This window comes from Leopardus geoffroyi, chromosome B1 (assembly GCF_018350155.1).
Source record: "Leopardus geoffroyi isolate Oge1 chromosome B1, O.geoffroyi_Oge1_pat1.0, whole genome shotgun sequence".
Lineage (NCBI taxonomy): Eukaryota > Metazoa > Chordata > Mammalia > Carnivora > Felidae > Leopardus > Leopardus geoffroyi.
The window spans coordinates 145,662,092-145,806,270 of record NC_059327.1 but is presented as its reverse complement, the minus strand read 5'-3'; the positions used below and the strand labels follow the sequence as shown (position 1 = coordinate 145,806,270).

General features: G+C 40.2%; 4 protein-coding genes, 2 long non-coding RNA genes and 1 pseudogene across 7 annotated transcripts; 5 read left to right on the top strand and 2 right to left on the bottom strand.

The window, feature by feature from the left end:
• Window positions 1–27,718: 27,718 nt before the first annotated feature.
• On the top strand, window positions 27,719–27,831 carry LOC123596571 (annotated as a pseudogene).
• A 23,200-nt stretch (window positions 27,832–51,031) lies between these two features.
• CXCL6 (C-X-C motif chemokine ligand 6) lies at window positions 51,032–53,325 on the top strand. Its single transcript, XM_045473763.1, has 4 exons — window positions 51,032–51,357; window positions 51,514–51,646; window positions 51,770–51,853; window positions 52,224–53,325. The coding sequence occupies exons 1-4, from the start codon at window positions 51,150–51,152 to the stop codon at window positions 52,240–52,242; spliced, it is 444 nt and encodes a 147-aa protein (XP_045329719.1). The 5' UTR covers window positions 51,032–51,149; the 3' UTR covers window positions 52,243–53,325.
• A 3,762-nt stretch (window positions 53,326–57,087) lies between these two features.
• LOC123595865 lies at window positions 57,088–57,961 on the bottom strand. The gene is made up of 2 exons (XR_006711407.1): window positions 57,916–57,961; window positions 57,088–57,690 (listed from the first exon to the last, which is right to left on the bottom strand). It is a non-coding gene; the product is annotated as an uncharacterized LOC123595865 (long non-coding RNA).
• A 33-nt stretch (window positions 57,962–57,994) lies between these two features.
• LOC123595864 lies at window positions 57,995–86,704 on the bottom strand. The gene is made up of 3 exons (XR_006711406.1): window positions 86,611–86,704; window positions 59,163–59,269; window positions 57,995–58,030 (listed from the first exon to the last, which is right to left on the bottom strand). It is a non-coding gene; the product is annotated as an uncharacterized LOC123595864 (long non-coding RNA).
• Window positions 61,980–63,799, top strand: LOC123595862 (platelet basic protein-like). The gene is made up of 3 exons (XM_045473761.1): window positions 61,980–62,221; window positions 62,560–62,695; window positions 62,848–63,799. Exons 1-3 carry the CDS (start codon window positions 62,035–62,037, stop codon window positions 62,948–62,950), a joined length of 426 nt encoding a protein of 141 aa, XP_045329717.1. The 5' UTR covers window positions 61,980–62,034; the 3' UTR covers window positions 62,951–63,799.
• On the top strand, window positions 68,144–69,145 carry LOC123595863 (platelet factor 4-like). The gene is made up of 3 exons (XM_045473762.1): window positions 68,144–68,364; window positions 68,671–68,797; window positions 68,917–69,145. The coding sequence occupies exons 1-3, from the start codon at window positions 68,262–68,264 to the stop codon at window positions 69,002–69,004; spliced, it is 318 nt and encodes a 105-aa protein (XP_045329718.1). The 5' UTR covers window positions 68,144–68,261; the 3' UTR covers window positions 69,005–69,145.
• LOC123595861 (translation initiation factor IF-2-like) lies at window positions 85,972–105,723 on the top strand. Of its 2 annotated transcripts, XM_045473759.1 has the most exons (5): window positions 85,972–86,524; window positions 86,631–86,754; window positions 86,866–86,949; window positions 103,280–103,363; window positions 104,736–105,723. In XM_045473759.1, the coding sequence occupies exons 1-5, from the start codon at window positions 85,987–85,989 to the stop codon at window positions 104,746–104,748; spliced, it is 843 nt and encodes a 280-aa protein (XP_045329715.1). In that variant the 5' UTR covers window positions 85,972–85,986; the 3' UTR covers window positions 104,749–105,723. The 2 variants fall into 2 exon arrangements, with proteins under 2 accessions (XP_045329715.1, XP_045329716.1); XM_045473760.1 differs by lacking the exons at window positions 103,280–103,363; window positions 104,736–105,723 and adding an exon at window positions 87,776–88,025.
• The last annotated feature ends 38,456 nt before the right edge of the window (window positions 105,724–144,179 follow it).

Sequence of the window (144,179 nt, the reverse complement as noted above, 5' to 3'; positions counted from 1 at the left end):
CTTGAATTAATTCAGTATACAAGGAATGGATCATAAAGTGTTAGAAAGGGCTCCTCTGAAATGGAAAATTAACTATTCTATAGAGCTATCAAAATTTTTTTTAAATGCATGAAATTTAGTGAAGAAAAATGAATGTGAATGTGGATAATTGTAATTATGGAAAACAAATGAGAATTGTTAGAATATGAGCTCTATATTAAACTAATAATCCTGCTTTTCAGCATAACTCCTTTTCTTGTCTGTAGAAGCATTCTAATGAGAAAAAGTAGAAAAAGATCTCAATTAGAAACAGCAGATTGTTTAGTGAAGGCTTAACCAGAGATAATAAACAAATATGTTAAAATTGACATCATGCCCTTTAGTCATTAAAAGGAGAAAAATTGTATATATTAAAACCAAAATGATTTTTCCTTTTGCTTGAAGCCATTGGAAATGGCTGGAAATACAGGAGCTTGAAAAAAGTCTGCTCCAATTACCCACAGTTTTAAGAAAAATTAACCTTAAAATTAAGATTACAAGTTGAAAATCCTTTCCATTTGCGCATCTTTTATTACTAAAATTTTAAAATGAAAAAAGTGAGGCGTAGTTGATTTTTTTCTCCACTAACATTTTTTTAATGTTCATTTATTTTTGAGAGAGAGAGAGAGAGAGACAAAGTGTGAGCAGGGAAGAGGCAGAGAGAGGGAGACACAGAATCTGAGCTGTCAGCACAGAGCCTGACACTGGGCTCCAACCCACGGACCTGAGATCATGACCTGAGCCAAAGTTAGTCACTTAAGGGATTGAGCCACCCAGGTTCCTCTCCCCACTAACTTTAATTAAGACAACGTATTTAGCTGATTGAATTATTTTATAGGTTAATTTGTGAAAAATTCTGAATTTTGCACAGACTGAAATGGTAAAAATTTTCTAAATTTCTTTTATTTCCTTATATAATTAATCATTACCCAAAATGATATTTGAAAGTATATGGATATAAGCATAGGTTTGTAACTAAATTATGTGTCAATAATTAGTCTTTCAAATTGGTTTCTAATATTGCAAATTATCTGGTCCTATAAAATAATTCTACTTAAATTTTCTAGGTAGATATAAAAAAACTTCTGTGCCATATCCTGGTATCCATGTTAATCGTATTGTACTCTGGTTGTTAACTTAGATTTTCTGGATTCCTTAATTGATTTTTGTCAGTTGGGACTAATACAATACATGTAAATAAACATTACAATAAAGCAATAGATTATATGTATTTATGTAAACATCTCTGAAGAAATAAAAAGTTCTAGTACTCTAACAGCTGGGACTGAAAGAAAGTTAAAGTAATAAGTAATTTTAATGTGCATAGGTCATTTGGGGCATAGACAATACTTAAACAGAATATAGAAAAAAAATCCGTGTCTGTTTGTCTGTATACTCTCTTTTATTACCTAGAATAAATCTAAATGCTAATTATAATTGAAGGGATACATCTTTCTAGACAATTCATGTTGTATTATAGATCATTGGAACACATACTCAGTAAATTTAAGTCTAAATATACTGGGCCCCCAAACAAAGGAAATAAAGGTAAATAATTCCCTTGTGTGTGCTAATTATAAATGGTCTTGGTTCGTCATAACAGTAGTAGAATAATACGTTATGGGCATTCACTTTTTTAACTGTTTATTTTAAAACAATTTTAGATTTACGGAAGAGTTGCAAAAATTGTAGTGTTCTCATACACCTCCACCCAGCTTCCTTTAATGTTTTATAACCATTGTATATGTATCAAAACTAAGAAATTAACATTAGTACAATATTATAAACTAAACTACAGTCTTTTTTCCATGGTTATCTTTTTTCTGTTTCAGGATTCAAGCCAGGATACTACACTTCATTTAGTCGTCATGCCTCCATATTCTCCTCCATATCATGTCCTCATGTATCCTGTAATATGTGATCATTTCCCAGTCCTTTATGACCTTTACCCTTTGATGAATAATGGCCAGGTATTTTGTAGAGTATCTCTTAACCTGAATTTGTCTAATGGTGTCTCACGAATAGACAGGACTTGTGAATTTTCATGGAAACTACCACAGAAGTGCCTTTCTTAGTTCATAATATTGGGGCATATGCCATTTACATTATTTATTACTGATGATGTTAAACTTGATCATCTGGTTAAAGTGGTATCAGCCTAGTTGTTCCACTGTAAAGTATTCTCCTTTGTGTACCCTATTTGTTAGAAAGGTGTCACTGGGTCCATCCCATATTTAAAGGGAAGGAAATTAAGCTTCTCCTTCTGGAACAGGAGTATCAGAATTTGTGGTCATATGTTAAAAACAGCACAGTAATTAAATATTTAATATTGAAGGGAAGGAGGTACTTTGGGGCTATAGGTATTTACTTTTGATATCCCTATTAAATATAATTTATATTAAAACTACAGTTTTTTAAAAGTCAATAATATTTTAATTTAAAAATGTTTTATAGAATGATAATCATAGCTAACATGGAGTGCTTACTCTGTGCTAGGCATTATGGTAAGTGTTCTATCTTTATTATTACTCAGTGAGGTAAGTACTATTATTTTCTACATTTAAAAAATAAAAGTAATAAAACACAGAGAAGTTATATGATATGCCCATTGTTAATATGGCTAATAAGTACAGATCTGAGATTCAAAGCTACAAAGTGTCAGTCTGACCCAGAGCCTCCTTTGTTCTCTTAAACATGGTAGTATACTGTCTCTCTATGAGACAAATAGATATGTAGAGAGATATATCAAGGAATACTAGAATACATAAGAGGCTGTGTATGCAATTTTGAGGAGTAAGGCTGGAGACTCAGAATAGAAGTAAAATAAATTGCAAAACTGTTCTACCAAGATGCAGTGAAACTGAACTTAAATTGGCACATATAAACGACCTAACAGATTAATTTTAAACAATGAAAGTCTCATTCTTCTGCAATTGGTATCTCGAATATACTACAAACCATTATGTATCAAAAGACACAGAAAACAATCCAATAGAAAAATGAACAAGAATATGAACAGGTGATTCACAGAACTTAATAGATGCTTAGTTTCATTAGTTATCAAAGAAAATTAGCTTTAAACCACAATGAGATAGTATTTCATATCCATCGGATGGTCAAAAATTGGCGAATCTGAGGACACTGAGTTTTGGTGAGGATATGAGGAAACAGGAACTCCGACATGCCTGGAGGTGCACATAAGCACCTTGGAAAGCAATTTGGCAATGCCCTGGGCATTATCCCTTCTAAGTGTCTGTCCTGGAGAGATTCTCTGCCATGTACAGAAGAAGTGATGTATAAACCTGCTGAGGAAATGCTGTTGGTAATAGTGAGAAGTGGAAATGACTATCCCTCAGTAGTTGAACTGGTAAACGATGCCATGATACAGAGTTACAATGAAACAGTTCAACCTAATTAGACCAATATGAATAAGACGTTGGGGAGGCTGGGTGGCTCAGTCAGCTGAGCGTCTGACTCTTGATTTTGGCCCAGGTCACGATCTCACGGGTTCATGAGATCAATCTGTGATGAACATGGAGCCTGCTTAATATTCTCTCTCTCCCTCTCCCTGTCCCTCCTCATCTCCCATGCATGCACGTGCTCCCTCTCTCTCTCTCTCTCTCCCTCTGTCTCTCAAAAAAAAACCTTATATGTGAATAACACTTTAGAACATATTTTTGAATAAAAAAATGGTATGTTCCGTGTAATACCATTCACATAAATGTTAAGTGCCAAATAATCGTATTGTACTTATTACTTATAGAAACATGCACGTAAAGTAAAGGTTCAGAACACTAATGAGAATGACACTGTCATCCTAGGATTTGGGCAGTGAAGGGGAAAAAGGAATGATCAATGGGACTTCGGCATCTACATTATTTTTTCATTAAAAAAGCAAGTATAATACAATGTTAATATTGCTTAATCTCAGAGGTGGGTCGATATGTAAGGGTGACATGCACACACACTTTACTTTTTGTGTAAAAAGTTTCGTAATCAACTGTTAAAAGACATACAATATTTGTGGAATGTTTTTCCTGTAATGGGAAAAAGAAGGGAATTTAAATATTTCATTCATCAAAAATACCTTAGAGTTTTTGTTTGATAAACTTCCTTCTTCCTCATTGTGGGAATTAGTAATCTCAACTTATATTTACTTCTGTGGTTTCATTCTGAAAAAGAAAATTTGGCTGAGTTTCCATAAAGTCTCCCATTAACCTAGTTTCTAAGCTGGAGGTTCTAGAAGGGAATTATTTTCCTTGGCAGACCTGCAGGGAGAAGTCAAAACATGTCGATGTTGCCACAACTTCTGGTGAAATGCTATGAAGGCCGAGTCTGTGGACCCTCATGGTGTTGGTAATGTGGGCCTTGAAACAACCCCGTCTCACCTCTCACTTGGTCTTCAGAGCAGAGTGGGAACATTCTGAGAACATACATAATGCTGTCCTGGGATTAATACTTAACGCACTGCTTCTGCTTATTTGCAAACTTTCAAAGTTGTTGGAAAATTTTTGCTTAGCATGGCTATCTCCATGAAAATGTATGTTGTGCAAATGTAAAAAGTGACATCTAACTTGTATTCTTTGAAGTCCTTTTCTTCTTTTTTAAATTTAAATTTTAACTGATCAACATACAGTATAACATTGCTTTCAGGAGTAGAATTCAGTGATTCATCATTTACATACAACACCCATGCTCATCATAACAAGTGCCCTCCTAGTACCCATCATCTGTCCAGCCCAACTCCACCCACCTCCCTCCATAAACCCTCAGTGTTTTCCTCTGTCATTAAGAGTCTCTTGTGGTTTGTTTCCCTCTCTTCTCTTCCCCCCTTCCCATATGATCATCTGTTTTGTTTCTTAAATTCTTGTAATCCAAAGAAATGCTTCCTGAGAATTATCTCCCAATATGTAAAATGCATTTTTGATCCATTTTACATATAGTCTTTAGAAGTTGGGTGTAGTTGATTTTGTTAGCTACTCTGGTGAATCAAACAAATAAAACCTTGGCTTCTGAATAATATTTTAAGTTTAAGGGGAAAATGTCATAAATGATGACATCTTCATTTTTCCATATTTTAATTTATAAAATTGTATTTTAATAATAATGATGTACAGTCACTATGTACTTTTTAAAATTAGCTTTCATTTTCTGGGCTCTTTTTGCTTCCTGCTTATAAATTGTGCTATTTAAAATATGAAAAGTTTAAGAGACTTTTAAAATTGTTTTATTCAAATTATGTTTTTCAGAGAAGAGGCTTCTGTGTTAATCATCTTTGAAGTTTTTCATACCATTTGGTGATACTCACTTGCTAGAAAAAAAAATTCAGATGGGTTTGGTGTCATCTGAGCCTCAGAAATAGCAAATAATGACACGGAGTGGTAGAAATTGCCCCACATTTTATGGGTGACTGAGTGAATGAATCAACTGAGGATGTCACAGTATCCCCTGCAGGAGTCCGTGTCTGTAGAGCTGCTGAAATTCCAAGCAGCTGGAGTCTGGACAATATTCATGGTTTCAAAAGGGTGTTGGCTTCCTTCTCCAGATTTAAGACCTACAATTTTGAGGTGAAGATGACACTGCGTTTTCCATTTGTGACAAATTCCAGGAGTTGCCATTCTGGCATTCCATTTGAATAAGGATATGAAAAGCAGACATATCCATATGAATCTTACAAACAGTAGAAGCATCCTTTTATTTATTTATTTTTTTAAATGTTCATTTATTTTTGAGAGACAGAGACAGAGTGCAAGTGGGGGAAGGGCAGAGAGAGAGAGAGAGAGAGAGAGAGAGAGAGAGATGCAGGCTCCAGGCTCTGAGCTGTCAGCACAGAGCGCGATGTGGGGTTAGAACTCACGAACTGTGAGATCATGACCTGAGCCGAAGTTAGGCACTTAACTGACTGAGCCACCCAGGTGCTCCAAAGGCATCCTTTTAAAGTGTAGTATTTGATGAGTTTTTACAAAGATATCAACCCATCTAACCATGTGTGATCTTGAGCAGCTTTTCACGCGCTTATTGGCCAATTGTATATTTTTTTCTATGAAGTACCTGTTTAAAATGTGTCCCTATTTATTATTAAATGGTTTGTTTCCCTCTCATTGAATTGTAGGAGTTGTTATGTTATGAATGATTATGAATCTTGTCAGATCTATGTGTTACAAATATGTAATCCCTGTTTGTGACTTGACTTTTCATTTTCTTAATAGTGTTGTTTGAAAAGCAGCAGGTTTTCATTTGGATGAAGTCAAACGCAACAATTTTTTTACCATCTTGTGAAAAAAAAAACCTCTGCCTCCCCCAAGGTCACAAAAATTTTCTTCTGTGTTTTCTTCCAGAAATTTGATAATTACAAATTACAGTTTTTTTATGTTTAGGTATATGATACATTTTAAGGTAATTTTTGTGTTTGATGTGAAGCAAAGATTGAAAGGGCAGGCCTACGCCGGCCGACTCCATCTTGTTCTGTGTCCTTCATCTTGACCACCCCTCCTCCCCTTGAGTAACCTCCCACTCACCTGCCTAACAGGACTTGGACCCTTCCCCAGCCAATCAGCTGAGGCCACAGCCATTACCTCACCAACTGCCCCTAGGCCCCAATAAAACCTTTGTCCTTTTGAAATTCGCTCTCTCTCCCTGGTATCTCACCGCTGCGTCGGTGCAGGTAGGGGATCGAGCTCGAGCTAGCTCGAATAAAGGCTCTTTTGCTTTTGCATCGGACTCGGCTCCTTGGTGGTCTTTGGGGATCACGAATTCTGGGCATAACATTTGGGGGCTCGGCCCGGGATCCCCAAGACCCCTGAGGGACCCCCAACCTGGAGAGCCTGACTGGCCACAGTTAGTGTCTGTTCGTTCCGTCTTTTCTGTGTGAGCTCATTTCTGGAATTCTGGTAGTGCCCGACGTGGTCTAAGTGGACGCACTGGAGGACCACGGGCAGGAGTTTCAGAAGACGTTCTGATCCTCCCTTTTGGAGGGACGTGGAATCCCCTCAAAGGTCTGAGACGAGGCGGGTCACTCCTGCTGGTCGGCGTGAGGCCATCGTCTAGCTTTCGGTTTTGGAGGGACTTGGAATCCCCTCATAGGTTTTGGAGGGACGTGGAATCCCCTCAAAAGTCTGAGCTAGCTTTCAGTTTTGCTTCCATGGAGTTGGAAGACTTTCTAAGGGCCCTCTGTTTGTCTGTTTCTGTGTTTCTCTGTTTTGTTCCGTGGACTTACTGGACGGACGTTATGGGACAGACTCAGACTACCCCTTTACCCACCCTCTTGGCTTAAGCCCTTCCTAGCCCCGCTCCCTCCAGAGCCAAAACCCATTCTTGCTTTGCAGAGGACAAAGAAGAAGGAAAACAAGAAAAGTCTTACCCAGCCTTCAGCACCCCTCTACCCTGTCCTACAGGGGGGGACTGAAGAAGAATTAATTTTTCCTCCCCCATATAACCCCTCTAGGATGCCGGAAGAACACCATCCTCCCCCTCCGGGGGAGGCAGATGCTGTTCCGAGAGCAGGAGGTGGAACGCTCCAGTGGGAAGCCCGCCCTTTACCAGACAAAGGGCTCAGAGGGAGCAATCTGCCTCCACCACCGTCTCCACTATTCTGTCCCTGCGAGCCACCAGACCCCCAGACGCAAGGGGAATCAGCCCCATCACTATTGGCCTTTCACCACGAGTGACCTCTACAATTGGAAAGCTCAGAATCCTAAGTTTTCCGAGAAATCGGCAGGGCTTATTGATTTATAAAACTCTGTTCTTTTTACTCATCAGCCCACGTGGGATGATTGCCAGCAGCTTTTGCAGGACCTGTTCACGACTGAAGAAAGAGAAAGAATCCTCAATGAGGCCCGAAAACTAGTTCCGGGCGCAGATGGGAATCCCACCACCAACCAGGCTCAGATAGATGCCTCCTTCCCCTTAACTCAGCCCAGGTGGGATTTCAACATGGCAGAAGGTAAGGAGAGGCTCCGGGTCTACCGCCAGACTCTAATGGGTCTTCATATGGCTGCTAGAAAGCCAACCAATTTGGCCAAGGTAGGATTAGTGCACATACTGCAAGGAGATAGGGCATTGGGCCTGAGATTGTCCGAAAAGGGCCGGCAAGACTGATCGAGTAAAAGTCCTAGAGCTAGATGAACTAAGCAATTAGGGGAGTCGGGGTTCGGACCCTCTCCCCAAACCCAGGGTAACTCTTAAAGTGGAGGGGACCCCTGTTGACTTCCTCATCGACACCGGAGCACAACATTTGGTCCTCCGCACCCCACAAGGAAAACTAGCCAACAAGAAGTCCTGGGTACAAGGGGCAACTGGTATGAGCCAGTATTCATGGACTACCCGAAGAACGGTAGATTTGGGGACGGGCTGGGTATCTCACTCCTTTATGGTAATACCAGAATGCCCCTACTTGCTGTTAGGACGGGACTTACTGACCAAGATTGGAGCTCAGATAACTTTCAGACAAGGGGGGGGGGTCTCAGGTCACCGATGGCAAGGGCCACCCTATCCAGGTCCTGACCATGAAACTGGAGGATGAATACCGCCTCCACCAGGAGGCGCTCCTGAGAGAGGATAATATAGACAGATGGCTACAAGAATTCCCCTCGGTTTGGGCAGAGACGGCGGGGGGGGGGAGGGGGAGGGGGGAGAATAGGACTAGCCGCTCACAGGACCCCGGTCCTGGTAGAGCTCAAGCCAGGAGAGAGTCCGGTAAGGATCAAACAATACCCCATGGCTCAGGAGGCCTGGAAGGGAATCCAGCCACACATCTGGAGACTAGGAAGCCTAGGGGTACTAGTTCCTTGCCAGTCTCCCTGGAACACCCCCCTACTGCCAGTCAAAAAGCCTCAAAAAAATGACTACTGACCGGTACAAGACCTCCGGGAAGTAAATAAGAGGGTCGCGGACATACACCCAACTGTTCCCAACCCATATACTCTCTTGAGCTCCTTGGCACCCTCCAGGGTCTGGTATACTGTACTAGATTTAAAGGACTCCTTCTTCAGTCTGCCGCTGGCACCCCAGAGCCAACTCTTGTTCGCCTTCGAGTGGCATGATCCGGAGGAAGGCTACAGTGGGCAACTCACCTGGACACGGCTACCTCAGGGATTCAAAAATTCACCCACCATCTTCGGCGAGGCACTACACGAGGACCTGGTTGAGTACAGAAGGGAGCACCCCGGCCTCACCCTCCTACAGTACGTAGATGACATCCTGATTGCTGCTGACAAGGCCAAAGACTGAGCGAGAGACCCAGGATCTGCTGGCTACCCTGGGGGCCTTAGGGTACCGGGCATCCACGAAGAAGGCTCAGATATGCAGGGAGAGGGTAAGTTACCTGGGATATATCCTGGAGGGCGGACAGCAGCGGTTATCAGATGCCAGAAAAGCAACTGTCCTAAAGATCCCTACTCCCACCTCCCGAAGAGAAGTGAGGGAATTCCTAGGATCAGCCGGCTACTGCCGCCTCTGGGTTCCAGGTCTTGCTGAGATCGCCAGGCCCCTATATGAAGCTACCAAAGAGGGGAAAACATTTAAATGGGCTGAAAAAGAAGAAACTGCCTTTAATCAGTTAAAAAAGGCCCTCCTAAGTGCCCCAGCCCTGGGCCTACCAGACATTATGAAGCCCTTCCACCTCTTTGTAGACGAACATAAGGGAATAGCAAAAGGGGTTCTAACTCAAGCCTTAGGCCCTTGGAACCGCTCGGTGGCTTACCTGTCCAAGAAACTAGACCCAGTGGCTGCTGGCTGGCCACCATGCCTACGAGTGTGGGTCTACCCCAGTGCAGCCCTCAATCCTGCAACCTTGCTGCCTGACCCTGACCTAGGTGCTCCACTACATGACTGTGCGGGAATCCTGGAGCAAGTACATGGATTCCAGAGAGGCCTGACCGACTGGCCCCTCCCCCATGCCAAGGCTACTTGGTTCACTGATTGCAGCAGCTTTGTGCCAGACGGACACAGGTATGCGGGTGCAGCGGTGGTCACCGAAATGGAAAATACTTAATGAGACCTCCCAGAGCCACCCCAGGGATACTTGGTTCCCAGAACTTTGCGTAACCTCCAAACTTTGTTCCCCTTGTCACCATAAATGCAGCTGGTCCCATGATTGGGTCCGTAAGCTATATGACAAGGGGGGAATGAAAGGGTGGGCCTACGCCGCGGACTCCATCTTGTTCTGTGTCCTTCACCTTGACCATGCCTCCTCCCCTTGAGTAACCTCCTGCTCACCTGCCTAACAGGACTCCGACCCTTCCCCAGCCAATTGGCTGAGGCCACAGCCATTACCTCACCAACTGCCCCTAGGCCCCAATAAAACCTTTGTCCTTCTGAAACTCGCTCTCTCTCCCCAGTATCTCACCACTGGTATCTCACCACTGCGTTGGTGCAGGTAGGAGATTGAGCTCGAGCTAGCTCCAATAAAGGCTCTTTTGCTTTTACATGGGACTCGGCTCCCTGGCAGTCTTTGGGGATCACGAATTCTGGGCATAACAAGATCAAGATTCATTTTATTCCATGTGGATATCTAGTTGTTCCAGAACCACTTATTAAAAAGGCTATCTTTCTCCCATGGAACTATCTTGGCACCTTTATAGAAAATCAATTGACCATTTATGTATGTTCTAAAGATTATTGTTTAATAACTCAGACCCTGGGAACTAGACTCTCTGAATTTAAATCTTGTCTCAATGCCACAGTTTGGTAACTGAGCAAATCACTTAACCATGGCAAGTTCTAAGTCATGTATCTTATTCCAGGCGAAAATAAGAGAAAGAGCTAAAGTCAAGAGGCCCTTAGTAACATGACTTGTCCAAGGTTACACATGTAAGTCAGTGGCAGAATTGATTTGAACCTAAATCATTTGATCTTCTGTTCGTAACTCACTGGACTAAGCACATTGACTTTCTTATTTTTTCCAGTTTTTTAAAGATATAATTGACATATAATATAATGTGAGTTTAAGGTGTAAAAGGTGTTGATTTAATACACTGATTTTATTCCAAGATGATCACCCTCATAGCACTAGCTAACACCTCCATCACATCACATAATGACTATTTCTTTTTTGTGATGAGAAAATTTACTAGAGCATTTACTCTATTATATCTACTCTCTTAGAAGTCTTCAAGAACATAAGAGTATTAATAATTATATATTATTAATTAATAATTGCATATAATTATATTAATATTAATTAATAATATACGATGCTACTAATATATTACTATATAATTATATATTAATAAGTAATATTAATATATTATATGATATTACTATATAATTATACTGTATTTACATTATAATTATATAATTATATATAATTTTATATATTCTATATTATATTATATTAATATATAATAATTATATAGTATGTTATATAATAGTGTATACTATATTAATGATTATACATATTAATATTTGTCTGTTAATAATTATAATAATTATAATCATCATGCTGTATATCACAGCCCCAGATATTAATCATCTTTGATTATTCATCCTATAACTAGATGTACTTCTAGATTACATCTTCCCATTTGCCCCGCTTTCAGCCCCTGATAACCACAATTCTACTCTCTGTTTCTAGGACTTCAGCTTTTTTAGATTCCACATGTAGTATTTGTCTTTCTCTGACTTATTTCACTTAGCACAATGCCATCAAGTTCCATCCATGTTATTGCAAATGGCATGATTTCCTTCCTTCTTGTGGCTAAATAATATTCCATTTTATACACATATACCACATCATCTTTATTTACTCAACCATTGACAGACACTTAGGTCGTTTCCATATCTTGGCTATTGTGAATAATCCTGCAATAAATGTGAGAGTATAGTGTCTCTTTGAGATCTTGTTTGCATTCCCTTCAACTATACACCCAGAAGTGAGATTACTAGATCATATGGTAGTTTTACTTTTAGTTTCTCTAAGAAATTTTATATTGTTTCCCACTGTGGCTGCAACAATTTACATTCCCACAAACAGAGCAAAAGAGTTCCCTTTTCTTCAGAGCCTTTGGCAACACGTTATCTTTTTTTAATGATAGCTGTACTAACAGGTGTGAGGTGATATTTCATTGTGGTTTTGATTTGCTTTTCCCTGATAATTAGTGATGTTAAATACCTTTTCATGTACTTTGTAGTCATTTGTATGTCTTCTTTGGAAAAATGTCTATTCAGGTCCTCAACCACTTTAATTACATTGTTTGTTTATTTTTTGTTGTTGAGTTGTATGAGTTCTTTATAAATTTTGGCTATTAACCCCTTATCAGATATATGATTTGCAAACATTTTATCCCACTCCGAAGGTTACCTACATGTCTTCTTGATTGTTTCTTTTGCTGTTCAGAAGCTTTTCAGGTTGATGTAGTTCCACTTACTCTTGCTTTTGTTGCTTTTGCTTTCTGTGTCATCTCCAAAGAATCACTGCCAAGATCAATGTCAAGGAGCTTTTTTATTGTTCTCTTCCAGATATTTTATGGGTTCAGTTCCTATGTTTAACTCTTTAATCCATTTTGAGTTAATTTTTATAAGTAGCATAAGATAGGGTCCAATTTCATCCTTCTGCATGTGGTTTTCCAGTTTCCCCAACACCATTTATTGAAGAGACTATTCTTTCCCCATTGAGTATTGTTGACTCCCTTTTCAAATATTAGGTGACTACATAGGCAAGAGTTTATTTCTGGGCTCGTGATTCTGAGAGGGCTCTCATTCCATTGGTCTGTTCTGTTGGTCTATTTTATGCACTACCATACTTTTTTAATTCCTTTAGCTTTGTAATATAGCTTGAAATCAGAAGGTGTGATGCCTCTGGTTTTGTTCTTCTTTCTAGGATTGCTTTGACTATTTGGGGGTCTTTTGTGGCTCAGTAAAAATTTTAAGATTTTTTTTTTCTATTTATATGAAAAATACAATTGGAGTTTCAATAGGGGTTGCCCTGAATCTGTAGATGGCTTTGGGTAGTATAGATGTTTTAGCAATATATATTCTTCTAATCCATGAGTGTAGGGTATCCTTCCATTGTGTCTTCTCCAATGTCTTTCATCAACGTCTCAGCATTTGCAGCGTACAGATCTTTCACCTCCTGGTTAAATTTATTCCCAAATATTTTATTCTTTTTGATGCTAATGTGAATAGGGTCGCTTTCCTTCTTTCTTCTTTAGATGTTTCTTTATTAGAATATGGAAACACAACTGATTTCTGTATCTTGACTTCGTATTCTATAACTTTATTGAATTTGTGTATTACTTCTAACAATTCTTTGGTAGAGTCTAGGATTCTCTTTATATATGATTATATCATCTACAAGGACAATTTTACTTCTTCCTTTCTGATTTGGATGTCTTTTATTTCTTTTTCTTACCTGATTGCTTTGTCTAGGACTTTCAGTACTAGGTGGAATAGAATAAAAGGTGGAATAGAAAAAAGAGATTTCCACCTTTCAGCATTAAGTATGATGTTTGCCACGGGCTTTTCATATATGGCTTTTCCTATGTTGAGATATCTTCCTTCTATACCCAATTTGTTGAACTTTTTATCATGGAAGATGTTGTATTTTCTCCAGTGTGTTTTCTACATCCATTGAGATGATCATATGATTTTTAACTTTCATTCTATTAATGTAGTGTAGTGTAATTTATTGACTTGAGTATGTGGAAACATCCCTGTGTCCCAGGGATAAATCCTGTTTGACCATTGTGTACGATCATATGCAGTGACAGAAGACGGGCTTGATCCAAGCCCACAGCAGCTCAGGGCCCTAGCTGTTGGTGTGCTGCTCTCCCATGACTGCACAGTGTCTCCCTAGCCAAATACGTGGCAATGGATGTCAGGCCAGCCATGTACAGATGTCAGGCCAGCTGCGTAGAGCTGGAAGGACTACCTCTGAGTGTGTGTACAGTGGTGGGAGTCACTCATAGGGTCTCAGCTGATGTCTTGCACTCTACAGCTGCAGAGACCTGCACTGGCTGCCAGTGTGGTTCCTGGGGGAGAAATCAGGGAGAAACTTAGGTGATTGGCATTAGTGAGTGTGACTGTCTGTGGGCTGAAAGCTGGTGAAATCTTTAAGGGATAGTCCATGGCAAGTTGCTGGTCACTGGTTTTTTTCAGTGGCAAAAGATGCTGGATTTGTCTGCTCAGCAGATCACTGTGAGCTGTGATTGCCATCCCTGTGGTTACTGGTAACCCCTGCTTTTCTTCCTTGTTCCTTGCCATCTCTGTATCTCTTAGTTTTGCTGATCTGAGTTGGGTGAAACCAAAGGGAATCCTTTGTACAGTGCCCTGCAAGGCTAGAGCAGCTGTTCACTCACTGTGTTCTTATTTTCCCGGTAAGCATAACTTTTCTACAGGAGAACTCTCTGTTGGCATCCCCCAATGATGACTTGGAGGGTAGGATAATGTAGGCAAAATGAAACTGTCTTCCTTCTTTTTTGTGTGAGGTATTCTCAGATTTTTTGTTCTGTTGGGTTTTTAAGAAGACTACAGAGCTCTTCCAGAGATGTTTTGTTTGTGGCTAGCTATCTAGTTGTTGATCTTGGTGGGGAGACAAAAGCTGGGGTCTCCTAGGTTGTTATTTTGGTGCTATCACTCCTACATTGACTCTCTTAAAAAGCAGGACTCTGAATTCTTTCCATAAGTTTGGGGAAATATTCACACTTCAATAAGTTGACTTTTCATATGCTTACATGTGAAAGAGAAAAAGAAATCTACCAAGCCATTTGCAATTTTATGGGAATAAAATCCTACTCTTTGTAATTCCTAAAGTTCTTCCCACCAGGGTGCCTAAGTGGCTCAGTGGGTTAGACATCCAAGTCTTGATTTTGGCTCAGGTCATGATCTCATGATTGGTGAGGCCCACATTGGGTTCCATGCTCACATCACAGAGCCTGCTTGGGATACTCTCTCTCCCTCTTCCTCTGCCCCTTCCATGTTCCCGTGCTTTCTCAAAATAAATAAATAAGTTAACAAAAGAAAGAAAGGAAGAAAGAAAGAAAGAAAGAAAGAAAGAAAGAAGAAAGAAAGTTATTCCAACCGAAAAATTCACTCTTATGTTTTAAATATTTATTTCAGGTATCTCTTTTGTGTGTCATATTTCTCTGAGAGCTTAAGATAATCAGCTCAAAATAGATTCAGATGATCAAGGTTTCATAACAAAGAAATGAAATTAATAATTGATGCAGAATAAGTATTGTTATCTTAGAAGTAGTATGGCTTTACAAATCCTTTGAATAAAGCTAGTCCTTCTCTACCTTTGGGATTGTAAACCTGAAAGATTGGATTAGCAAAAGTCATTCCAGAGAATTTCACCAAAAGAAGAAGAAGAAGAAGAAGAAGAAGAAGAAGAAACTGAGAGACTCTTTCTTACGTGAATTTACCTCTCTCGTTCTAGAATTTTCATTTGAATTTTACAAAGGACTTTGCTCTATGAAATCAAAATACAGAGTTGCCATATTTTTCCTGATAACAAGCTTCACAGAACTTGTGCCGTGGGTATGTATGTTGTGAAATGAAATTGTAATATAAGCAAATTTGATTTCACAAAATATTCAAGAGGTCACAGCATAAAACTTGTTTCATTTGAAGTATTCACTTCTCTTTTCTTTGAAATATACAAATTCAAAAAGTTAAACATCAAGCCAAGTATTTTGAGAACTTCCCTCTTTTAAACATAAAGTGTCGGGAAACATTGCCCCTTTTAACAAACCAGTTTTATTTTAGTAGATAATAGCCTATCTCTAAATAATGTGTTTGAATCAAGATTTTTTTTTTAATTTTATACATTTTAATTGACTTTCCACTGATGTTTTGATATTAGACTGATGGTACAGTCTCCTTAATTTTGCGTGTCATGTTCTATTCTATGATCATAATTAAGCCATCTGGATTTGTTAAGTATCAACTTTGTACACCATTAAACAGTGTTTACCTACTCAGAGCACAGGCACTGCTAATTTTCTATGGGCAGGATAATTGCAATTCTAGGCTCTGACTGGAAAGTACCTCTTTTCTCCCTCAAATTCCCCATCTACGTACACTCCTATGCCTGAAATTCTTTTCTGGGGATAACTGACCTTTGCTCTTCCTTAGGCATTTGGATTAAAATGCCAAAAACCATGGCTCTATCTCTCGGCCAGACGTAAACAATTATAGTAAGATGTGCATAACTGAGATCAGATCTTTTATCTCAGAAAAAAATATTTTGATGATGAGGAAGTGCCAGAAGGAAAAGGGAGAGATTTGGCGATGGTAGTTAGGTAAAGAGGAAGAAAGGTCCCCTCCCTCATAGCTTGATCATGAACTAGCCTTGCCTATTAACTTGTGTGATCACTACTTTTGGTTTCACTGTGGTACCCTAGTGTTTCACCCTAGGAACATATGGCCAATTATCTACCAACCTATCTAGTGTCAGAAGTGAAACATTAGCATTTCAAAAGGCAAACACACTTTTGCCCACCCTGGGTGGAACAAGAAGTTAAGCAGATAGAATACACAGGTGTGGCTTGGCATTATATTTTATATGGACTAAACTTCTAGGAAACAGGTAATTCTTAAGTAATAATTCCTTCCTTTATGGTAATTCCCAGAATAGACTTTTGGAGAAGCCATTTCAAACCTATGATTACTCAATAGGGGAAAACAGTTGATATTCTTAAAAGTTCATTTCTGGTGCTTTGGGCTACATCACCTCTTCCATATATATTCTATTGCCATTAAGGTAGGGAATCTTCTTTTTGTAGGAACACAGAAGAATGATCATCTCTGGAAATCCCTAGAAATTAGTATATACTATTTGTTCATTTGTGTTTTTAAAGAGAACATCAAACAGTTTATAAATATTTGAGGTCAAGACAGTTTTGATACATGATTAAGATGCCAAAATGGCTATGAAAAACTGAGGAAAACTATAAAGTGTACACCAGACAGTAAGAAAAGATCTTTGGTCCCCAGGATGCCAGACTTGCTATAGGAACTCCCATCTTTGTATGTTCCTTTATTCTCCACTTCATAGTTTTCTTTTTTTAAATTTTTTTAATGTTTTTATTTATTTTTGAGACAGAGAGGGACAGAGCATGAGCAGGGGAGGGGCAGAGAGAGAGGGAGACACAGAATCTGGAGCAGGCTCCAGGCTCTGAGTTGTCGGCCCAGAGTCCGACGCAAGGCCCAAACTCACAGACTATGAGATCATGACCTGAGCTGAAGTCAGATGCTTAACCGACTGAGCCACCCAGGAGCCTGTCCACCTCATAGTTTTCTATTGTTTCCAAAAAAAGCACAGAATTGGGGCACCTGGGTGACTCAGTTGGTTTAGCATCCAACTTCGGTTCAGGTCATGATCTCACGGCTTGTGGGTTCCAGCCCCGCGTCGGGCTCTGTGCTGATGGCTAAGAGCCTGGAGCTTGCATCGGATTCTATGTCTCCCTCTCTTTCTTCCCCTCCCCCACTCACGCTCTGTCTTTGTGTCTCAAAAATAAATAGACATTAAAAAATTATATTAAAAAAAGCACAGAATTGTTTTTTAAAACGAAGTTAACAGAAATATATATTTTCAATAATCTTAAGGCCCTTCCTCTGGGAATTCTTCTGGGAGGGACATCAATGTGATACACAGAAGACTCATCTCTGCATTTACCATATCCTCAAAGAGGCAGTGAAGATCTCTGAGTTCCCATCCCCAAATATATTTAATGCAATGTTAGGTATAGCAATGGCCTGAACACTTCTTTTATGTTTTTGAGAATGAAGGCTATGGAGGTGATTTTTGCAACTAAAATATGGTGATGCTTACCATAATAGCCAACAACCGCATATAGTCATGTCGCTGCTATTTTTAGAAGTCCCTGAGGAAATTCCCAGCCTCAGAAGAAAGTTAGGCAAGGCTTCAGTAAGAACGAAAGATCAGAAAGTACCAAGAAAGGCTATAGATACTGCCACAGATAGATTGAAAACAAAACTCATTTTTCAGCTAGACACAGATTGCAAAGCTCCTGAAGTAGTAAATCATTTATATAAAGAGCAGAGATTGATCCACGGATGCAGTGGAGAGTTAACCTGGTTATGCAACTTACAAATTACAGGGCTTCCTCCCCTCAGCCTGTCTGTGAATATTTTTCCCCATTCACCTGTTATTGATTCATGACACCTTCATTTTGGGAGTTGCTGGGAAGGGGATGATAAATCCAGGGGAATACTTCACTAGGATAAATTGATTTGTCAGGTAGCTTCTGCTGACACTGTGTGCTTATGGGTTTAAAGCTTTTAGTGATCCCCTAGTAACAGGCCATCTCAATGGGGCAGGCACAGTGTTTTAGTTAGCCCCCCAAAAGGTCTCTGCTCCTGGTCTTTCTGGCATCAGCTGGCCCAGTGCTAAGCTGTGCTTTCGGTTTGGTGAGGCCAACAGATGGAAACAGAACTGACTACTCTCTTTCCAACTTTTCCTGTCCTGTGACACATAAATTCCTCCATTCCTAGGAGCTGAAAACAGCCCTTCTGTATCTTCTCCATTCCAACCTAGGTGCTCAGTTGTCCTGGTCAATTTATAGTGCTAAGAAAAGAAATTCAAAATTTGGAAAGAAGATGACTGCATAACTTTTCAGAGCCTTAGTAGAATATTATCTGACAAGCGTATGTAAGTTAAATCCTCTCTCTCTAGGTAATGTAGTTTGTTGTTGCCATTGTATTTTTTAAGATATAATTGACACAGAACATTATTTTAGTGTCAGGTGTATAACATAATGATGGGTGTAATACATAATACAACATACGACATAATAGTGGATGTGATTTTGTTTGATTTTGCATTTACTATAATTGTGTCCATCCTCTGCGGTGAAAGGTCAATTTGTAGAGGATTGATAAGTACAAATTGTTTTTGTCCAATAGAAAAAATAACATCAAAGTTATAGCTTTATTACCCTGTGAAACCCTGATGAGTTTTTATCTAGTTTTGCAATTTAGTTTCGACATTCTCTTTTCCAATGGTTGCATACATCTCTTCTCTCTTTCTTTGAACCAATGTTTATCATCCCTCTACTTTTCTAAATAATGAGTTAAATAACTCATTAGGCACTTTATCACTTTAGGTCTGAGCCGCAGTTTTAAATTCTTTTTAAGTGTATTTTCTTTTTTTTTTTTTATGAAATTTATTGTTAAATTGGTTTCCATACAACACCCAGTGCTCATCCCAAAAGGTGCCCTCCTCAATACCCATCACCCACCCTCCCCTCCCTCCCACCCCCCATCAACCCTCAGTTTGTTCTCAGTTTTTAACAGTCTCTTATGCTTTGGCTCTCTCCCACTCTAACCTCTTTTTTTTTTTTTTCCTTCCCCTCCCCCATGGGTTTCTGTTAAGTTTCTCAAGATCCACATAAGAGTGAAACCATATGGTATCTGTCTTTCTCTGTATGGCTTATTTCACTTAGCATCACACTCTCCAGTTCCATCCATGTTGTAAGTGTATTTTCATGATAATATTGTGAGTCCGTAATTTGAGTTACTTATCCTTTCTGGGAACTTAAGATTTCTTTCCTCTCACTACTCTTTAGGACTTTTTCTTTACTCCCTCCTCTCTGAGGCTAAATATTCTTCCTCTTCCCAGAAATACCTTTGATCCCAAGTTCAAGGCGGCTAAACTTTGTTCAAAAAGTAAAATCCTACGCAACTTAGAAGAGAAGATGTAAAAGATGGGGATTGAATTTGCAGTCCTGAATTTGTAGTCCTAGATTAAGGCTGAGGAGGAGACTTGTGCGACAAGATCAAGATTCCATGACTGTAAAAAGTAGAATACAATTTGTAGCCTTGCAGTCATCAAAAAATTCCAATATACTTGGATGACAAGTTATCCATATAAAACTTTGGGAAAACCATATAGTCTAAAAAACAGGATTTATATTTTAAATGATGCACAGATCTAATTTAAGAAAAGCCTACTCTGTGAGAAGGTGCTGTGTGTGCCATGGGGACAAGTGAATCAGAAGTTCGAGAAGAAACAGTCATTACTTTGGGGAATAAAGAGTGCTCTCTGATGAGACACTGATTTATTAACTGTGATATCATCTCTAAATTTTCCAGAAACTTTCAGAAGGCAAAAAAAAAAAAAAAAAAAAAAAATAGATTTTCCTACTGTAGTTCAGGAAGGCGTGGATTGATTTCTAAAGGTCCTTTTAAAAAATACTACAACGAGGGCCCCTGGGGGCGCCTGGGTGGCTCAGTCAGTTAAGCGTCCTACTTCAGGTCAAGTCACGATCTCCTGGTCCGTGAGTTCGAGCCGGGCGTTGGGCTTTGGGCTGATGGCTCAGAGCCTGGAGCCTGCTTCCGATTCTGTGCCTCCCTCTCTCTCTGCCCCTGCCCCGTTCGTGCTCTGTCTCTCTCTGTCTCAAAAATAAAAATTAAAATTAAAAAAAAATAATAATAATACAACGTAGGGGCGCCTGGGTGCTCAGTCAGTTGAGCATCCAACTTCAGCTCAGGTCATGATCTCGCGATTTGTGAGTTCAAGCCCTGAGTCCGGCTCTGTGCTGACAGCTCAGAGCCTGGAGCCTGTTTCAGATTCTGTGTCTCCCTCTCTCTGCCCCTTCCCCCCTCTCTCTCTCTCAAAAATAAATAAACATAAAAAAATTTTTTTAAATAATAATACAACCTATAGTAATACCAAGTTTATTTTTTGAACTTGCCATTTCATTTAACACTTGTAAATGAAGATACTTCATTGCTTATTTAAACACTGGTAAAATAAATAAACATTACGGAAAGCCTTGTTGTTTTCATATATGAGGTCAATGAACCCATAGATTTTGCACTGGCAGAGCTAGTATGGTCACACTATAAGGTGTGACGGTACAGGCTTACCTTACCCTAAATGTAAATTCCCACATCTGTCTTCTTTCCTTCCTCTTTCCCATAAATATGCTTTAAGTGCTTACATAAGGCTAGTCATTTGATCAGGGACTATGGATCAAGTGGAAAACAGGAAGAAACAGTCTTTTAGTCACATTGGACTTTCAGCCTAATGAGAAAGCCAAATGATAAGCTAGTAATTGCACACACAAAAAACCTGCAACTGTAAAAGTGTTTCAAGAAGAGTACATCATCCTATTAGTACACATAGAAACAAAAGTTTGTAAGATAATACTTACCTTTATTAAGTGCAACCCACTCTGACATTCTTCTACTCCATTCTGTTCTATTTCCTTTTTTAAAAATGCTAGTCAGGAGCACCTGGGTGGCTGAGTCAGTTAAGCGTCCGACTTCCGCTCAGGTCATGATCTCACATTGTGATTTCGAGCCCTGCATCAGGCTCTGTGCTGACAGCTCAGAGCCTGGACCCTGCTTCGGATTCTGTGTCTCCCTCTGTCTCTGCTCCTCCCCAGCTCTCTCTCTCTCTCTCAAAAATAAAGAAACATTTTTAAAAATTTTTAAATGCTAGTCATAAATTCCTAAATTTATTTAATAACCTACTACCGGGGGGAGGGGGGGCAGGGTAGGGAATTTGACTTAGTCAACAAAGTCAGAGAAGGCTTCCCAAAGGACATGATGATTGAGCCAAGATCAAAGGATGAGTAAGAGTTAATTAGGTGAAAGAAGGGAGGATACAGCAGGTGTAAAACCTGAGGCCAATGAAAATAGATGTGTCCTTGGGACTGAAGGAAGGGAAGTGTCTGACTGCAAGGCAGAGAGCAAGGTGCCTGGTGTCTGATGAGGTAGAGAGACAAGTAGCCAATACCAGGCAGGATTTTGCAGTCCATGTTAAGGATTGTTGTCTTTGAAAACAATGAGATGGCTTTGAAGATTTATTCTTTGAAAAGATTATTGAGCTAATAGTGCAAAACTAAGGGTAAGGATGAATGTGAGTAGAACACTTAGGGTAAGGGAAAACCATAGCTTGGATTTAAGTAGATAACAGTGGATATGGAAAGAAGAGCCTTTACAGCATTAAAAATTAATTTGTATTATAACACAAACAGAGTGGCTTATAATACTGATTCCCAAACACATGTCAATTTCTACAGAATCAATCACCTGGAGAAATTGACAATATAGATTCCTGGGTTCTGCTGTCAAAGATCTTGATTTGACGAGCCTGTGGTGGAGCTTTGATGTATGTATATATATTCTAAAGTCCCGTGAGGATTCTGATGTGCAACTAGGATAGGGAACTATTCAGAGGATACTTGTCCTCTTCATTGTAGACTCATTTCCATAAGGGACATAATCCATTTCTCTGATGGTAAATACCATCCATGTGATAATCACTCCCAAATTTACATCATGCAAGCCAAACCTCTTGTTCAACTACACACTCCTACATCCAACTGTTGAATACTTGAAATGTTTAATACATTTCAATACAATACAATTACAATACAATACAAATACAACTGTTGAATACTTGAAATGTTTAATACATTTCAATACAAATACTTGAATAAACAAATAGGAATTTCTAACAGTAACATGACCAAAATAAAACTTTAAATCTGAACCCATTCCTCACCTAATCCTCTTGACATTCCTATTTCGGTCATGGCAACTTCATGCTTCCACCTGCTCAGGCTAATCTCAGAGCCATTCTTAACACATCACATGTGTCATACCTTGAATCCAATTCATCAAGTCCTAGAGCTAACACTCTACCTTTCAAAGTCACCCCAACTCAATAACTTCTCACCAGCTCTAAGGATCCCACTATAAATAAAGGTATTATCATCTTACACCTAAGTTGTTATAAAAGCTTTCACACTGATCTTTTTTCATCTTTCTTTGTTCCTCTGTGTTCTATTTTTCACATAGTACATGGTAAACTTTGAAAAAGTAAGAGCGATTATTTCAATCTTCTGTTCAAAATCCTCCAAGTGACTCTGTCATTCACCTAGAGGAAATCCAAAGTTCTCATCATACCCTACAAGTCACAAATCCTCCAATCTTACCACCTCTAATTACTTACTAATAATGCTCAGAGACACTGGTCTTTAAATATAGTAAGCAAACTCCCATGCTGGGATCTTTGCACCTGCTGTTCTCTCTGCCTGGAATACTTTTTTCTTCTCCAAAGCCTTTAAAGTCTGTCCACTTATTTCAGCTTTTTGTTCAACTATCATTGCATTAGAGTCTTTCTTAGGATGCTCTATATCATATATACAGATGCATCATCCATGCACACTTTTTTCCCCCTTATTCATCAACTGTCACCCCCAGTATAATACTTGTTCCTTGACAGAGGAAAGTTGATTGATCTATTGTTATGTCTTCAGTGCTGGGAGCATTGTTTGGTACTTAGGAGAAGCTCAATAAATAGTTGATTAATGAATAAATGTAGAGAAGAGATGGTGAGACATATAAAACATGGATGGGGATGGGTGGCATGAGCATGGAAAGTTCATGATGGCATCTTTGACACACCTGCCCTGTCATTGAAATAAGTCAAATTCCATCCTCAGCAGGTAAAGTTGTGCACGTGCAAAGTGGGCCTTAGGAGAGGCAAGGAAGGCTATCAGGCATCAGTTATCTGAATTGGGTCTGCTGTCAGAAGGTCAGGTTTTGAACTACAGTTCCACCATGTTCCTGTGTGATGTTAGCCAAGCCACTCAGCCTCTCTAAACTTCTATGTGCTTATCTAAAAATGGGCTAAAGGAGTTTGTTGTCAGCAGGATTAAATAAAGATAATTCATAAAATGTGCTTGGCACAAAGTAGTTTTCATTAAATGTTAGCTGCTGTTTATTATTACATGATAGAGTGGGGCTGGCTAATGGTGAAATAATGAAGGAAAGAGAAAAGGATCAGAAGAGCCAAGACATTGGGCTTTCTCTATAGCAAATATTTAGATAACCAAGGTATTTCTCACCTGTTAGAATGCTTGTTTAGAGTAAGAGGTAAATGGCATGGCAACAGTCACAATCTTTCTAGTACTGACCTAGTTAAACCTTTAGAGTTCATGAACAGAGGTAAGGCATAATTAGATCAAATGCCAGATGAAAAGAGGAAGACAGTTGAGAAAAACAAAAAGGCCTGATTCAGCAGAGGATTTAGTGCGTCATGTTATACCATATCCTGTTATTTTTGTCAGCCATTAACTAGTTACCATGTGTTCTAGCAGCATAATGAGAGTTAGGACTAATTTATTCGACATCAGTAACCATTGCCAGAAGCCACTAACTCCAGCTTTAGTTAACATGGCCATCAGATGATGAAGAAAAGTACAAACAAGAGATCTCTTTATAATCCCTGCATGTGGAAAAATGATAGATGAATTGTAGCATTATGTAGATACAGAATTATATTTTTGTATTCAATCACAATAATAAATAAAAAGCTCTGGGTTTTATTATATTTACTATTTTATTATATTTACGAGAAAGTCGTTTCTACTTTCTCCCCATTTCCCCAATATATACACCTTTAGTAGGTTGGTAAATCCAAATATTAGCTCACATCCACTCATAGCATTTAAGATTTCTATGATTCATAAACATGCTTGAATAGACTCAGATAAATTCACAATTTTAGTATTTGCCAAAACATTAAATACTAAGATTATTGTATCACAAGTATCAACATGATTAAGGCAACCAGATTGCGGAAACCTCTCTCAGAGATGACTGATCTCAGAAACGGAAATGCGCAGTTGGGCATTAATATTGTTTTTATTGGGAATCTCCTATTTGGCACTCTAACATCTCACACTGCTAAATCAACAGACAGCTCATTCTTACCTTTGTCATTAAGTATCAGGGGTTTTCCATAAGCCCTACTGTTTGATGAGTTGACCAGTAATAAATAAATCTTTAAGTAAAACATTGAAGCAAAATAGTCTCATTGTTGAACATGAAACAAATGTCTTAGTGTAAAATTCAAGGTTTAAATCACATCTGCTTTGGGACTCTGAGGAAAGGTATCTGCTCTGAAGATAGATATTAAGTAGATCTTGGAAAGGCTTTCCCTGTGTGTCCATCCATACAGAAAGAAGGCTGATACAAGTCCCTATTGTGGTGGCCAACTGTGGCATAAACAAAACAACCATCAACCAACCAACTAGGGCTATACCAGGATGAGGTCTGACCCAGGCTTCCAGCTGAGTGGATCAACTTGCCTGCCAGGCCTTTCTGTGATAAGAAGAAGACAAAGAAAGACGTGAATGAGGCTGCACTGATGATAAATCAGGAGGAAAAGTCTCTGGTGCTCTTTAATTCCTCACAAAAGGCAGAATGTTGGCCTAGTCATTGAGCCATGGACAGGTGCTAGAAAGGCAAGGCACAAGGCAAGCATGAAACATGCTGTCACAGCAGATTATCTCTAGCCAGTGCTACTCTGGATCATAATAAATCAACTATAACTGGGCAACTTCTCAACGTCTGGAAACTAACATTGGAAAATGGTTTAGGGGTGAGGGGAACATATAAATGCATGAGCCATTTCTAGAGAATAACAGACTTCATAACTTAATAACATCTTACATGCCAAAAGTCCACCTAGCCTGTTATAGCCTCGACACTTATGTTTAAGGCATTAAATATTGTGTGTTTCAGGCACGTTTGATGTCTCAGGCACAGAGGAAGAGAGAGGAATCACACATTTCCCCATCTCAGACATCACTATCCCTAGATAGAATTAGTGGGGGCACCCTTCCCAAATTGTGAACTAAGGGTTTGTATAAAGTAACAAACTAAAGAGTTCATATGGACCCTTCCTATGTCTCCTGGTCTTGACAATACCACCTGCAGATGATGGAACAGTTGTTTCACCACTTTTCTTGCTGTATCAGAGCCTTTAGATGAGTACATAACCTTTACAAGAAAGCGTGAATACATCGGCCTAGGGTTTGTGGGAACTGTCCAAGGTGGCAAAGAAAGAGACTCCCTTAGGAACTAATCTCTAAATCAGTAATCTCTAAGTAACCTATATAGTTATCCAAGTTTAAAAACAAAGTAAAAAGAGGGAATTTTTCCATAAGTAGAAGCCCCATAAGTAGAATTTTTCTTAGTTTTCCAGGCACGCTTCTCTGAGGTTTGGGCTATAATTCAGGAACAGTGATTGGATAGGTCTTAATGTTCATGATAGACTCTCTGATGTATCAAAAGCTGTGTTTGTAGTCACAGGAATACATCTTTCTGGCAGGAAGCTAAATAACCTTGGAAAAATATAGCTGAAATAATCAGCTAAAAGAGAAAAAGACTAATGAACACAAGGTCCTCCTCTGAGGGCTGTTCAATGACCAAAGATTATGAATATCTCTGAGACTGTAGTCTTACTGTTAAAGATTATTGAGCAGATATTTGGAATATGGAGAAGAGAGAAAAGGAAAGGGAAGGGAAGGGAAATGAATGGAAAAGAAAGATATATATGTTAAATCCACCAAAAGACAGGAGAAAACAAAAATCTCTGAAAAACCTATTTCTGAAGAACGTGGAGAGAGGATAAATGGAGCAGATTCTGGAAGATTAAGGTTCACTTAGAAAATATGAAGGGGCACCTGGATGGCTCAGTCAGTTAAGCGTCCTACTTCAGCTCAGGTCATGATCTCACCATTCGTGAATTCGAGCCCCGCATCAGGCTCTATGCTGATAGCTCAGAGCCTGGAACCTGCTTTAGATTCTGTGTCTCCCTCTCTCTCTTCCCCTCCCTTGCTCACACTCTCTCATTCTCTCAAAAATAAATAAACATTTTTTAAAATTTTTAAGAAGAAAATATGAGAAGATACTAGCTGAATCTAAGTTGGTCTTCTGTATACACATAGGTGAACTGAGAATGCTGAGTGACTGCCCCATCACCCTAATTTTTGGTGGCAGTAGCTAGAATTGGGGAGAAGCAAGATAGGGAAGTGGTATTTTGAGACTTAAAATAAGGACGAAAGGAGAAGACTACAAAGGCATCCATGGGATCTCAACTCATACCTTGGTTATAGGCACTGATGTGGTCATGACAGCATGTTGAAATCATGTCTTCCACACTGAAAGCTTTGGGGGTTGTGACTAGCCAAGGTTCCTTCCCTGAGTAGAGTTTACACATCCTCAGTCCTTGAAAGACCAAGATCCTAGTGACATACTTGCATCTCTGCTACCACCCTGAGGCAACTTAGTTACCCACCAGAAGACCGCTGCTTGGAACTAAGAAAATGGCCTCTCAGAATCAGAGAAGAGACATAGGGATAGTAATAGTACAGAGATTTAGTCTCTTAATGACAAACTAGACTCTGAAGTACTAAAATCTATTCTCTTACTGCTAAGGCTCTATCAGAGAATAAACTGAGGGTAGAAGGAAGGAAGGAAAAATTTTGAGACCTTTTTCTGATTACCATCTGCCCTTCCTATCACTTACTGTTATACGACAATAGCCTCGCCCCTCCTACAGTTGGTGATCAGTAATGTCTAGGGAATGAATGCATTAATAAGTTAATTCAGAAAAATGGGTCTTTGTGGTTTGAGTCCTGGTGCTTTTTCAAGCAACGGTACCTTATGGAAAGATTGAAATTCTTTGATTATATTGTGAAATCGCAGTGCTTACTTCGGCAGCACATATTTCTTTTTTTTAATTTTTTTTTTCAACGTTTATTTATTTTTGGGACAGAGAGAGACAGAGCATGAACCGGGGAGGGGCAGAGAGAGAGGGAGACACAGAATCGGAAACAGGCTCCAGGCTCCAAGCCATCAGGCCAGAGCCTGATGCGGGGCTCGAACTCACAGACCGCGAGATCGTGACCTGGCTGAAGTCGGACGCTTAACCGACTGCGCCACCCAGGCGCCCCAGCACATATTTCTAAACTTGGAACAATACAGAGAAGAGTAGCATGGCCCCCGTGCAAGGATGGCATGCCAATTTGTGAGGCATTCAACATTGGTTAAAGGGGATTAAGAGGACACTTATATAGATGAGCACTGAATAATACATAGAATTGTTTACTCATTATATGGTATGCCTGAACCTAGTACGACTAGTGTAGCTAACTGTATGTTAATTATACTTCAATTTTCAAAATCGTGATATTGTAACAAGAAAAGAATGGATCATATGAATACTATATCGCATGGGATTCCAACACGGACTATAGTAGTAATGACATTGATAGGACGATTTTTATCCTCTCTCATGTCCTGGTACATTATCACAAGAGTAGTCTGGTAAAAATCAGTCACCTCACCTACTAGAAACTAGAGGTGGGGAGAAAAGAAAATGATTGATTGTTTCTTTTTCTTTTGAGGATCCTTTTTAGAAGACTCCAGGAATTGAGTTCAAATAGCTTTTAATTGATGAAAGCTAAATGATCTATGAACAGGAGAATGTATCAAAGGGGAATTCATGGCCAGGGTTACTGTATTTTATGTGAAATGAATATTGGCTATTCACAAGGCAAATAAGACATCAAAATGTTAAACGACTGTGAAAGTGTTAGAATAAACATGGGATAATTGCTTTATTAAAGATTAGTAACCTGAAGGCATCTGTTACCGAGTTGTTGGCTAACAATTGGCCAGAGAGTTATAATAGGATCCCACAATCCAAATGCCTCACCAATTGAAAAATAATTCTGGAAAATATCACATGAATAACTGTTGAGTATGATACTGTTAACTGTCTACCTAAGGTTGGCCAAAAAGCTGGCCCCCATGCCAAGCAAGATGCATTTTTTGGCTTGTTACAAAATTAGTATTTAGAATGAAGATGCTATTACTGGGTGCCAGCAGATGATGAAAAATGAGGAAAATCCACCTTTGTCTCCTCAGTGAGGTTTCTCATGCATTTAAACAGATGTCTCAGGAGATGTTCTCAGAAGCCCCTGATAGGTTTCAGTGCTTACTGAAGAAATTATCAGTGGTGAGACTCTCTAGAGAAGGTAGGCTGCTCCAGCATTGGGCGGTGGCAGTGATAGTGGATATTTCTTGTTTCAGGTTCAGCAGTTCTCATGAAAGCGCCCACGGTCCAGCATCGCAAGGAGTAAAGCAAACAGTGGTGTCCATGATCATTGGGGAAGCTTGTGTTGTCTGCACCAGCCTGGTTCTGCTGTATGGTTTTAGACATTTTTCTTGGCATGTATCTTTTGGACTGGCTCTTTGGCCTTGCTGCATCTATTTAACATATGTCTTTTCTGTTTAAATTGTTATTTCTTATTTGTAACTAATGACGCCATTGCCTTTAGCAAGGTATTAGAGGCACATGAGCGTCTGCATGAAGTCTCTTTGAACAGATCTCTGAAAAGGGCCAGCTTTGTGAAGCTTTTATGTGCAATGTGAAGCAGATTGCACTCCAGGAGGGAGTGAACAGCAACGAGAAGTGACAGCTGACAGCACTGTCTAGCTGTATCCCACTAAATATGGCATAAAGACTTTCTCTAGGAACCAGCATGGCCCTAGGCTCAGAAACTGCCATTTACAAGATAGGTAGCAAGACAATCAAGCTCTCCAGAACTGTGTTTTCCTTACACGTATTCAAAGAATAATGGCATTTGTTTTGTAGGCTGTTCTAGGAATGATAGAAATCAATACAAAGTACTGAGCCAAATCCTGGAGAAGATGAGAAGGGATCAGAAATGCAGAAAAGAAGGAAATGACTGAAACATGAGGACAAATACTCTTAGACTGGAGACCACCAAATATTGGAGTCCTCGAGCCACTTTTCTAGACCAGGGCCTCTTTCTAGCTCTCCCACTAGGTGGATTCCATGAGTAATTTTTTATGCTGATATCACTCATACAACAGCTCCCGCACAGACTGCTTTCCTGAGTTTCACACTCACATACAACTTCCTTTTTGATGCTTCCACTTGGCTATTTCTATGCCTAAAAGAGAACTCTCATTTTCACAACCATCTAAACATGTTCCTTCTCCAGTCTTTTACCTCTTAGTAAATATTGTTACCTTACACTCAATTTTTCCCATCAAACAACTAGAAATAATTCTTGAGTTTTCTTTGCCTGCATCCAATCCACCAGCATGTATGGAAGGTTGCATCTCCCAATATATTCATAATCTTCCAACATCTCTACATCTCCATTTGATATTCCCATCAAACTTCTCATCCAGACAGAGGTAGACAAACTTCTGTAAAGGACCAGACAGTAAATATTTTTGCTTTGTAGACTGTATGGTCCCTGTCAAAATTATTCAATATTGTCACTGTAGCATGAAAACAGTCATAGGCAATGTGCGTGAAAATCACCATTGGCTGTGTTTCAATACAACTTTATTTACAAAAACATGTGGCAGACCCATGAATGACAGCTTGCCTACTGTTCTCCTAACCTGTTAGAATTGCCTTTTAGTTTGTGTTTCTGTGTCCAAATTTCACACTACTGTTTCATGCAGAAGTTAGATGTCTTTTAAAACATAAAACAACTCCTATCTTCTTACAACATAAAATATTTGAAAGGCTTTTCATTACAAATAAAATAAAGTGTGAATTCTGTTCCTTGGCCTAGAAGTTTCTGTATGACTTGGCTTGCTTATCCTTCTGACCCAACTCACACTGCTCTTCCTCTTTCTAACCAAATTCCAGCCATCGCCAGCCTCCTTTTACTTATTAAAACACAAGCGCTTTCCTACCTCTGTCCTTACTTTTCTTTCTGCCTGAAGCCCTCTTCACTAAGCTGTTTGCAGAGCTCTGCCATTTTGATGCTTCTGATGTCAGCTTAAAATGTCATCTCCTCAGTGGCCATTATTCTAACGTAAGCACTCTCAGTCCCTGTTCCTTTTTACCAAGCTATGAAATAGCATCTATCACATATTGCAATTTCTATCTTGTTTCCTTGATGTCCTATTTTGACCTCTTTCACTGGATTATAAATTGACCACCCTGTTCATCATTGTATACTGATGAACAATGGAGATTTTTCAATAAATACAAGTTGAGTATAAGAATGAATGAATTAGGGGTGCCCGGCTGGCTCAGTTGGTTGAGTGTCTGTCTCTTGATTTGGCCCAGGTCATGATCTCATGGTTCATGATAACCGAGTGCCACATCAAACTCTGTGCTAAGAGCATGGAGGCTGCTTGGGATTCTCTCTGTCCCTCTCTCTGCCCCTCCCCAGCTTGCACTTTCTCTATCTCTCTCAAAATACATAAACATTTTTTTAAAAAGCTTTAAGAAGAAAGAAAGAAAGAAAGAAAGAAAGAAAGAAAGAAAGAAAGAAAGAAAGAAATGAGGGGAGGAGGGGAGGGAGGGAGGAAGGGAGGAAGGAAGAATTAGATGCTCACAGTCACTGATCATCAGGGTAATAAAAATAAAAACTACAATGAGATATCACCTCACATCTGTCAGAATGGCTCAAATCAACAACAGAAGAATGAATGAATTAGAACAAGACAAAGCTAGGGACCAATATAGAAGGGTCTGAAGACAGGGAGATGTGAGTTGAGGAACTTTCTACCAGAGAAAGAGCACTTGAAGACAACAGGTCAGGAAAATTTTAAACTACTGCTGAGGGGAACAGGAGAAAGAGCTGACCAAGAGAAAATAAAAGCTTTTACATGGCATTGCATCAGCAGAAAGAATCTGGAGAACATGAAGTGCTATAATCTGAATGAGTATATGATTTTTACAAATCTGCTTGACACGTGGTAGCCATTATTGTTGTTATTACTATAGGCTTATGAAAATTTTTTATTGTTACAAAGATCTATAAGGGTATATTCTGAACCCTTGATAAGAGAAAGGTGTCAAAAAGGGCATTCTAAACACTAATTTGCTAGTCTTTTTTTTTAATTATTTAATGTTTTTTTAATATTTATTTTTGAGAGGGAGAGGAAGAGAGAGAGAGAGAGAGCAGGGGAGGGGCAGAGAGAGAGGAAGACACAGAATATGAAGCAGGCTCCAGGCTCTGGGCTGTTAGCACAGAGCTCAATGCAGGGCTCGAACTCATGAATCGTGAGATCATGACCTGAGCCGAGGTCAGACACCGAGCCACCCAGGTGCCCCTAATTATTTAATGTTTTAAAATAGTGCTTCTAAAACCTAGTATACACAAAAATCTCCTGGAGAGCTTATTAAAACACAAATCCCTAGCAACCTCTCCACCACCCCAATTCTTATATAGTACTGCTAGGGCAAGGCCCCCAAATATTTTTTTTAGTTTTTTATTGGGATATGATTTATATACCAGAAAACTCACCCTTTTAATGCATGCAATTCAGTCCCTTTTAGTATGTTCACAAAGTTCTGCAACTATCACCACTAATTCCAGAACATTTTCATCATTCCCAAAAGAAACTCCATACCCATTAAAAGTGTCTCTTCATTCCTCCCTTTGTCTAGCCCCAGGACACCACTATGGATTTATCTACTCTGGACATGTTATATAAATGGAATCATACAATATATAGCTTTCTGTGTCTGGCTTCTTTCACTTAGCAGAAGGTTTCCCAAGTTCATCCACATTGTAGCATAAAACAGTCATTTCAATGGCTAACTAATATTCCCCCTGTATAGATATACCACCTTTTGTTTATCCGTTTGTCAGTTGACGGACATTTGGGTGGTTTCCATTTTTTTGTTATTACGAACAATACTGCTATGAACACTCCTGGACAAGTTTTTGTGAGGACATATTTTTTCAATATGTTTGAATATATTCAATAGATTCAATAGATTCCTAAGAGTGGAATTACTGGTTCACATAGTAATTCTATATTTAGCATTTAAAGGAACTGCTAACTTATTTTCTGCAGGTGCCACACTATTTATATTCCTACCAGCAAAGTAGGAATGTTCCATTTTCTCCACACACTCACAAAAGTCACAATACTGACTTTTTGATTACAGTGTTCCTAGTCAGTATAAACTAGCATTTCATTGTGGTTTCTTACTTGCATTTTCCTAAAACAATAATGATGCTGAATACTTTTTCATTTTCTCATTGGCCTCTTTTTAAAACGCTTTTATTTTAATTCCAGTTAGATAATATACAGTGTTATATTAGTTTCAGGTGTATGATATAGTGATTCGACAGTCCCATACCACACCTGGTGCTCATCACAAGTGCCCTCCTTCATCCCTGTCACCTATTTCACCCATCCCCCTACCCTTCTCTCCTCTGGTAACCATCAGCTTGTTCTCTATGGTTCGGTTTGCCTCTCTCTCTCTTTTTTCTCTTTGCAAGTTCGTTTTGTTTCTTAAATTCCACGTATGAGTGAAATCATATGGTCTTTCACTGTTGGTAGGAATCCAAATTGGTGCAGCCACTCTGGAAAACAGGATGGAGATTCCTCAAACAGTTAAAAGTAGAACTAACCTATGATCCAGCAATTGCACTACTAGGTATTTTCCCAAAGAATACCAAAATACTAATTCAAAGGGGTACGTGCACGTCAATGTTTATAGCAACATTATCTAAAATAGCCAAATTATGGACACAGCCCAAGTGTCCGTTAACTAATGAAGGGGTAAAGAAGATATGGTATATACACAATGGAATATTACTCAGCCACAAAAAAGAATGAAATCTTGCCATTTGCAATGACATAGATAGAGATAAAGAGTACTACGTTAAGCAGAATAAGTCAATCAGAGAACAATAAAGGTCATTTGTACATTTTCTCTGAAGAAATGTACATTCAAATTTTTTGTCCATTTTTAATTGGGTCATTTGTCTTTTTAGTATTGAGTTGTAAGAGTTCTTTATATATTCTTGATACTAGATGCTTATCATATGTATGATATGCAAATATTTTCTACCATTATGTGGATTGCCTTTTCACTTTATTATGTCCTGTGATAAAAGTCTTTTATTTTGATGAAGTGCAATTTATCTATTTTTTTCCTTGTTTCTTTGTTCTTTTGGTGTCATATCTAAGAAACCATTGTTTGGGCAGCTGGGTGGCTTAGTCGGTTAAGTGTCCAACCTCAGCTCAGGTCATGATCCCACCGCTGGTGAGTTCAAGCCCCGAATCGGGCTCTGTGCTGACAGCTCAAAACCTGGAGCTTGTTTCGGATTCTGTGTCTCCCTGTCTGTCTGCCCCTCCCCCACTCACACTCTATCTCTCTCTCTCTCTCAAAAATAAATAAAAATTAAATTCTTTTAAATAATATTTTAAAGAGAAACCATTGCTTAATTCAAGGTCATGAAGACTAACATCTATGGTATCTATGTTTTCTCCTAAGAGTCATGTAGTTTTAGCACTTATATTTATGTCTTTGATTCATTTAGAATTAATTTTTGTGTCTGAGGTGAAGTAGAGGTCCCTTTAGTCTTTTGCATGTGCATGCACATCCAGTTGTCCACCACCATTTTCTGAAAAGGCTTTCTCTCCCCCATTTAATTGGCATGGCACCTTTGTTGAAAACCAGTTGATCACACATTTATTATGGATTTATTTCTGGACTCTCTAGTCTATTGCACTGGTCTATTTGTCTACCTTTAAGCCAGTAGCACATAGCCTCGATTACTGTGGCTTTGTAGGAAGTTATGAAATTCAGAAATGTGAGGTCTCCAACTTTTTCTTCTTTTTCAAGATTGCTTTTGGCTCTTCTTGGTTGTCCTGCATTTCTGTATGAATTTCAAGAGCAACTTGTCAGTTAGACTGTCTTTTTAACTCCTCAGTCTCTGTGGGTAGAAGGCAAGGATGCCTGTTTGCTTCTAAGGATATGTTTGTTGTTGTTGTCTTGGGATTTGCTTGTGGTTAGGCATATAAGGTTTTAGTGCATAACTGATAAAGGACCCTGGGCTGCCATTGCTGGACTGTAAACAATTCCTTTAGTTTACATTCTAATATTAATTTTGAGGGTCTATGAATTTATTATATCAGGATAAAAAGGAAGAAGAGTCTACGAATTTTTTCCTCAAAAAAATATATCAGCTACTGACCCAACATGCCAAGATCTCTTCCTCTGAGGAAAGCAACAACAAATGCTTTCAGGGAGAATATGTCCAGTATAGAATATGTCAAGTATGAACTGACAACAACTTCCTCTCTTACCTGTGTCCTTACCAGAGCAAAGGTAAACGTAGATGGAGGTATTGCCAAAGGTATTTGGCAACCCCACTGATTGTAGCCTCAGCATATACTAAAAGTCAGATGAGGGCAAAAAGAAGGCTGAAGAACTTTTTCAGTAAAAAAAAAAATTCTCAAAGAAATAAGTGATTCAAGAATCTGAACCAAAATAGGATTAAAATCCTTTAAAAAGGATTAAAAAAGAAACAGGCATTCCAAGCAAAATTTTAGATAAATAAATCAGAACTAATTTTGCTCCCAGAAGTATTACCTTTTATTCTAATAGTATTACTCTACAATTGTGATAATCTAGGAAGAGAAAGGAATCTAAAACTGGGATGAGTCCAGGTTGGCGTGGTTGATTCTTTGGCCCCAATGGCAGAAGACATCCAATGCAAATGTGAAACATGCCTGTTGAATATAAAACCAAGGAGATTTAATTCAGTCTTGTTCATATATTGTACACTTAAGTCAAAGTTAAGGGATTATTAGAGTCAGCTATTGCAATCTTGAAACCGGTTTATGCAAGGGGATAATATTTTGAAATATTAACTAATGTGTTCCCCTCGTATCTGCCAACAGTAGCAGAGTTAGCAGATTCTACCCAAAATTGTCACTCCCAGGGAGCCATCTGGAACCTAACCTAAAACCTGAAAATCTCCATTCAAATGAGCACTATATATGACCTTTGTTGAAATATATACTTTCTTCTGCTGGCCACTATTGAAGACATACCCACAGAATCATTTGGTATGCCATTCATTGAGCATCAAGAAGTAATCACGACTATCCATCTAACCTTTGTTCAGCTTCTTTCTAAATTATGCCATGTAGACAACCCAGTTTTCAGGATCCCACCTATATATAATCTCAAAATAAAAAGTGAAATATTTCTAGAGTGTTAATGATGGTATAGAAAGGAAAGCCTGAATATGTAGTGGGGCAGAACTAAAGAGAAACTAACTGAAATTCTCCTCCTATCCCAAGTCACAAGACTGGTGACACTCACTGCTACACACACGTATATACTAATTTTTTATACTTGTAATGCTCCTAATAATGCTGCTCCTGGTTTTGTTTCTGGGTTTTGTATGTTTGTTTTTGAGACTTGGTTAAGAGTTATGGCTGCCTACAGATATTTCATATGCGGTGGAGATTCTAGATGCTCAAAAAATATGTAGGTAAAAGAAGGGAGAGATTTAAAATAGCTAAAAAATAGGAAGGAAGCATCCCAATTGGTCAATGCTATGGACTGTAACCAATGCACCAGTAATTGAGTATAGATTCAAGTGCAGCAAGCTAGTCCTTTTGTAAAACTCATTGGCTGTACCCTGAACATTTATAGAATTTAAGGAGTAGTAAATAGGTATAAAATAGCTGGTGATGGGAAAATTTCACCCTTCTGAGTCATGACAGAGTATGGCATATAATCTGTGCACATTGCAAGAAGAAAAAATGAAAAGAAATGTACATATAATGAAAATCTCTTGCTAGTGACGGAACTGAAGTTAAATTTTAAGGCAATAAAATGAGACATTCTTCCTAGAAGCTTCTGCACAGAGTTGAGAGACAAAAAAGCTAAAAAGTGGGCAAAGAGGAAGGAGTATTTAATATTTAGGTTCACTGTCAGATGAATGAATGAAATTAACTTTGAACCCATGAAGTTAGTCTGTAAGACTCTTACTGAAATATCATCTTACTTAACTTTACTATCACACAGTAATAGTTGCCGTAATATTTAACAATATTTAGCTCCTTACACTTTATTAAAAGCTTTTCAGGTCTTTCCTTCATGGTCACGATGGAAAAACTGGTACTAAATTTGCCCTTCTGCCAAAGACCATTAAAATCTAACCAAATTCATTAGGCAATCGCTTTCAGGCTCTGCACAAGAGGCAGTGAAGAATCGTAATCACTGAAAGAAGGGAAACACATCATGTGAACCCCTCAATCTTTCTTCCATTCTGTGTTCAGGGATCTTTAACCTTCAAGGAGGAGGAAACCAAATAGAGCTCAAGCAGAGTGGATTTCTGAAGTAATTGCAATTGGTGTGGCAGGGAACTGGGGAAAATGGAATAGTGCAGTTCCCTGGCCAAAGGCTGCTACAGGGTGAGGCACTGAGGCTTAGAAAAATACAGCCTGCTATGTGATTATGAGCTGGATAGTAACATCTGGAATATAGCAACGCTAGGAATGTTGCAACTTTGGCCTAGAAAGAGTAGAGACCTTGTCTGAATATCTCCATTATTCAAGTGAGATGCCAAAGCCCCTAAGATGTGTGCCCTAAAATCAAGGACAGATTCCAGGATTAAATACAAAACCAAATAGAAAAATAACCTATCCTGCAAGGACCAAAATAATCTACGGACACTGTAATACTATTCAGAGCAAAAGTCAATACCCTTTAAAAGGAAACAACATTATTCCAACTCCTGACAATGCTGTATGTACAATGTTCTGCATATCATCAAATATCACTAGACATATGAAGAAAATTTTAACAAAAGCAAAAAGGAAAGAGGTAACTTAAAATAGACTGAAACTAAAGCAGATGTTGGAATTGGCATACAAGGATTTTAAAACAGCTGTTATGAATATTTCCAAGAATTAAAAAATATATCATAATTAGTGAATAGAGGAGACATATCAGTAAGAAAATGGCAACTATAAAACATGGAAATTTTAGAACTAAAAAGTGCAAAATTAGAAATCACAAAATAAGCATGAGAAGTAGGACACAGACATCAAAAAAAAAAAACCTTAAAATATAATTAGTAAACCAAAAACAATACGATAGGCTTAAAATTAGCCACATCAATAATTACATTAATGGAAATCAACTGAAACTTACAATATTTTAAGGACAATTCTGTAGAAGTTGCACATAAGCTAGAGAAAACTGCCATCCTTCCATGACTGGGTATGGCTTATTTCCTCCTTGATGTTTGTGTGCTAAGATTGCAAGTATGCAGGGGCACCTGCCTGGCTCATCTGTGGTGCATGCGACTCTTGATCTTGGGGTTGTGAGTTCAAGCCCCACATTGGGTGTAGAGATTACTTTTTAAAAACTCCCAGTAAAAAGGCAGAGTTTGTGATGAGCACTGTGTTTTGTATATAAGTGATGAATCATTAAATTCTGCACCTGGAACTAATATTTCACTGTATGTGCACTAACTGGAAATTAAATTAAAACTTGGGAAGGAGGGAGGCAGAGGTTATTAGACTAGATAAACACAACAGGACAAAATTACAAATTATCCAGGAGAAATGCACTTTAAATATAACGGCACATATACATTGAAAGTTATTGGATCGAAAAAGCCATACCATGTAATAAGTAATCATACAAAGCCTAGAATGGTCTTACTAAAATTAGCCAAAATATACTTCAATTAAAGGAGTTTTTCACCCTAGAATACCAGAGATTTAAAAAGGACATTTTTATAATGATAAAGAGACAATTCATCAAGAAAATATAACAATCCTAAATATGTATGGTCCTAATACAAAGCTTTAAATTACATGAAACAAAACTTATCTTCAATCACAGTTAGAGATTTTAGTACCACTTAATAATTGACAGGAGCAGACGAAAATATCAGTTAATAGACATTTTCAACAACCCTATTAATCAACTTCACCTACTTGAGAGGAAGTAAGTCTCACTATTTCAACATTACATTATGCTGGAAGTTTTAGTCAGTGCAATAATGCAAGGAAACGAAATAAAGGCATAAAAGATTGGAAAAGAAGAAGTAAAACTGTCTTTATTTACAGACTAAATAATCTTTTGTGTGGAAAACTCTAATAAAACAATCAACAAAATGAAGGTACAACATATGGAATGGAAGAAAATGTTAGCAAACTGTGTATCAGATAAGGAATAAATATCTAGAATATATAAGGAACTCATGCAACTCAATAGCAAACAAACAAAAACCAAATAATCTAATTTAAAGATAGGCAGAAGACTTGAATAAACATTTTTCCAAAGAAGACATACAAATGACCAACAGGTACATGAAAAGCTATTCAACATAACTAATCTTCAGGGAAATGCAAATCAAAACCTCAGTGAGATTATCACCTCACACCTGTTAGAATGGCTAGTTTCATAAAGACAAGAAATAACAAGTGTTAGCAAGCATCTGGAGAAAATGAAACTTTTTTTCACTGTTGAAGGGAATGAAAATTGGCGCAACCACTAAAGAAAGCAATATGGAATTTCCTCAAAAAATTAAAAATACAACTACCATATGATCTGGCAATCCCACTTCCATCAAAAGAAACAAAATCACTGTCTCAAAGAGATATTTGTATAACCCATGCTCACTGCAGCATTATTCACACTAACCAAGACGTGAAAACAACCTAAGTGCTCACTGACAAATGAATGGGTAAAGAAAATGTGTTATATATGTATATATCCAGTGGAATGCTACTTAACCACAAAAAGGAAGCAAACCCTAACATTTGCAACCACATGGATGAATCTTGAGAACATTATGCTAAGTGAAATAAATCAAAGACAAACATTTCATGATATCATTTTTAAAATTTCTCTTTTAATGTTTATTTGAGAGAGAGAGAGAATAGGTGAGCAGTCAAGGGGCAGAGAGAGAGAGAGAGAGAGAGAGAGAGAGAGACTGAGACAGAATCTAAAGCAGGCTCCAGTCTCTGAGCTGTCAACACAGAGCCTGATGTGGGGCTCTGACTCACAAGCCATGAGATCATGACCTGAGCTGAAGTTGGACACCCAACTGACTGAGCCACCCAGGTGTCCCTGTATGATATCATTTATATGTGTAATCTACAAAAAACCAAACTCATAGAAACAGGGAATAGAATGGTAGAATGGTGGTGGTTGCCAGGGGCTGAGGGGTAAAACTAGTGGAGATTGTTGGCCAAAGTGTACAACCTTCCAGTTATGAGATAAATACGACTGGGGGATCTAATATAAAGAGTGGGGGGGAGACAGATTTGTTAAAACTAATAAGTGAATATAGTAAGATTTCAGGATATAAAGTCAATATATTAAACTCTAGTTTACTTTTGTATCCTAGCAGCAAATAATTGGACATAAAATATCACTTATAATTCAACAAAATTATAAACTACTTAAGAATAAATTTTTTTTAAAAAAAATTTTTTTTTCAACGTTTATTTATTTTTGGGACAGAGAGAGACAGAGCATGAACCGGGGAGGGGCAGAGAGAGAGGGAGACACAGAATCGGAAACAGGCTCCAGGCTCTGAGCCATTAGCCCAGAGCCCGACGCGGGGCTCGAACTCACGGACCGTGAGATCGTGACCTGGCTGAAGTCGGACGCTTAACCGACTGCGCCACCCAGGCGCCCCAAGAATAAATTTAACAAAAGATATAAAAAATCTACACTGTAAATTATAAAACAGAGCATACGCAAAAAAGGTCTAAATAAATGGAAAGCTATTTATGCCGTGTTCATAGATTAGAAGAGGCAATATTGTGGAAATGAAAATTCTCCCCAAATTGATGTGTATATTCAGTGCAATATCAAACAAAAATTCCAGCAAGCATTTTTCTTGAGAAATTGGTACATGCCTTACAACATTTATATAGATAAGCAAAGGAATTATCACAGCCCATATAATTTTTAAAAGGAAGAACAAAGTTGGAGGAATCACACCATCTGATTTCAACACTTACAAAGCCACATTAATGAGCACTTGTGGTATTGACATGAGAATAGGCAAATAGGTCCATGAAACCAAATAAAGTACATAAATAGACACACATGTATACCATGAACTGAGTTTTGATAATGGCTTCTATGAAACTCAATAGAAAAAGATTTCAGAAAATTTTCCTGGAATAGCTGGATATCTATATGGAAACAAAAATAAAGCAATGAAACTCACCCACTACTTTGAATGAGTCATAAGAATTTAATTTGTCACAGTCCATATACCTAAACATAAAAGCTAAAAGTGCAAAGCTTCTAGAATTAAACACAAGAGAACCTATTTCAACCTTGGAGTAGACAGTAATTTCTTAGAGGGGACACAAAAAAAATTAATCATAAAAGAAAAATTTGGTAAATTGGACTTCATCAGAATTTAAAACTTCTCCTCAAAAACTTTCTTAAGAAAATGAAAATTTGGGATGCCTGGGTGGCTCAGTCCATAAACATCCCAGTCTTAATTTCAGCTCAGGTCATGATCTCACGGTTTGAGGATTGAGCCCTGCATCAGGCTCCGTGCTGACAGTGCAGAGCCTGCTTGGGATTCTCTTTCTCCTTCTTTCTCTGCCCTTTCCCTGCTCATTCTCTCTCTCTCTCTCTCTCTCTCTCTCTCTCTCCCCCTGCTCCTCTCCCTCTCCTCTCTCTCTCAAAATAAATAAATAAACTTAAAAGAAAATGAAAATTGCAGCCGTCTGAAACTTGGCTGGGCTGCCATGTACAAGATGATCTCTCACATGACTGTCAATTTGTGCTTTTAGCTGCGAGCTCAGCTGATATCAATGGATATCAGCTGGAGTGCCTGGGTGTCTTCTATATGGTCTCTGAATATATCAGGTAGTGTGCCTGGGTTCTCTTCCATATGGTCTCTGCACACAGCTCAGGACTCTCATGGCATAGCCATTGGGTTCCAAGAAGGAGCATTCCACCAAAAGACCAAGGTGAAAGCTGAAGATATACTTTCGTAAATTACACGGCATTTCTTCTGCCAAAGTATATTGATCAAAATGAGTCAGAGACACAGTTCACATGATGAGTATAAAAAATAGATGCCACATTTCAATGAGAAGAAAGGCAACAGATTTATGGCTATCTTTAGTCAACAATACACAAAAATATTTTATAATGTTTTTAGCTGCTTTATTCATAATAGCCAAATTGTTAACCAAAAACTGGAAATGGTCCAAATGTCCATCCACAAATGAATGGATAAACACATTTTCATATAGTTGAATAATTGAATACTTCACTTCAATTATTCAAGGCATATTCAACTTAATAAAAAGGAATATGTTACTATTATTCACAGTAACATGGATTTATCTCACAAAGTTTAGCAAAAGGAACCAAACATAAAAGAATACATATTGGATAGTTCCATTTATGCAAAGTCAGGTGTAGACCAAACTAAAATCAGAATAGTAGTTTTCTTTGGAAATGATAGATTGAATTGAAAAGTAGAGGTTGTCTGAGACAATGAAAGCATTCTATATTTTAAGTAATTGTTTTCATTTTTCAAAATTCATCGATCTATACATTTATACTCAAGGTGTATGCATTTCACTGTGCAAATTTTATCTCAGTTGAAAACATAAAAATTAAGAAAATATTTTCAAAAGTTATCATAGCTATCCTGTTTGTTCCTTTCAATATAGCCTTGTGAAAAAAAGAAAAGGTATGGGTAGTTTCATTTAAAGAAGTGATACATTTTTTAAGATTACACATAAAGTTAGTGGCATAGAAAATAGATAGAATCCAAATAAGGCAATAATTAATGACTGAAGAAATGTCTTTTTTCTTTTCAGAATTTAATTTTTAAATTTTTAAAATAGGCTTTATTTTTTTAGAGGAGTTTTAGGTTCACAGCAAAATTAAGAAGAAGGTACAGAGATTGCCTATGTATTCCCTTCCTTGACATGTGCTTAGCCACCTCTGTTTTCAATACCCTCCCCCATCAGAGTGGTGCATTTGTTACAACTGATGACCTACATCTGGAGTCTAGAGTTAACATTAGTGTTTACTCTTGGTGTTGTATATTCTATGGATTTGCACAAATATATAATGGCAGGTATCAACCATTACAGTATCACACGGAGTAGTTTCACTGCTCTAAATATCCTCTGTGCTCCTTCTCTCTAACACCTAACCCCCTGGCAACCATTGATCCTTTTACTGTCTCCACAGTTTGGCCTTTTCTAGAATGTCATATAGTGGGAATCATATGGCTTTTCACATTGGCTTCTTTCACTCATTAATACTCATTTAAGCTTTCTCCATGTCTTTTCTTCTCAGCCCTGAATAACACTCCACTGTCTGAATGTACCACAGTTTGTTTATCTGTTAATCTAATGAAGGACATCGTGCTTGTTTCCAACTTTTGGCAATTATGAATAAAGCTCCTATAAATACCCGTTTGCAGATTTAAATGCAGACACAGTTTTCACCTCCTTTGGGTAGATACCAAGGAACATGATTGCTGGAGAGTACTGTTTAGTTTTGTAAGAAACTGCCATTTTACATTCTCAACAGCAATGTATAAGGGTTTCTGTTGTTCCACGACTTCACCAGCTGTTGGTTACTGATATTCTGGATTTGACCATTCAAATAGGTGTGTGGTGATATTTCATTGTTTTTTTAATTTGCATTTCCCTGATGATATATGATGTGGACCATCTTTTCATATGCTCATTTGCCATCTGTATGTATATTTTGAGTGTGGCGCCTATTAAGGTATTTGTGCGATTTTTCAATCACATCATTTGTTTTCTTATTGTTGAGTTTTAAGCATTCTTTGCCTATTTTGGACAACAGTCGTTTATCAGACATGTCTTTTACAAGTATTTAATCCCAGTCTGTGGCTCAACTTTTCATTTTCTTGGTAGTGTCTTTACAGAACAGAACATTTTAATGTTACTAAAGCTCAGCTTGCCAAGTTTTCCCTTCACCAATTGTACTGCCCCAATTTACATTATGATTTTATTTTCAAACCATCATAGAAAGCTAATTGGGTATACTTCATATGCAACTTTCATAACTTTCATTTATTACAAAAAACTAACTTTCACATAATGACATTATCAAAGAAATCAGTGTTGGTCTTCTTCAAGTACATTAGAGATACTATTTTTCTCTTTTCTATGACATAGTCCTTGGTCATAGCATTTATCATTCTGGTTCTCAAATTTAAATCAGGGAAAATTAAACTGTTTCCAAAAGGACATCCTGTTCCAAAGAAAATGACCTCCCATCTGATTTACTAATATTGAATTTTTGGGAAACCAAAATGATTCAAAGCAGAGCATTCTGGTAAAGTGGTTTTCTCGATTTATTCTCCAACAGGAAGCCATGCTTTAAAATCTCAACTTGTTGGGGCGCCTGGGTGGCTCAGTCGGTTGAGCGTCCGACTTCGGCTCAGGTCACGATCTCGCGGTCCGTGAGTTCGAGCCCCGCGTCGGGCTCTGGGCTGATGGCTCGGAACCTGGAGCCTGCTTCCGATTCTGTGTCTCCCTCTCTCTCTGCCCCTCCCCCGTTCATGCTCTGTCTCAAAAATAAATAAATGTTTAAAAAAAATTAAAAAAAAAATAAATAAAATAAAATCTCAACTTGTTAATAAGGTACTCATAGTTCAGCAATAGCCAGAATTTCTAGGATTTTGTGACTTGCTTTGGCATTGCAACGCTTCTATGTCAATGGGATCAATTTCCTAATTCTCAATTCTTAAAACAATTTTGTTTTAGTTATGTGTCCATTCTGACCCATTAACTGTGGCCAGGGAGAAGAGAAAGGGTTTTCTTTTTCTTTCTTTTTTTTTTTGGTAAATTTTTAATTAATCAAATGTTTTTAAATTGAAGTATAGTTGGCATACAACATTATATTAGTTTCAAGTGTACAACATATTGATTGGACAACTATATACATTATGCTATGCTCACCGCAAATGTAGCTACTATATGTCACCGTATAACGCTATTACAATATCATTGACTATATTCCCTGTGCTGTACCTTTCATCCCCATGATTTATTCATTCCACAACTGGAATTCCACAGCTCCCATTTCCTTCACCCATTTTGCTTAACCCCCACTCCCTCCTTTTTGGCAATGTTTCACAAATGCATAAAAGTAGTTATGCACTAAGAATTCATAATCAGATTTACGAAAAAATTTGTGGCAAGAAATCAACTATAAGATATGCTCTGTTCCTATTTTTCCCTTGATCTTATAAACAACAGAAATTTATTGCTCACAATTCTGGACACTGGGAAGTTCAAGATCAAGGTGCTGGCAGGTTCAGTGGTGAGAGCCTTCTTCCTGGTTCATAGATGGCACCTCACTCGTGTCTTCACTTGGTAGGAAGGGGTGCAGGAGCTCTGTGGGGACTCTCTTATAAGGACACTAATCTCATTCATGAGGGATCTGCCTGCATGACTTAATTACTTCCTAAAGCTCTAGCCTCCTATTAAAATCCTACAATGTTAGGAATTTCAATATACGAATTTGGGGAGGGAAGCACAAACATTTAGACTGGAGTATTGTTGCCATTGGTGGTGGCAGTGTGTGTGTGTGTGTGTGTGTGTGTGTGTGTGTGTGACTTTTAAGTTCATGGACATCATCTATTCAAGTGATGACAAAGGAAGACAACAGAGAGGGTTTTGATTATCTACAGAGTGTATAAACCACAGACATGCAAATACATCACAATTATTCCTACTAAATCAGCAATCAAGGAGATTCTACTACATGTTAAATGAGAATGAAAGATATTGTGAGTTCATGAAGAAATGGGTTTCTCCTAAATTAAAAAAGAAAAGGTAGGAAGGCAAATGACAGTCAAAACACAGTATAGTAAATGACCATTATTATGCAAGCATTAGAAGCCTAATTTTTCATAAAGGACTCCGCAGTCAGTATCAGATAAATGACATCTCAAAAAAGTTATTTAAAATAGCTAAACCCCTAAAAGACTTTTGTTGTTTTGCTGAGCCCAGACCAAATTTCTGAAGAAAGTAATGAACGCTTCCTATTTCTGAGAAATCCAGGGCTTTTCGAAACATTTATGTTTTTAATCCTCATCTTTGTATCTTCTCTTGTCAAAACATTTTGCAGCCTTTGCACAGAGGAACAAAAAATTACTAGCTACTCCATCCAACCAGGAAATTTCAAGAAAATGTTCCCTTAGGGTTCTCTGGAGTCCTGCTGAGTTTGTATTCAATTAAGGTTCCTTGATTTACTCCTTTCTCAAGCAGATTTCATCTGAAATGGGCAGCGAGACAAATTAGGTAATGGACAATAGAAGGGAAAACATTCCTGACATTTCACAGTGCAATTGGGGCAACTTTGAAGCAATGCCGTTCCCTACATAATACTGTTTCTTCATGGGACTGCCAAGCCAGTGTGGAAGCAGACAGAATGCATGGATATTGCAAAGTTAACCCGAGATGTAGCTGGCTTCTTCCTTTTTTTTTTTTTTTTTTTTTTTTTTTTGCGTGCAAGCAAGTAACTCTATCCTCTACTTAAACTCTTAGTGATTGAGAAATTCTTATACCGATATCCTTGATGCACCTAACCTGACAATTATATGTCTACATCTTTAACTACTGTAAGGCATATAGCATTTCTTAAAAGTAATATAAAGAGTAGTACAAATAAAGAACAATAGAAACTTAGAAAACTATTTTACAAGGCCTAAGGCATGATCATACAATTAAAGCTCTCTTTGATTATGTTGGAAGAGATCAATTTAGAATAATAGTCCCACTGTGAACATCCAATACAGTATAACTTAACCAGAAATTTCCCTTATCATTTATCTCCAACAGTCTCTAAGTCCCAGAAAATATGTAATTTGGTTGATACTGTAGTTGTATCTGTACTGTTGATACTGTTTTCTTTCAATATCGAATATCCTGCTGGTTTCTGAACATTCTTTTGACTAGTTCAAGTTCCAAAGACTGAAAATATCATCTGAATTGTCCCTAATAATAACCAAGAAACAATTTCCAACACAGGCAAAGCTAACTCAAAATTGAGGAGTTCAAATGACTAATGGCAGCAAACCACCCTATTCTTTTTTCCTTGACTTTAACAGCCATTTGTAATTCAAAGAACACTGCAAAATAAAAGGTTATCATCATCTGTCATTAAATGTTCTTAGACTGTTACTGAACCTGGAACTTACAGAGATTAGGTGAAAGATGTAAGACATTACCACTGATCTTATTTTTTTTAAGTTTTTATTTAAATTCAAGTTAGTTAAGGGGCACCTGGGTGGCTCAGTAGGTTCAGCGACTCTTGATTTTGTCTCAGATTATGATCCCAGGGTCACGGGATCGAGCACTGTTTCAGGCTCCAGTATGGAGTCTGCTTAAGATTCTCTCTCTCTCTCTCTCTCTCTCTCTCCCTCTCTCTCTCCGTCTCCCTCTGCTCCTCCCCTGCTTGTGCGCTAGCTCTCTCTCTCTCTATCTCTCTCTCTCAAAATAAATAAATAAACTTAAAAAAAAAAAAACAAATTCCAGTTAGTTAATATACAATGTATTGGTGTCAGGTGTACAATGTAGTTATTCAACACTTCCATTGTCCCTGATTTATAGTTGACTGGAAAGACACAAAAGCAAAATTAAGGAAAAAGTAAACTCTGTTAATCAGATAGTTATTACAAGTATATTAGATGTTCAAAGGCTGAAGATGAAAAAAAAATACATATTAACTGGCTTTATCAGGATAAACCTTTCTCAAAGAAGATGGGACTTCACACAGGTCTTGAAGGAAGAGAGGAATTTGGAAAGCAGGTGATGGTTTCAGGCTGGTGAACCTGGAAATCTCTCAGATTTTGACATCATTGTTGCTTCAAAGTCTAGGAATACACAGACTGAGGATTTCAACAGATTAAAATATGGTTGTTGGGCAATACAAGTGGTTAACCAGATGTGAACAGCCATGGAGTATTTGCTAGTGACTGTGTAGAACATGGTTTGTAATCTGAAAAACATTAACATTTTTTTGTGAAAAGAAAAAATAAACAAATGGGATTACGTTAAAACCAGGAGCTTCTGCACACCAAAAGAAATCATCATCAACCTATTGCATAGGAAAAGATTTTTGCAAATCATACGAAGATTTTTGCAACTCCTTATCCGTTACATAAGGAATTAATATCCAGAATATATAAAGACCTCATACAGTTCAAAAACAAACAAAAAAATCCAATTTAAAAAATGGAAAGAGGATCTAAATAGACAGTTTTCCAAAGAGGACGTACAGATAGATAACAGCGTCCAACTTCGTCTCAGGTCATGATCTTGCGGTTTGTGGGTTCAAGTTCTCCCAAACTGTGAGATCATGACCTGAGCCAAAGTCAGACGCTTCACTGACTGAGCCACCCAGGTGTCCCCAAAAATCTATTGCTTCTGTCAAACAAATAAATCTTTCAGGCTATCAAGATATCAATGTCATTTTGCAGATTGTTTTATTATAGTTTGGGACAAAAATATCATGTTGCCTTTCTCCACTACCTAGACAGAGTGCCGGAAAGGCAAATGGCTTTCCTTTAAAAGGGGAATAAAGAAACAACTGCTTTTATTTTTTTTTAAATAATTTACTGTCAAGTTGGTTTCCATACAACACCCACTGCTCATCCCAACAAGGGCCCTCCTCAATGCGCATCACCCACTTTCCCCCCGTCCTCCGCCCCCCATCAACCCTCAGTTTGTTCTCTGTATTTAAGAGTCTCCTTGGGGCACCTGGGTGGCTCAGTTGGGTCATGATCTCATGGTTTGTGAGTTCGAGCCCCGCGTTGGGCTCTGGGCTGACAGCTCAGAGCCTGGAACCTGTTTCGGATTCTGTGTCTCATTCGCTCTCTGCCCCTGCCCCATTTGTGCTCTGTCTCTCTCTCTGTCTCTCAAAAATAAATGTAAAAAAAAAAAAAAATTTAACAGTCTCTTATGGTTTGCCTCCCTCCCTCTCTGTTTGTAACTTTTTTTTTTCCCCTTCCCCTCCCGCATGGTCTTCTGTTAAGTTTCTCAAGATCCACATATGAGTGAAACCATCTGATATCTATCTTTCTCTGACTGATTTATTTCACTTAGCATAATACCCTGCAGTTCCATCCATGTTGCTGCAAATGGCTTGGCCATGAGAAAGAAGAAACAACCGCTTTTAAAGAACTCTGCCTCCTACGGTACTTGGTGCTTTCACTCCCAACTGCAGGGAGTCTTTGGATCATCCCCATGCTTATCCCCATGTCTCTGCAGAAGGTCCACACCAGCAATGCCTAGACAAGAGTTACACATGGGCAAAGGGCCAGCATGATTTCAGTGAGAACCCAGGTTAAGTTGCACGCTGTTTCCTGGTTAGGCTGGGCAACCCAACAACCCACTTCTAGCGGGGACTTTCTATTATCTGCTTGCCAGCTGCAAAAAAAAATTGTCTTGCCTTATATTTCACAAATAATCCACGGCAAGTTGATTCAGAGTACAAACCAAGTGAAGCAAGAAAAGCTATAAGAGTGTCAGGAGGAACTGGAAATCACGTCTCATGACCGTTCTCCGAACTCACCATTTCATGCCAAAATAACTCATATGTTCATTTATATTTAAAATAGATCATTTGGAACTAACCTAAATACACACATACACACACCCCTCAATAACCTATGTCATTATGGTGGGTTTTTTTCCCCCAGAGTCTTATCATATTGTGGTTTCCCTGCTTCGGTCAAGTTGAATTTAATTGCCCACGATTTTTAGTCACATTTTTGAAGTTTTATTTTCTCCATAACAGTGAGGTATACCTTTGGTCTTTATATGCAGTCTAATCTCTAAAAAGTCAATATAAAAAATCTGCAGGCTGTTTTCCCAGATTACCACTCCCTAGAAGGATGAAGGGTTGTATCAGCTGAGTCAGGTCTGATGCTGATGGTATCAGGAATCATCATGATGGTGCAGGATAGCGAACTTCCCATCTAGCTTCCCCAAAAAGTGAGGCCAAGCCTCCCAGCCTCCCTCCACTAGAGAATTTTTTAAGTTTCCTTCCAGACCAAAAGTTTAAAGGTTTATGAGACTTCCCCCTTGCCCACCAATGGTGGTGATGTTCTGCCCAGGAAGGTATATGGAGGAGTCAATGCAACTCCCCAGGGTCTTGAGGGACAAGGAAAGTAGTAGCTTCCAACTGCCATCATGTTTACCCATTGCCTTTGCTGGCCTACCGTGAGGACAAGGGTACCGAGAACAATCCAGAAGAGGATCTAGTTAGATTGCCGTGAAAGAAAATCTAGGTGTCATTCCATTATCATACTCATGCCTTGCACCGAGGTAGACGTGTGAAAAGCCTGGCCATTAATACTTGAGTGTTCTGTTTCCACAGTTATGAGAGAGGGTGAGGAAGGCACTTCACCCCTTAACTTCAGGGCGCAGCTCCAAGCTCACTTGGATTAAAGCAGGCCTGTGCATTAAAGCAGCCACTAACCATGAAGCTAAATCATTCCAGAAGCCAATGTCTTTGATCCCCCTTTCCTTCTGTGAAGTTGAGTGAGGCCAGAGTGGGTGCTGTCTTGCTAACAAATTGATTCAAATGCCCAGACCAAACTCCCAGAAGAATCCCTCAGACTTGGCAGCCTGCCACAGCTTGGCCAAATTGGGTCAGTTACACACCTGGCTAGAGTCTGGAGCTGGACGGAGGAGGCTCAGCTCTCTGTCACCGCTTAAGTCTGCGCTCACCCAACCCCATCACATCCCCAAAGACCGTACCTCCTCGGCTTCACTAGCGTACTGAACAGTGGTAAACAAGTCACTATCTTCCAGGCCAGTTTGCTGAGTGATTTTTGAAGATTTTTAAAGACCACCCGGACGCGCATATGCTTGCTGCAAACTACAAGGGTGGCATTTCCAGTTAGAATTGCTTTGGGAGTCCCTTCCTGCCACTGACGTCAAGCTGGAGTAGAGACACCTCCATCGAAGTATCTTGGCCTCTGAAGCTAGCCGAAGTCCAAAGGATCGTAAGTTGATTCGAAGAACCTAGAATGACCCGCCTGAAAGCAGGAGAGGAGTGCCTTTCAGTTCCGCGCAGTTTCCACCACCGCTGACATTTCCTGAATGGTGGTGGTGATGGTGGTGATGATGATAAATAAGCAAGAACGTTCAGAAATTTGTCTGAAGTCAAACCTGTCAGTTTGGTTCCGGTCTTCCTTTTCAGCCGGAAACCAGGGACAACCCGCAAAGGGTTCTGTCCCCAGGAGAAGCTGGCCTGCGCTAGCCCTGGCTGGCCTACGGGATGAAATCCCTGCAGGATCGCTCCCCACCGCCGGCGGGAGCAGCAGCTCCCTCCTCCACGGGGCGCGGCTACCAAGTCCACCCACCGCGCCACCGGTGCAGGGAGCTCCTCCCAGCCCCCCTCCTCCTCAACTCCTTCTGCTCAGCCCCCCTCCACCCAGCCCCCTCCCCGCTCCCCTCCTCCAGGGAGTTTCCCAAGCATCCCAAGGCTTGAGCTTCCTGCGGAGGGGGGGACGGGGCCCGTGCCGATAAAAGGGATGCGGAGAACCTGGGGAAGCCACAGTGCGAGGGAGCTTCAAATCCGGGCTCCTCTCCCGCCTCTGGAACCCGCACCCCTCGCCGCACTCGTGGCCGCCATGAGCGTCCCGCCGAGCCGCGCCGCCCGCGCCCCCCGACTTTCGGGCTCGCTGTGCGCGCTGCTCCTGCTGCTGCTGCTGCTGACGCCGCCGGGGCCGCTCGCCAGCGGTGAGAGCACGCGGCACGCACCCGGGCAGGGCGGCGCGCCCAGCCTCCGCGGCCGCCCCGGGAGCGGGGAGGTGCCCCGGGCCGGCGGGCGCGGGGAGAGTTCTCCTCCCACCTGCCCTATAACGGTGTCTCTCTCCCTCTGTCTCTGTGCCCCAGCCGGTCCCGTCGCGGTCATAGTGAGGGAGCTGCGTTGCGTGTGTTTAACCACCACACCGGGGATTCATCCCAAAATGATCGCTAAGATGCAGGTGATCGGGGCCGGGCCACAGTGTCCCAAGGTGGAAGTCATGTAAGTCCTCGTGCGCCGCGGTGTCCACTGTGACCTTGACAGGAGAGAAGTCCCTCAGCCCGAGTCTTCAGCTCCCGTGGCTCGCGGGCTCATCCTTTTGTGTGTGTGTGTGTGTGTCTGCAGAGCCACCCTGAAGAACAAGAAGGAAGTCTGTCTGGACCCAGAAACCCCTGTGATGAAGAAAGCCATCCAGAAAATCTTAGACAGGTACACTGTCCCTTTGATCTTTGTGCTTTGTAATCTCTTTTGAGAGCGTAGACTTCTCAAGGTCCTTATTCTCTGCAACGGCTGGCTTTGCCTACCCGTTGGAGACCACGCTTGGGATAAAAGATCCTTGAAGAGGGGGCGGGGGAGGGGGGGGACTGTTCAGCAAAGTCCTGGGGAAACTTTTTTATCACCAATCTAATTGTCATAGAGGGTTCCATAGAGATCATGGCTGAAATGTATTTTGTTGTGAGCATAGTCCTTGAGTCCACCCTTGGCTTTTCACCGGGCTTAAGCTCTGTGTTTTCAAAACAGGTTGGAGTAGAGAGAGTGTGGAAATTCGGTTCAACTGATATAATTCTTTTCTCAACAGTGGGAAAAAGGCTGATTAAGAGAAAGGACCACGCGTTGGAAAAAATTGCCCAGTTCCTTGCCCGAGCCGTCTTCTGTGTGTCTCAGGACCCAGTGAAGACAAAAGCAAGGGCTGGTTTTCTCCAGTGAGTTAGGCTTCTTCATGAACTCCCTACTTGTGAGGGAAGGGCTGAGCGAAGATTTGCTTTTGTCCTTCCAGCTTAACGCCCCGGTCCTGAAGTACTTCAGATAGTATTCCCTGCTATTTATTTGCTGTTCTTTTGCCTGCTGTGCTATTGAAACCTTTGGCAATTGACTGAACTGTGAGTCAAAAATCACTGGTTGTTAATCGTTCAAGGTGACTTTTGTCATTTTAGAATATATTCCTGATACTGTTACTGAGGAGGCTGGGGATTTCATGTGTGAATGGTATTTCATTAGAATGCTGTATGCGAAGATACATTGCTATCTTTACTCCTCATGAAATAGGAAATATTTTAGTATTGTTTCTTGGGGAATGTGTCAGGAGAACTCCTTGCTCTTAGACCTGGAATGCTGAGTTGTATTGCCTTAGAAAGCTGAGCGTATCGTGCAGTTATCTGTATAAAATATATTTCCTTATTTAGAATTTTTAAATGTTTAAGTTCTATAAGGACTAATACATTCTTTTCCTATAACTTTAGACATATGATGTCTTCTTAGTATGGCATAATGTCATGACTTACTTGTTAAACTTTGATTTTGTGATGTATATTAACCATTTTGCTAGGAGTACTATTATTCTAGTCACTAAAGATGCTTTGGATAAGTGAAGAAGCTAGGAAATAGCTAAATTCCCTACTTCCAGTTTTTATAGAAATGCATTGTTTGCATTTTTTAGCAACAAAGGCAAACGTAACCATGACCTGTACTCTGGCAGTTTTGAAAATGTATTTGCGCCATTTAAATATAGATTCACATTTGGTTTTCAAGAAATATATGCAGGCTGAGGTTTTGACCGTTTTGTTATAAAGAATTACCTATGCATCACACCTGCGATGTTAAAATTACTTTCCATCATATGTCTTATTGGTTTATGGTACTTCTTCTGTTCTTTGGAAAAAATAAAAGATATATAAAATTTACTTATGTTGTTTCTTCCTTGTGATACTGTTGCAAAAACTTTGCTTATCTTTAATTCCGCATTATCTGAGAAGTAACTATGCTACTCTCTGGCTAGCAGAGAGGACCCTCATTTCCCCCCGGGGCCCACTGTATAAGTTCAACCTTTCTCCAAGATCAGTCCCCTTCCAGTTACTCCTTCAGAGCACCAACAGCCTTTGGGCTGTTTAGAAAACACAAATTTAAGGTAAGGCTTCCTTACCTTAAATCCTTAACTGGTTCCCTATTTCCTAGATGGGAAATAAAAATTGTGAAACATGGCATATTCAGTTCTGTCTCATCTGACTGACTCCTGATGACTACTTTAACTTCACGGGTCCTTTGCACCCTTGCAATCAAGAGCTTATTAGTTCCCTAATTGGGAGTGTTCTTTCCTGGGTCCACACCTTTGCATTTGGTAGGGCCTCCACCTGGAAGGGCCTCACCACTTTCTGCCTATAGGAGGAAGCTTATTCATCCTTTAGAACTCAGCTCAAACAATGCTTCCCTCAGGAAGTCTTCCTTGGCACTCCCAGAAGAATTTGTGGTTTCCATTTTGATATTCTCCTAAGGATCTTCTAAATATTTCAGTGTTTTTGAATAGCAAATATTGTATCGTGGGGTTTTTTGTTTGTTTGTGAGTTTCTTTATTCTTTATACGTAAGAGTTCTCCTCGATCATCAACCATATGCATCTCTGCATCCCCAATACCTGCCACAGATTGACTTAAGGAATTAATAAATTATCCTGAACCTCAGGTTATTAGACAGTGTCCTAACATCAGTAACCTGCTCAATGTGATGTTGCATAAATGGTAATTCCTTTACTCTCTTTTCTTCAGCTTGTCTACAAGTAATCTAACAAGAGCCCTGGGGTAGGTCGTCCCCTCAACCTGTAACATCTACTCCTCACTTTCATGTGGCCAACTCCATTCTCCCTTTGAAGTCAGTTGACCTGTCACTGAGGACCTCACTGATCCTTGCCCTCCCCAGATGAAGCCCTCTTTTACATCCTCTCATAGCACTTTGTTCTTTTCCTTCATAACATTTTGTCACTGACATGACTGTAGAATCCATAGAGACTATATCCCTGTGGTCATTTATTTAGGGTCTATTCCAGCTTCACTGTGAGCTCCATGAGGGCCAGAATACCTTTGTCACGTTCGTTTCTGTTTTTAGAACATTGCCTAGCCCATAGTAGGTGCTTAAGCAGAAGACTGGTCCGAACTGAAGGAGTCCCACTGTCTCTCAGTATCAAAATAGCAATTTCATGTAAATAACTCATCCTTAGGAAAAGCAAGAAAATGAAAGGAAGGAGACTAATCCAATTGATATGCATATACACATACACCACCTGGATCAATATATATGCTTATATTGGTGCACATGTATTTATTAGTACATGCTAATATATTATTAACACATCTATATCTAAGCTAAACTATTCTACATCTTTTCATCTCTCTCCTTATACATAAAACACCTATTAGATTAGTATATGTTATTAACATATTATTAATGTATTATTACAGTAATTATAGTAATACATCATTATTATGTATTAATATAGCTCTACGTAACACAGAAGAGGGAGAAAGACAGGAAGATACAAAGGTATGGAAAATTTTAAAGAGATGATTTACGGACCAATTTTTTAGCAATATTGAAAAAAAACAAAATACCTCAAAAATTTTTAAACTTTCATGATCTTTTTACTCTCCCAAATAGTACTTTTTTCCCTTTGAACCTATGAATCATATACTAATATTAGGGAAACATTGAGAAAGCAAATCAAATTACCATAGATGTGTGAACTATAAATTTCAGTGTTTTAAATAATCTCTTATTTGTCATACCAGCCCCCAAATACTCATGGAGTCAGTGCCTGACAATAATAAATGAAAGCATATTAAATGTCCTTTCAAGAGGTGAAATGTATGTTCTGGAAGAAATAAACATTACTGATTACTTTTTTCTTTGCCATCATTCAAGATCTTTGTTTTACCCAGAAACAAGACTTATAAGTTTGGTTTCTTTATAGACCATAGAGTAAGACCTCATTTGTAGTATTCTTGCAATTCTGTTTGTCATGCTCATGCTATAATTGGTTGTTCTACACAGAAAAGAGATGATATTACGGAAGTATAACCTATACATGACCCTCATTGGCAGTTACTACTCACTAATAATAGCATTACCATTTATCTTACCACTAGCAAATTCAACGACTAATATATCTGGGGGAAATTAACCCACTGTAAGTCTTCTAGAGATACATTTTCCTCACACAAACTCCTAAATACCACATTCACTCTACTGTCTATCTGAAACTCACTCTCAGTTATGAAAGCACTAGGACTTGAACAAAAGGCCAGCTAAAATATCTGTTACTGCCCCCCTCCAGACAATTTCCAATGTTTAATTAATGCCCTCCATTTTACCACATTTTCCTGCTTGCCTCTGGGTGTGACACATTCACATAATCCTTCAATTCTTGAAGGTATGACAAGGTCTATGATAAATCTGACTAGTGGCTTTGTTTTTCTATCATACATGTAATTCTTGCATAAGGAAAATCACTGCGGGTAGCTCTCATATTGTATTTAACTTCAAAAGTCTTTCCTGGATGTTACAAATTGAGAAATTTACCAGACAGAATGAGTACCTGGGGATTTTGATTTGCCTCCCTGACTGAATCACGGAAGACAGAGAGAATGCACATGATTGTAATTTTGGCTGACCGTCCTGGTTTGCTTTTAGTCAGCAAAATTAATATTATATTCCCGAAAAGGATTGTTCATACTTCAAATATGTACAGTGAAATAATGACATAGGGAGACTTAGAGTTTACATGCAAAAGTTTCTTTCTATGAAGTCTAGAGTCCTATTTCGTAAATATTGAGAAATTACAAGAACCCCTACCTCCTCTGTAAAAACCACATTCTTTTTTTCTTAATTTTTTTTAAAACGTTTATTTATTTTTGAGACAGAGAGAGACAGAGCATGAACAGGGGAGGGGCAGAGAGAGAGGGAGACACAGAATCTGAAATGGGCTCTAGGCTCTGAGGTGTCAGCACAGAGCCCAACGCGGGGCTTGGGGTCATGGACCATGACCTGAGCCGAAGTTGGACGCTTAACCGACTGAGCCACCCAGGCGCCCCAAAAACCACATTCTTAAAAGATGTGATTCCACTGCCACATAAATGTGGGATGATTGTTTCTGACCCACCTCTAGGCTGAACAAAGAGAAAAATCGCTAACTGGTTTCCAGCTGGAGAGGTCAGTAATTGTAATTCTTTACAGTTTGTGGTACAATACAAAGCCAGGGTAATTATGTTTCAAATCTGGTTTTGAGTACTTCCAGCTATTTGACCTTGGCAATTTATTTAACATCTCCATCCCTCGGGTTTCTCATCTGTAAAGTCAGTACAGTAATAATATCTGTCTCACAGGCACTAAGGGCTGATCCTGGAACAGAGCAGGTACTTGACAAATATTAGCTCCTATTCCCTAATTTAAAGTCAGAAAAGTGAGAGCTCTGTAGTTTAAGTGCCATCATTTTGTTCAAATGTATCTGTATTCTTTCTATCTATGCATGGATCCTTAAGTTTTAGTGCAGGATTTGTTTCCACAAGTCATTTTTAAGAAGCTTCTGGGAACAATGTATTCATATTCTCTGTCTTTTTTTTCTGTCATTCATGTGTTAGTATTACCAACATATACGGTATATTTTTCTTCTTATAAATATTCATCCATCAATACCCATTTATGGATAATCTTGTTACAGAACAGACCCAGTACAGGATTCTTGAGATATGGAGATTACAAAAATGAGAAGCTTTCAGCCTAAGTTAAGGTCTTATGGCGGCCAATATACTGAATTCTCTCTGACAAAGCTCTACTCGAAAGCTGAATGATAAGGGACTAGATTTTTTTAAAAGAGAGAGAAAGAGTCTCTCGGGTGGGATTCCCCAGAATCAAACCCTGAGAGGACATTTGTGTGCAGGAAGTTTACTGAGGAGTGCTCTAAAGATTAACATCTGTCAGGAAGTAAAGAACCGGAGAGAAGGAGAGCTGCTGTTACAATAGAAGACCAGGCGATCCTATGAGAGGCTTTGGGGCTGGGGTAGCCTTCCAGAGTTATTCTGAGTTGTGGCAAGGAAGCAGACCTCCAAACTCTCCCACTGACAGGTCATTAGATGTGGGCTACCTCTGGGGAGTGGGGACAACTTTGGGTGAGACATTTCCCTGGGGCCCTGGGCTGTGCCCAGAGAAGGTCTCAGTTGTGAGCTGACTGCAGCCATCATTTCCAGCAACTGGAGACAGCTGTGGTGCACCGTCCAGAAGATCCTGAAAGGGAAGGAGTGTGGGCGGTGCATCCGGGTTTCAGGGACAGGGGAGGGGAGAAAAAAGGAGAAGAGAAGAGGGAAGGGTGGGGGAGGAAAGGTCAGAGAAGGGGAGAGGCTGGGAGGGGATGAGAGGAGATGGAAAAGAATGGGGGGAACAGAGGGGGCAAGGAGGAGAGGACAGTAGGGGAAGGAAGGGCGGGGGGAGAGTGGAGGGCCTTTGTCTTACCTTTTCTTTTTACTTTTCTTCCTTCCTTCTTTTCCCTTCCCAGCTCTTCTTTCTCCTCCCTCCTTCCTTCTATCGTTTTCTCCCTTCCTTCCTTCTTTCCATTCTTCCTGTTCTCCTGAGAAGTACAATAATGCTACTTGAAAGAGAAGGAGGAGCAGGGGGATGAAGTTACCCCAGCAGCCGGCACAAGCCCCTTCCATGTGGGAGAGGCCATGTTGGACTTCTCAGCGTTTCCAGTTGTGCTCTGATGACACCCACTTAAGTGAGGTCCAAGTACCACTCATTAACATATGGAACCATCAGAAATAATATATTGTCGTAAGCCACTAAATTTGGGCTTGACTTGTTACGCGAGAGGGTCGTTATGCATTTGACGCTCAATGGCTAATATTAATTGGCATTAAATTAAAGTGAAAATTCCCAGCTCCTCGAACCTTTGCGGGGCTTCTGTCCAACAGCACCCAGGAAGACACTCCCCCTCAATTCTTCCGCCCTCCCTACTCCTTCCCTGACCCCACCCCACCCCAGGCTTCACCTCTGGGTGCCGAGTGCCAGAGTAACTAAGGTCTGGGTTCTTCTTGTCAACTGAGAATCATACAGAAAACATATTTGGTTTCAGCACATAGAGGAAATCTTTTATCCTCTAGTATTTCAATTGATTACTTAAGGTGCTTTGACAGCAAGACCCCAAATTGCATTATCCCCAAGATCTTCTGTACTAATTGCTTTTATGACTAATTTGCGAATGACAGCTTATTTCCTTCATACTTGGGAGATGTCAGTTCAAAATCTTTTATGTATGACAGTTAACCTATGCTTTATTTTAGTGGGTAATGCTCCTCCAATGTCTAGATATTTTCTTTCAAAAGAGCTAACAGATAAGTTGTTTGAGTCTTTGAAACCTTGCTAGTTTCCTAAATGACTGGGACTCTGCTATTTATACAATGACTTAAAGGAAAAAGAGATAAAGTAACTTACCACACCAGAAGAATTAAATTAATAAACAGTGTGACAATGTTGGATCCATAAAAAGGCTGCCCAGTTATTTTAAAACCCAAAAACTTTGACACTAAAGTTTAAACTAAAGTTTAAAACCCAAAAACTTTGACACTTCTTTTCATTGAATAACTGACTTCAAAGTATCTTTTATCCACTTAGTAAGCCAGTTTTTCAGAGTTTGTATTGTGTTTCTCTTCATGGAAACAAAAACAAAAACAAAAACAAAAACAAAAACAAAAAAAACCTACCAGGTGCAAATGACAGCAATACAGTTAGCACAGTTAGCAGTATAGTGGTAACGACAGCACATTGGTATTGGTGACCCATTGTTTTGCACCAGTATTTGAGGGTCTCACTGTAAAAAAAAAAAAAAATTGTGTGTATTTATTTTTGAAAGAGAGAGACAGAGACTGAGCATGAGCGAGGGAAGGGCAGAGAGAGCAGGAGACAGAATCCCAAGCAGGCTCCAGGCTCAGAGCTGTCAGCACAGAGCCCAATGTGGGTCTTGAACCCACAAACCGCAAGGTCATGACCTGAGAGGAAGTTGGACACTTCACTGACTGAGCCGCCTCCGGGCACCCTGAGGTCTCATTTTTAAAAAAAGAAATAGCACCATGACCAAGTCACCCAATGAGGAGAACTTTTAAACATCTGGCACATACTAGATACTTAATATTTACTGAATCAGCAAAAGCTAGCAAAACATTATTTACCTCAAGTGCCAACTAATAGGCTTGTGAAATTTTAGTGACTCAAGAAATTTGTTAATGCTTCCTCATGAACCTTGCTGACGTTGTATCTTTTGTGACAAATATGTTGATTAAGACAATGGCTTAATGATACTCTGCAACATGCCTACTGCTTTCCTGGTACTAAATGAACCAGGAAAGAAATTTGGATAGTGTGTGTATAGAGGGAAAAGTGTCCAGTGAAACTAATAAATACAGCAAACAAATGTGTTGGGGCTGTGATGGATGGGGGGAAAAAAAAGACACTATAATACTTAAAAAAAAAAAAAAAACACAACACTTCATATCTTGCTCTGAAAATGCTTTTGAGCTTACATTTGAATAAAAGTATATCTGACCAGAGAATGAATAACATTTCAATCACAATAATGAGGAAAGACTATAAAGTCATCGCTGAGGAAGAACTAGAAAGGTGTTCACTCTCCTTACTCTGTTTCCTGCTGAGAATCTCTCTTTATTCACTCCACATCTCAGCTCTAAGAAGGATAGTCATTTTCAGCTTAACCTTTTTCTTGACTTTGCTTCTTAGACTATGAATTTCTGAGTTGGAAGAGGTGGAAAATCATTTTAATATGTTCTACTGCCAGACTGTAAGATACATGGGGAAATCTAAAGGGATGAGAAAGAGAAATACATTTACAAAACAGGGCAGATGAACTTAAGTAGGTGTCGTCTAACTTAAACAAGAGGGAGAATTGGCTTTAAAGTTGAAAGAAAAAACAATTGGAAACAATAATTGACTGTATTCATTCTTTTGATAGAAAATGTAATTTTGTACATTTGAATGTTTTGAGTTTCTTCCAAAATGTTAAAGGTATAAAACATAAGCAAATAATGAGAAGTTTAAATAATATTGTGTAAGATCTGTACATAGTTGTAATAGGAAGACAGCTTGTGCCTAGAACCTTGTCCGTTATTCCCAGGCTTCCAAATCACCTCTTTATACTATAGGTACTTGGGACCAGATGGAGTTTGGTCTGAGGATTGTGTCTGATTAAAAACTTTCCTTCATACGATACTCATTGATCTACTCACCAACACTGTTTAAGACACACTGTGTAATGTATTATCCTACACACCAAAAAATCCCTAAAGCATTCAAAGGAACCTAGGACATGCCTCTACCTTCAAAAGTGTATTGAGGAAGCAAGTCTCATAGAAGAAAGCGAGATCCAGACAATAACACACACAAGCTAGCCTGTGATGTGCAGGTGCTTTCTCTATATCACCTAGGGTTTGAGATCAAGACTCATGATTGCGCTCTGAGAATTGAGGAACAGAGATTTTGTTGCAGTTTGTAACACTGCAAACCTGGAAACACCCTCAAGGTCACCAATAAGACAGAGGTTGGTTGAGGATTGCCCATGCCATACAATGTCACGCAGCCATTAAAAAGGATGGGGAAAGATGACCTTGGGGTAGCATGAAAGGATGCTGAAGGCGTATTTTTGAAGGGCAAAAGCAAACCATCTAATGATCCCGTTTATATTAACAAATCTATGTCTACCTCTATCGATATATGTGTTTCTCTATGAGTGACGTGTGTGTCTCTCTATATACACATATGTGTGTATATAAATGTAGACAGAACAGAAAACTAATATCAAACTGTTATCTAAGGTTTCCACTGGAGAGTGAGGATATAGAATAATGATGAAGAGAAATGTACATGTTTTATTCCACATACATCTGCAGTGTATGAACCTTTCACAATGAATTATATTACCTACTTCCCTGAAATATTAAAAATAAAAGAAAAAGGAAATATGCTGGGTGTTGCTTTTTAGAGTAGACTCAACAAGCAGTGTATTTTACAACACGAGGGAGGAGGCGCTGTTCTTCTAGTTTCTGGATGACATTAGAAAAAAATAGTACATTCTGAAAACAGAAGCAACCCACAAACTAATATGCAAAGTGGGCCTTTGGTGGTAATTGGCTCCTACTTTACGCACATACTACAAACAAATCCTAACATTTATCAGCAACCGAGTTAGGAACATCTGCTTTCTTTGGCAACTGGAAAGGGCCATTTATGTATGCTCTCAGATAGTCATAAAGTGTCTGTTAAGCCTAGAAATTGCCCTATAGGAAAAGCAGAGTGTTATCTTACCTCCCTACGTGGAAGGTTATATTCGTGTAAAGGATATGGGTACTAAGAATGGGGGAGGGGGGGTGCGGAGAGCACAGTGTGAAGGGAAGTATAAATAAAATTGAGCAGGAACCCCGACCTGCCTGGTGTTTATCTGGGTTGAGCACAACTTGCCCATCCTCCCACATGTATTTCCACACACCATCCCTTCTTCCCTATCTTTTTTCTCCTTGCTGGCCTCGAGGGGCTTGTATAAAAGGCATCCGGAGAGCATGAGACACCATGACCGCAGACTTGGAGGCAGCAATTCGCCCTCGCACCGAGGCCTTCAGGACCCACTCCAGCTTAGTCGTCTCCACTATGGGCCTCCGTCCTACCTCCTCCTGCTCCAGCACCAGCCGGCTTCCGGTCCTACAGGGCTTGCTACTGCTGTCGCTGTTCCTGAGCACGCTGGTTCCCTCTGGGTTAAGTAAGAGAAACTGCGGGAGCGCTGAGAGTGGAGTCCCTGCCTCTCTGCAGCTGTGGCTGCTTCTGCTGCAGCAGGGCCTGGGGGAAAGTCTGCACGGTCGCTCCTGGGGCTGGAGAGGCCGTTACACCAGTACCTCCGGGAGGAGAGGGTATGCTTAGTGGGCACTTCACGTGTGCCAAGGCATTCTGCCAGGGTACTTTACTAAAGATCGGACGGTCATAGACGCAGCGACTTTAGGTCAGCGGCACAGTTAACAAATAAGGGGCTAAGGAAACAAGCCACTAATAAGATCTCCGCAAGAATCGGGACCACTAACAGAGTCACGCTTTCTACCCTAGCTAAACGTGCAGACGTGGAGCCGTTCGTTGAACTTCGCTGCCTGTGTATGAAAACCGTCTCTGGCATTCACCCAAGTAACATCCAGAATTTGGAGGTGCTCAGGGCAGGACCCCACTGTGCCAACGTCGAAGTGATGTAAGTCCCTGTTTTTGTACCATTGCCTCATTGGGCATTAGGGAAACTCTCTGCTTCTGTCCCCACCGGCGCAGTTTAATCCATCCAGCCCGGTGAATGCCTTCTGAGGGTCAGGCCAGGGCACTCACAGATCATTCCATTCCCTCTTGCAGAGCCACGCTGAAGAACGGGAACAAAGTCTGCCTGGACCCAGAAGCTCCCAAAATCAAGAAAATAGTCCAGAAAATTTTGGAAAGTAGTGGGTCAATGGCTTAATCTGTTCGCTTTGTGTCAAATCTTTCTATCTCCCAAGAAGAGTAGGAGTTTGAAGGTCCGACTTTCTGGAGTTCTTATTTATCCAAAATACCTATTCATATTGTATTGAACTTTGGATATGTGTTCAATTCTACCTCGAAAAGTCGCATGACATTCTGAGAAGGCTGGTTCATAGATGACAGAGAGAAGATAACAGTAAGCAAACTTACTGCCAAAATATAATATATGGTTTGTTCCCTAACTCTTGGCTAAATGTGGCACTATGCTTTGCATTCCTTTATTTTAAATTTTCTTTCCAAATACTCACATGCGTGTTAACGTCTCTTGCTCTCCTTGACTGTGAGACTAGCTATACTCATGATGATTAATAGATTCCATAATGGTCATTGTTATTAGGAATCACACAGAGCCCAGAATAGAGCACTTGCTCAATAAATATTTGTTGATTTATTTAGGGACTTAATAGAGTTTTTCATTGTCTTCGTCTTAGGATACTTTGCTTCCAAGCATTTTTGAAAGGTTTTTCTAGTGTTTATTTCAGCCTTCAAACCCTAAAAAATAATAAAGTTGTAGAATGTGAGTCTTGTAAGCTGTGGTTACTTACTTTAAAGTGAATACATTTAATACTATAGAACAAAAAAATATATGATGAACAACAGCATTAACATTCTCTCTATTAAAAACACTCCAGTATTTTCAATAATAATCCTAATAATAACATAGGTTCTCTATGGTGTTAAATGTTTTAACCTGGAATGTTCGTATATATTTGCATTCACATCCTGTCTGCTTACAATTCTTGTGGTGGAATCAACCTTGCGAATACGAAAATAAAAAATTCACACGTTGGCAGACTTCTAATAATTGTTTTATAAGAAACAGAGCTTTCATTTTTTTTTTACATTTTTTTTTATTTGAATATAGCTGATGGCCAAAGTTGCATTCATTTTGGCAGAGTGACTGACCATCTCTCTCCCTTGTGCTGTGTGCTCCCCAAGTGCTGCTACCCCCCTGACACCGTACAACATCATTACAACACCGTCGGCTACATTCCCCACACTGTGCTTTTTATCCCCGTGGCCTAGTCATTCCATAACTGGAAGCCTGGACTTCCTATTCCCCTTCACCCATTTTGCCCATTCTCTCCCTGCTCCCTCTGTTCTTCCTTCCTTTCTTTCTTTCTTTCTTTTTTCTTTTTTTTTAACGTTTATTTATTTTTGAGACAGAGACAGAGCATGAACAGGAGAATCTGAAACAGGCTCCAGGCTCTGAGCTGTCAGCACAGAGCCCGACACGGGGCTCAAACTCACAGACCGCGAGATCATGACCTGAGCCGAAGTCAGACGCTTAACTGACTGAGCCACCCAGGCGCCCCCATTATTATTATTTTTTAAGTTTATTTATTTATTTTTGAAAGAGAGCAAAAAATAGCATGTACGTGCAAGCAGGAGAGGGGGAGAGAGAGAGGGAGAGAGAGAATCCTAAGCAGTCTCCATGCTATCAGCACAGACAGAGTCCGATGCAGGGTTCGATCTCATCAACCGTGAGATCATGACCTGAGCTGAAATCAAGAGTCGGACGCTTAACCTACTGAGTCACCCACATGCCACTGATGTGTGTCATTCTTAATTTATTATAATAGTGAAAAGTTTTGGATAAATTTTAATATGCCTGGCATACTAAGTGTTTTGTATGGATGAATTAAATGATTCTCACAAGATAGATATGATCTGGTTAAGAGTTCATCCTCTGTACAGAGAATAATTGGGTGAATTAGCTCTACCCCTTACTAGCTGTGTAACTTTGGACAGGTTGCCTAACCACTCTGTGCCTTAGTTTCTTCATCTCTAAAATGGGATAATAATATTGCCTGTCTGACAACCGATGTGAAAATTAAGAGTTAATAGATTCAAAGGGCTAGAAGCCCCACAAGAACCCCTATATAAATGTTAGCTATTATTTTATTTGTTGTACTATTAGCATTCCCAGTGTTCTACCGAAGAATACTGAAATTCAAAGAGATTAGGAAATTTGCCGCAAGATCAGATAAATAAGTAGGTGAAAGAGTGAGTAATTGAAGCTCTGCTCTTAACCACCACACCACGTTCCCCGATTCTTCTTTCTCTAATGAAGAGATTATATCCTATATCGCGATGTTATTGGCACACAAAAATAGGACCTGATCACGAGCAGCAGACTTTGATGGTTGAAGGAGAAACAAGTTCACCAACCCCAATCTGTAAATGGACTTTGGGGGAACACTCACGTATCAATCATTTAGTTCACAAATTTTGCATAGTAAGATCTACTTTATTATCTCCTCATCAGTATAGGCTCAGTGCCTTAAAATGTTTCGTCTACAAAATAAATGCAGTTATTAAATGGTAGTTAATATATATACACATATCTATAAACATATAATAAAGCAGTAAGTGGGGATTGCAATCGTTTTCATTAGTTTTTCTCCAATAATTCACAAGAGCTCAGACATTTCATTCATTTCTCTAGTGGTTTCCTCCTGCTACCAACAGGGTCAGCTCCTGAAACATGACACAGGTTTTTTCCACTATGCGATACCTCCTAAGATGCACATGTCTTTCGTTTTTGTGTGCATTAAACTATTTCATGTAATGCAGAGAAAGAATCATTTAATGACACTTACTACTTCCTGTAAATATTGACATCTGGGGGTAAGGTTGTAAAATCCAGTATGCCACCCATTCATATCCCAAACCATCTCTTCTATCCGTCCCCTCTGCCACTAACCCTATTTGGGATCTCAAGTTTTAGTGCAATACACTTGTGTCAGTTACAGCACCTTCTGGATCATCCATTTGCATTGGATGCTGGATGTTCAACATGTGTAAGTCCCAGAGAATTGTCCTTGAAGAGATCACTGTCTGGTTGGAGGGGCTGACAGGCTGACAAATAATCACAACCTGATGGGACACCTGCAGATATAGAGGTCTGCTCTAACTGTGTGAAGAAACCGACAGAGGAGCAAGTCAAAGCCTCAGCATCATCATTTTCAACATTATCTTCATGAATATAGTACTTTATATTGAGTCCTTACCCATGTTCTAGAACAGTGATATACATTATGACCGCTCACCTCATACAGCTTTGCATGTGGGGAGATAAAACATTAAAAAAAAATTTTTTTAATGTTTAGTTTTGAGAGAGAGAGAGAGACGGAGTGCGAGCAGGGGAGGGACAGAGAGGGAAGGAGACGCAGAATCTGAGACACAGCGCCAGACTTGGGGCTTGAACCCACAAACCATGAGATCATGACCTGATCTGAGCTGAAGTTGGACACTTAACCGACTGAGCCACCCAGGCGCCCCAGAAAACATTTTAAACACTTTTTTTTTTAAATTTTTTTTTCAACGTTTATTTATTTTTGGGACAGAGAGAGACAGAGCATGAACGGGGGAGGGGCAGAGAGAGAGGGAGACACAGAATCGGAAACAGGCTCCAGGCTCTGAGCCATCAGCCCAGAGCCCGACGCGGGGCTCGAACTCACGGACCGCGAGATCGTGACCTGGCTGAAGTCGGACGCTTAACCGACTGCGCCACCCAGGCGCCCCTTTAAACACTTTCAAACACACACACACACACTCGCGCACATGCATATGTATCTGCATGTATAATATCTGTATCAGTGAGAGATTGCAAATGCCAGGATGCTACAAGACACAACAGGGAACACAATTAGCTGTAGCTGTCAGGAAAGGCCTCGCTGAGGAAGTGATGTTAGGTAGACACCAGAAATTCGAATGGGACTTAGCCGAAAGGCAAGTGGTGGGATACTAAGAGAAAGAACATTGTAGGTGGAGGAGGGACATTGCATAGCCCTGCAGAAGCCTGGTCCTCCTGAGCATTCAAAGTCAGCTAGTTTCCTGCGGTGGGCCACTGATGCCCTTCACCACTGTTAATCAGTGCAACAGAAAACCTCTGGCTTTGAGATGAGGACATACTTTGCCCTATTTAAGAGCTCAAGTATAGGCACCTGGATGGCTCAGTCGGTTAAGCACCTGATTCTTGATTTCGATTCAGGTCATGATCTCACAGTTCATGAGTTTGAGCCCTAAATCAGGCTCTGCACTGACAGCACAGAGCCTGCCTGGGATTCCCTCTCTCTCTCTCTCTCTCTCTCTCTCTCTCTCTGTGTGTGTGTGTGTGTCCCTCCCCTGCTCTCTTTCTCTTCTCTCTCTCTCTCTCTCTCAAGAAAAATAAACTTAAAAAAACTAAAAAAAAAAAAAAAAAAAAAAGAGCCCAAGTCATCCTTTTTTCAGGGAAGGGAAGATGGTCCATAGCGATCTCTTGACCTTTACTTTGTGGATTTTGTTACCTAGCCTCCACCCCTCTTCCACATCTTTCTACACTCCACTCCCAGAAGCTCTGTGCCCTCCTTAGAACATCACTGATCCAGCCACAGTGCAGCCTGACTTAAACTGGCACTTGTCCAGGTCACAGCAGGCTCTGGGAAATGTGGCCTGGAAACTCTCCTGCTTGACCTCATTTCTGGGCCAAGCCCAACGCAGTAACATGTGGGCACCAAGTTTTTACAGAATGAATGCATTCCAATATTACTTTCATAATTTTTCTCAGGGTAAGAGGACAGACAGGGTAACAGACTTTGCTTCCTAGAGGGTGGCTGGTAGGGCAGGGTAGATCCTGCTCAAGAGACGGAGGAAACTTCACATCCGGGTGAAATTCAGAGCTGAGTCATCCCAAAGACCAATTCAACTTTTTACGAGCAAGAAAACAATTAGGAAGACACACCTTTAACACACACAGCCACAAAGCTCAACTCCCTGGTAATCAGGACACGCTGGCAGAAATAAGCAGTTCTTGAAAAGGCAGTTTGTTGCCAGTTGGGAAAGAAACAGAAACTGTCTAGGGTCTGAAGGCACCACCTGTATAAATGGCAACATAGTGATCACAGAGAACTCTACAATAACACATAACAAAGCCAACAGACAGGTTCAAATACTGGCTCTAACTGCACCCATGTGCACGTACATGACTTTAGATTGAGGGTGTTGCTCCTGCTCCCAGCTCCCAGCCAAAACAGCTGACCCCAGTCTTCTTCTTCTTCTTCTTTTTTTTCCTCCTAATCTTGGCTGGCCAGAGCCTAACCCTTCCCAGAAGTGTCACCACTTCCCCCACCATCCGCCCCAGTTTTCCGGACAGGACAGGACTGACAGTGGGGATAAAACCGGCCTGGAGAGTCTTAGGAGCCACTGGCCTGCAAAGCCTCCGCCCCAACTGCCCTTGCACTCTCGGCTCCTGCTGGCACCTTCTGGACATGAGGCTTCGAGTGGGTGCCCGCGCCCCCAGGCCCCTGCCCAGCTCAGGGCTCCTGCTCCTGGGACTGCTGCTCTTGCCAGCTGTGGTCGCCCTCCCCAGAGGTAAGAGCTAAAGTAAGGCATGGAGGGGACGGGGGCGGACGACAGGCAGTCGGGGAACCGCCAGGGCTGGGGTGGAATTTTTATAATCTTCTGAGCTCTGCCTAGGTGTGCGGGCGCTGTGCCATGAGCTGCCCGGTGCACTTTACCATCTTGTCAGTAACACTTCTCTCTGAGGGAGGTATGATTTATGGGTGAGGAAATGAAAGCCAAACGCAATGAAAAAGGATCCCTAAGGTAAGTTCGAAGGTTCACTGACTCACCGCTCTGTCCTCCACCGCCTCCCCGCCCCCCCCCCCCAACCCTCAGGGGACCCAGAAGGAGATGAGCACCTGCGCTGCGTGTGCGTGAAGACCACCTCCGAAGTCCGTCCCAAGCATATCCGCAGCCTGGAGGTGATGGGTGCGACAGTCCACTGCCCCGTTCCCCAGATGATGTGAGTCCCATGCACTGGCTTCGGGGCCCTACCCTCTGCCTCCTTTGCCTTAGCCTGTGTTCCTCCACACCCCGCTTCACTACGCGTCTAACCTTACGTTCAAATCTTTTCTCTGGCAGAGCTTCTCTGAAGAATGGTAGGAAAATATGCCTGGACCCGAACGCCCCCCTGTATAAGAAAATACTCCGGAAGCTTTTGGAGGGCTAGCTACCAGCTGCCTCACTCTGCACAGTTGCAATGCAGCATGTTTTCTGTTTTATTCATTTTCAAGCTAATGGTGGAAAAATCTCCTGATGTTTTTTTTTTTTTTTATTGCCCTCCAAGTTCTAAATAAATAAAATAAATCGACGTGTGGTGTATTTCTTAATAGAGCAAAGAAATAGTGTTGACTCAATTTCATTTAAAAGAAAATCTCCAGAATTTTAAGCAAAAAATATATTTGAAGGGAAGTTGGGTTTAATAAGGACTGGTTCATTTAGTGTGACACGTTCACTGATATATATTTGCATATTTACGTGATTGCATTACTTTATTTACATATTAATGTTATAATTAGCTTTGCCAGTAAATATTAATCACACTGAAACGTCACAGGCTTTTTTAAATAAATAAATAAGATGAAAAATTTTTTTTAAATAAATAAATAAGAAATAAATAAATAAATAAATAAGGCTCTGCTTTTATGCCCTTAAAATTTATACTCAACCGGGGTGCCTGGGTGGCTCAGTTGGTTGAGCGACCGACTTCGGCTCAGGTCATAATCAAACGGTTTGTGAGTTTGAGCCCCACATCAGGCTCTGTGCTGACAGCTCAGAGCCTAGAGCCTGTTTCGGATTCTGTGTCTCCCTCTCTCTCTGCCCTTCCCCCTCTCATGCTCTGTCTCTCTCTGTCTCAGAAATAAATACACACTAAAAAAAATTGTAAAGATTTATATTCAACTTAAGTATTAGAAAAAATAATACAAATGAAACTAGGATTCTCTACTACTTAGTGGAAATATATTTATACTTTCCAGAGAATTACATTAAACTATTTCACTCTTTATTGGTGCTTTGATAATGTGGACATGTCACCAAGGCGAAATGTTAAAAATAGTTCTGATACCCACATAACTACCTTTAGTGAATCCCACATTTGTCAAACCTACAGAATTGGGTTTTGCTACACCCCATTAATATGCTGTGAATGTTCCTGTAAGCCTGCAAATGTCTTGAACAGATGTTCTCCTTGGTATTCTTACGTTCGGTAAAACTTTCTTTGCAGCCTACCACTGTTCCATGAATCCCTTGACATTGGAGAAATCACGAATGTATGTTAAACAGCTGTGGAAAATTGAGAGGTGCAAGATTGTACATGTTTCATGTTTCGGGAAGACACCACTATATCTTGGGGAGGAAGGAGGGTGCTTCCAGATAGGTGTGTTAGTTACCTATTGCTTCTGTACCAAAGTACCATGAACACAATGGCTTAAACAATACACACTTATTATCTTACGGTCCTGGAAGTCAGAAGCCCAATTTGGGGCTCACAGGCTAAACTCAGGGTGTCCTCAGAGCTGCTTTCCTTCTACAGGCTCTAGGGCATAATCCGTTCCCTTGCCTTTCTTAGCTTCTAGAAGCCACCTGTAGTGCTGTGCTGGATGATCTCTTCCTTCATCTCCAAACTACATCCCTCCAACCTCTGTTTCTGTTGTCACATTTCCTCTATGACACTTCTTATACCCTGCTTGTCTCTCTAAACAAAACAAAACAAAACAAAACAAAACAAAACAAAACAAAACAAAACACCTGTGATTACATTGGGCCCATTCGGATAGTCCAGGATAATCTCCTCTCAAGACCCTTAACACATCTGCAAACTCTTTTTTTTTTTTTCCATATAAGGTAACATTTTCACACATTCCAGGAATTAAGGCATGGAAATCTCTGGGAAAGAATAGTGCTGTTCAGCCAACCATTCATGGGCAAGGAGGTAGAATCTAGTGGAGGCAGGAGAAAACTACAGACCCTTGCTTGTGACTTAATGTCATTTCAACCTAATACAACAATATGTAGAGGTAGGATTGGACGGCTAACAGAAAAAGGAGACTGGTACAATTCATTCTCCTTGGGTGTGGGGAGGGCCTCTGAGATGACAAACTACTTAAGTAAACTCTATTTATAGAGGCTTTCGAAGTTTCAGAGTGCCACCCAAATTTCCGCACCCCCTTCTCGTGTTATGTAGTATTATTCCCACTGCAGAATTGAGGTAAGTCTTGGAAACGTTAAGAAATGTCCCAAAGCCACAGCTTGTTAGAGGCTGAGCAGATGCTTCTGACGCCCAAATCCCTCTACGCTGCCATTCACACAGGCCATTGGCCTCTTAGCTACGTCTCTCTGGAGGGACTGTCCACGCATAGCGCTTGGAGGTGGAGTAGGAATTTGCTGGAGGCAAAGGGAAGAATGGAACTGCCACGAGATGAAAAATAAGTAGAAAGACGTAAGACCATTAACTCCTCAGCACGACCGGAGGGCAGTCTATGATTCTGTAGAGCCGAGGTGTCTATGGGGAACGAACGACGGTCTTCCAACTAGTTTTCACCCATCTGGTGTTTTTACCTTCAGCCCAACTCACTCAAGCCACCTGGATTAGCTTTCCAAAATACAGATACTTTTTTCCATAAAAGCTTCAAGGTGTAAAGCCTCAGCCTGGCACCCAATGCTTTGCCAGAGCTTTGCCTGAGTTTCCTCATCTGTGGAGTGAGAATAGTATGAGTGTCTACTTCATAGATGGCCATGGGGACCAAACAGATGATGTGGGCAAAACACCCAATGCAGTTCCTCCTGCTAAGGCTGTACTTAAAAATTAGCAACTATAGGGGCGCCTGGGTGGCTCAGTACGTTGAGCGTCTGACTTCCGCTCAGGTCCAGATCTCGCAGTTGATGAGTTCGAGCCCTGCGACAGGCTCTGTGCTGACAGCTCAGAGCCTGGAGCCTGTTTCAGATTCTGTGTCTCCCTCTCTCTGCCCCTTCCCCACTCGTGCTCTGTCTCTCTCTGTCCCTCAAAAATGAATAAACATTTAAAAAATTTTAAAAACAAATTAGCAGGGGCGCCTGGGTGGCGCAGTCGGTTAAGCATCCGACTTCAGCCAGGTCACGATCTCGCGGTCCGTGAGTTCGAGCCCCGCGTCGGGCTCTGGGCTGATGGCTCAGAGCCTGGAGCCTGTTTCCGATTCTGTGTCTCCCTCTCTCTCTGCCCCTCCCCCGTTCATGCTCTGTCTCTCTCTGTCCCAAAAATAAATAAACGTTGAAAAAAAATTTAAAAAAACAAATTAGCAACTATATCAGGATGCCTGCATGGCTCAGTCGGTTGAGCGTCTGACTGCTTAGGTCACGATCTGCGGTTTGTGAGTTCAAGCCCCACATCGTCAGGCTCTCTGCTGTACGTGCAGAGTCCACTTTGTATCCTCTGTCGCCCTCTGTCTCTGCCCCTCCCCAACTCGCTTGCTCTCTCTCAAAAATATAAATAAACATTAAAAAAAATCAGCAACTATAATTATTATTGTTGCTCTGAATATTGCTTTCAGTGTACCATCCCCGTCAGTCCAGAGTGTAGACTGAGGCATTTAACAGACTGATTCTTGGTGGTAAGCAGCAAGATATCGTTGCAATATAAATCAAAGTTCCTTAAGTCAAATGAACTTTGAGAGAGAAAATACTGTAAATGGAATATGGGAGGTATGGGAGGTTAGATCCTGTTTTGTTTTGTTTTTTGGTTTTGTTTTTTTTTTGCTTCTTTTCCTTTTATGGGTTGCCTCCAACGGTGTACTTAGTTAGAGTCAGTAAGTGGGACTCAAAGGACTAAAACAAATTTTGCAAAGTCAACCCATGCAGAGGCCTTGCAAATCCTTCCTTCGAAATTGCCAGAGAACACTTTCAAGTGGCCGCCTTTATCAGCAATGGTGTTGGGAAAAAACTTTCCTATTCAGGCAGCAATTTGTTTGCTGTAGCTCCCGCTGTTGAAATATTTACGGAGTGATAAGGATTCAGTGTACTCAAACTTTTTTTTTTTTTTCCTGCAGAAAATATACAAACTATACACTTACTGCACAGTCATGGACCTTATCAACAAAACCAAACCAAAACCACCAAAAGATATTTTGCTCTTGAAAGTTGCTCTGCAGTTTTAAATGTATTGTTTTTTTTTCCCTTTGAAAGCCTTTGTGGTAAGAAAAAAAAAAAAAAAAACCACCACAGTTTCCTTTTCAGTACATGGAGCACTGAGGGTTTAGTTGTTTTAAAAGATACATCCATATTTTTTCTTATTATAAAAAACAATGAACACATGCTCGTTACGGATAACATAGAAAACATAGTGGAAACTATAAGGAAAAATTTTTAAACAACTGTAATTTTGCCACTCAAAACTACCCTGTTTTTTTTTCCAAAATATTAGTTATTGGATATTGGTTGCAAGGTGAACTGCTAATTTTCAATAAATTCTCACTGCACACAATTATAAGGAAATGGGAATTACTTTATTGTTAGGGAGGGTTCCTATCTCAATTTTACATGGAAGAAACCAAGTCCTGGGGTAATAAAATAAATTTTTCCTTGGTCACAGAAAGGTGTCAAACTCAGGAGATTAAGCATTCACTTACATATTTATAAATATTGTGTATGTATGTATCCACTGCGTGTGTGTTTATGTATTTACACACATACACATACCCCTAACACAAGTTCACAATACAATACTTAACATTTGCTTTGTACAATGTGTTTGATATTTCGTTTTCTATACTATCCTCCTTTATCCATTTTTGAGACATTTGGCGACAAGCTTGTGAAGTATTTCACATCTCATTAATGTATCATAACTTGTCGTTTTAAAACATTGTTATAAAATAAATGAATGAATGAATGAATGAATGAATAAAATATTGCTCTAGTTCTTTGGTTAAAGACTCAAGTTTTACCATTTCGTGTTGGAGTCCATACGCTAATTGATGCTTCTCAAGATACTTGGAGAGGGATGGGAAGCTCAGGGCCAGCTGGATAGTTAACTCTCCTTGCCTGTGGTCTGCTTTTGCTCTCATTCTTGAGGGCTGACCTGGGGCTGGTGTCTCTGGGAACCCCATGAGGATCAGATTTCGAGGGGAAGATGTAAGGCCAGAGAGGCAACTGTCTGGATTGTTGAGATTTTCTGTCTTTTTCAGCTTGGGGCTCTTCCTTATACTCACTCCCCATTGAGTGTCAGCCTTGCGCATCCTGGTTCGGTCCCTAATGTAAAATAAACTGAGAGCAGAAAATACCTTACTTCCTAGGGGGGCTGGGAAAAAGTAAACACATTCGGTAAATTTAATTGGTGGTTTGATACCTATTTCTCCTTTGCCTACAGTTCTTTTCCTTATCCTTGAAGTCGCTGGCTTTATTTGGCCCAGTGGGATTTTGTATAAGACAATCTTGACTACAGAGTTTTGACTCTGTGTGACCTGGGTCTCTCAGTTTTCTCATCTGAAAAACAAAGGCAGTAATATCCACCTCACAGGGAACTGGGAAAGGCAAGTGTCACTTACAAGGGGGAGCCATCAGGGGTCTGACTCAGAATTGGGATCTAATGAGTAAAAGTTACTCTTCCCTTTTTCTTGGAGTTTTGCTTTCAAAGCACATATCATTTCCGAGCAGTAGTGGCCACATCCTTGACTTTTACAAGGAGCCATTAAGAACATGTCCAACAAGCCAGAACTTTCCCTGCACAGAACCACAACTCAAAGTTTGGGTGCAGATAACTAGAGCAGTCATCCCTTTCTGTGGTTTTGTGTTCCTTGGTTTCAATTACCCACTGTCACCCGTGGTCCGAAAACTGTGAAAGCAGGTGGTTCTCCTGACTTATGGGCAGAAGGCCAATAGTAGCCCAATGCTATATCACAATGCCTATGTCATTCACCTCACTTCATCTCATTATGCAGGCATTTTATCATCTCACATCATCACAAGAAGTAGGATGAATACAATGCAAAATTTCGAGAGATCACATTCAGATAACTTTTCTTGCAATATATTGTTAGTGATTGTTCTATTTCATTATTGTTGTTAATCTCTTACTGTGCCAGATTTATAAGTTAAACTTTATCATAGTTATGTATGTATAGGAGAAAACGGCATATATAGGGTTCAGTACCCTCCATGGTTTCAGACAGCCACTGGGGGGCTTAGAACGTACCCCCTGTGGATAAACGGGGACGACTGTAGATTAGAAAAAAGTTTAACATGACAGGGGTACCAGGGTGGCTCTGTCGGTTAAGCGTCCAACTTCGGCTCAGGTCATGATCTCACGGCTCATGAGTTCGAGCCCCACATTGGGCTCTGTGCTGACAGCTCAGAGCCTGGAGGCTGCTTCGGATTCTATGTCCCCATCTCTCTCTGTCCCTCCTCCACTTGTGTTCTGTCTGTGTCTCTCAAAAATAAGTAAATATTAAAAAAAATAAAAATAAATTAAAAAGTTTAACATGACAGATACAAGTTGTATTTTCCATTCATGGTAACAGCTAAAAGAAAATCAAATAAAAAAACCACAATGCTTATCAACCAGCATATAAGATTCTAAAATTATAAAAGTATAAGATTATAAAATATTCAGGAGATTTGGTGATTGGGAGCCTGGCGAAACTGTTTACTTAGTAAAGAAAACAAGGAGAAGAAAGGAACTTTGGCTGTAACCTTGTGAAACGTTTATCTCTTTGCTGAAGCAGACACGTGGGCATTAGGCTCTTATTAGCCAGTGTTGCCGTAAGAGATAGTAAAACTTGAAAGCAGAGTTGGAGGAGTCAGCTCTTATCAGCTGTGTGGGAGAATCAGTTTTCTTGTTGCAGTAATTCTAAGGATGAAGATGGGATCAGTGGGAAAAAAAGGCAATAAAGCAGTTTATCCATCTCACCAATAGAAAAATGATTAGACTCCATTGCAATTATTTATCTGCTCCTTCTTTTAGATCCGGGAATAAGGATCTTGCCGTCTCTTCATTCTCTCTTGCAGAAAAATGCCTAGCAGAGTAGATGCTAAAGAAATGTTGGTTTATATTTATTAACTACATGGAAACAGGAATGCAGTTAGTGTTATGACACAGAGGTGCTGTGGGTTGCTGGATAAGGCATCTTGCCAAGAGAAAGTGGGTTCAACATTTACCCTATTGATGATTTGCATGATTTTTAAAAAATTTTTAATGTTTATTTATTTTTGAGATAGAGAGAGACAGAGCATGAGCAGGGCGGGGGCAGAGACAGGGAGACGCAGAATCTGAAGCAGGCTCCAGGCTCCAGGCTCTGAGCTGTCAGCACAGAGCCCGACAGGGGCTCGAACTCACGCTCAACCAACATGACCTGGGCCGAAGTCAGACGCTTAACTTACTGAGCCACCCAGGCGCCTTGGTATGATTTTTTAGTTAGAGCCACATCAATAGCTATCAGGAAATCTGCCCCCCTCATCTGTCCAACCGCACCCTTCCATCACACAGAGATGCTATAAATCGTACTCATTACACATGATTTGGCTGCAGATATTCACAGCCGATGTGTAACATACACATAATTAAAGTACACACAACCAAGCCATCCTTTCTCCACTTCTACCATAATTCCTACCATATTTAACTGGATGTCATATTTCTTTAACATCCTCAACTACTTCGGGAGTGTCAGTCAATGAACTAGCCCAGTCACACATCAGCTGAACGACCCCTTTGAAAGAACTATTATTGGGGCGCCTGGGTGGCGCAGTCGGTTAAGCGTCCGACTTCAGCCAGGTCACCATCTCGCGGTCCGGGAGTTCGAGCCCCGCGTCAGGGGCCCAGAGCCTGGAGCCTGTTTCCGATTCTGTGTCTCCCTCTCTCTCTGCCCGCTCCCCCGTTCATGCTCTGTCTGTCTCTCTCTGTCCCAAAAATAAATAAAACGTTGAAAAAAAAATTAAAAAAAAAAAAATAAATTTTAAAAAATAAAAAAAAGAAAGAACTATTATTCAGAATCCTCTGTCTCCCAGATTACCCGAGTATATGGACAGAGCCTAGAAGGAAAAGATAAAAACAAAATATTTCTGGCCAAAAAATGTTAGATAATGAATACTGGAATATTGTAGATAGTGAATATTGGAAAATACTGTGGACAGCATGCTCAATATCTAGTTTTTATGATGATTCATACATTTCCTAGTTGAAATCTGTATCTTTATGCCATGCGTGCAGTTTTATTTTTCATGCTTTATACATTCATCTTTTGACTTCCTAAATTTTGTTTTCATAATACCATAATGTCATGATGGTGTTTTCATCTCCCAAACAAATTCCTTGTGTGATTATTTCTAAGAAAACTTTTTTCACTTCCTTATTGTTTTGCAATTTTGGCAATCCTGTATTTCTTCCTGTTACACTATATGATCATGATGTCATTCATTTACTGAGCACCGCTTCTGGAAAGTTCAGGAAACAATTTTAAGAAAATGGAGACAAAAAGCAATTTATAAAAACATTTTAAGAACCAATAAACCTCAAAAAACCTGGCAAAAACTAATGTATCAAATGGTTCTCAGTGTTTACTGAATGATTTTTAAGTATTTGTAGACCGATCATATCATCAGATGATCATGTCAGCAACAGAAAAATGAGTGATCTTACATTGCAGAAGAAAGCAGACAGGATAAATAAATTTATGTTAGAAACTGACTTCATCCAATGTCATATCTCCTACTATAACTATCACTGTGCCTAGCACACATAGATGGATCAAAAAAAAAAAAATGCATGAGGTAAATAGCAATTATCCATTCACTTTCTGCCCAGATCTTGTACCTTTAATTAAACGGACCTGCCCATCTATCATGAAGCAGATGGTCTATAAAGGTCAAACACATTCCAACTCCATATGTGGCAGTCAACCTGGACCTCCTTTGCTTAATTCCTGACATGGTTCAGGTGCTCTGGCTTTGAATATATTTGTAGGTCCTACTTGTGTTTTTTGGACATGTTGGCAGACCATGGCCTCAGAATTTTCTAGAGAATTTGGTTCAGACTCATTTCTCTGGCTCCCCCAGACAAGATACTCTTCAATTCTTACACTGTAATTCAAATTCTGGCTCATCTGGGTTCACCCATGTCCCCAGAAAGGTTTTACTCAGATGCTGAGTGTCAAAAGAGGCAAAAGTAAGGAAATCTAAACTGTTGGCAATCCTTCAAAGATGGTTCCCTGATGTCCCAACGTCAGGACACATTGGTTACATGAAACAGTGGCCTGAAACCATTTATTCATGCATTGTTTCAACAAACATTTGTCAAATACTTTATATGAACCACACTCATACTGGAGATGGGATGCAAAGAGAAATGAGATATGATAGCTTCTTTGCAGAATACATAATCCAACATAGGAGTAGGTAACCCAGTGGTTCCCAACAACATGATCTGTATCCAAGGGCCAAGATAATCCGTTGGACAGCGTTACGAACTTTCTGATGGACGTGACATTTGAAATGGTTCCTGAGTGACAAGCAGACACCTCTGGGCCAGGCCTAAATTCCTGTTCTACCTCTCTGCACTTCCTGCTTCAATGTTAAACTCCAACCTAAAAAAATAAACTGCTTATTTTTGTAGTCATGTCATACCACACTGCTTCCAGCTTCCATGTCTTTGCTTATTTGGTCCTCTGTTTCTGGTATGGTCCCCTACCCACTCACCTTAGGGAGCACCCTCCTCCAGAATGTTTTCTCTGATAGCTCCCACCCTTCCAAGAAAGGGAATCAGAGCCCCACCCCCCCTCCTCTGAGTGTCTATAAAAGTTCTGTGCATCGCCATGTATCGTGGACTTCCAGGCAACTCCTTATCTTTTTGTCTTCCTTCTATAGACTGTGAGTTTGGTAGTGACAGAGAATATCTTTTTCCCTCTATGAAGCCTAATTTATTCCTTAGCTTGTAAGTGGTAGGTAAATGTTGAAGGAATAAATGGATAAGTGGGTTAAAAATAGAGTAAATAGAACTACTTGTGTTGGCAAGTTATCTCTAGTAGAAATATGACAGATGAATGGTGTTAAGCCAGACTAGCAAGAGACAGATACCTAATTTAAATGGTATGAAAGAAAGAAAGAGAGAAAGAGAGAGGAAGGAAGGAAGGAAGGAAGCAGGTAGGCAGGAAGGGAATGTTGGCTTACATAGATAGCATCCACAAATAAATCAGAGCCACCTAGAGGCCATGGGTGCCCCAACAACGTCCTTTGTACTTTTCTCCCATGTCATGTGCTTTCCTCCGGGCCAGTTTCATTCTCAGGCAGACTCTCCCCAAGCACTGGCTCACCTCTGGGTCCCATGTTGCCAGTTTAGCAGCCCTAGGAAGAATTAAGGACTTCTTTTTCAATTATTTCAACAAAAATTCTAAGGATTGCTTCTCATTTGAAAGGGCTTAGGTGACTTGCCCATCTCTGAGTCAATCAGCAGGGCTTGAGGGTGGGCCCCAACAGGAAGGAACTGAGAAATGGGTCATCCCCTGAACTTCATGGATTGAGAGCAGGTGAAACTAGGGTGTGTTACCAGGGAAAAGAGAAAGAGGAGCCCAACACGTCGGATCTGAGGAGACTGAATAGAGAGGTTGGCCCGATTCCTGGTACACACTAATGCCTTTAGCCTGCATGGTGGATGGATCCAGGAATTTAACACCATGTTCAGACATGGTCACTCTTCTCCCCTCAGAGCCAGAATTATTACATCAGAAGAGATCATTTTAGGCAAGCTATGCCCTTTCCTGCTTGCCAATCAGCATGGGCAGCAATGTCTCAGCCTGGGTGCCCACTGCCCCCCACCGCCCCCAAAGCAGAACCTGAGTCATCAGCTCGCCATACAGGCAGATTTATTCGAGGAAATGTTCCCAAGGCTGGGACGGGAGAACTGGGAAGAGTGGAACAGAGCATAGGCATCTGGGTTCAGTCCTCCTGGGGATCTTGTGAGAAGTCATGTACAGTATCTGCCTAAAACATGAAAGAGGAGGAAATATTTATCGTTGCCTCCTGTCCCAAATTGGCAAGAGATTTTTTTCAGCAATGTAAGAGATTACAGCAATGACAGAGAAACTTTGTGGCAAAAAGGCGTCTGGCGCAGCTATGGCGAGGACTTGTAAACGTATACCTGCATGCAGCTGGTTGCGTGCGTTTACCAGGGTAAAACAGTGGGCGTAGATGATGTAACATCCTAGATTTTACTAATTGTTGATTCCGAAAGATTGGTAAGAAGTACTGGGGGAAAATGGAATTTAACCACCAAAGCATCCATTTTTGAAAAAAGACTCTTCCATTTCTTAAGAGTCTTGCTTGTATTGGTTTAAAGCAATGTGCACAAAGGGGCACCTGAGTGGCTCAGTTGGTTAAGCATCCGGCTCTTGGTTTCAGCTCAGGTCATCATCTCAAGGTTCATGAGTTCCAGAACCCACCAACCGCCCCCCCTCCTCTCTGCCTGCTTGAGATTCTCTCTCCCCATCTCTCCCTGCCCCTCCCCCACTCACTCTGTCGGTCTCTCTCAAAATAAATAAACTTAAAAAAAAACGAATGTGCATAAAACCTTGATGTTTAACTCTTGCAGAAGTAATTGACTCAGAGAAGGACACGGTCAAACAAGAGAATGGATTTGTTCGTTGTAGTAGGCCGTAGCAGTCCTGTGCTTATAAATATTTCTGCATTTTGGTTGAGAAAGATTTCATGGATTTAAGTGGCATATTACAGAAAAAATAACAACCAAAAAGGAACCTTTTCCTTTTTACCTCATTTTCAAGAACAAGCGGCATTAAATCGTTCCTGGAAGTTTAATTCTGCACAAGCCACAAGTGTTTGCTGCTTCTTGACATGCTCCATTTACTTCTACTTTTTTTTGTTTGTTTGTTTTGGCAGCTTCTGTAGATAAATTGGAGTTTCTGATGTCCCTGAACACCCTCCTTTACGTCAGTTTTAGGTCGGTCTGGAGATCATTACAGCAAAAACAATTTCTGTTTTTCTTTTTCTGTTTTTCAAAAAAAATTTTTAAAGTGTTTATTTTTGAGAGAGAGGGATAGAGAGACAGAGAGAGACAGAGACAGAGACAGAGTGTGAGCTGGTGAGGATCAGAGAGAGAGGAAGCCACAGAATCTGAAGCAGGCTCCAGGCTCTAAGCTGTCAGCACAGAGTCTCGAACTCACGAGACTTGAAACCATGAGCTGAGCTGAATTTGGACGGACGCCCAACTGACTGAGCCACCTAGGTGCCCCCTTTGTTTTTTTTTTTTTTTTTTATTATTTACATGAAGTTGAGAGATTTGTACAGTATGACTTGTGCTGAAGCCCAACTATTTGAGCCTATAAAACATGATGAAGTGTTCAAACCGGGGTAGCAGATATTTCAGATTTTCATACCTGAGCAAATACGAACTCAATAAACATTCACTTTTCTTTAAGAAGCTACCAGTAAAGCACGCATGTCCACTGATTTCATTTTGGTGGTGTTCGAAATTGATACAGAGAACAAACTTTTTAAAAAAATGATCTTTTTATTTTGAAGTAATTTTAAGTTCACAAAATTTGTAAAAATAGTACAGTTTCTGTGCACCCTTCACTCAGTTTCCCGGGTTGCAAACACTTGACATGAACAGGGAACATTTGCCAAAGCTTAAGAAACCAAAACTGGCACATTATTGTTATTATTTTAAGTTTATTCATTTGTGTGAGAGAGAGAAAGAGAGCAAGCGTGAGTGGGGGAGGGGCAGAGAGAGAGGGAGACATAGAATCCAAAGCAGCCTCCAGCTCTGAGCTGTCAGCACAGAGCCCTTCGAGGGGCTCGAACCCATGAGCTTGCAGATCATGACCTGAGCCGAAGTTGGACGCTTAACCGACAGAACCACCCAGGCGACATGGCACATTATTACTACTATTAATGAAAACTCCAGACTTGATTGGACTTCACCAGATTTTCCACTTATTGTCCACTTTCTGCTCCAGGACCCAACCCAGGATGCCACCCTCAGTGAGTTATGTCCCCCACTTCCCTCTGAACTGTGACAGTCTCTGAGTCTTTCCTTATTTGTCATGACTTTGACGTTTTTGAAGAGTTCTAGTCAGCTATTTAATATTCCTCAATTTAGGTTTAAAGGATGTTTTCTCATGGCTAGGTAGAGTTACAAACTCTGGGGGAAAGTACCAAAGAGCTGAAGTGCCCTTTTCATCATATCATATCAGGAGGTACATGATATCCACTTAATACCGAGTGATGCCATTAACCTTTATCCTTTAGTTAAGGGGAGGTTTACCAGATTTCTCCGTGGTCAAATTACTTGGTTTTCGGAATTGGACAATTTAAGAAAATGTAACAACGTATATGAACAGGTTATAACAGGAGAGAATTATGCTATTAGTGAAACAAAACCACGCAAGATGTATGATCATTTTGCTGTGCTCACAGTTTAAAATATTAAATTTGAACCACTCGGCTAGGGGGATAACAGTGGGTTTTTTGTTTTTGTTTTTGATTTTGTTAAATCACTCCTCTCTAGGAATTCTTAACTGTGTATCACAGAGCATCTTTATCATAGCATTATGGTTAAAAGCCACTCTCTCTGAGTGTGAGTGCTGGACTCAATATCCTGTGACTTTGGGAAAGTTACTTAACCTCTCTGCACTTTAGTTTTTATATTTGTAAACTTAAAGCCCCATAAACATAACCTTAAAGTCCCATAATAATATCTATTTCACAGGGTTGTTTGGAAGATTGAATGAGTCAATATTTGTAAAAACCCTTAGAAAAGCACCTGCAATTAAGCACAAAATAAATGTGCTGCACCTTGGAGTAGGTGCAGAGGCTTAGTAACTAACCCATAGTATGTGGCAACTAAATAAAGGAAGTGGTCTGTTTTGTATTTACTCAGAATCCTGTAGGCTCTTATTCACTAGCTACTATGTTTGTTGAATAAAAACTCAAATTTTCAGTGACTTTGTTAAAGTTTATTCTGTAGAACAAACAAAAGTTAAGAGATTATAGAAAAAATAGTCTCTTCATGACTTTCTGATTTTATAAACTTCATAAAATGAGGCTGTCTTACATTTACAAGTAGAAAACAAAGCAATACACCTTTCAAGTTTTAAAGAATGCTTTTGGATTACTGGCCAGTTTCCCATCAAATCCCAGAGCACAATTTATATATAACGAGGGGAGACCCACACAAACTCAATTACTCATAAGCTAGTCTCATATTTACAACTTTCAGGATTTTTTGTTCTCCCTTCTTACTGCTTAACACAAATTTTGATCTCTCAATTTCCCTAGTTTTTCCTGTCAGGATCATACCGACAAAGGCTAGAATGTCTTTAAAGACAGTCATCTTTTCCAACAAATGCAGTGAAGAGTCTTTAAGTCAAACTCCTTTTTATAGATGAAGTGATTGAAACTAGGACCACAAACTAAATCAGTGGTAGAGTTCAACAGTAAAATTGAAAACTCCTGGGTAAGTGTATCTCCTTACCTGGGTAAGGTAAGAGTACAGTTGTGCCTTCCTTTCAGGAAGCCTAATACAGAACATTTTGGGGGGGGGGGATAAAATATTTTGATCTGCCATAGACAAGATATTTTCATTTATAAGGGTACAGATAATTTTACATTCACTAGTAGTGCTTCACAGCAAATGAAATACAGTATGTAATTAACTAAGCAACATCTATAGGCTATTGCTCCCCCTTCAAAAGTTCCTGAAAGTCTTAGTTCTCATGATGGCACAGGATCCCTGCATATAACTTCGTTTTACTCTATATTCACTCAACACCTTCTGTTTTCCCGCATTTATCCCTATTTCACACTTTCATGACTTTTTTTTTAAAAACTAGAGCAAAATTAATGAGGAAAAATGTTCACAATTACTTGGAGAGCTATGTAGCTTTGAGTTTTGAGTGTGTAGGAAACAAATGGTTTACAACATCTGATGGATTTCGTTTTCATTGCCATGTTAGAGTAACTATTTCTTCCCAAGAGGGAGAGATTCAACAAGTATTTAAAAAGAAGAAAAAGGAGGAGGAAGAGGAAGAGAAAAAGGAGAAAGACATTTTTGTTCTGTTCTTGTCTTTGTCTATTCTTGTGGTAGTTGGTTTTCCTTTTTATTTTTTAAAAGTAAACTCTACCCTCAACTCGGGGCTCGAACTCAGGCTCTGAGATCAAGAGTCCAATACTCTTCCAACTGAGGTAGCCAGGTATCTCTGTTTTAGTCTTTTAAGGTGAATATGCTCATTTTCATTTTTACTATGAATTGAAATTATTTTGTCTTTTTTTATTTTTTTGTCTTTGTCCTGTGTTTGCAGTTTATTATTTTATTATTTTTTTAATTTTATTTTTTAATTTTTTAAAATTTACATCCAAATTAGTTAGCATATAGTGCAACAATGATTTCAGGAGTAGATTCCTTAGGGCCCCTTAACCATTTAGCTCATCCCCCCCTCCCACAACCCCTCCAGTAACCCTCTGTTTGTTCTCCATATTTATGAGTCTCTTCTGTTTTGTCCCCCTCCCTGTTTTTATATTATTTTCGTTTCCCTTCCCTTATGTTCATCTGTTTTGTCTCTTAAAGTCCTCATATGAGTGAAGTCATGTGATATTTGTCTTTCTCTGACTAATTTCACTTAGCATAATACCCATGTAGTTGCAAATGGAAAGATTTCATTCTTTTTGATTGCCGAGTAATATGCCATTGCATGTATATATATATATATATATATATATATATATATATATATATATACCACCTCTTCTTTATCCATTCATCCATCAACGGACATTTGGGCTCTTTCCATACTTTGGCTATTGTTGATAGTGCTGCTATAAACATGGGGGCTCATGTGTCCCTTCGAAACAGCACACCTGTATCCCTTGGATAAATGCCTAGTAGTGCAATTGCTGGGTTGTAGGGTAGTTCTAGTTTTAGTTTTTTGAGGAACCTCCATACTGTTTTCCAGAATGGCTGCACCAGCTTGCATTCCCACTAATACAGAACATTTTAAATGTGAAAAGAAAAATTGGGGAGTGAACCTTTCCATTACAATTGTTTTTTTCTTTATGGAAGGATTTACAACGGGTTGAGTTTCTGTTTAGGCAATGCTGGGAAAAGTTATTCCACTCACTTAATGAACATTTACAAAGTGTTTAATCTGCACCACCTCTCACAAATGTTGACTCATTTCTCATAACTATCTTGGTGTGGACAGAGAAATGTTTAACAACTTGCAGGTGATAGGTGGTTTCGCTAAGGGCTCAGTGGCCGGCTGCCGGGAGCAGGCTCGTACCCACGAAGCTGGGCAGTCTGGGAGCCCTGTTCCTACATACCCATCTCTGGGCCAGAGGTCATTCCTGTTTGTTCCCCCCATCCCGCATGGGATTCCACGTCTCCAAGAGGTCTGAATCCAACCTGGACAATTACACTTAAACCCTCTCTACCTAATATTGAATTCGTCAGATTTCTCTAAAACTTCTGGTGAAAAAATAGCAAAGGTGTCCGCTTCAGAGACTGAAATTCCTAGTCCGAAAACAGACAAGTCACTGTTGCTAGAGAAAGGGAGACCAGCCCTGAAGGTTGTGTGGTAACGGATTTTTGAGTGTGATGTGGCGGTTCACGTGAGGGTGCCACACAGCAGGTACCCGCTCACTGGGGACCATGTGCTGCTTTGTCCCCTGAAAGACCAGAACTCGTGAAATCCGGGAGCCTGGCCAACTTGCCCCTCTCCAGCTTGAGACTGATGGCCGGTCCTGTATTCCATAGCTCAAATTTGAACCCCTCGTGCATGGAAAAAGAGATTTTCCGGGATTTAGGGAATTCCAACATTTTGGAGAGTACAAGGAAGTTCAGCAGGATACAAAAGAAGAAGAAAAAAAAGGTCATGTTATAGCCCTCTCCTTTCACTGAAATCCACACTGGAATCGACTCTAGACACTGATTCTTACTCCCACCAAATGGAAAACATAACCGAGGTCATCTAAGTGTGATTTGAGAATATACAAGAGAAACAGTTTGAACATTTTTCTCTGGAATCCGAGACGCTGGCTGTATTTTTGACAGCATCCCTTTCAGGCGTAGGACCTGTGCAAGACGGAATTCAGAGACAGAATATACAGAGATGGAAGGTAGAGAGCCAAGCAAAGGTACCCCCTCGCTATCCTTAATTCCCCCAAATCTGATCACTAATGAGACAGAACTCTCCCTCCAAAACTGCCGCGCCACCCCTGTCCGGGGCTCACAGATCCGTCCCCAGCTCCTCTCCCAGCGACCGGGGTGGGCGCTCATGGTTGCCGCACCCTCCCCCGCGGTGGCAGCCGCCGCGGGGCGGCCACTCACGCCCCCTTTGCGCATTGGGGCTGACAACGGTCTCTGAGTCGCCGGCACCCGCGGGCGGGTCCCCCTCCACCCCGGGGGCGGGGCCGCGCGAACCTTCCGCACCCGGGAATGACCCGGGGCGCCGGGAATTTCCCTGCCCCCCCACTGCGCCCTGCGCCGCGCCGCGCCGCGCCGCGCCGAGTCGACCGGGGATAAAAGCGGTTCTCCCGGCTCGGGGAGCCACAGAGTCCGCTCCGCCAGCCCTCCCGCCAGCCGCCCAGCTCCAGCCACCGCCGCCGCGACTCCCCGAGCTGAGCCCCATGGCCCGCACCGCGCCCCGCGCTCCCCGGCTCCTCGGCGCCGCGCTGCTGCTCCTGCTCCTGGTCCCCGCCGCTCGGCGCGCCGCAGGTGAGGCCCGGAGTCCTCGGGGGGACGGGGTGCGGGTGCGGGTGCGGGTGCGGGTGCGGGTGCGCGCCCCGGGGCCGCCCGCTCACCCGGCCTGCTCTCCCCGCAGCGGCGCCCGTCGTCACCGAGCTGCGCTGCCAGTGCCTGCAGACCGTGCAGGGCATTCACCCCAAGAACATCCAGAGCGTCAAGGTGACGCCGTCGGGCCCCCACTGCGCCCACACCGAAGTCTTGTAAGTGACGCCCTGCGCTGCAGCCGTCCTGGCCGTCCCCCCCCCCGCCCCCGTGCCCCCCACCCTGCGGCCCGGCCTCCCGCCAACGGGGATTGTGCCTTGTCTCCGCAGAGCCACTCTCAAGAACGGACACGAAGCCTGTCTCAACCCCGAAGCCCCCATGGTCAAGAGAATCATCGAAAAGATGCTAAGCAAGTGAGTTATGCTTTCTGTTGACGCGTGCCGCTAGAGTCCTTGGTCACGGATCCTGGCAAATGCCTCCGGGAAGTTTGATCAAGGAAACCTAGGTTTCGCTGAAGGACTGAAAAATCTGTTTCACACTAAATTTGCTGTTCAGGTTATTCATCCGCTTTGTTGCGGGAAGAATATTTCTAGTGCCCTTTCTCCCTATTCAAACGAATGTGGGTAAACCTGCTTTTATTACAGTTATTGGTGTTGGTCAGTTACATTAAAAAGCTTTCCACCTCTTAAGAAACATAGGCATGCCCCCCCCCCCATTCCTTCTGGGCTTCACGTCTGCAAAGCACAGTCCTTGGTGGTGTGCAACATAGGCTCTAAAGCTTAGAGGTGAAGAGCAGGCACCTTGTAGTGACACTGTACTAGGAGCAAATCTGGATTCTCTCCCTATCAGCCATGTGACCCAAGGATGATGACGATGACGATGATGATGATGAATCTAAAGCTTCTGTACGCCCAGGAAAAGAGTAAACCGTAGTAACTACCATATGGGGTTGCTATGAGGCTGAAGGGAGGCCCAGTGTGACAGGGAGAAACACGTTGTGGCTGCTCGTAGCCAATAATTGAGCCGAGACCACAGGCTCCACCTACATTCCCAAATGAAAGCATCCAAGAGCTTAGAGGTCTCTACCACACAATGTAGGCAGTAGCCTTTTAGATGCCAGGCTGGGGAAACTAGCTTCAGAAAACTCTGGAACGTCACGGTTGGGACAGGAGAGGGGTCCTGTGCCAGCCAGCTTTCCTGAGCAGTACTAAGGATGACATTTTTCTCATTACCGGGCAGCTCCAACTGACCAGAGGAAGGCGGAAGCAGACTGGTGGCTGCACCTGAATCCGGCCTTGCCCTTACAGGAATCAAAGAGGAAAAAGTGGAATCGTCAGCGCCCAGTGCCACCAGAATTGGGCCTCATACGTTTTGAGCGTCTTTTAGGAGAAGCCTCCTATTTATTTATTTATTTATTTGTTGGTGGGCTGGTTTTCAGAGATTCTCTGCCACTATTTTACATGCAACATAATTATAGGCTGCGATTGAATCTATTTGCGGCACTATGCCGTTATTTTTATTGTTTATTTTATGTTAAACCCAGCTTAGTTCAACCCTGATTTGTATTTACTTTGAAGGTAAAGGTTTGCACACATTCCCAGTCATTAAATTAATACTTCTGAGGAACCCACAGCATACCAGCCACTGTGACAGTGGCTGGGGCATCCAAGTAGAGAGTGAGGTTGTTATCAGGCTGAGGAATGTATGTGCACAACTATTTTTGTAATTGTTTAAAAGAATGGCTGTTATTTATTGAAATGATGTCACAGTATGTGGTCAACATTTCTCATGTTGAAGCTTTAGGAACTACAATGTTCTACATATCCTTTGGACATTTTATGTCTTTCCTGTAAGGCATAATGCCTTATTAATTGTTAAATATGCAGTGTTTCTCTATGTCTTATAACAGAGAAGCTCACATATTTATCGCTATTTTTGAAAAGAACTTGAAAATAAAGTATTTCAAAATAAAAAAAAATGTTTGTTTCATTTAGGGGCAAAAAGTCTATCTTTCCTGGATCATCTGATGATTTACAGCAATATTTCTCGACCTTTTTAAAAATTATTTTTCCTCCTGGGCATTCAATTTGCTACACAGATAAATCAAACTATAATTTATGCTTGACTTTATCTGATGATAGCTGTCATTTCATTTACCCATGAATATGCTTGGGTTTCATTTACCCAGGAATATGCTTTTCCCAAGTATGGGTTTCCCTCTGTCCCTCAGTGTAAGAGTCACTGATATTTAGTGCCATTTGTTACAAAGAGCTCCTCTCTACCCTACTACTCAATTTACTCTCCTCAAAAGCATTTACATTCTTAGAGCAATCTTAACAAGGAGTCTCATTTAATTGCTTTTGCTAAATGAGTCTTCAAACAATTATTGACAATTTAATGAAGCTGGCAGGGAAATGGCGGTAAAGTGAATTTTTTCTTCAAACCTCAAATAAGTTGGGTCACCAGTAGAAGCACAAAAAGTGAATGGCTGAGTACTTTGTCTACGAAAAGATCTAATTGACATTTGTGTTCAATTTTCTAACCTTCATTTATAAGTAACTGACACTGGGGTGCCTGGGTGGGTCAGTCGGTTGAGATCCCAACTCTTGATTGCACTCAGGTCATGAACCCAGGGTGGCGGGATGGGGTTTGACCCTGAGCATGAAGCCTGCTTAAGTCTCTCTTTCTCTCTCTCTCTCCCTCTCCCTCTCCCTCTCTCTCTCCCTCTCTTTCCCCCTCTCCCCCACTCAGGTGTTCTCTATCTCAATAGAAAAATAAATAAATATATATATATCTGCCACTGAGTTTAATGTTACTCCAATTCTTTATATCAGTTTATCAAATAGTTTTAAGGTTTGAGTATATTCGTTCCCATCCTTCCTAGTGCAAATTTTATGGAACCTGATAGATTATTTAGCCTGAGAAAGCCCTCTGGAAGTTGGTATCCAACTGCCCCAGGATGACACCAAGCACTTGATGTTTCCAAGACAAACAAGATTTGTACGTAAAGAGAGGAAAGATGCCTATGATCTGAAACCACACTCCAAACCAGGAAAGGAAGAATGTTTGTGAATGTGTGGGGTGTGCCTGTCTCTGACTCAGGACTCATTCAGGAAATCCTGAGCCCTAGGTAAAAGTCTTCAGCAGAGGCCAGAAGGCAGGGCTGGCAGCCTCCATACCTAAGATCAGATTCTGCTTTGCCCAAGTAGCTGGGTAAATAAGGATTCTGAGTAGCAAGAAACAACCTGTGTGAGCTTTGTTTTCGTAAAGTTAAAAATGGTAACCTCTTTGTAACTGCAGTGTTATTAGTTAAGCTGAGATAAGAAGGAAGACAATTTGTGAATGGTACAGAATAAGGTAAAACGTTGCATTGCGAGTAACTTGTTCTGCGAGTGTTCCGCAAAAGGAGCAAACATTAACCTGATAAATGAGCCATGTCTTGAAATACGAGTAGTATGTGATGCCAAATGTCACATGATCACAACTGAGACAATGGTTCCCTCTCTCTCTCTCTCTGTCTCGCACGCACACACACACACACACACACACACACACTGTGGGATTGTAGGTGATCGTCCTCCATGCTCGGATGCTCGGTCTCAGGCTGCGGTGTTTGGCAGAAATCAGTGTTTTTTCGGAACTTTGGAAGGTGCCCACAACTGTCACTAGTGTGTTTTTTGTCGCTTCAAAGCACCTATGGACAGTCCTTTGCTTTTCCATATAAGAGTAAGCTTAGGAATGCTCTGCTTCATTCTAGGTCAGGCTGCTTCCAGATAGAGACCCTTTCTTCAGCGGTCGTATCACCAGTCACATAAAATACAGATAGGACAAGAGTTGATTCATACTGTACTGTAGTCAACACCTGTTAGTGATAGTGAAAATCATCCTACTCAATAACCCTCCTCCCTCTTGTCTCCCTCACACTAGTCACAAGGTTTTCAAAGGTAAGTGCAAGTTAATTTATTTTTCTTCATATTTTGTATTTTCTTTATTATTTTGTATCATATTACAGTATTGTAATCATTTTTAGATGAATATTTTTGGGTTTGGAATGAATCATCTGCATTTCCATTATTTCTTATGGGGAAATTCGCTTTGATATACAAGTGCTTTGGATTACACACGTTTCCAGAACGAATTATGCTCGCAAACCAAAGTTTTACTGTAAATGCAAGCCATTATTGAAGCTCCACAAATGCTAACATTTACTCCCTCACCCCAAGGCAAGGGACATTGGAAACTATTTATAAGAGGGACCCCGAGGGCTCAATAACACCCTCACACCTAAGACCAGTTCTTACATTCAAACACTGGCTTGAGCCTGCTGTACTGGCCACTGAGCTTTTGTCAGTATGGAACATACAACATAGAAAGGAGAAAGGAGATGTTCTGTTCATATGGTGGATAAGGACATAGGTTTCAAAGAATGGGGTAAACTTTGGATAAATTCCAGCTCTATCACTTGTTGACTGTGCGATCTTGGGCATGTTTCTTGACTTCACTCAGCCTCATGTCCCTTGCTACAGAATGAAGGTAATAAAAGAACACACTTTCTCAAGTTTTTGCAGTGATTAAGCATTATCAGTGGCTCCAGAAATCTGCCATTGGTCCTTAGGCCAATTCTATGGACATCGTTTCAGTGCCTGTCCTCAATCAAGTGGATATGTACTATACTTTTCGCACCAAATCAACCTGAGACTTTGCAAGTACAAGGCAGTCTCCCATTAAGAGTGATATGGCAGGAAATGGGACACAAGGGGTGTAAGTTGGTGGTCATGAGTTTAAGTAGGAAAAGAATACTGGGTGACACATCACAACTTTGAAAGATCATCAGCAGGAAATAACCATGGCAACATTGACTAAAGTTTCTTGAGCAATGTTACCAAAGGAGCTAAACCCAGAAAGGAGCCATTATGTCATTATGAGTCCTTCCTTGTGAATGCAATGGAGATGTCCTCTCAGGATTTCAAGAAGTAACTGGAAGGACATTGGGGAATGGTGGAAGTGGCAAGCCTGAAATAGCATAATGGAGACAGTCCAGAATAACAGGTGATACCGTTTCTCTTTTCTTCCTGACTACCCACACAAATAATCCTATCTTCACCATTGATGCCCCCGTTCATATTTCCTTTACTTACCAATGAGTTGCACCGTTGCAATGGGCAGCATCTGTACTTGGTGACAGCTTCCCAACTCAAGCCCCCTGTCCTTCTGATCCTCTTCCTGAGGGCTGTCTCCATTCGGGTGTGGGGAGGAGAGCATGGCAGAGAGAGTTTGCTCAGCTCAGAGGAAGGATGGCCTGTGATTTAATGCCCTAAGAGGCCACACTCATTCAGGGGCAGGAGTTAGTAGATGAATATTCTATTTTCCAGTCCTTTGGTTGGACAATTCTGGAAAATACACTATATAAATATGAAGGAGTTCCTGTCTACCTTGCTACTCAACTCTATCTCCTCAAAAACATTTACATTCTTATAGCTACCTTAGCAAGGACTCTCATTTCATTGCTTTGCTAAATGACTTATTTATAAATATATTTATTATATATATAAACTTTCCACTTCTCTCCTCATTATGTTCACATTTTCTCTTAAACCCTTGAGCATATTTGTAATAGCTAGTTTAAAATCCTTGTCTATTAATTCATTTTAATTTTTATTAAAAAATTTTTTTAAGTTTATCTATTTTTGAGAGAGACAGCATGAGAGGGGGAGGGGCAGAGAGAGAGGGAGAGAGAGAATCCCAAGCAGGTTCCATACTGTCAGTGCAGAGGCTGATATGGGACTCGAACTCATGAATTGTGAGATCATGACCTGAGCTGAAACCAAGAGTTGGAAGCTTCACTGACTGAGCCACCCAGGTGCCCCAAATCCTTGTCTACTAATTCTATCATTGTGTCATTTTTATTTCTATTGACTGATCTCCACCACCCCGCTCCCATTATGGATCATGCTTTTCTTCCCGGCATGTTTAGTAACTTTTGATTGGATGCAGGAAATTTTGAATCCTATGTTGTTAAGTGTCAAGATTTTGTTTTCTTCCTTTCCGATCTTGGCCTCTGCTACGACGGGCAGTTAAGTTACTAAAGAACCAGCTTGATATTTTTGAGGCTTGTTTTTAAGCTTCATTAGGGGGGTCTACAGAGAGTTCTTTGCCCCAAAGCTTGTTTAGCTGTACTGCTAAGTCATGCCCTTCCTGTGCCTCTGCCGAATGCCCTGAATGCTCACAAGCTCCCTCCACTGTAACAAGTCTGAACTCAAGTATCTCCCCACCCCATGCAGTCTAAGAATTGCTCAGCTTATAGATCTCTGGCCCCTCTCTGCTTGACCCAGTGGAGTTTCATCATATGCATGTGTGACTTAGCATTGATCAGAGAGACCCAATGGAACCTCAGTATAGATTTCCAGAGCTCTGTTTTCATGCATGCAGCTCTCCTTCCTGCAACCCTACTCCATAACTTGTAGTCACCTCAGTTTCCCTTAATTCAAATCTGTGTCTCCTCAAGTCAGCAAAACCACTGTGCTCTACTTGAGATCCCCCCACCCCCACCCCCTGCCAAACCATGGTCCAGAATTGCTCCAGCAAAAAAGCCAGGGTGATCATGAACCTGACCTTATTTCCTTTTCTCAGGGAGCCTAGTCTTCTGTCGCTTATTTTCTAGTGTCTAAAAGCAGTTGTTCAATGTGTTCTGTTGAGTTTTCTAGTTGTTCATGGCAGGAAGTTAGGACTGTTCCCTTTTATATGGCTGGAAAGTCTTGGTGGCACAATTCTGAGGAACATTTTACAAGATTCCTCAGGGGCTCCATAGCAAGATCAGTCTCTACTTACTTAACAGTGACAGCTCATTTATTACATAGACTGTATTGGTATTTTTCTCTTCCCTACCCTACACTTCCCCATTCCTTCCCTTGCTCTTTGTATGGTCCTTTCCAAGGTAAACTACTGCACCCAAGGGATTGTATCGGAATCTGCTTTCAGGGAAACTTGGTCACTTGGATTCCCCAGAAGTTAGATCCCAGTGTTGACTCATGTACAATTATTTTAGTAAGGAGTATAATACCAGAGAATCAGGAGGAAGGAAAATGTGAAGTGGGCAGGGAAAAAGTCAAAACCTAGAAGTTGGGTCCATAAGGCCTTGAAATGGATGTGTGTGTGTGTGTGGGGAGAGGGGGGGTTAGAATCTACCAACCCCACATCCAGCACCTTATCTTCTCCTGTGAAAAGGATAGTATGCCTATTGACATTTTGTTCTCAAAATTAAAATGATAAATATTTTCTCTTTTAAATGAGAAGTAGTTGGAATTATTTCCTTAGCTCTCAGGGGTTCCCTGAAAAAAAAAAAAAAACACATAGTTTGAAGAGGAATAAACAAGTCACAAATTAAAACCAGGAACTGGTCTTTTAACAGGCAGGTAAGAGTTTAGTTCAAAACCTTGGAGATCACACAAAAAAAATCAGTTCTCTCATTTTATAGATGGGACTGTGGAGGCTCAGAGACCCCCAAGGAATTACCAAATGTCACAGAACCGTCCTATTTCAAAATGAGTTAGAACTCAGCTTTCTGATATTTAGTATAGGACTATTTCATTAACTAGATTATTATTAAATTTATTTAGTTGTGGTTCTAGGGTTGGCTTTCTAAAATTTGTAGAATCAGTATCAGGGCACTAATTAATAACTAAGAGCCCATTCACACCACAAGTTTTTGTAGGGTATTCTAAAGGAAATATGATGATTATTGTGGCCAATTTGAGGTAAAAAAATGGGGTCAACTACATTGGGTGATCTGCTGAGTTACTCTCTCGGTTATTTATCACCTCCCCAAAATGTAGTGGCTGAAAGCACCAACCATTTTATCCTGGCTCATGACCCTGTAGGTCATCAGATTGGGCTAAGTGATGCCACAGCTGGACTGGGCTCAGCTGGGTGGTTCTTCTGATGGTCTCTCCTGGGTCACTCATGTGGCTACAGTCATCTGTGGCTTGAGCCGGTCTGCCTTGCTCACTAGTATGGTGCTTGGTGCTGGCTGTTGGCTGGGCTTCGTGTCTCCAGCAGAGGAGCTCTGCCCTGTTCTTATGGTGGCAGCAGCATTTCAAGATTGCAGAAGTGGAAACATGTTTTTTCCTATTTATTTATTCAAGTGTAAATTACATAGAATGTTATATTAGTTTCAGGTATACAATATAGTGATTCAACAATTCCATGCAATCCTTAGTGCTCATCACAGTAAGTGTACTCTTAATCCCCTTTATGTATTTCACCCTTTCTCCCACCTATCTTCAAGGGTTCTGGAATTTTTGCTCTGAAGTATCCACATCCCTTCTACCACATTCTATGGCCCAAAGCAGTATCATCATGGAGCTAAGGGGTTTGGGAAGTAGGTTTCACTTCTTGAAGTGAGGAGCTCTTAAAAATTTGTGGTTATTTTTAATCTTTCTTAATTATTTAACCTCTCTGGGATATTCAATTCTCTCATCTATAAGACACAAGCATCCCTTGTAAGGTTTCCAGATAATACACAGAAAGTTCATTGAGTTGTGTTGACACAAAGCAGGACTCAATTAGTGGTTGTTACTACCATTAAGTTATATTGCAGCTCTGTTAGCGTAGGTAAATATTTTGAAGAAATAAACATAAGATTACAGTTAAAAATAGGCTTTTGTGAGGGGCGCCTGGGTGGCGCAGTCGGTTGAGCGTCCGACTTCAGCCAGGTCACGATCTCGCGGTCCGTGAGTTCGAGCCCCGCGTCGGGCTCTGGGCTGATGGCTCAGAGCCTGGAGCCTGTTTCCGATTCTGTGTCTCCCTCTCTCGCTGCCCCTCCCCCGTTCATGCTCTGTCTCTCTCTGTCCCAAAAATAAATAAACGTTGAAAAAAAATTTTTTTTTAAAAAAAATAGGCTTTTGTGTATGTGTGTGACTTACATGTGTGTACGGGTCTCAGGCTCGTGTGAAAATTCAACTGATAAAGTAGATTGTCTGTAAAATTTAAGAAGCTGACAATCTGAGCATTTCAAACAACCTAGATCCAACTGTACTTTAATTTTGCTCCAGATCTGGCATGGATTTGGGCAGGTCTAGGACAAGAGACCCATATTTGATAACGAAGATCTCCAGATCTTTTATCACTATGTCTTTAGCAAACTCCTTAACAACCATGATGTCCAAAGCCTGTTTTTGAAGTTTTGGAAAACTAAATTATTTTGAATCTTTCAATAGTTGACTATCTTATCTTTGTATACGTCCTTGTTATCATCATAATATCTAGACATGTGGATAACACAGCATTTCACTTGGTACAGGTGGAAAATAAGACTCAAAGAAATCAAGATGGTGTCTGAATTGTGTTTCTATAAAGGCCAATATCTGATCAGTCACTTGAATGTTGTCAAGATACTATAACTTACCTAATTTTGAGATTGGAATAACTTGTTACTCTTCCTTAGTATGCGAAGACCTCTGTCTTAGTTTGTCCAGGCTGTTGTAAGAAGATACGATGGGCCTGTGGCTTATACACAACAGGAATTTATTTGTCACGCTTCTGGAAGCTGGAAGTCTGAGATCAAGGTACCAACATGGTTGAGCAACGGCTCCCTTGGATCTTAGACTGGTCTTGTCTCACATGGCAGAAGGCGCAGGGAGTTCTGGGGTCTCTTTTACAAGGCCACTAATTTCACTCACGAGGTTTCCATCCTCATAACCTAATAACCGCACCTTCTAACACCATCACCTTGGGGCTTAGGATTCAAACGTGTAAATTTGGAGGAGACACAAACATTCAGACCACAGCAACCCTTTGTGAATCTGTGCCTTTGTATGCGTTTCTCTGTCTGGAACGTTCTGTCAGCCTTTCGTTTTGATGCACTTCCTTTCACCTTCAGCAACTCCAATGTTACTTCCCAGGTAAAGTCTTCTCTCCCTGCTCTCGCCTCTAAGTCCTCCCTCCTCTGCCTGCCGAGGGCCCCAGGTATACATCTAGGTTAACAGAGATCACCTTCTAGTTTAGTCTATTTACATGTCTGTCTCCAAATAGGCTCTCAATTCCTCAAGAGCAGACACTCCATTTTTATTCTTTGAGTATTCAATGTCCCGCAAAGGCTTTGGCAGGTGACACATGTTCACTGATGATTGTCAACAGAAAACACCTTATTATTATTACTGAGGCTAGGTTTACCTTCAGGCCACATTGGCCCTTCAGTAACCACTGATTCTTCAGCTAAATGCTGTTGTGGGTTGAATTATGTCCCCTTATGGCCACTCCCCAGACCCATAGGTTAAAGTCCTCACCCACAGTACCTCATTGAGAGGCAAGGTCTTTCCAAATTAGAGCGAGGTCAGGAGGGTGGCCCCAATCCAATATGTCTGGTGTCTCTATACAAAGGGGAAATCCGGAGGCAGACAATCACACAGGGAGAACACCGTGTGAATATGAAGACAACCACCTCTAAGCCGAGGAGAGAGGCTTGGCACAGCTCCTTCCATCTGAGCCCTCAGAAAGAACCGACTTTGTGTGCACCATGATTTGGGGCTTCTGGCCTCCAGAACTCCAAGACAAAAAATGGGTTCTTGTCTAAGCCACCCAGTCTGTGGTTCTTGGTCATGACAGAGTGAGGAGAGTAATGCCAATGCTTGGATATTTGATTTGTTCATTCAGGCAAACAAAAACAAAAACAAAAAAACCCGACAACGTGGCCAGTGTGGAATAACAATGAAGGTCACTTATAAAATTACTTAAGGAAAAAAATGGGAGCTCGTAGTTCACTGTTACTTATTTCAGCTTCAAGCCCATTAAAACTGCTGCTTTCATACCACAAGTAAACTGTGGTTTGCTATTTTTGACAGGACAAGAGTTATTATAGCCTGAACTTCAGTTTCTTTGTAGGTTACTTATGCTATAAGTGCGCCTGGAGCTTGGCAGATTCTATGATCACCTTGAGTGGGATTATGCCAAATAGGCCTAAAAGCTAAAAGCAAATAACACACTGAGGAAAAGCATCTTAATTACTTACTTTGTACAAACATGACCTTTAAAAAGTACATAGACATTCTTACTCCATTGTGTAAGCCAGCGTTAACTGACTGGCGTGGAACTCTTCACAATTATGCAGTTTCCCTCCCTAGGAAATAACAGGTTCATTTGTCCTTTCAATGAATTCATATCCTGCCCCCAAACGTCAACCCCCCCTTTCCCTTACGACAACAAAGCTCGAAAAGCAAACCCAGTTTCCTTATTGGCTTGTGGCAAACACACTACTTAATAAACTGCTCCTTTCATCCTTCAATGAAGAGGGAGTGCATGAACAACAAAAAATTCCCAGGGCTACAGAAAGCACATAAAAGAGGGCTGCGGTGTTGATTCCACCATTCAGACTAGGATCAAGATCAAGCACTGACATGGCTGCTGAGAGCTCACAAAGAAGATTCCTCCTGCTGGCTGTCTTTGCACTGAGCATCTTTGGTAAAGCAGCTACAGCTTTTGTATTTCCCTTCTAGGCATTGCAAAAATTTAGAAAAGATTCGAGAGCTGATGAGATTGTATTTAGCATTGAGCAAAATATAGCAACTGTAAAATTGAAACCTTGGCAGAACATGTATTTAGATTGTGGGGTGTCAAAGAATTTCTTGTTGGATTAATTTTAAAAATATGTTTAGCTTCCTGGATTTATTGAACTGGAAGGATCTGTGCTTGTCTTACTCAAGATAACAGCAGGAGCATTACTGCAAATAAGTTTAGGGGTATTTATTGCAATGATAGAAAGTGCCTCTTTCAACTGATAGAATTCACATGAAATTTTTATGTTGAAAACTTTTCATAGAAGGAAATCAAGTTGATTGTGTCTGTAAATAAGTTATTTTATTGACCATGCATACTTTTAAGCAATGAATTATTGGTCTAGTGCACGTATCCATCCCTCAAATATCGTAGATACTTACTAAACGTTTGTTGATCATAAAAATAGCAGGTGATTAGATTTGTGTGCTTGTCTCTCTAAATTAGCCTACCGATACTTATTTTGGGAACTGGGTGTCCTGCTGCATGGATAAAGGAAAAACATAACCGCTATCTTTGTTCTTACTCGGGGTTTTGCCATTCTTTTCTTACACAGCCAATCTCTGTGAGGGGCAAGAGTTGCGATGTCAGTGTATTCAGACACATTCTGATTTTATTTCTCCGAAATTCATTAAACATGTCCAGTTGATACCCGAAGGTGTTCACTGCAGCAGGAAAGAAATCATGTAAGTAGTAAAGATGTGGGGGAGAATGGTAGCCTCTAGGATTGGGCTTTGCAACGCGGACGTTTGCATTAAAAAAATACGGTACGTTGGGAGTGCCAGAGACCAGGGCCCTGAGCATGATTCATGTACAGTGTGGGAAGATAATTGTGCAGTGGTTATGCTCTCGGAAAATGTCATGTACCCTCTCCAAAAAAGTAAAATGCTCTCAAATAGGAACATGAGTAGTGTGTGAACTCTTTTGAGTGGCCTTTGAAGTCAAAGAACATGTGCAAGAAGCGAAGTGACATGGTCCTCAGTAAGAATACATGGGTAATTCTTGATTTTCTAGAGATGTCTCTATTATACACTTGGGCAACATAGTGAGTCTGTATGGCTTGGTGGCTCTCAAAGCCGGTGTGACAATCTTTCTGAAGCATCAGAAATAAGCTCAACAAATACAGAGCTTAGAGGCTGGGGAGAACACTTCTGCATTTTACTGAAACTTTTTAAAATTTTGAACGATATCATACATAGTGTTTTGGCTCATTCCTAAGTAATAAATTATCACAACTCAGTGGCATAGAATAAACCCATTGATTATCTCAAAGTTCTGTAAGTCAGTAGGCCAATGGCTTGACCAGTTTCTTTGCTTAGGGTTTCATAAAGCTTAAATTAAGATGTCAGCTGGGCTGAAGTCTTGTCTGGAGGATCTGGGAGGAATCCACTTCCAAGGTGATCTATGTTGTTGGCTGAAATCGGTTCTCTGCAGTTGTAGGATTGAGGTATCCATATACTTTCTGGCCATTGGCTCATGGTCACTCGAAGCTCTTAGAGGCTACTCTCAGTTTCTTCCACATAGCTTCTTCCGTATCCATGACTAAGAATCTATCCCACACTGATCTGATCTCATGCTTCAAATATCTCTCTTCGGCTACTAACCAGAGATAACTCTGCTTTTAGGGCCCATGTGGTTACATGTGAATTATCTCTCTTTGGATTAATTTAGTCAACTCATCAGTAACCTTAATTGCATCTGCCAAATCCCTTTGCCATGTAACATGACATAATCATGGATGTAATATCTCATCGTCTTCCTGGAGATGAGGGAGGAAAGCTTGGTGAGTCTTAGGATTCTGTCTAACATGCATACAAAAGAGTATATAAATATATATACATGCAATTTAAAGATCAGTAATAAAACAAAATCTGTTCACTTGCCACCCAGGCCAAAATCTGGAATATAATTCGTATATCAGAAGCCTGCACATGCAAAATACCTATTTGGTATTTGGGTTGAATTGTGTCCTCTCTAAATTTATATTTTGAAGTCTTAACTACCTAAAGCTCAGAGTGTGACTGTGTTTGGAGATGAGATCATTAAAGAGGTAACTAAGGTTAAGTGAGGTCGTAAGGCTGGGCCCTAATCCAACATGACTAGTGTCCTTATAAGAGGAAGAGACACTAGACATGCACACACACACAAAGAAAAGGCCTGTGAGGACACAGCAAGAAAATGGCCATCTGCAAGCTAAGGTGAGAGGCCTCAGAAGAAACTAAACCTGCCAGTACCTTGATCTTGGACTTAAAGCCCCCATACTGTGAGATACTAAGTTTCTGTTGTTCAGGCCACCCCGTCTGTGGTATATTGTTGCAGTCCTAGCAAACTAATACACCTTCGGAATCATATACCCATCCCAAGCTAAGAAATAACTACTATTTGAGCTGCTGTTTCTTGCTTTTTAAAAATCATTATACCATCTATGTATGAAATCTAAAACAATTACAGTTTTGCCTGTGTTGTGGATTGAATGTGGATTGAATGAATGCACCCCCGAATTCATATGTTGAAATCCTAAGCCACAGCGTTACAGTTATTAGGAGGAGGAAACGTTGGGAGGTGATTGGGTCATGAGGGTGGGGCCCTCATCACTCAACAAAGGGATTAGTGCCCTTAAAAAAGAGACCACAGAGAGCTCCCTAACCTTCCGACATGTGAGGACAGAGTAAGAATGTGGCCTTCTATGAACCAGGAAGCAGGTTCTCACCAGACACCAAATCCATGGCACTTTGACCAAGAACTTCCCAACCTCCAGAACTGTGAGAAATGGTATTTGTTAAGCCACCCAGTCTGTGGTGTTTTTTATATATATATAGCAGCCAAAATGGACTAAGACAGCCTGCTTTTGAACTTCAGGGCATCGTGCTGTATATACTCTTTGACTTAATTCTATTATTCAACATTTTATTCTGCAATACATGCATTCTGATATGTTTAGCTGTCCTTTATTCAGTTTAAATGACACTTAGTATCCCGTTGTAGGAATACTAACTCAACAAATACCAAGTTTGCTTATCCAGTCCACTGTTGATGCACATTTGGGTTCTACCCACATTTTTGCGATTATCAACATCCTCCATATATGGTTCAGGTATATGAGAGTTTCTCTTATTACTTGCTGGGTTTCATTTAAGGTTTGCACATCTTTGACCTTATTAGGTTATGCCACACTGTATTACAAAGTAACAGTACCAATGAACGCTCCTTCCTACATAAAACCATTTGTTGTTTCACATTTGGCCAATATCTGGTGTTGTTAACCTGATGGGTACGTAACGGTATCTTTTATTGCTCGTTTAATTTGCATTTCTCTGTTATTAATGACGTTGAGTATTTTTTCCATGTGTTCATAAGCATGTATGTTCCCTTTTATGTGAAATTTCTGTTCATTTCTTTGCTTCTTTTCCCACTAGGATACTATCATTTCCCTATTGGTTCACAGGTGTTTTTTACATATTCTGGGTATTAATCGCTTGTCAGATTTATGGATAGCAAAACTCATTTTCCAATTTGCGGCTCGTATTTTCCTTCTTTCTATGGTGTCCTTTCAATTAATGTAAATTTGCATTTTTTACATACCAAGTTAAACAATATGCTTTTTTTTATTAAAAAAAATTTAAATTTTTTTAATTTAATTAGTTAAACAATATGCTTTTTTTATTAAAAAAATTTAAATTGATTTTTAATCGATTTGTCTTTACTTGTGCATTATCTTTAACATTTTATAGTAATTCTTAACATCAAGAAAGGAAAATTCTTCCATTGTCTTCAGAGCACATTTTCTTGGATTTTTGCTCTTCCATATAAATATTAAAATCAGCTTGCAAATTTGCACTAATTACATCATAATTTTGAGTGAGTTTCTTTGACATTATAGACTAATTTGTGAATTATTGACGTCCTCATGATTCTGAGTTATTTCAAGAACATAGAATCCCACTTTATCAATCCCGTAGAAACCCACTTTATCAAGGGCTTCTTTTAATGTCTTGAACCAAAGTTTTATGATTTTTCTCCATAAAGGTCTCCATTTCTTTTGTATTATTAAAAAAAAAACACCCACATTTCTATTCATTTTATATTTTTTGATGCTATTGTAAAGAATAACTTTATAAAATTTTGTTCTAGTTGTCATTAGCATTTAGACCAAATTTTGTATTGATTTTGTAACCACCAACTCTTTACTTGAGTAGTTTATCTGGCAATAACGGCAGTTTACTTTCCTCCTTTGGAACTTTATGCCTTTTATCTTTCTAGCTTTGTGGAAATGACTGTGGTGATAGTGTGTATCCTTATCTTCTTTCTGCTTTCAAATGAAATGCTTTGGAGGTTTTACTACTATGTATGATGCTTTGTGGCTATCTGTGTATTGGTAATTTGCTAAGGGGTTATTATTACATTATTATCATTATCGTTTTTATTATGATCTGGTCCTCCATTCATGCAATGAACTTCAAAGAGGTAGAGATTTGTGGTTCTGCGAAGCAGAGTTTAAGACTATAGAAGCAGGGTGTCCTAGCGGCTCAGGTGGTTAGGCATCCGCTCCCGATTTTGGCTGAAGTCATGATCTCACAGTTTCGTGAGTTTGGCCCTGCATCAGGCTCTGCGCTGACAGTGCAGAGCCTGTTTGGGATTCTCTATTTCTCCCTCTCTCCCTCTTCCACTCAGCTGTCTCTCTCTCAAAATAAATAAATAAACTTAAAAAAAAAAAACTATAGAAGCAACTTAAACTTCAGAATTAATTTAAATAAGCAATTTATGTTCTCCTCTCCCCCAGTAATAAATGAGCCTTTAATGAGGTCCCAAAAGCTAACACAATTAGCCCAGGTATAATGATAAAGAATATAGAGTAAGTGGTTGATAACTGGAATCCCGGAAGATATTACCCTTGTGTAGATTTTCCAGTCTAACAATTGTGTAGCATAAGTCTACTAAATGTTTGCTGCATACTTGATATCTCAAAAACTTTAAGAAAAAATTTTATCTTTAATTGATTTTTAAAATTTCATTATGTATACTGGTATGACTGAAAGTCATATTCCAATAATAGTATTAATGTAGTTTGAGAAATCCATATGTCCATTTTAAATATAAAATTTCATGTTGATATCATTTTAATCAATACATTTAAAACATTATTAAATTATGTACAATTATTACTTAACCAAAATGCTCTTTTTTTTTTTTTTCCAGAGTCACATTGGAAGATGGGAAATTAATTTGTTTGGATCCTAACGCTGAATGGGTGATGATTATTATCAAAAAGATTATCAACAGGTATAATTAATGCCAAGGATTCTCATATTTGAACTCCCTTTCTTTTCTTTTAATTAAAGATATCTATGAATATATACAGACTCTGCCATAGATTAGAATAAAATTACAGTAAGATTAGAATGAGTCTATACCAGAGAATCCAAAAGTATGGTCCCAAGACCAGCAGAATTATCTTCCCTGGCAACTTGTTAGAAATTCACATTCTTAGGCCTCAGCTTAGACATACTGAAGTCAGAAATTGGGTGTCGGGCCCAAACACCTGTGTTTTAGTAAGCCCTCCAGGAGATTCTGATGCATGACCAAGTTTGAGAACCATTGGTTCTTACCTTCTATTTAACATGATATCCAAGTTGACCTGTGTTGTAAGTATCCCCATGAAATATAAAAATGATCTAATATTGCTAGAAACTATCTTATGCAGATAAGGTAGGCAGGCAATAGACACATTTGGTGAAAGAAGTTTTAAGGAAAAAAAAAAATCCCTTTAGAAAAAAAAAATTTACTTCCAGCACAACATTTCTAGAATCTAGACTCCACATGGAATTTGCAAATTGGTGAATGGAGAAGATACATTAAGGACAGGCAGGTGATAATGGGAGTGTATTTGGATTAACTTATGGGAAAAAAAGTCATGGTAGGATTTTTAAGCCAATGTGGTGCATAAGACAGAGATTATGACTCATATTAGAAAAACTAAATTTTGTGGGTTTTTAAATTAAAAAATGAAAAGGGAGTGCCTGGGCACCTCAGTCAGTTGTTTGTAGAACTGATTTCAACTCCTGATTTCAACTCAGGTCATGATCCCAGGGTTATGGGATCACCAACCCCCCCCCCCGGCCCCGCCCCCACCCTGACCCCGCCATCAGGCTCCTCACTGAGCTTGAAGGCTGCTTAAGATTCTCTCGCTCCCTCTCCTTTTGCCCCTTTCCCCCACTGACACTCTCTGTCTCTAAAATAAAAACAGTTAATTAATTAATTAATTTAAAAAAGGAAAACGAATTAAGGGTATGTGGAACTATGATTCACCAGGGGATCACCTTGGCAGTTGAGTAGTATAATGTGGTGGGAAGAACTCGGGTTTGTGACTCATAGAGCTATGGGTTAGTGTTCCAGATCCACAACTATAATTTATGTCATTTTGGATAACTCACTTAACATCGAGATTTACATGATTTCATTTGTTCTTACTTTGCTCTATCATGGGATAATACATGTAAAGTGCTTAATTATGGCTGCTATCTGTTTTTAGCTTACCAAATACATGAGATTTTTTCTTTATTCTTCTGGGTTTTTTCTTATTTTCTTACAAGGGGCCACACATGGGAAATCCTGTGTATCTGTATAGTCACCTGTTGCTCTGTTTGTATTGTAGTGCCCCTAACTGATGGTCACACAAGGAACATCACATCCTGTGGCTATCGGAAGCCCTCGGTATCATCGTGAGCTTGGACATCCTCCAGAGGTTTCTTTCAGAGTAACATCAAGTTATGCTAATTTCTGACTAAAATGAACTGCCTTCTTTACTTATTCTGACAACCTAAACATTATTTTCAGGCAGGTGGTTGGCTACTTGTGAGGGAATAATGGAAGGGAGGGTTATGAAATTTCCATTATGTTGTAAAAATACTCTCTAAACTCATATAGTAGGTTAGAGGCTTCCTAGTCAGGCTCACTACATCTTAGTAGAGTCCACCTTTTCCATGCTGTGCCCTACCAGTTAACTTCCTAAGGCACTCTGGCATTTGATCACTGCTTTTCACTTGACCCTATCGTTTGATATTATTCTTAATGACATCCACATTTTTCTTGATTAACTTGTCAACACTCTGGCCTTTTGATTGCTTGAACCTTTAAGTTCCAAAGGCTTTAACTTGCTCCCCATTTTAGTCATCCACAACCTTGGATCTCAGTATAAATAAGGTTGTTTATCTACAGTTGTCAAAACTTCAATGCTTCTTTTACAGGAATGTTTCATTCGTTGTAAGATCTATGCATTTAATAAGAAGAAAATGGGGTTCATACAGTTGTATGACAGACTGGTCTTAAATTTTAAGAATTTACTCTTAAAGAAAGCAAACCTGATAGATAACCTCAGCCAAGAGGAGAGGCAACCCACCCTAGGAAACTGTAAAGTCGTCAGGTTGGAAGAGGAAGGGAAGGAAATTTAAGACCATCGAGACCCAAGGAAGATCATGGGGATGATGCCTCGGAAAGATGAAATAGAAAATGCAGAACTAAGGCTGTGTTTTAACCATTTAACTTCTTTTAGGTAGAATTTCTGGATATGCAACACCATATTGAGAGAATATATATGTATATAATTTTTTTTATCGTTCTGAAAATAAACATGTTTTAACAGATGAGTGATGTTCTCAGTTGGGGCTGCTAACACATTACCCTAGACTGGGTGGCTTAAACAACAACTTATTTCTCATAGTTCTGGGAGCCAGGAGTCCAAGATCAGGGTGCCAGAGAGGCCAAGTACTTGAAAAGGTCCTCTTCCTGGTTTACAAATAGCTATTTCCTTGCTGTGTCTTCACATGGAGGAAAAAGAGAGCTAGCTCTCTGACCATTTTTTTTTAAGAAGGGCACTAATACCATACATGAGGGTTCTACTCTCATGACCCAGTTACTTTCCAAAGACCGCACCTCCAAGCACGATCACATTGAGGTTAAGATTTCCACATACGAACTTTGGAGGGACACAAACATTCAGTCCATAGCGGAAATGAATTCAGTCCCTAGACACTGGAGTCCTCAGGACTTTCTCTTGTCATCTGTTATGTTTTTGCCTCTCTCTGCTGGCCTGGGGTTTCTCTTTTTTCTCTGATTTTTGGGTCTCTATGACAAGTCATCCACAAAAAAATAGCTTGCCTTCCCTAAGATTCAATGTCTGATTCCTGAAAGAGAAGATCTCATTGGCTATATCGAGCCAGGTGTCCACAGTGGTCCAATAAACTGGCAAGGGATAGTGGTCGCATGGTAAAAACATGGCATCTGGGACTCACCACTGTAGAATGAAGAAATGGTTCTCAGGGAAGTGAGAGTTTTTATGAATTGAATCCTTCAAAGGATTCGATCACTCCCTGTGTGTCTTCATGTGTGAAAGGGAAACACAAAGACAAATGAGAAAATACATTTCCTCAGGAGAGACTCTTGTGCCTTCAAGAGGTGATATGCATGCATTGGAAGAGCCCTGGGCAAAAGGTCGAAGGTCTGCAATTCTGAACAAGTATAGGCACTTCTCTACACTCCAATGTAAATGTGAAAACATGGCAAACAAAACAGAATCAAATCCTTTTCGTTCCTGCCAGGATTGTTAAGAGGAGATACTAAAATAAAATTGCTTTGAAAATAAGTGTGAAAAATCATGAAGTATTGTATATCAACAATTAGCTCTCAAGTTGGGCTTGCTGCAGGAACTATCTCAGGACCACAAGCACAAGACTGAATATTTTAGAATATCAAATTCCAAATTTCAAGAGAAAGGGATCTAATTGGCACAGTTTATGTCATGTATCCACTCAGGGTCTAGCACCCTAGAACAGAAGAGGGTAAACACACCACGGAGACATGGTCAGGAGCCACGCCAGGATGAGGCAGGCCATTTCCGGAGTAGCTGGTAGACAACTCCGTGGGCTTAAGCAATAGATTAGATTCAGCTAGAGAGACCACTGTTTTACGTGAATCTAAGATGTGCTAGAGACATGCAAATACAGAATATACAAAAAGAAGATTGACACTTCAAGAATGGTATTGAGAATATCTAAATTATTTCTGAAAGGAATTCCAGGCAATGAGGGGAGGAGAATGGATGAAAAGTAATATTGGAAACAATAATGACTAAGAATTTTGTAGACAGATGAAATTGTCACTAATGACTAAGAATTTTGTAGACAGATGAAATTTTCATATTTAGAAGCCCAACAAATTCTAAGCATCATAGAAACATAAAATTCATACCTCACTACATTGTAATAAACCTGCCAAATCCAAAATACAGAGAAAAGACCTTAGAATGAATAAGCATGACCTATACCGTGTGGCAAGTGTTTCCAGAAGGAGGGCTCAAGGAAAGGTCACACCTGTGGTATGTCTTTGGAATACGTATGTGGTTTTTTACAAACGAAATTGCTGTGGGAGCGCCTGGGTGGCTCAGTCCACTCTTAGTTTCGACTCAGGTTTCTCACAGTTTTCGTGGGTTTGAGCCCCCCTCTTTGTCCCTTACTCTCTGCCCCTCCTCCACTTGCCCTGTCTATACGTCTCCCTCAAAATAAATAAAATAAACTTAAAAAATAAAATAAAATGGAATTTCTGTGGATGAAATAGTTGTAAAAGAATATCAAATTGCTGTGGCCTTTTGTGCACATTTATGAAGAATCAAGGTCACCGAATTTGGCTTGTGTTAATTATGCCTAAAGGATACAGTGAACTCCTAAAAAGAAGCCACGGTTAGTGATTCATTTATGTGACTAATTTTACTAGAAATCTTTTACTTCCTCATGTTGGTGGTTTGACACTGTCTCACACACGTTACATTTTTTCACTATGATTTTCTTAGGTTCAACGAATTTTTCAAAATGTAACCTGCTTGGATGTATTGAGAAAAGTGTACCTTCATTACTGCCCCCCCACCACCACCCTGCCCCACCCCTCTTCATGTGTTCTTCTGGGGAAGTGGTAAAAATCGGTAGTTAAAACAGGATTTGAGGCACATAGATCCTATTAGTTCTACCACTTACAGATTAAGTGATTTCAGGCAAGTAACATTTCAGAATTTCAGTGTCTTCTTCTATAAAATGTCAACACTAATATGTATTTTAGAAAGCAAATGAAAAGCACTGAAGAGATGAATGCCTTTCATCTCTTTCTGCTCTAGGGACCACATCACTTTGCTCGTACTTGTTGTGAAGCTAGTCTCCGTTTCTTGGCTTAAAGCTCATATTCATACTGTTGTCTCCGCTTAAATTGGTTCCCCTTGCCCTGCCTCCGTCCCCTGAACCTGACCTAACATAACAAAGGAACTAAGATTTCAGGAATGATCTTAGTTTGTATATCACCTCCTCCAGGGCGCCTTTCCGTCCCCCTCAAGTCTGGGTTATTTGCTCCTCAATTACATAAACTGTCAAAATAACAATTGCTTCACATTTGAACTTATTTCACAGAGGAAGTTTTAAAATCAACATGACCAACTGACTTGCCAGATATTATAAAACCAGATCGTGGCAGAGCCAAGGCGTGAAGCCAGGAATCCTGATTTTTATCCTCCATTACTCCATTATCTCCATTACTTCCGCTTTAGTTAACAGAACCAGCTCCACCCTGGTTACGCCCAGACTGTGGGATGCTGAGACATAAAATCTCCAGAAAGAGACCCTCTGTGTGTTTCTGGGTGAGGTGCATTTCTTCCTCATGACACGGCAGTTCATCAGGCTGTTTAAGACATCCTGACTGCTACTCCTTGCCAGCAATAAGCAGTCTTCCCCCACTAGGTGGTCACATGCTAAAATCTTGGTCTGGACTGCTGCCTGTCTTCTGTATTTTCTTCTTGGTGCCAATAAAAATATGCTATCATTTTAATTTAGCCGAACCTCCTTCCAGAACTCATCATCCGCACAGGGATTTTTCTCCTCTCTTGAGATTCAATTCGTGTCACTGCTGAAAAGAATTGTCCCCTTACCTTGCACCCTCATCCTGCTCTGAAACACACAATCACCCATGACGATGCCCTACCCCATGGGCCAGAGAGCTCAAGGTGAAGGAGATGCGTTTGTTATTTTCCCCAGACCCACTGTTCCTCTGGTTTTCTATTTTATTATATACAGTTCATCTAGCTGCTTAAGCGAGGGATTTAGGGGTCATCATAGACTGACCTTGTCCTGCCCCACATCCAGCCAGGCTCTAGGTGCTGCCTTTTCTCCACTCTTTCCCACACTCATCCAGCCTTCCTTTCTCTTCCCTCTGCCGCTGTCTTAATTCTGGCCTTCTCAAACTTTCAACCATTTCCCTGAAATACCTCCAAACTAGTATCCATGACTCCAGTCTGCTCCTATTCCAATCCATCTTATTCACTGCAAAGTGATTGTTCTAAAACACAGATATCAATAGATGAGATGAATCTCTCATCTACAAGGCAGGCCAACAATTAAGAATGACCATTAATCAGATCCTTTGTGAAAATTATCCATTATTAAGATTTGCTTCAAAACACAGTGGATAGACCCAGTTCTGACCCATTTTTCCTGGTGTCATTCAAATTTTGATACCCCTGAAGCCATCTGGTCAAAAAAGGGACCCATATTCCTACTGTCACTTAATTTTATTTAATTTGTTATTTCTGGGCTCAAACTTACATCAGCAAATAGATACATGTGTCATATTTATTGAAAGAAAATGTATACATGGTAAATATTTTAAGAGTTTAAGGGGGGCACCTGGGTAGGTCAGTCAGTTAAGTGTCTGACTCTTGGTTTCAGCTCAGGTCATGATCTCATGGTTTGTGGGATTGGGCCGCACATCAGGATCCATGCTGAGAGTGTGGAGCCTGCTTGGGATTCTCTCTCTTCCTCTCTCTCTGCCCCTCCCCAGCTCACGCACATGTTTCTCTCTCTCTCTCTCTCTCTCTCTGTGTGTCTCTCTCAGAATAAATAAACTTAAAAAAAAAGAAATAATGATTTAGGGACATTTATGTATTCATTTCTTGTGTATACAAGTCATACGAGTGTACCTATAGCATAAGTTTATAGAACAGGAACTTCTGGGCTTGCCTGGATGGCTCAGTCGGTTAAGTGTCTGACTTCAGCTCAGGTCATGATCTCATGGTTGGTCAGTTTGAGCCCCATGTCAGGCTTTGTGCTGACAGCTCATCATCTGACTCGATTTTGGCTCAGTTCATGGTCTCACGGTTTGTGGGTTTGAGCCCCGAGCCAAGTTCCATGCTGACAGCACAGAGCCTACTTGGGATTCTCTATCCCTCTCTCTGCCTCTCCCCTGCTTGCATGTGCTTTCTCTCTCTCTCTCAGTCTCTCCAAAATAAATAAACATGAAAAAAATTTGAATGCAAAAGAAGTACAATGAGTAGAGAAGGAGAGAAAGAATTTCAAAGTTTAGAAAGAGAAAACAACAGATCCCGATGACGGCATCTATGTGCTAATGACTCCCAGACCTAGAACGCCACCCTTGAACCCTCTCCTGAACTCCATACTTGTGCATCTAACTTCCTACTGAACAACTCCACTTCAGTATCTCACAGACGTCTTGCAATTGATATATCCAAAATGGAACTCTAGGTCGGCCCCCAAAATCTGGTCTGCCTGCAAGTCACCATTATTGTTGATGGCAATTTAGGCTTCCAATTGTCCAGGCCAAAAATCTTGGAGTTTTTCTTGACTTCTTTTTACCCACACGTTAGACATTATTTTTGTCAGAAACCCCTGGAGAATCTACCTGTAAAATATATCTAGAATCTGACCACTTTCCACCACGTCAGCTATTACCTCCCTGGTTTGAGCTAGCCTTATCTCTCACCTGGGGATACCATAATCTCCAAATTGACTTCTGCTTCTATACTTGCCACCCTCACCCCCACGGTTTATTTCAAAACGATAGCCACAGTGGTGTTTTTAAAACATAGACCAGATAATGACATTCTTTTACTCAAAACTTTTTGATAACTTCCCATCTCACTCACAGAAAAGCCCAAGTTCTTATAATAGCCAACAAAGCCTTAGGTCTGCCCTTCCCCACTCCCCCCCCCCCAAGGGTCTCCCCTGAAAATAATATATTCCAGGCAGAAGAAACCAGCCACGCAAAGGCCCTAAAGCAGGCGTATGTATGAGTTGTTCAGGGGTCATTAAGCAAGTCAATGTGCCTGAAGAGAGTGATGGAGGAGAACCCAGCAGCAGGTGAGGTCCTATTGTTAGTGAGGGTATTAGGGACTGAATGTTTGTTAACTCTGGTTGTCTCCTCCGCCTGGAATATGTTATTTCCAGATATCTCTGTGGCTAACTCTCTCACCTCTTCTAGTCTTTGTTCAAATGTCAGTTTCTCAAGTCTACTCCAATCAGCTTATTTATAATTGCTACCTACCCTCACCACCACCCTTGGGTCCCCTTATCTTACTCTTTGTTTTGTTGTCCCATCAAACTTTCTAAAGACACTTTACAAGGAGCTGTTCATATAGTGGGAACTCAGACAGACAGGGCAGGAGCAATGAGAGTCTGGTCAGAGTGGCTTCAATTGCCCGGGAGAACCAGGGGGCAGGGTGGGTGGGTGGAATCCAAAGAAGAGGCCACACAGGAGCTGAGATTTGAAAGGTAAGTGGGAGCTTGGTGAAGCAGGCATTTAGTAGTGAGTGGATTTTGAAAACTGAATAAGCCTTAGCCCTCCAAAATGATTGCAATAGTAGAATCTCAAGCATTACAACAGAGCAATAGGGAAGAAATTTAGGGGCAGGTGGATAATTAAGGGGAAGAAATAAGGAAAAAGCTGGTCTTACTCTCTTTGGGCGGATGGGATTCTGGCTGGCTAGGGGACTGTATTTCATGAGGGTTTGTTCCCAGCTTGTTAGTTTAAATAATAGGATGTCACTCCGTTTGACTTTGCTATTGCTAACTTCTCTCCTATATGTGGGAATTGTCTTAAGAAATATATCCCCAAATATCTATATTTTAATAACTCTGAACAGATGTTTATGCCCAGACTTCTAATCCTTCTGACAGTTAAATGAGGTGATGCACTCTTCAACCCAACTGAGATCTAGAAAATGACCAGCTTGTTTCACATTTGAGAGGTAAGTACTATCTATTCAAACCATGGTCACCCCAAGGCAAGTCAAATTTGCTCTCTGACCGCATTTCTTCTCCATCCCTTAACTTACACTCAAAATTGGTGACTGTCAACACTCCAGGCAATTTTTTTCTTATATTTAGGGATTCTGTTTTCATATGTATATGTGCAATGTCATCCTGTTTCTCGGAAAAGTGCCTTTTCCATCTATTCAGTAGCTACAGCAAGGTGTTCTAGTCAAGGCCAAGCTAGATTTTAAAGTCTGTGAGGCTATTTGTATAGCTGTTAAGCTGACAAATTTCACCTTGTATTAAGTGATTATGGATATCTTTTTTGGGTGGCAGGAGGGGATGGCCTAGAAGAAGAGAGAAGCAGGGAAGGCAGAATAAAGCCAGCAGGGAAGAACTGATATCCTCTTTATTTTGCTTGTGAAGTTGTGCGGGACCTCAGTGGAGAACAGGAGATAGGACCAGAAGACCCAACCTCAGATACCTGACAAGACTCAGTGCAAGCAGAGCTTAATGCATTTATCTGTCAGGTTAAAGAAAGAAAAGATTATATGTACCTGTATTGACATGATTCATTCGGAGAAGGACACTTTTGTTGTAAGGCAAATTTGGTTGTAACAAATTTGACAAAATGGCACAAAAAAGCGTTGTGTTCAAAGATTAAGAATGAAGACTTGGTTCAGGGATGGCCTGTTATGAATTATCACCTTTCTGGGGATTTGCTTCTTTCATTGTCCTTCCAAAGAATTTCTAAGAAAATTATATAAACTAGTCTTTCACAAAAACCTCATCTCAGAAATGGAGAGAGAGAGTGGTAAGGTGAGGACAGTGAATGTGGCAGATAACTATACTGCTTGTATGCAAAGTGGGAAAGAGCTGATATACCCAATTTTTATGTATATAGAATATATGCCATACTGGTGGGATATATTCCCAAAGGGTTTGTGGAAGACTAGACAGGTTCACGGAGAAATGGGACAAGTGAGTTCCCTCTCTAAAACTCCAATGTGAGATTATTTACTGAAACCAAGAACTTGTTCTTTAAAAAAAAAAGAAACAAAATTGATAAACTTTCTACAGACTCCATCAAGAAAAAAAGAGAGGCGCCGGGGTGTCTCAGTTGGTTGGTTAAGTGTCAGACTTAGGCTCAGGTCACGATCTCGTGGCTCATGGATTTGAGCCCAGTGTTGGGCTCTGTGCTGACAGCTCAGAGTCTGGAGCCAGCTTCAGATTCTGTGTCTCCCTCTCTCTCTGCCCCTCCCCTGCTCACACTCTGTCTCTCTCTCTGTCTCTCAAGAATAAATAAACATTAGGGGCGCCTGGGTGGCGCAGTCGGTTAAGCGTCCGACTTCAGCCAGGTCACGATCTCTCGGTCCGGGAGTTCGAGCCCCGCGTCAGGCTCTGGGCTGATGGCTCAGAGCCTGGAGCCTGTTTCCGATTCTGTGTCTCCCTCTCTCTCTGCCCCTCCCCCGTTCATGCTCTGTCTCTCTCTGTCCCAAAAATAAATAAACGTTGAAAAAAAAAATTTAAGAATAAATAAACATTAAAAAAATTTTTTTTAAAGAAAAAAGAGAAAGAAGCCAAATAAATAAAATCAGAAATGAAAGATGAGAAGGAACAAGACCATTTTATTTACACATAATACAGCAAAGGCCAAAAAAGCAGCCACCATAAAAAGGTCTTTCACAGTTAGACTGATGCAAAGGCAAGTGCAATGAAGAATGAAGTGGGTACGGCACAGGAATATATTCTTGTGACTCAGAATTCTGGCAAAAAAAAAAAAAAGACTATTACAAGAATTAGTCCAACATACTGGCAGCCCTTGCTTTGTATGATTCTGGTTCTAGTATGCACAAATTTCTTAAATGGTCATTTTTGTAGCCCTACACCTCTGTGCAAAGGGAGAACAGAGCGGCCTATATCGTATAGAGACAATATTATAGACATATAGACATATAGACAAAATTTAATGAATGCTCCGCTATGCAAGGCAGGGAGAGGGAGAGTAACCCATTACTGGTAAAGAGGAAACTCTAAATTTAAAATAACAGCAATAACATTAATGGCAACAGAGAATACTTACTGAGCACTTACTATAGGCCAGGTACCTTAGAATACCTTTTTTACTCTACGTTCTCAAATTTCTATAACAATCTTATGACGTAAGCACTGTTATTATCTCCCCAAGCAGATACAATGGAATGGAGAGATTTAAGAATCTCGTTATGTAGAATAAACAAAGAACTGTTTTATTTAAGTTTCACCAGTTTCCAAGGCCAGATTCTAGAAAATGGAGAGCAAAGAGAATCTTTCATGGTCTTGGATCAACCCAGCTTTATGCCTATTAGTAAATGAAAACTCCTTTCCAGGTAATCTGAGAGACTGGCAAACTGGCATTCATCCATTCATTCACTTAATAATTCAACAGATATGTGTTGAGCACCTCCATTTCCTGCCTTACTTCCAGAAGCCGAGGATACAGTAAAGTCCTGTCTTCATGGAGTTCCTATCATAGCGTGGGACACAAGACAATAACAAATAAACAAATATATCGCATAATATCAGGTTGCATTACTATATGTTCTGATGTTTATAACAGAAAAATTAAATAGGGCAAGGAAGAAAAATGAAGGGGCAAGGGAATTGCTAGGATATTCTGGGAAGACTCTTCTGAGGAAAGGACATTTGAACAGAGAACCAAATAAAATGTGGGAGCAAGTCATGTGAATATCTGGTGGAGGAACATTCCTGGCAGACGGAGAGCAAAGCAAAGTTCCCAAAATAAAATTGTGAATGGCACCTCCTAAAGGAATAAGTAAGGCAGGAAGGTTGACATAGTGGAATAAATGAAAGGGGGGGGGGTCTCAAAAATGAAGTTGAAGAGGTAGATGGGGACAGTGATAAAGAACTTTGCAGCCATGGAAAAGTTTTAGATATTATTCTTGGTGTAATGAGAAGCCGTTGAAGGGCTGAGAGTAAAAGAGTGAAATGTTTTGTTTCATTTAAAAATATCACCCTGGCTACAGTGCAGAAAATGGACAGTGAGGATGTGGAGCAAGAGAGGAGGCAAAGAGGCAAGTTTGGTGGCTGTCACATCCTATGAGACAGTGATGGTGGCTTGGACTAAGGAGGTAACAGGAGAGCAAGAAATATTGAATGCGTGATAAATGTTGAAGGTAAAGTCGACAGATTTGCTGATAGAGTTGAGGTGGGGGTGAAAAAAAGAAAGTGAAAAATCAAGGCAGGCAACGCAGGTTTGGTCTGTGAATGACGGTGCCTTTTGTTAAGGGATGACGAGGGATAAGTAAGTTTGTGTTGGAGAGTTAACTAGCGTTCTCTTCTGGACTTACCATGTTTGAGTTGTCTGTTAGACACCGAAGTGGAGACGTTGAATAGTTGCAACATCCGTCCTGATGCTCAGAGGAAAGATGAGAGGTGGAGACATGAGTGGAAGCATCTTCAACATACAAGTGATAATAAAAGCCATGGACCTAAGTAAGTTACCCTTGGTCTTGATTGTAGATAAATGTGAGAAGAGGTCTCTGGATGGACTCAGGGACATGCCAGCGTGTGGGAGTCAGAAAGTTGAAGGTGATCTAACAATGGAGACTGAAAGGAAAAAAAAATCCTTTGTATTTTATACTCATATTTCAAATGATTAATGATGCTGGCGATAGCATGGATGCACCAGATATGTGACACCTTTCCATAATTCCAATTACTCCAGGAAAATGTCTGTCATATGCTTTGAGAAAAATCGTTTTTAAATTACAAATTCTCAAAGGACATTGATCCATGATTAGCATATTTTGAAGATAGAAATTCTTTGAAAGAACTCAATACTCAATACTTAGTACTGTTAGAATAAGAGAAACTATTTTATGGCAAGAAAGATATGTAATCCAGGTAAAATATTGAGCTGGATATTTTTGACGTAAATATTCACCCAGTATCTTAATTTGAGAAAATCGCAAAGGTAGGCAGATCCCTTGTCATTAAAGATACCAGTTTTAAAACGTGGTAATAGCTACAAGTGTCAATTTATAGTGTCATCAACACACACTCACACACACACACGCACACACACACACACATACACACACACCCTTATACAATGTCAATGTCTGCATGGATGTGGTCATATCCTTGGTGGAAGCAAAGTATATTGAACCTGATGATGGTGTATGACCATATGCTGTTCATTGCCTTTCTCCAACTTGATTTGTGTTCCAAACCTCTATCAGTCCAGGACCACCTTAAATCTTCAAGTTTGAAGTTTAATATTACCTGGATTCAGCCATTCAATGTGAAATATGGTCGAGGGCTGGTTTACACATGGTTCTTCTTCATCCTGTCTGTGCAGTCTCCAGGATTATGAACTTATTGAAGGCAGTCTTCTATTAGACTGGCCATTATAAGTGGGTCATCAAAATTAAAGTTCAGATTTAGGGGAATTAGCAAATTGCTTTAGGGACAAAGGGGCTCTTATACTCCACTTATTTATCTGAGTTCCTGATTTTCTTCAAATCTTGATCTAATAATTCTTCATTGTTTTTTGGCTGTTCAACTTTTAAAAGATTTTTTACTTAAAAAAATTTTTTTTTAACATTTATTTATTATTGAGAGAGAGACACAGAGCATGAGCAGGGGAGGGGCTGAGAGATGGAGCAAGCTGAAGCAAGCTCCAGGCTCTGAGCTGTGAGCACAGAGCCAGACGTGGGGCTCGAACTCACAAACCGCGAGATCATGACCTGAGCAGAAGTCGGACACTCAACGAACTGAGCCACCCAGGCGCCCCAACTTTTAAAAGATTTTTAAAAAATATTTAATCTACCATTTATTTGCTTTCCATGAGAGTGTCTCCAAATACCCTATTGGAGACTGACATTATAGGAAACCAGAAGTCTCGATCCCATCTCTGCTTGAGAGAAATTCTCTCATACGTATGTGATTTCTTCCTTCTTCAAACCCCCATATCACCTCTCTGAGCCTCTCTTATTCTATTAGTCAAGAGTGCATTCAGTGGTTCCTTTTTTATGTCATGTCAGATTCTCAGTGGCAGGTAGCATACTCTCATTCACACTTTGTATGAAGGAGACACTTAAGATGCATTTGAGAAAAATGCCAAAGGATTGCTTGAGAAATCAACTATGAAATAATCACTTCAGTTATTTCCCACATTTCTTGATTGCAAAAGGGAATAGTCTTGAGCAATAAGAAAAGTTCCCCAGCCTTTTCCCTCACATTCCACTTGAGTTGACATAAAGCGTCAGCCCCAGTTTACTCTTCTAACAAGGCCCAGCTGCTGGAACATTCAGTCAACATTAGTTCAACTTGTGATAGCGAACATATCATCAGTGCACTTCAGAGAACTCAGTAAGAAGCTTTGCTTCACAAAAGAAGGAATTTGGCTCCACGAGAATGTAATTCTGGGCAGATGTGGCCAAGCAAGACTGAATGCCAACTTGGATGGCAGTACGTGAAGTGTTGTGGGGAAAGGAGGAAATCATTTGCATAAAACATGAAACACGTGTTGCCTTAATTGCCTGCATATTTCAGGGGGAATGTGTTGTGGGCCAAAAAATATTCTGAAGTTTGAAGTCACACAACCCAGGTGACAAATTTTAGGCTCCTCATTTATTAGATACTTACTGATTCTCAGACCCTATAGATTATAAGTCATCATTATTTTACATACCATTTAGAAAGAGAAATACCAGTTAAATAATCTGTGTTCCCCATTAGTGGTAAGCATATCATGACTTCAGAGACGTTAAAGTGTGATCAAGTAAGGTTCTTAGAATCACTGAAATATAGTATGTATCTTAATATCTTTGAAGCTTTATTTCTCTGTTGAGTAAACAAATGGGTATAAACATACTTTCTTCATAAAGTTTAGCTTCCTTGTCATCCTTTCTTTATCAGTCTCAGTATTAACCCAGAGGAGTCAAAATCTACAGCAACTGGGGCACCTGGGTGGCTCAGTCGGTTGAGTGTCAGACTTTGGTTCAGATCATGATCTCATGGTTTGTGAGTTCTAGCCCCACACAGGCTTGCTGCTGACAGCACAGAGCCCACTTCTATCCCCCTCTCGCTCTGCTGCTGCTGCCCCGCTCACACTCTCTATCTCAAATATAAATTTAAAAACATTAAAAAAAATCTACAGCAACAGAATGAGTCACAGCGTGAAGGTACAGGATCTGGCAGCAAGCCCATCCACAAAGAAGAGCTAGTGGTGGGGGGGGTGCGGTGTGCAAGTTGAGCAGCGTGTATTGCTCAGAAAAAGCTGGTGTTTTACCTGCAAACTTGCTTCTACTCTCTCATGATGCATCTACCTACGGAAAAGTGGCATCTTGAAAAGTTAAGTTAATTGGTCTCTCTTCTTTTGAGAGGAAGATTACGATTATTTAGATGGATGAGTTTGTTATGAACCAAGTGGATTTGCATAACATCTTCCTCTTACCTTTCCCATGACAGCCACCTGCCCACCTATAGCAAGTGATCTGCTCTGTTCTCCATTGTGTGTGAAAGCAGCTTATCCCATAGGGGATGTCTGAGAATTTCCAATTCAGCTTGTGACTAGGTAGATAAGTCTGCCTACTAATTCTGGCGTCCAGTATTAAGGAGTGCATCTACCCATAGATACCAATTGCAACTTTTAATATCAGCTTTATTAGCAGGAAGTTTGGTATTTTGGTCTTTGATCTAACTTATTTTTTTGTATCTTAATTGGATCAAGACTCATAATTCAGGAAGTTGTAAGGAGCACTGTTTGTAGGTTCCCTAAAAGAACAACTAGCATACCTGACCATGGCTCTGATGAGCAGGCACACCACTGTACTAGAACACGAAAACTATGATAAAGGTTGCTCCATCAAGGTGCCCCTGAGGGATGCAATTCACCATGTAACCACGCTTCCTCATCCTGTTAGACACGATTGTGATTAGAACCCCAGTCTACATCTGAGCATGCTTTTTCTTATCTGCCAAGAAAGAGGACCATTCCTTTATTCTCCCCTTTTTCTGGCTTCTCTTAGCTTCCTCCCTTCAACAATGTTGTCTAAAGCTTTATTCCTGATCTATGATGGACTTGGCTGACCTCCCTTTACCATTAGCCAGCAGAGAAGCAACCCAGGCACTGATCCAAACCAACCAAAGTGCAGGCAGCTGTAGTCTATTGGAATGACAGTTGCGTTACCTAAAGGCCCAGCAAAAACCACATATTGACTCATTGTGAGCCATCAGATTAGGAGAGTAAGAAACTTTATCAATCAAACCACAACCTGCTTTGCTTGGCCACATTCTCAGAGACCAACAAACTGGGAACAAAGGCAGCTGCACAGGGGATACCAAGAAGTGGGATGTGAAAACAGAACATTGGACTGGAGGAATCTTGGCCAACTGGATGCTCATTTCACTTCCTTGGATACATTCTGTATCCAAACAAATAAATTACATTTTTTGCCAGAAAAATTCAACCAGAATACTTAGTTTTGTTTTCTGCACCAACAGAAAACATTCTCGTACAGTCCGTAGACTTTTTAGTTATTGTTATTTGTAATTATTTTTTTTGATTGTGCCCTGCCTCATATCCTCTGGGCCCTCTCTGTACCCTGCCATTCATACAATAAACAGCTCTGAGCAGGTATAACTTGACAGCACTTGGCCTTAGCTACATAGCATGTCTCTTGCTTTATGCCCTGGAACTTTTATGACATGGGAGCACCCAGAAGCAAGAGGCTGTTGACTCCCTTGGTGCCCCCAGTGGATATTGGAGGACACTGGTGGTAAATTCTCCCCACTTCTTTCCTTAGGGTCAGATAAGTCTGAGGTGTCTGCATTGGCTAGTGTCACTGCCTCTACACCTGGAACAAATTGTAAAGGTCCCATCTCTGAAGATTAGTAGGAGCATGATAGAGCACGGACTTCCCCAGGAGGACAGAACAACATTTGGGGCTAGTGAGTTTGGAACGATGCAGAGGGAAATGGTCAGATGAGTTTCTACTACACTTTGATCTGACATCTTTGCAGAGAAAGGCACTTGGCCCGGAAGGGAGGATGTTTACATAACTCTTTAACATAAATGATGCCATCATCACCAATTAGAAAGAGAGAGAGAACAGACCCCGAGTATGCTGAATATACACTTTAGCCTAAGGCAGACTCTGCTTGCAATGATTTTTAAAATAGTATTGTAGAGGTTTTTAGAAGATTTACAGTACTTTTAGATTAACCCCATTACAACATGCTATATAGAAATGATAGTTTGCAGTGATATGATTGTTCAATAGGTGACTGACTTCGCAAACCCTCTCCTCTTTCTTTCCGAATCAAGATGGTCACACTACCATTGATGCCAAGCACAGTGTTTTCCCAGCACAGTAACAAATTATACATTTGGGGGATTGTTATAAGGGACACATTTGCAGAGCGAAGCTGAGGAAGTAACTAGATGAGGTCCACATCAATACCAAGATAATTAGGCCTATTCCTGGTTCTAGCTAAGGCCGCAGTTACAGTGAAGAAGGAGTGAGGCTGTTTTGAATCTACAGAGGTGACTTCTTTCTCTTCAGGTTATATATGGAGAAGGTCCCCCTAATACCACTGCCTTCAATTATGGCTCCGGCTCAAGCACTGATAGGAGCTATAAAACGAATCCACATCAACACAGCAGCCCATCAGAATCCAAACAGCATCACTCAGGAAACTTGCCTTGGTGGCCTCAAAAGCCACACTAATGTGCACTGTCTCTTACAGTAGCCACTAGACATATGCGACTGTTGAGCATCTAAAATGTAGCTGACAATACTACCCAAAGCAATCTACATATTCAATGCAATCCTTATCAAAATAACACCAACATTCTTCACAGAGCTAGAACAAACAATCCTAAAAATTTGAATGGAACCAGAAAAGACCCCGAATAGTGAAAGCAATCTTGAAAAAGAAAACCAAAGCAGGAGGCATCACAATCCTGGACTTCAAGATGCGTTACAAAGCTGTAATCATCAAGACAGTATGGAACAAAAACAGACACTCAGATCAATGGAACAGAAAAGAGAACCCATAAATGGATCCACAAACATATGGCCAACTAATCTTTGACAAAGCAGGAAAGAATATCCAATGGAATAAAGACAGTCTCTTCAGCAAGAGGTGCTGGGAAAACTGGATAGCGACGTGCAGAAGAATGAACCTGGACCACTTTCTTACACCATACACAAAATAAACTCAAAATGGATGAAAGACCTAAACATAAGACAAGAAGCCCTTAAAATCCTGGAGAAGAAAGCAGGCAAAAACCTCATTGACCTCAGCCTCAGCAATTTCTTACTCAACATGTCTCTGGAGGCAAGGGAAACAAAAGCAGAAATGAACTATTGGGACCTCATCAAAATAAAAATCTTCTGCACAGTGAAGGAAACAATCAGCAAAACTAAAAGGCAACCAACAGAATGGGAGAAGATAGCTGCAAATGACATATCAGATAAAGCATTAGTGTCCAAAATCTATAAAGAACTTATCAAACTCAACACCCAAAAAACAAATAATCCAGTGAAGGAATGGGCAAAAGACATGAATAGACTCTTCTCCAAAGAAGACAACCAGATGGCCAACCAACACATGAAAAAACGCTCAACATCACTCATCATCAGGGAAATACAAATCAAAACCACAATGAGATACCACCTCACACCTGTCAGAATGGCTAACATTAACAACTCAGGCAATAACAGATGTTGGCATGGATGTGGAGAGACAGGATCTCTTTTGCACTGCTGGTGGGAATACAAACTGGTGCAGCCACTCTGGAAAACAGTATGGAGGTTCTTCAAAAAGTTAAAAATAGAACTACCCTATAACCCAGCAATTACACAATTAGGTATTTACCCAAAGGATATGGGTGTGCTGTTTCGAAGGGGCACATGCACCCCAATATTTATAGTAGCACTATCGACAATAGCCAAAGTATGGAAAGAGCCCAAATGTGCATCAATGGATGAATAGGTAAAGAAGATGTGGTGTATATATATATAGCATGGAGTATTAACAATCAAAAAGAATGAAATCTTGCCTTTTGCAACTATGTGGATGGAACTAGAGGGTATTAAGCTTAGTGTAATTAGTCAGAGAAAGACCAATATCATATGACTTCACTCATGAGGAATTTAAGATACAAAACAGATGAACATAAGGGAAGGGAAGCAAAATAATATAAAAAGAGGGAGGGGGACAAAACATAAAAGACTCTTAAATACAGAGAACAAACAGACGGTTGCTGGAGGAGTTGTGGGAGGGAGGATGGGCTAAATGGGTAAGGGGCATGAAAGAACCTACTCCCAAAATCATTGTGGCACTAGATGCTAACTAACTTGTATGTAAATTAAAAAATAAATGAATTAAAAAAATTTTTTTAAATAAAAGTTTTTTAAAAATTGAAAAACATAAAATAAAACAAAATAAAATGCAGCTAGTTCAATTGAGAAACTGAGTTTTTAATTTTTATTTAATTTCAATTTAAATGTAAATAGCTACTGTGGGTAAAGGCTACCATATTGGGCACTGCAGACCTAGATCCTCAGTGCCCTGACTCCGGATTTAATACCATTCTCAATCTTGTACACAAGCTTCTCTATAATTAGAGATTTTTCTTCTGCTATTATACTCTTGGCTTGTTTTGAGTGGTGTGTGTGTGTGGGGGGGGGGCATTTAACAACAAATATGCAATAAGGAAATATCATGCATAATTCTAAAATATCAATCCACTCCGGATCAAATCCCGGACTGAAACAAAGAAAAAAATAATCAAAAAGCTCTTGTAGTCACTCCTTTGGGAGCTCAGAAGAATGTTTCTTCATGCCTTATGTTGAATTAACTACACAGGGGTTAGAGAATATTTTTAAATTATAAACAGTGCTTAGGCTTTGTTCCTGCTGCATTTACATACAGACAAGAATATGTCTTGCAGGTGCATAGGAAAGTCAGCTGGGTGTTCAGGCATGTTCAGACCAAACCAGTCTGCTTTGAGGTGGCCATAATTCACTATGATCTGAGTCTCAATTAGTAGAAATCCTGGAATTCTCCATTAGTAGAAGGGTCTGAAAGTTGTGCACCCAACTCTTGCTAACCATACTCTCAAGAGATATATAAGCACAGAGGCAATCCTCTTGACTTGAAAATATAAGCTTTGAACTATGTGATCTTGTATGAATTATTGAACCTCTCTAAACCTACTTTTTTCTAGTAAACCGGGATTGTGATATTATCAGTGCCTTCTCTATATGTTGTTGAAAGGATTAAATGAGATGATGTGTGTAAAACACGTAGTACCACTCCCGAAAATTGTGAATATTTAATAAGTGACAGTTATTGCCTAAATTACTACTCTTAGCTGTATTTACATAACAAATCTTTTTGGGGATCCAACTATGTGCTTGATAGTGCATTAGTGCTGGTGAATAAGCAGGTGTGGTCCTGCACTCATAGAGTTTACAGTCTAATGAGGGAGAGAGCTAAATAATCACATAAATAGAAACAGACCTAGATGTTGCTGAGCTTTCTAAAAGAAAAGATCTGGATCAAATGATAAGGCATGTAAAGGAAAACCATTTAGATAGATTGGGGGCACCTGGGTGGCTCAGTTGGTTAAATGTCCAACTCTTGATTGGTCATGATCTCACGGTTTGTGGGTTTGAACCCCACATGGGGCTCCATGCTGACAGTGTGGAGCCTGCTTAGGATTCTCTCTCTCTCCCTCTCTCTGCCTCTCCCCCGACACCTGCTCACTCTCTCTCAAAATAAATAAGTGAACTTAAAAAAAAAAAAAGATTGAGAGACTGGGAAAGACCTCCCCAAGAAAAGAACATTTAAGCTGAGACCTGAAACGTCAGTAGGATTTAGTACTGATAGAAAGGTGTTCTGGGGCATATTCACTGGGGGTGATGGTTAATAAACTGATTCTAAAATTTAAGGGGTAAGACAACAAAAGTTTCACTTTCACCTCACAGTCCAGGGTCAGTAGTCAAGCTCTGCTGTAAAATCATCTAGGGATCTGGGCTGAGAAGGGCAGTTCTGTCATCCTCCACTGTGACTTCTACAGCTGCCCCACCGTCACCATTTCCAGCCAGCAGGAAGGAAAGGAAGACGGCCATCTGGGAAAAACTTCTTCAAACAGATGACCAGAACGTTGCACCTGTACAGGAAGGTGGACTGAATGTTCAGATGTTCGGAGAGGCTATCGTGGAACTACCTGAACTGCCTTGGTGTGGTCATCATTCACGAGGACCTGAATCTCAGTTACAGATATCCCATAACTGTCTGGATTTTGTGCATCTGCCTCTGGCAAACTAAACTCACAAGAGATATCGGAGCATAAAAGAGTCTCAACTTGAAATTATAAACTTTGAAGTAACTGAATTACTGAATCTCTGTAAGCCTGTATCCTCCCCGTGAAGCGGGATAATGATAATCTTAGTGCCTTCTCTATACGTTGGAGATAATTACTTACACTCGTATCTTCTTGGTATCATATGGCTTTGTAACATGGCTACACCTGGATGAAAAGCCAACTAGGAAATGTAGTCTCTTACTAGGCAGCCATATTCTGAGTAAAAGGGAAAAAGAAATTGTGGTTTCCCCTACGTGCGTAACACATACAGAAATCAAAACTCTAAAACCCTAACATTGTAAAGAGTTTGGCATGCTAAAGGAGCAGGATGGAGGGTAGGATAGCTTGGAGGAAGTGGCCTTACATAGGATAAATGCTAGGATTCCAACCTGTAATCAGCCCACAAGTTACCAGAAGACGTAGAGAAGTAAGCAAACATGATTAGTGGTATTATAATTGCAAAACAAACAAACCAAAAAGCCCACAAAACATGCTTTGGTAGGAGAGAATAGGAGTAGATTAATTTTTCCCTAGAAAGTTTGTGGGGAAGGGAACATTTTAGATGGACCTCTGTGACTAAGGATTTGGGTGTGAGATGATTTGTGGGGACTTGGTGAGGAAGATGAAGGATATTTGGACAGAGCAAAAAGCAAGAGCAAAAGCAAGGAGCCAGGAGATATATAGGGTGTTTCCTAAGTGTGGTAAGAGTTATGGCTTAAAACATTATCGGAAAGAGAGTTTTGCCTCTGCTATTCTTAAATAGCCCCCCAAAGATAAATCCTATACTGTTAGTAGTATAGGTAGAAAGGCAATGTAACAAAAAAAAAAAAAATCATGGGGTTAAAATATGATATCAATTTCTTGAGTTTTATTTTTAAAATGTTTGAAAAACGGGAGCGCCTGGGTGGCTCAGTCGGTTGAGCGTCCGACTTCGGCTCAGGTCATGATCTCGTGGTCTGTGAGTTCTAGCCCCACGTCGGGCTCTGTGCTGACAGCTCAGAGCCCGGAGCCTGCTTCGGATTCTGTGTCTCCCTCTCTCTGCCCCTCCTCTGCTTACGCTCTGTCTCTCTCTCTCTGTCAAAAATAAATAAACATTAAAAAAAAAAAAAGCTTGAAAAACAGTGCTCTCTGTCTCCACCTAACATCAGAGGACCAACTTTATTCATCTCTCCAATTAAGGAACAACTCTTTTGCAGTAAAGGCTCGTTGAACAACTTGACGGTTCTGACGTGCCAGGAAGATCAAAAGCAGAAAATATTGCTGTACTCGCCTCTGACAATGTGTGCAATATAGAAGTAAATTTTATTGACTCTGAAAGTTAATTCAGTTTCACAACACTTAGAAATTCTACTGTTTTTCCCTCAAGGCGTAAAACGTGTTCAACACTTTCATTCACTTACACATACACATTCGTTCAACAATGCCAATGGTCTCCACTAAACACTAGGAACTGTGAGGGGACAGAGACCCAGGGTCTTATCTGAATGAGAGAAGAACAAACATCACAGCGTAATCCCGACACCGAGTGAAAGACATGATATTACGTAGGTATAAAAGTGCAGAAGGCAATGAGTGTTGCTCTGTGAAGAAGAAACAAGGAAAGCTTTGAGGGAAGAGAGTTATTTAAGATCATTTGAACACTGATTTGGATTTTGAAAGGCAAAGAGTCTTCCAGTCTGAGAAGAAAACCACGAGTGGCTGAACACGATTGGCTAGCTTAAGGTTGACAACTGGTCTACGGTAGATGGAGATGAACGTAGAACGGCAAGTGAAAGCCAAATTGTGAAGAGCCTTGAATGCTGAGCAAAATATTTTTGAATTTGTGTCGGAAATAGTGAGAAATTGCAGGTCTTTCAGAGAGGGATGGACAAGACTGGACCCAAGTTTTAGGAACAGAGCTCCAGCAACAACGTGAATGATAACAGACAGCTGAACTCATCGATCATGGAAGCATGATCTCTGCAGAGAATCCCGCCTCTTGATAGCCACGCGACATTGGGCAAATGATTGACCCACACTGTGCTTTATTTTCCTCATCTATGAAACAAGGATGATAATGATAGCTGCTTCATAGGATTGCTGCAAGGATTACATTAAGGAATCCATGTCAAGGGCTTAGAATAGTGCCTGACATTTAACAAGCACCACAGAAATGTTTGCACACACACAACAACATAGGCCTCGGAAAGAAATGGTAACAAGGTGGTAAACAAAAACACCCAGTGTGCACTAGACCTATAAAGGGCACTTGAGGGATAGGAGCAAGCGGTCTGGGAACAAATTACCCCGGGTGGCCCCTCCCAGGTAAATTTCCTCTTAATCTTTTTAAGACTCTTTTTTCCTTCTCTGTAAATTAGAAATAACAACAGTACCTATTTCGTAGAGTCGTGAGGAATTAATGCACATAACACCTGCAAAATGCTCAGCAAAGAGCCTGGCACCGAGTGATCCCTCACAAAAGGCTAGTTTTGTTATCAAAAAGTATTTGCGCGAGGAGCTCCTAACCCCATAACTCCTTACCCCGGACACCTCCCAGCCCTTGGGATGCAACTGACACAGTACGGAGAGCACAAACTTGGGAATCAGGTGAACCAAAAATGATTTCTTGTTCCATCATTTAAACCTGAATGTGGGCATTTTCTGAGACTAAGGCCACTCTGTGTTCTCCTGGGATAATTAGAATACTGCCCATCTCAGAAGGCTGTTGGGAAGGTCATAAATAATTTATGTGAAGTAGCTAGACTGGTGCACACTAAGCACATACCAGAAGTTGCCCCCCACCCCGTCTTTTTTGAACTCCCTCTCACATCTGCTCTTAAGGAGGCAAAGCCATACTCTGACCCTCAGTGTCATGTCCAGCCTCAAAGACTATCATGGCGAGAAGGCAGGCAGAAGATTAGCCACTGTTTTGCATCATGAATTATGGGTCTCAGAGAAAAAAGTAGGACCAAGCTAACCCAAACCCTCCCCTTGCCAGACCTCTTGTTATCTGACTCCCCACTGATGTTTAACCAAAATTAACCACAGACCGCTAATGGCCGGGTGAACCATTGTGCAATGTTTTCAACTGAATATGATGTGGACAATTGGGAAAGAAGGAAGGACAAGAGATAGTTGAGGGTTGAAAGTATAAGGGATGATTATAATGGCTTTGGGGCAGAGGCCAGCATATATATCAGTTTAGAGAAAGGGTTTTTTTTGTTGTTGTTCTTTTTGTCACATCAAAAGACACAGAATTATACTACCAAAAGTGAATAAGCTTTCTTCATATTTTGGAGGTGTTATGGCACAGTGGTTAAGAAAGCTGCTTTAGGAATAGTGACTGTTGAGCTTAAACCTTGGACCCACCACTTATCAGTGGTATAAGCGTTGGGCAAGTTATTTAACATTTCTGAGTTGAAGTTTCCCCTGTAGTTATAAATCATTACATTAATGCAATGATTAAATATTATACTCTATATAAAGCGGGTGAAATAGCTTGACACATAGTATACACTAAAAAATATTTGCTGTTGGGGTGCCTGGGTGGCTCAGTCAGTTGAGTGTCCAACTCTTGATTTTGGCTCAGGTCATGATGTCACAGTTTGTGGGTTCGAGCCCCATGTCGAATCCCCACTTGGGATTCTCTGTCCCTCTCTCTCTGCCCCTCCCATGTTTGCACATGCACACACACACTCTCACTCTCTCTTTTTCTCTCTCTCTCAAAATAAATAAACTTAAAAAATATTTATTGTTTGTAGTAATGATTTGCTCTTTTAGCTGAGCCAACACCATTCAAAATCAGGAACGTAGAGGTAATTATCTATCTACTGTATGCAGTGCAAACGACAAGACGCGTTAGACACCTACCCGGAAGCCTGCACCACCTAATTCCATAGATTTATTTGGTTTAGAATTAACCTAAAATTACTCTCCTGAAAATAACTTTTCCACTAGATTTCACTTTCTTTTCCCATGTTTTAAAAGATTTTCTTTTTCTAAGCTTCTGCCACATGGAACTTCTTTGTTCCTTGAGATGCTACTTACTAAAAAATTGTATCAAGTGACTAGCTTCTCAAGTGTCTTCAGACTTGACAATTGCTCATGGATCTTTTTACCCACTTATTACCACTCGTCCCCGTGATTTGGATCTTTCTGCCTTTCCTTCTTTGTCAGTGTGGTCATTATAATCTAGATAATACCCACTAAAGGCAACAAGTCCATCTCACCTTCTTCATGATAGCATTCTCATCCCCTGGTAAATGCCCTCCTGTTCTCTACTTGGCATTTGTCAAGCACCAATTCTGTGTCTGATCTTCAGGGACAAAGGTGGGTCTTGCCTCCCAGTAGTTTAGAACCCAACAGAAGAAACAAATCTCATATGCATGAAATAACTAGAGAATAGGAAGTTATGAAACTTTCATGACAGTTTCATGGCGGTTATGAAAATAAAGAAGATAATATGGGAAACACAGGACAAAGGCCCACCAGAGGAGTGAGAACAGCCATCAGGCATTGCTTTCTGGGAAACAGTGATCACTACAGCTGGGAAAGGGAAGGGAGGCAGTGAAGAAATGTTTCTGTTGGCCAGATGGCTGGCTGGCAACACCACAGCTCGGTGGGGGACATTATTTTCACTCCTACTGCAGCTTGTCTTGACATACAATGCACTTTCTTCTATAGAGACATTTTTAAATAGCATCTGTGTCCCACATTGTTTACGAAGGTGATTTAATCCCAAGAGTAACTAAACCATAGGGCACTAGAGTACACTAATCATCAACATTTTGCAGGACATTGCAAGGTAAAAAGAACTTTTGTTTAACTTGCCTTACTTCATGCTCACAACCAATCACCCTAAGAGGGAGTTATAATTATTTTTACATTCAAATGAGTAAAATGAAATTCATAGAAATTAAACAGTTTTTCTAAGGCCACTAAGGTGGGTTATTGCCATGCTCCATTAACCAAAGCCCGTGCTACATCATGTTGCCTTACATTTGAAAGAATGTGGATTGGGAGGAGGGTGTCCTGGGGTGGGGAGGCGGTGTACAGTGTATTCGGGTGTGCCTGGACAGGGGTTATTCTGTGAAGTAATCCAGCCTTCAGAACATTATTTCTAGAGGAAAAATATTTCAAATCCTAGCAAACCAATGTGGTTCAAAAATTTAGAATATAATCTGCCTATAAGTTAAAAACTGATGACATCAAATGCAAAACTGGACATCATGCCTTAATATTTCATTACCTTATTTCTCTGTCAAGGAAAAAGATGTGAATGTTCTTTTCAGTATAGTTTTTCATATAGTGATTTACTAGACCTTTGAAGATCTACTGATATACTTCTAATTTTCTCTTTCACATTAGAATAGCAATTACTTGGCATGCTAAAAGCAAGAGGATTCCCTCTGTCAATAATGACATGCTTCTTTGGTAAGCTATCTAATGCATTAGTTTCTAAGGAACTTTCTGTTACAATATCTCATTACAAAATGGTGTTTATAATATACTTAACCTGTTTGGCTTCAAATTAAAATATATTCCACACTTAATTCCATTTTATAGTCTAGTTTTTCTTATCTAAGATCAAGTGTTTGGACCTAGACAATCAAACTATATTCATTTCAGTGATTCTTAAGTTTGCCAAGCTCTTGGCTGTCTGTCCCTAAAGCATTCCATCATCTCGCTGCTGTGTTCCCTGACCCCTTGTGCCCCAGTTAAAATACTTTCTTTACTAAGATATTTCATTAGTGACTAGAGGTAAATGTTAAAATGTGTTTTGAAAAAGACTGGCTTCTCTTTTGTCCATGTTTCCAAAAATCTGTCAACATGTAGTTGACAAAATGAGCCTACATTTTTCTTCTTTTGGGAAATGAAAAAACCCAAGAGAGGCAAAGTCACCAGTTAATATTTTTACAGAGCTTTGTTCTCTCTTACTGCCTCTTACCAGTTTTGGCCAACGTTTTAGAATGATTTCAACTGTTATATTCTACAATACAGTAACTATTATTTTATTATTTCAAAAACCTTATAAATGTTACACACTTAAAAGATGACATGGGATGCCTGGGTGGCGCAGTCGGTTAAGCGTCCGACTTCAGCCAGGTCACGATCTCGCGGTCCGGGAGTTCCAGCCCCGCGTCAGGCTCTGGGCTGATGGCTCAGAGCCTGGAGCCTGTTTCCGATTCTGTGTCTCCCTCTCTCTCTGCCCCTCCCCCGTTCATGCTCTGTCTCTCTCTGTCCCAAAAATAAATAAAATAAACGTTGAAAAAAAATTTTTTTTTAAATAAAAAAAAAAAAAAGATGGCATGACTTGAAAATTGAACAATGACTTAGTCCTATTCCTACTGTTTGCGGATCAAGAACTTGACATATCCTAGATGGATTGCTTTGTAATTTTCCTCACAGTTAGCACTTGGTATTGTAATGATATTCCCCTCAAATTATCACTTGTTATTGAGAAACAAAAGTTAAAATAACTCGTCCAAATATGTCAAGTCATTGTCACGGGTGGGATTAGACCCTGAAGTTTCTGACTTCTCTCTCCTGGCCCTCAGCTTATCTAGTAAGGACTCTATTTCCTCTGTTCTCTATTTCCATAAGGCCACTACCAGTATCTCATCTAAATGCGAGCTGTCATGGACAATGCAGTCAGTCTTGAGTGGTCTCCTGTGGACTTTCATGGTCATGTTTGCAGCAAATTGAGCACTTTCCGGTCCTTTCATTAAACAGGTGAGGTTGGTTTACCAGTTAACTAACTTGTGCTAACCTCCCTTCTGTTCGCAATGTGGCTTCAGGACCCAGTGTGCAACTAAAAGGTGGAGCTTATTTCTTCACAGTGAATTTGTTAAGTGTTGACTTACAGTGTTGAGAATCATCACAGTTCTACTTATCTCCAGGATCTGGAATTCTTCTCAGGTCATGCCTGAGAGACATTTTGTAGGTGGAAGATTTTTCCTTTTCCTCCTGCCTACAAATGGTGAGTTACACAATCCCAGGTAAAAGCATGGCCACAGGGCCCAGCACCCAGAAGAAGTCATGGGAGGACTTGGGCTGTCATCAAATGTAAGATCTGATTTTCAAAAAAAACAAAACCTTTCAGCTGCCAGAGAATCTAGGAAAGCAATAGATCTCCCTTGAATGAGGAAATAGAGAATGAATGAATATTTCAATGATATTGTGAGGCAGTGAGAATATGAGAGGCTGGAAGAGAGAGACTAGAAAGAACCCAAGAAGAGCTGGACTTTCTAGGGCAAGGGGAAGCACAGACAGAACGCCGGATCTAGAAAGCACTAAAGAATCCAAAGCCCGTGTTTAAGGACTAAAACTGTTGACTTAGGAGAAACCACAGTACAAGAGTTGCAAACACTACTTTAACTTGTTAAACTAATATCAATTGAAGTAAATAGCTGGCTCCCATTTGGAAAATAACTCGTCCTCTAAATGACTGGAAATTTGGGGAGGAACTAAGATGGCAGAGAGTAACAGGATCCTAGACTTGCCTCATCCTTTGAACACAGCTAGATAAATATCAAATCATTCTGAACACCCAAGAAATCGGTCTGAGGACTGACAGAATAAACCACACGACTAGAGCAGGAGAAGAGAGCACATCATGGAAGGTAGGGGCTGTCGAGGTGTGATTTGGGGAAGAAAGTGATCCCAGGTGCTGTGGAGGGCAGAACGCCCTGATTGTAGAGAGAAGAGGAGAAGGGGGGGAGGGGCAGGGAGTGAACAGAACATCACGCAAGGAAAACACTTTTCCAAGGCCATTGCCTGGGAAAAGGAGAGGAGCTGATTTTCATGAGGTTTTACAAACAGTGGAGTGCAAAGATGGAGGTTTTAGAATTCCACACCCGGGCTGATGTTGAGCCTGGCAGGCACTGCAGTGCTCCTGTGAGGAACAAGGGCAGAGGCCCAGGTGTGGACGGTGTTATCTGAGAAGGCCCTGGGATACACTGGGAGAGATAATTTACCCTTCTTCAAGTGCATCTGGGAGAGGTGGTATTGCCTCTCTGGGGACAAAAAAGCTGGTGGGTGACATTATGCTCCTCCCCCCCCCCCACATTAATATAGACACAGAGACACTTGCAGAGGGTGGCCAGCATGGACACCAGCTTTTTGCCACTCTTTATTCCAAACTCCAAGCTCCTGGGTGTTGGTGGGACTTCCCTTTTGGGACAAACCTGCCCCAGCATGACAAGACCCTCCCCCAGAGGTCCAGCATGGGTCCATGCCACACTAGATCCCTAAAGTTTGGAGGGTGTTTTTATGTTCATTTATTTATTTTGACAGGGGGGGGAGAAGCAGAGAGAGAGAGAGAGAGAGAGAGAGAGAAAGAGAATCTCAAGCAGGCTCCACACTATCAGCACAGAGCCTGTCACAGGGCTCAACCTCACAAACCATGAGATAATGACCTGAACTGAAATCAAGAGTTTGATGCTTCACTGACTCAGTCCATCCAGGCACCTCTAAAGTTTGGAGTTTTAAAACTCAATCAGGGACCAGCTGAGGGGCTCAGTCAGTTAAGCATCTGACTCTTGATTTTGCCTCAGGTCATGATCTACCCTTGGATGGAGCCCCGAGCCTGCTTGGGATTCTCTCTCATCCTCTCCTTCTTCCCCTGCCATGCTCATGCTCTCTCTCTCTCTCTCTCTCTCTGTCTTATAAGTAAATAAACAAACAAACAAACTCACTTGGCCTGCCTGGAATAAAACACAGGTGCACTGCACTGCCAGGCAGGCAGATGGCTGGGACACAGACAAGGTGAAGGCAGGCAGGGGTCTGAGGGGTGCCTGGGACACATGAGGGGAGATGGTTCACTCTTCTGTGAGGGCTTCCTGGACAGTCGTGGGCACAAAATCTCCTCTCTAGGGACAAGGGATGGGGCTGGTGCCATTTTCCTCCCCTGCCCCTCAGCGTCAACTAACTACAGTAAACAGCTCTGTAGTTACAGTGCCACGTACACTAAGCCCCACCCCTTGTGCTCTGCAAGTGCTGCTTTACTAGGGCGACTGTGCCTGAGAACCAGAGCAGCAGTGAGACCCTCCCCCAGAAAAGCAGCACAAATTTTCCAAGTCTACTGAACATAGGGCTCTGCAAAGCCTCAGCTCTAGTGGAAGTGGCATAGGGTCTCTCTTAACAACCAGACCAGAACACATCTAGTTAAAACTCTCCACACTCTAGCCAAGGTCCAAACACTCCCCACTGCAGGCAGGGAGAAACTCTGCCGAGGACTGACCTGAAGGAAACAGCAGCCAAAACACAGCGGCAAAGTGTACACTGCACACACCAGAAACACTTCCTGAAGTGCCAGGCCTTGGATGGTATATGCACTCTTCTTAATAGAGCCGCTACTCGAAAAATCAGGAAACAGAGCAGGTTTTTCTAACACACAGAAGAAGACAGAGACCTAGACAAAATCCAAGACAGCGGAATTCATCCCAAAAGAAAAAAACAAGACAAGAGGGGCGTCTGGGTGACTCAGTCAGTTAAATGGCCGACTTCGGCCCAGGTCACGATCTCACGGTTCATGAGTTTGAGCCCCGCATCAGACTCTGTGCTGACAGCTCGGAGCCTGGAGCCTGCTTCGGGTTCTCTGTCTCCCTCTCTCTCTGCCCCTCCCCTGCTCGCACTCTCTTTCTCTCTGTCTCTCTTTCTCAAAAATAAATAAACATTAAAAAAAATTTTTTTTTAAAAGAAAGAACAAAAATAGTTCACAGTCAAGGATCTAATCAGAATAGATATAAGTAATATGCCTGATTCAGAATTTAAAACAACAATAATAAGGATACTAGCTGGGGTTGAGAAAAGCATAGAAGATACCAGGGAGTCCCTTATCACAGAGATAAAAGACCTGAAAACTAGCCAGGCTGAAATAAAAAATGTTCCAACCAAGATACAAAACCGACTGGGGCAATGACCACAAAGGAAGGAAGAAGCAGGGAATGAATAATTGATAGAGAAGATAAAATATGGAAAACAATGAAGCAGAAAAGAACAGGGAAAGAAAAATATTGGATCATGAAGGTAGACTTAAGGAACTCAGTGACTCCACAAAGTATAATAACATTCATATCTTAGGAGTCTCAGAAAAAGAAGAGAGGGTAAAAAGGACAGAAAGTTTATTTGAGGAAATTATAGCTGAAAACTTTCCTAACATGGGGGAAAAAACAGACATCCAAATTGAGGAGGCACAGAGAATTCCAATGAAAACCAACACTATGATATATTGTAGTAAAATTTGTAAGATATAGAGATAAAAAAAATCCTAAAAGCAGCAAGGGAAAAGAAATCCCTAACTTACAAGGAAAGACAAATAAAGCTCATGACAGATCTCTCCATAGAAACTTGGCAGGACAGAAGGGAGTGGCATGATATATTCAATGTGCTGAATGGGAAAAATATGCAGCCAAGAATCCTTTATCCAGCAAGGCTGTCATTCAGAATAGGAGAGATAAAGAGTTTCCCAGAGAAAAACTAAAGGAGTTCATGACACTAAGTCAGCCCTGCAAGAAACATTAAAGGGGACTCTTTGAGTGGGAAAGACTAAAAGGAACAAAGACTAGAAAGGAACAGAGAAAATCTGCAAAAACAATGATGTAACAAAGAGTGCAATGGCTAAACTTGTATCTATCAATAATCACTTTGAATATAAATGGACCTAATACTCCAATCAAAAGACATAGGATGTCAGAATGGATAAAAAAAAACAAGACCCATCTATTTGCTGCCTATTACAAGCTCATTTTAGACCTGAGGATGCCTGCAGGTTGCAAGTGAGGTGATGGAGCGTTTGTCATGCTAATGGCCATCAAAAGAAAGCTAGAGTAGCCATACTTGTATCAGACAAACTAGATTTAAAAACAAAGACTGTAACAAGAGATGACAAAGGGGACTATATCATAATTAAGGGTCTATCCAAACTAAGATCTAACAATTGTAAATATTTATGCTCCCGGGGTGCCTGGGTGGCTCAGTTGGTTGAGCGTCCTACTTCGGCTCAGGTCATGATCTCATGGTTTGTGAGTTTGAGCCCCACATTCGGCTCTGTGCAGACGTGCTCGGTGTCTGGAGCCTGCTTCTGATTCTGTGTCTTTCTCTGTCTCTGCCCTCCCCTGCTCACACTCTGTCTCTCTCGAAAATAAAATAAAATAAAACATTAAAAAAATATGTTTAAATATTTATGCTCCCAACTAGAAACATCCAAATATATAAAATGATAACAAACACAAAGGAACTCATTGATCAGAATACAATAACACTAGAGGACTTTAACACCCTACTTACAACAATGGACAGATCGTCTAAACAGAAAACTGACAAGGAAACAATGACTTTGAATGACATACTGGACCAGATAGACCTAACAGGTCTATTCAGAACATTTCATCCAAAAACAGCAGAATACACATTTTTTTTAGTGCATATGGAAATTCTCCAGAATAGATCACAAACTGGGTCATAAATCAGACCTCAAGAAGCACAAAAAGATTGAGATCATACCATGCAAATTTTCAGACCACAAGTTTATTAAACTTGAAGTCAACCACAAGAAAAAAATTGGAAAGACCAAAATAATATGGAGATTAAAGAACATCCTACTAAAGAATGTATAAATTAACCAGGAAATTAAAGAAGAAATTAAAAAGTACATGGAAACCAATGAAAATGAAAATGAAAACATAACAGTCCAACTTTTGGGATGCAACACAAGTGGCCATTAGAGGGAAGTATATAGCAATACAGGCTTACCTCAAGAAGCAAGAAAATCTCAACTATGCAACCTGACCTTACATTTCAAAGAAAAAGAACAACAAATAAAGCCTAAAGCCAGCAGAAGGGAAATAATAAAGATTAGAGCAGAAATAAATTACATAAAAGCAAACAAAAAAATAGAACAGATCAGGGAAACTAGGAGGTGGTTCTTTGAAAGAGTTAATAAAATTGATAACCGCCCCCCCCCCCAGCCAGACTTACCAAAAAGAAAAGAGAAAGGACACAAATAAATACATCACAAATGAGAGAGGAGAAATCACAACAAACACCACAGAAATACAAACAATTATAAGAGAATATTATGAAAAATTATATACTGACAAACCAGGCAATCTGGAAGAAATGGATAAATTCCTAGAAACATATAAACTACCAAAACTGAAACAGGAAAAAATAGAAAACTTGAACAGACAAATAACCAGGGAAGAAATTGAATCAGTAATAAAAAATCTCCCAACAAACAAAAGTCCAGGGCCAGATGGCTTCCCAGGGAAATTCTACTAAACATTTATTATTTATTATTATTATTACTTTATTTATTTATTTTGAGAGAGAGAGAGAAAGAATGTGGAGGGAATAGCAGAGAGAGAGAGGTAGAGGGAGAGAATCCCAAGCAGGCTCTGCACTATCAGTGCAGAGCCCGACGCAGGGCTCGAAATCACAAACCGTGAGATTGTGACCTGAACCTAGAGCAAGAGTCACCCAGGAGACCCCTACCAACATTTAAAGAAGAGTTAATACCTATTCTTCTCAAATTTTGTTCCAAAAAATAGATATGGAAGGAAATCTTCCAAACTCATTCTATGAGGCCAACATTACCTTGATTCCAAAACCAGACAAAGACCACACTAAAAAGAAGAATTACAGGCCATGGATGCAAAATTTCTCAGCAAAATACTAGCAAATCAAATCCAACAGTACATTAAAAGAACATTCACCATGATCAAGTGAGATTTATTCCAGGGATGCAAGGGTGGTTCAATATTTGCAAGTCAATCAATGTGGTACACCATATTAATAAAAGAAAGGATAAAAGCCATATGATCCTCTCAATAAATGCAGAAAAAAGCATTTGACAAAGTAGAGCATCCATTCTTGATAAAAACATACAACAAAGTAGGGATAGAGACCATACCTCAACATCATAAAGGCCATATATGAAAGACCCACAGCTAATATAATCCTCAATGGGGAAAAAAATGAGAGCTTTCCCTCTACAGTCAGGAACAAGACAGGGATGTCCAAACACTATCTTTGCTTTGCTTTGTCCAAACAAAGCACTGGAAGTCCTAGCCTCATCAATCAGACAACAAAAGAAATAAAAGGCATCCAAATCAGCAAGGAAGAAGTCAGACTTTCACTATTCACAGATAACATGATACTCTATGTAGAAAACCTGAAAGACTCCACCCCAAAATTACTAGAACTGATCTATGACTTCTGTAAAGTTACAGGTTACACAATCAATGTACAGATATCTGTTGCATTTCTATACACCAGTAATGAAGCAGCAGAAAGAGAAATCAAGGAATAAATCCTATTTAAAATTGCACCAAAAACCATTAGATACCTAGAAATAAGCCTAACTAAACAGGTAAAAGATCTGGACTCTGAAAACTATAGAATATGAAAGAAATTGAAGAGGAAAGTAAGAAATGGAAAAAAGAGGGGCACCTGGGTGGCTCAGTCCATTAAGTGTCTGACTTCAGCTAAGGTCATGATCGCATGATTTGTGGGTTAGAGCCCCTCGTCTGGCTCCACTCTGAAGGTACAAAGCCTGCTTGGGATTCTCATGCTCTCCTCTCTCTCTGCCCCTCCCTCACTTGCTCTTTCTCTCTCTCTCGAAATAAATAAATAAACTCTAAAAAAAAAAAAAAGAAAGAAAGAAATGGAAAAACATTCCATGCTCATGGATTGGGAGAACAAATATTGTTAAAATGTCTGTACTGCCCAAAGCAATCTACACATTCAATATAATCTCTGTAAAAATATCACTAGCATTTTTTGCAGAGCTAGAACAAACAATCCTAAAATTTGTATGGAACCACAAAAGACCCCGAATAGCCAAAGCAATCCTGAAAAGAAAAGAGAAAAGCAAAGAAAGGAAGAGAAAAGAAAAGAAAAAAGAAAAGCAGAAGGCATCATAATTCTGGACTTTAAGCTGTATTACAAAGTTGTATTCATCAAGACACTGTGGTACTGGCACAAAAGCAGGCACTCAAATCAATGGAACAGAATAGAAAACCCAGAAATGGACCCACAGATGTATGGGCAACCAATCCTCAACAAAGCCAGAAAGAATATCCAGTGGAAAAAAGACAGTGTCTTCAACAAATGGTGTTGGGAAAACTGGACAGCTACATGCAGAAGAATGAAACTGGGCCACTTTCTTACATCATGCACAAAAATAAATTCAAAATGGATGGAAGACCTAAATGTGAGGCAGGAAATGATCACAATCCTAGAGGAGAACGCAGGCAGTAACCTCTTTGACCCCAGCTGCAGCAACTTTTTACTAGACACATCACCAGAGGCAAGGGAAACAAAAACAAAAATGAATTATTGGAACCTCATCAAGATAAGAAGTTCTGCACAGTGAAGGAAATGATCAACAAAACTAGAAGAAAACCTTCAGAATAGAAGAAGGTATTCGCAAATGACATACCTGATAAGGTTAGTATCCAAAATATATAAAGAATTTATAAAACTCAATACCCAGGGGCACCCAGATGGCTCAGTTAAGCATCTCACTTTGGCTCAGGTCATGATCTCACAGTTTGTGAGTTTGAGCCCTGTATTAGGTTCTCTGCTGTCAGTGCAGAGCCCGCTTTGGATCCTCTGTCTCCCTCTCTCTGCCCCTCCCCTGCTCCTGCTGGTGTGCACTCTCTCTCTCTATTAAAATAAATAAATATTTTTAAAACACCCTCAACACCCAAAAATCAAATAATCCAGCAGATATAAAGGGGCGGAAGACATAAATAGACATTTTTCCAAAGAAAACATCCAGATGGCTAAGAGACACATGACGAGATGCTCAACATCACTGATCATCAGGGAAATACAAATAAAAACTACAGTGAGATATCCCCTCACACCTATCGAATGGCTAAAATTAACACAAGAAACAACAGATGTTGGTGAGGGTGTGGAGAAAGGGGAAGCCTCTTACACTGTTGGTGGGAGTGCAAACTGGTGCAGCCACTCAGAAAAACAGTATGGAGGTTCCTCAAAAAGTTAACAATAGAACTACCTTATGATCCAGAAATTGCACTAGCAGCATTATCAAATTGCCAAATTATGGAGAGATCCTAACTGTCCATTGACTGATGAATGGATAAAGTAGATATGCATATACACAATGGAATATTACTCAGCCATAAGAAAGTTTGAAATCTTGCCATTTGCAATGATGTGGCTAGAGCTAGGGTGTAATATGCTAACTGAAATAAGTCAGTCAAAGAAATTCATGTGTGAAATTTAAGAAGCAAAACAGATGAACATAGGAAGAACAAAAAGAGGCAAACCATGAAACAGACTCTTAAGTATAGAAAACAAATTAAGGGTTGATGGAGAGGAGGTAGTCGGAGGGATGGGCTAAATGGATGATGAGTATTAAGGAGGGCACATCTTGTGATGAGTACTGGGTGTTATAGGTAAGTGATGAATCACTAAATTCTACTCCTGGAACAAGTATTATACAATAGGTTAACTAACTGGAATTTAAATATAACTTGTAATAAAATAAAGGAATGAATGAAGAGTGAAAGAATGAATGAATGGAAATTTGAAATTCTTTGGGGTTAACAGCCACTACAGAGAAAAAATAAGGAGTCAACAGGCAGAAAGCATAGAAACTCTCATGAGAATGTCCAAATAAATTTTCATTCAAAAAAATCCAAGCTTTAAAACAAAATCATGCCTTTGACACAGGAATTACATATCTAGGAATATATCCTAAAAGACGATCTTAAATAATTGAATAAAAAACTATACACAAAAACAGCAATGTAATATTTTTATGGTGAAAAATGAGAGCAATGTAAAAACTTAAAAAGGATAATAGTTGAATATATAATGTATACCATAGAAAATGAAGTCATAATATACGGGGTGCCTGAGTTGCTCAGTTGGTTAAGCATCCAACTTTGGCTTAGGTCATGGTTTCATAGTTCACGGGTTCGAGCCCCATTTCGGGCTCTGTGCTGACAGCTCAGAGCCTGAAGCCTGCTTTGGATTCTGTGTCTCCCTCTTTCTCTGCCCCTTCCTGCTCATGCTCTGCCTCTCTCTCAAAAATAAATAACCATTAAGGAAAAGAAAAGAGAAAAGAAAAGAAAAAAAGAAAAGAAAAGAAAAGAAAAAAGTCATAATATTCAAGCAAATTAAAATATTTAAGTTGTGCATTGCAATATATCAGATGAAAAAAATGAAAACTTTGCACTGGCATAATATTCTTTATGTGCACAAAAGTTTAAAAATATAGATAATAATTATCTGTTAACAATGCAGTTATGAGTGGCATTCCTTTCTTTTGCTGATGACATTTATTCTTAATTACTTTCCAAATTTTCTAGAGAACATGAGAAGCAGTCTTACATGATGTATCAAAACTCTGCATTTGGCTGTCCAACTTCTCATTTTTACTAGCATTACCATCTCATATATTCTACTAGGTTTGTAATCTTGGGCATTTTACTTAAAATTCTTGTGGCCTCAGATTCCTCATCTGTGAAAATGGGAGAATAATAATACCTACCGCATAGAGCCGCTTTAAATATTAGTGACCTAATGTAAATTATTAAATGAAATTAGTAAATGAAATAATGTACTCAATACATTATTTCATGAACAGTCCTGGCACATAGTTAACATATATTTTAGTCATTAAAACAAATAACACGTGTGTGTGTATACACACCTACTCACACATACATTTTCAAGTTTTAAAATAATAAAAATAGGGGCGCCTGGGTGGCTCAGTCGGTTGGGCATCCGACTTCAGCTCAGGTTATGATCTCTCAGATTGTGATCTCGAGCCCCGCATGGGGATCTGTGCTGACAGCTCAGAGCCTGGAGCCTGTTTCAGATTCTGCATCTCCCTCTCTCTGACCCTCCCCCGTTCGTGCTCTGTCTCTCTCTGTCTCAAAAATAAATGTTAAAAAAAAAAAAATTATAATCCCGCTTAGTTTACTTGCAAAGCATGCCTCTCCCCCGTAACTTCATTCATCCCTGCTCCTCATGGATCACATTTTGTCCAGTCCTCTCCTGATGGCTCTGTGCTTTGGAATGGATGTGACATAGAGGTTTTTCTACGAACCACTGAATGTGGGAAGTCTAATGCTCAAATACCTTTTCTTCATTCTCCAAGGAAACTCCCATCTTCTCTAAAGGCTCACTGTAGAAAGGGAGGATATGTTAGAAAAACTGAGTTGAGTTCATTCTGTATACTTTCCCAGTCATTGAATTGTTTCTGTATATTTTCCCAGTACCGGCAAGTTATAGTAGATCTCTACCTCGGCATAAAGGGGGCAAACGGTGGACAGAAAGAGCCAGTCCTCCCGAGTATAAAACTGCTAGAGAGCTAAACAGTATGATCCCAGCTCTCCATTCATGATCTTTGTTCCTGGTGTGGTTTACAGGCAAACCATAGATCAGATTTCTGCTCTGGGTTTACTAGAGCTGCAGTTGAGCAACTTACTGAGTTTCTGAACGCTAAATTTCCCATCTATAAATCAGGATTATAAATAGTCACTTCAGACAGTTATGGGAAGGATTAATGAAATATTTCTTAGGGTAAGATGTGTGGTATGTATTCAATACATCCATTCAATCATAGCTACTACTACAGAAACTAAAGAACAAAGGAAGAGTTTCCATAATGATGACAAGTGCTAATAATTGCCAGCATTTAATATGTGTCCCGCACTAGTTTGAGCATTTTGCCTAAATAACGTAGTTAATCTTCACAACAGCCTAGAGACGGGATAACATTATTAATCTATTCAATATTAATCTGCACAATATCAATTTCCTCTGTTTTGTATATAATGAGGCTACTGAATATGAAATGTAGTTTGGAGATACTTTGGAGTTCCTTGCAACTGTATTAATTACAAAACTTCCCTCTCACTCTTGACTATGAACTCTCTCTTCAACGACAAAAACCAGATCTTTATATTCCCGGGTGTGCTTGGCTTGTGGAACATATACAATAAGTATATTTTGAAGAGAACCTCCCTGCCTGCAAGGATGGAAATTACTCCTACATCCAGTTCAGAAGTTCATTTCATTTAACATTTCAGTGACTACAAAGGAAGAGATTAATTGTATCTTCTTCATTCACAATACACATTTTGAGATCAAAGTTTTATAGTAAATATCAAGATCATTCATCAGTTTGTACTGAATAACAGTTGAATAGAGATCGTATTCTAGGTGTCAGAGATTATACTGCTACTGTGGATCTCTTCACATTGTGTTTCTGGCACTTCCAGACATTTCTATGAGTGTATTGAATCAACCACAGCATAGTTCATTCCTTTCTTCTGGTTTTGCTCAAGGCCTGTATCCACCCAATTAATTAACTCAAATGTGTAGAAATTTGAACCCGCCATTAGACGATAGAAATAACCAGAGACACAAACCACAGTCTGAGGAATCTGGTTCAATGGCCACAAATATGGATGAAGTCAAACACATTGGGATTTACACATCTCTGAATTGCGAGCAGCACGCTGGAATGCATACTAATAAAAAGTCCTTCCTAAATTCTCTTCTGCATTAGGACATCAAAGAAAGCAAATGGCAAAGAATGTTTATTGTCATCATAAGAAATCTGTTGGAACTCTAAAAATCTCCTGCAGAACAGCATTTCTTGAAATGTCCTTGAGACATTTCAGGGAAGAATTGGGCATTAAATGACTCTTGCACAATACACCTATTTTCTAATAATATGAATATTTAAGAAATAGGACTTTTACATAACCTTAAAACTCATATGCAAGTGGTTTGTGGCCTGGGTATTTAACTTTCAGAGTCATCATTTTACTGGCTTATGGAAATGCTGTGGTTGTTCAGGTATGTGTTTTTATATTCCAACAGGGACATGAAGTCATTAGAAAAGCCTTTAATTTCCTTTAGACTTTTGCTCTTCAGTAATACCAAATGACCCTCATTTAAAGACACAGCACCTATGCTAATGGTTCCCGGGAAACATCTCCTTTGAAGTAAACATTCAACCTTTCTTTTTTAGAGAGTGGTTTCTTTTAGAGCGTCATTTGCGAGAACTGTTAATATTTATATCACTTTCTTTTTGCTAAACCGTTTTAAGGGTCTGACATAACTTTGAAATAAATGCGAGTGAAATATTCATTCTGATGCTATAACAGAAAGATAGAGGGCAGGGAGAGTAGGCTGTATAAAATATATTACACATTTCCTGTTAGAATGCTCCATAATTAACACATCACTCTCCTGAGAACTTCAAAAGAAGACACAACGTAGGTAGGAATATTACTCATTATAGACCGCCAATTTCACATTTGAAATTAAATGGTCAGAGATAATGGAATGTAGACAGTCCTGCACATATTAGTAAAGGATTATGATTGATATAGGACATGACTCTAGACAAGTCAAGCTGACCGGTAAGGATGTAAATATATAAACAAAGAGGATCATCTTGAATATAAATAGTTTCCTGACAGTCCAAAGGTACATATCCAACTATTAGTAAATAAAATACTGACAGGTCAGCCAAAGGTAGGTTAATGAGCTACTTTGGAAGGGGAAGTGCCTATATCTACACAATGAATTTAAAAAATGGGTGTGGAGTCTCAGCCAGACAGAAGCTTAAAGAGAAGTCATATATTCTGCAAAC

Excerpts from the sequence above, each read along its gene's own strand:
- CXCL6 (XM_045473763.1), top strand. The coding sequence starts at position 51,150 with ATGCGGAGAACCTGGGGAAGCCACAGTGCGAGGGAGCTTCAAATCCGG. Across the intron at positions 51,358-51,513 it reads GCCGGGGCCGCTCGCCAGCG|CCGGTCCCGTCGCGGTCATA; the intron begins GTGAGAGCACGC and ends TCTGTGCCCCAG. Across the intron at positions 51,647-51,769 it reads TGTCCCAAGGTGGAAGTCAT|AGCCACCCTGAAGAACAAGA; the intron begins GTAAGTCCTCGT and ends GTGTGTCTGCAG.
- LOC123595862 (XM_045473761.1), top strand. The coding sequence starts at position 62,035 with ATGACCGCAGACTTGGAGGCAGCAATTCGCCCTCGCACCGAGGCCTTC. Across the intron at positions 62,222-62,559 it reads GCTGGTTCCCTCTGGGTTAA|CTAAACGTGCAGACGTGGAG; the intron begins GTAAGAGAAACT and ends TTTCTACCCTAG. Across the intron at positions 62,696-62,847 it reads TGTGCCAACGTCGAAGTGAT|AGCCACGCTGAAGAACGGGA; the intron begins GTAAGTCCCTGT and ends TCCCTCTTGCAG.
- LOC123595863 (XM_045473762.1), top strand. The coding sequence starts at position 68,262 with ATGAGGCTTCGAGTGGGTGCCCGCGCCCCCAGGCCCCTGCCCAGCTCA. Across the intron at positions 68,365-68,670 it reads TGTGGTCGCCCTCCCCAGAG|GGGACCCAGAAGGAGATGAG; the intron begins GTAAGAGCTAAA and ends CCCAACCCTCAG. Across the intron at positions 68,798-68,916 it reads TGCCCCGTTCCCCAGATGAT|AGCTTCTCTGAAGAATGGTA; the intron begins GTGAGTCCCATG and ends TTTCTCTGGCAG.
- LOC123595861 (XM_045473759.1), top strand. The coding sequence starts at position 85,987 with ATGAGACAGAACTCTCCCTCCAAAACTGCCGCGCCACCCCTGTCCGGG. Across the intron at positions 86,525-86,630 it reads CGCCGCTCGGCGCGCCGCAG|CGGCGCCCGTCGTCACCGAG; the intron begins GTGAGGCCCGGA and ends CTCTCCCCGCAG. Across the intron at positions 86,950-103,279 it reads ATCGAAAAGATGCTAAGCAA|AGTCACATTGGAAGATGGGA; the intron begins GTGAGTTATGCT and ends TTTTTTTTCCAG.